Source organism: Pristis pectinata, chromosome 8, assembly GCF_009764475.1.
Source record: "Pristis pectinata isolate sPriPec2 chromosome 8, sPriPec2.1.pri, whole genome shotgun sequence".
NCBI classification, from domain to species: domain Eukaryota; kingdom Metazoa; phylum Chordata; class Chondrichthyes; order Rhinopristiformes; family Pristidae; genus Pristis; species Pristis pectinata.
Genome location: NC_067412.1, coordinates 65,157,895 through 65,279,790, shown reverse-complemented (window position 1 = coordinate 65,279,790; position 121,896 = coordinate 65,157,895). Strand labels below are relative to the sequence as shown.

General features: G+C 37.9%; 1 protein-coding gene across 1 annotated transcript; it reads right to left on the bottom strand.

Moving 5' to 3' along the window:
- Positions 1–10,289: 10,289 nt before the first annotated feature.
- On the bottom strand, positions 10,290–104,080 carry LOC127573393 (transmembrane protein 33-like). Its single transcript, XM_052021575.1, has 8 exons — positions 103,998–104,080; positions 96,023–96,144; positions 94,197–94,291; positions 89,746–89,933; positions 86,624–86,691; positions 66,134–66,267; positions 21,414–21,497; positions 10,290–11,858 (listed from the first exon to the last, which is right to left on the bottom strand). Exons 2-8 carry the CDS (start codon positions 96,131–96,133, stop codon positions 11,732–11,734), a joined length of 807 nt encoding a protein of 268 aa, XP_051877535.1. The 5' UTR covers positions 96,134–96,144; positions 103,998–104,080; the 3' UTR covers positions 10,290–11,731.
- Between the last annotated feature and the right edge of the window lie 17,816 nt (positions 104,081–121,896).

Genomic DNA, 121,896 nt, shown 5'->3' with positions numbered 1-121,896 from the left:
AGAGCTTTTCTTCCCTCATTTTCTTTCAGACAATATTTGAAATACTGGTTTGAAATATCAGGGGGGAGAAAATCAAATCATATGCAATGTTCTACAGTGCATGAAAAGACCCAGTTAATATATATTTCCATTATGCCATTCAAGATTATCTTTTTAATCCATAATCTTTTCTGAACTAGCTAATTCTCCTCAGAAACTGAGAATGCAAATTAACTGTGATTCTTTCTAATTTGACACAGATGAACCATATGCTACTGGATAATTTATCTTTATTAACTTTTAATTTGCTTACAGTGTGAAAACATTTGATTATTTGAAGCACAGTATTTGGTGGAAAGTTATTTCCAACATTCCTTACATTTTTGTTGAAAACTCCAGTTAAAGGTTCCACCTGCTGGTCTGGACATTACTTTTCTACTCATCAACCATGAGTCTATTATCCTACAAAGCCTAGTTTGATGAGGCTTTGATATATGCAATGGCTGCATCTAACAGGAATTCGGAGTGAGTGCATCTAAACTATAGCTGGACAGATTTTATGGTGAAGTACAAAAAAACTAACAATTTTTTAAGTTTCATTAGTTAATCTGTAAAGTTTATGTAAAACAAATCTTCATCGAATCTTATGGCTTTTTGCGGAGGTTCCTTACTGGTTGCCAATGAGGTCAGTGTACGGCAGCAGGGTTTTTTAAGGTGAACATCACATTGAATATTTGCTGGAGAATTAGCATTTTTTTAAACTTAATATTAGATTCTGTAGAATCTTTGGCGGAACAGGACATTCAACCTACATAGTCTTCTTCCCACCCCACTTCATCTAGGCTGCTTAGAACACTTTATATTCCTTTCTCCCTCAATTACCATTGAGATTTCCTTTTAAAGTATCTCTATCACTTCTTCTGATAGCAAATTCAGATGGTGAAGGCTGCAGTTTTCTGCAACCTGCTGAGCATTTAAAATTATTTCAGTAATTATCTTCAGACAAGTGAGTGTGGAACAGATACATACTTCAGCACAGCTGTGCAACAAAATCACAAGCAGCTGGAAAGGTTGAACACTCATAGTCTCCCATGGCATTGCTCACAGTTAAAAAGAGTAGATTATATGAGAGTCAATTATGGTGAGTAAAATCAAGTTGTCTTTTAGTACCCCACCTCCCCTCTTTTGTCCACCTATCACTGCTCTGCTTTTCCCTCCTATATATTGGGCTTCCCCTTTTCCCATCTTCAGTCCTGAACCGAAACGTTGACCGCCTGCTTTTCTCCAACAAATGTTGCCTGGCCTGCTGAGTTCCTCCAGCATCATCGTGTTTTTCATTTGTCCTTTAGTACAAGGTTGATTTGCATTTGTATTAAGTTGTTTCATAAATGTGATATTTTTGTATTTAATGATTTCATGGTGAGTACATGTCTTAAAACTGCTTCATTTCTCGACCCATTTTGAGGGCATGAAGTAACCTTTTATACGTCACGCCTACTAAGCTACCAATAGTGCATAAAATCACTTACTCAGCTGTCTACAGAGGCGTCATTTAAATTCTAGCTACCTGACCCAAGCCCAATAGGAGCTCACTGTGCGTGTTGGGTTCAGCTCATGTGTACATTCTGCTGAAACATTTGGATTGGGTCAATTTTATAGGAATGTGCTGACCCAGCTCAGCAAATGATTGCATTTACAGTCTGTGCTTGATCAATTGTGATATACATGCAGCGCAACAAGTCATAGAAGGAATGACTGCAAACTTCTCCAGATGAGGTTGGGCATGGGAAAATAAGTATTTTAATGTTATAACCATCTGAGTAGACCTCTGGTCTAGAGAGAACAATGTTTTCTGTATGCTGCAGGATTAAAATACCAGATAGTGGATTATAATGTGCCTGATACAAACATAACACCTTATGCTTCACTGTTTTGAAAATCTTTATGATTTCTGTCACATTGCCTGTCCTAGACTACGCCACTCAAATAACTACTCAATTTTGATTGGTCAGAGTGTTATACAGCATGGAAACAGGTTCCTTGGCCCAACTTGTCCACGTCGACCAAGTTGTCTACTTGAGCTAGTTCCATTTTCTCATGTTTGGCCCATATCCCCCTAAACCTCTATTCATGTACCTGTCTAAATGTCTTTTAATTATTGTAATTGTATCTGCCTCTATCACTGTCTCTGGCAGCTTGTTCCATATACCCACCATCCTCTGTTTGAACAAGATGCCCCCCAATCCCTCTTAATCTTTCCTCTCTCGCAAAGTCCCAGCCTTTGGGTATCTTTGGCTTGGCATCTCTAGGTAGCTAAACCATATTGAGCAATACATTTACATTTTTGTGGCAATATTTAGCACCCTGAAAGTCTTGGCAATATAAGTTATTAATTGCTTTATAATAGCAGCAGTACTTTCCTTCATATGCCGATATTTGGAGGAAATGGCTCACTTTTCTTTAAATCAGGTTTTGTAGGTCTTTCATTGAAGAACTTTTCTTCATCAGACAATGTTTATAACCAAAGTATACTCATCTTTCAAGATTTTCATTCTTTTGATTGAGATTTCAGATGGTACACTGAACTTCATATGGAATATTTCAGTTTGGTAAAAATAAGCTGGGGAAATAGAATAATAGCAACAAATGAAAAAAAAATAAGGGACCTGGAAAATAAACCTCGTCAAAATCTGAAAGCTGCAGATTCCCAGAATATTCCTATGTGTGTTGATGAGCTCAATCCAGATATTAAAAAAGAGAAATGTGTGTCATTAAATGTTACTCCTGATGAAAAAGCATTTTAATAAAATTTTGAAGAATTGACGTGAAGATCAGCAGGTGGTGTGGTTTAATAGGGTTTTAAGTCCAATGGCAAAGGAACAGAATAGGTTATTTGATGAAAGTAGAATATTCTGATTCTGATTCTAGGTTCAAGGGGACTGGAAAATCTGGCTCAAATTCATATGGCTGCATCTGTGTCAGTTGTAGCAGATGCAATTTTCTCATGATTTTTTTCAGAATTAAAGTATCTGCAGCTTATATTTATTCACTGTAAAATAGTTTCATCTTGAAGAGAGAATGTGTTTTTTTCCAGAAATGGAATGTAAAATAGGTGAATATTATCCAAATTGTCCAGTTAACTAATCACCTGAGTCATGCAACTATTAAGTTTAAGTGTAACTGGGGAACAAGAGGAAATATGAAAATAAGCTCTTCAAATCCAAACTTTTACCAGAGCTCATCGAGTGAAAAGGGCATCTTAGCAGTAGCTTTGGATTCTCTGGTGGCTATTGACACAGTCAGAATTAAGCTTTAAAGCACCAGAAATATACTGGCTCAGAATCTGCAATGTGAATAATACTGAGACCATCACTATAATGGAGAATATTTAACAATGGGAATACATACAGATGCAGTTAAATGTGAAAATCCAGAAGTTGCTGTCAGGGATACCCTGCCATTCCACAGGGTGCATTGCTCTAACCATTACCAATATAATTAATGCAGAATCAGGAATTGATGGGAAATACAACTTTACAGGAACAATTTTGGCTGTTAAACCACTGAAATATGTCACACCCTCCTAGACAAGGTATGATATAAATAAGTTTTTAAATAGCATTCCAAGCCAATGATTACTGAAACAAAAACGTGCTTTGGTCCTTAAAATCTACATTTTTTGCACAGGATTTAAATAATTATGCTTTGAAAAAATTACAAAGCCCACGCATTTAAGTCATTGTTATCTTTAAAGTTAATGGTATTTCATCATCTGCATTAATCCATGTGTATGATCCAATCTTTAATTTACCCTCTGTAAAACGTGTAAAGATTTAATTAAAGGATTTTACTCCCCATTTTTCTTTCAGAATTCTACAATCTGATTGGCTACACACCCAGGTAGATGAGATAAATTTTGCTGGAATTCAGGGGAATCCATGGCATGGAGATTGTAAGATCTTTGAATGCAATACCTGCTTTCCTAAAAAAATGAAGATCTTTGTTAAGCACCTTCACTTTGCTGCTCATTACAAAATCTGGGTATTTCATGATGGCACAGTAGGGAAATCATTAGACACTTGAACCAGACTGATCATCCAGTTCATGGCCACAATCTGCAGGCTTTAAGCATACCAATTTACAATAACCCTGAATCAGTTATGCAGGTTTAGAGTAAGCACAAGTTATAGAAAGGTGTCACCTCTTTTTGTGATGGTGCTGTTAGTAGCAATTCTGGTCATATGCTCCTTCAGTTCTTTTACTTCCACTCGCAAAGCATCTTTAAAGGTCAAGATTGTCCACACATTAAAAAGGCAGTTGAGTGATACTGGATTGTTGTACTTTAAGTTAATTTCCACAGTTCCGCATTTCCCAAAGTAGTAGGATCAGGGATAGCAGTCGCATGTCCATAAACTACATCCTGACTGTCAGTAAATGCCAATGCAAGTACATTTATACTTGAGTTTTAGTATGAAACTCTATAACAAAGTTTCTGCAAAGACAGATGGCAAGCTGTAGCTCAAATAAGTTCATTTTTCAAATACTTCTATGTTTAGTTAAAATTCTTACACCTTTTACGAAAGTTTAATGACAAAGTATATTTTATGATAGTAATAAAGGCTATTTAAAAATAATTGCAAATGTTAATTTGAAAAGGCCTTGTATTTTTAATTTATTATGGTTGAATCTGTCTGCACGAAGACTACATTAACTACTAAAACATGATCAGTCTGGTTCAGGTGTCTAATGATTTCCCTAAAACATGCTGTTCTTGTTTCTCTGAATAATTTGTAAAAATGATCACAACTCAAAACAGCAATGTCTTTTGATTAGTAGTAAATACTAACAACAATCCTTTGGAATAAGAGATGAAAACTCTACATTTCTCAATATTTCCTGGAACCAGCTAAACATTACAAATCTAAATATCCTATAGATGAGCAAGATTGTTCCCTTAGTGACTAGCAACTGATAATGTGCAGTGGAAGCTCCAGCTCCCAACAAATTTGCAGCCATTTTTAAAATCTTAAAAATCAAACAGAACAGCAACTGAATTAGGTGCTGGAAATAAGTTTACTATTCCGATATTTCAAGTATACATTGCATTACAGAGTGTAGGGCAAACAAAAATTATGATATGTTCAAAGGATAAGCATCAATAACAAGACAATATTGCACAATATTACAGTTGTAATAGAAATAATGAGTATAAACTTCCTGCAATCTGACTTCAGTGTCTATTCCTTCGTTTTAACCTTTATTATGAAGACATCATCTCAAAAGGTAGACATTGCTGGTCATTGTTGGATGGGTTTACAGAGTCAAAGATATATATATATATACATTTTTATTAATATTTTACAAAAAAACTTTGAAGCACACAGATCCACATCTTGATGATACATAAGAAATAATTAAAACCCATTTATGACTGTGCTAGTCTCTCAAAGGCATTGTTTAACATTCAAATGTGGCATTCAAAGCATAAAGGCTGTCTGAGATTCCCCAGCACACTTGAACATCTGCATAATCTTACAATCTTTATAATCACATTTGTACCATGAATACTTGTCAGAAGTCTCCAGAGATCTCTGCTTCTGACAACAATAACATGGAACTTTTTTGAAATCCATTCTGCAATTCCTGGTGACTTGTTATCAAAATCGTCAATTTTTCTCCACTTACCTTCACATTTTAAAAAAAGAAATCTTGAGCATGATTTATGCTTTTGAAGAATGCATAATATAAGTTGACATTTTCCAGCTGAGGTATAGCCTAGTTACAACTACATGCTTCATTACATACGACTCCCTATGAGCGGATGAACAGACAGAAATAGCAAAGCTATTTAAATATATAAAAAAAGATGAATTCATGCCAGATGTCCATTTTTCCCCTCAACTGAATAGTACTCTCACTGACCAGATGCCAGTTTATGAAGTTGATACTGTTTCCAAACAATGTTTAAAATACTTAATTTTGAGAATGATACCAATTTTAATTTTTTCTGCTTCTCTATATAGCTCTGCTGCTAAACAGTAAAATTTTCTGCCAATATTATATCTCTAATATTACACTTAGAGTCTTTTACAAGCACTTAAACATTATTAGAATGTTCTACAAGGACTCAATGGGCCAAATAGCTGCCTCCTGTGCTGCAACAATTCTATGATTTTAATCTACTGACAAGACATATCAATCAATTTTCATGTCACATGTAATTATACACCTAGAATAAATAAAAGATTGTGTGTGTATGTGTGTATATAACTTTAAATATTTCTAAGATCATGTTGATTATGATAAATTTTGGGCAATTTATTGCTACTAAGTTTTATAAAGTAGTTAAACATTCATCACTGGTTTTCATTAATATTTAAAGTTTATTTAATTATTTCATTGCATTGGGACTATTTAATGCTCGCTATGTACAAAATGTCAGCATTTACCACCATCACAAGGTGAAACTGACAATAAAGTCTTGAGGTACAGATCTGTGTTGTTAAATGTGGGATTCTAAATGTGGAAATCCAAAAGGTGCTCATCTGTACAATGTGCTATTTTGCAACCTCCTCCAGCATAATCAAATGAACTGACATGAACTTCAGCTACTGCAAGATTATTTTAACTGCAGATGACCCTGTAAATGTTAAACTTGTTGCGTATGGTGTTAATTGGAAGTTAATGGCATACCAAGTCATAATTATGTTGCTTTAACCATAGAACCATACAGCACAAAACAGGCCCTTCGGTCCACCATGTTGTGCCGTCCATCAAACCACCCTCACACTATCTAACCCTTTCCTCCCGCATATCCCTCTATCTCACATTCCTCCATATGCCTATCCAACAAACTCTTGAACCTGTCCAATGTATGTGCCTCCACCACCACCCCAGGCAATGCATTCCATGCACCAACCACTCTCTGGGTGAAAAACCTCCCCCTGACATCTCCCCTGAACCTCCCACCCATAACCTTAAAGCCATCCCCTTTTGTGGGTTAATTTCCTTGGATAAATATTTCAAAATATAATGGATGTTAAAATGGAAACAAAAAGATATATTCATTTTGAATGGTTATGATATTTCAGCTTCTACTTCATCCTAGCATGTTCCACTCTGGTAAGAATTTAAAACATTGCATAAAAGTCATGGTTCTTACTTCCTGGTTTGCTGTCTCAGAGAATCTTTCAATGAAATTGACTGCTTAACCTGCCTATTAACATGAATGTTACTGACAACCTGGGATTCCCCTACAATTGATTCTTGAGGGAAAGGAACATTGGAAAAGGGAAACTAAAACCACAAAGAAGTTACTTTGTCACCAGTGTTGACTACAAAACCTTGACAACAGCAATATGTCACTATTTAAAATATCCTAAAGATAAAATGAAAGTATTACATTCAATAGTGCAATATTCTGAAATTTATAGCAATCTGAATGTTTATTTTAGCTGTGTAGTCATAGATGGAAGTTCTCATAAGAAGTTCAAAGCTACCAAACATATTGTGTTGTACACCCAATCCAGCTGTTCAAGCCACACAGAAAATATATTTAAGGTACTTTAAACACATTTAGCTTTGTAACAGTACTAATCTAGCAACCTACCACATGGAATGAAAGAGTGGCAAAATCCATAGTGGCATACAGCAAATTTGAAAACTTATTAGACTTCCTGAATATGTAATAATAAACTAAAAATTGAAACAGGAAAAAAAAACAGCCTATTGATTCTTTTTAAATAAGTGCACACGGGCAAAAAGGACTTGCATATCACGGCTGCCCTTGGGAGAGAAATTAGGTTCATTGAGCAGGAGAGAATATAAAAGCTTCTCAGGATGCTGATATTAATATATAGAATGTGCATGGTATTAGAAAATATACCTCAAATTTTGAAATTTGGATTCTGGAAATAATTGCTATAATTATAACATTATGAACACAGCTAATTAAGTGCCTGTGATCAAAATATTAAGCTCTTTTACCCTGAGCAAAAAGTTTTCAAACTTGTGATACAAAGTTTCAGAAATTGTTGCATCATGCAACTTTGAGTTCTACCACTTAAGATTTGGCTAGCAGGCGCAATGGATGTCATTAACTTCAAGTTCCACTTCAATTCACACACAATACTGACTTAGAAGTTTACCACTGTTCTTTCATTGCTACTGGGTCTACCTCCTGGAACAGCCTCCTGATCAGCTTAGTGGGAGCAGCTTCACCAGAAGGACTGAACTGGTTCAATACTGCAGCTCACCACCACCTTCTCAAAGGCAATTAGAAATGGACAAATAAATGCTGACTTATTCGCTGGTATCCCTTTACTGGATAGAAATAATATTTCATTTATTTTTCAGATTTTCGTGTGATGGATTTGGGTCTATTGCAGATGTTGATAGACTTGCTATCAATTCTATGTAGCTTTTATGATAGTGTCTTAGCATTGACAGTTGTTCTTTGTTTAGCTATTGCAAATATTAGCACAGCCCTCAATTTTACCAACATGTTCAATTATTTCTTCTTTCACAGTGCATAACACTTTATAAATAGTACCCTGGACACCTATTGATCTATCAAACATTTGAGGTGATATCAGTTCCAAGATTTTCACATTAAATTCCACTGTGATGGGAAAAGTCTACTGCTGCAAAGCCATTTAACATGGAATTGGAGCACACTAAAGGACCCTTCCGCAAGCTTGTAATTACCAGTAAAACTGCAGTATTCAAAAAAGTTTCAGATTTTGAGGATGGTTTAAAAAAAATGCTCAGGGGGCAACTATGGAACTCTATTTTTACCTCACGTTCAAGGTGAGCTTTATAACCTCATTCACATTATACAGTCTTTCTCTTTCATGAATTATGGATTTAAGGGTTAAAATGGTGTTATACCGAGAATTCCCTAATCAGCAGCAATCAACAGTTGATAATGACACATGCTGAAACTGATGGCCTTCTGGTGAGCAACCCATTTGGGGACTCCCATATAAACAAAAATCAAGTTTTGAATGAAAATACCAATGATATTCCTTTAGCATTACCTTCAATTCAGACTGAAATGTTTGTAGAGAAAACAATGCCACATTCTGAAGCCATTTAGTTGTGCTGGCCTCAATTTCTACAATTTTTATGATTGCTCAGTGGTTTTTACGCAAGTTCTAAAATTCAATGTATGCCAAACTGATTCGTGCTTGACCAGAAAATGGCCAGGCATCCCATTTTTGGGCTTAATAACCTTCTTTAGTACATAAGAGTGGTCGGCTGTGGCTCCTCAGCCCTCATTTGTCCACTTCCTTTGGCATTTCCTCTGACTTAAAGAAATTGTTTCACATGGAAACTACAACTCCTTCTCACTTTTGTTCTTCAGTTATTCCCCTCCATGCTTTGCCTATCCTCCAGAGCAGTTTACCTAGCATTTTGTGCAAGTTGGTAACAATGATCCCGTGTATAGTGAGCAAATATGATAAAAAGATATGTTGGAATGCAGAATCATGCAGGCAAATTTTCATTTCAGCTATTATTAGGGCAAAGTGCCACGCAAAGGTTGGGGGGGGGGAATGGGTGACAGGGGGTCAGTTAGAAAGAGAGGGAAGTGGGGGAAAACAAATGGTTCCAGATCACTGCTCATCCAATGACAGCCAGATGAAAAGTTAGACAAGTTTGTTCTTCTACAAAAGAAAATGTGCCACTCCATTAGTTCCTATTTTGTGGTCACGTCAGAACTGACCCTCCATGTCAGGGTACAGTGTGCATAAAGTTGGAAATTGTGGAAGAACTTCAGGGGTCACATTTATAATATCCTGCACATGTTCTTCACATGATTTAGATTTTTAAGAAATATTACATTTAAAATCAATGTTAAACTGACAGCTGAAATTACCTGCTCTTCAGTTTAAACTGGTACCAGTGGAGTAGTGACAGTCCTGCTGAAAAACCATTGAGCAGGCCACTAGTATCTTAGGAGAAAGAATTAGAGTTAAGCTTCCATGTTATCGAGCTCCACAGATGAACCACAGAACAATACAGCACAATACAGGCCCCTCGGCCCACCAGGTTGTGCCAACCTTCAAACCACTCCTAAGACTATCTAACCCCTTCCTCCCACATATCCCTCTGTTAAATAAGCATATGGAGGAATTTAAGATAATCTCTTGAACTTGACCAATGTATCAGCCTCCACCACCACCCCAGGCAGCGCATTCCATGCACCTACCACTCTCTGGGTGAAAAACCTCCCTCTGACGTCTCCCTTAAACTCCCCACCACCACCCCCCCCCCCCCCCCCAACTACCTTAAAGCCATGCCCTCTTGTATTAAGCATTGGTGCCTAGAGAAAGAGGTGCTGGCTGTCCACTCTATGTCTCCCCTCATCCTCCTTCTCTCCAATGAGTAAAGCCCTAGCTCCTTTAGTCTCTCCTCATAATCCATTCTCTCTAATCCAGGCAGCATCCTGGTGAATCTCCTCTGCATCCTTTCCAACGCCTCCACATCCTTTCTATAATGAAGCGACCAGGACTGGACACAGTACTCTAAGTGTGGTCTAACCAGAGTTTTGTAAAGCTGCATCATTACTTCGCGATGCTGCCTGATCGGCTGAGAATTTCCACCATGATTTTATTACAGGTTTCCTGTGTCCAGAGTTTTATTGCTTTTGCTTTAGTTATTGATTGGCTTGCAGATACTGAGTGCAAACACAGATGTGCAGTCAAACATAATTCCATTGTCCAAATTAGAAGAAATCTTTATCTAGAGAGTTATATATTTAAATTCACCAATACAGCTGCATCCCAGAAACATCTTAAAATTATTCAAAGTGATGGGAAAAATAAGGTCCCCTGCATCAGAAAACATATCACTGTAACACCTTCCATGGTAACCTGACAAAACAGAATTGACCTTCATAGTATTTCTGGGAGATACCTATTCACAGTAATGTTATTGACACATACATGAAATATTCAAGAGACCGCTGGTATACAAAGCTGACCTGTAAAACTTCTTTGGAAGGTTCTTACAATGTGTCAGAGTTATCACCTTAATTTATTAACCTCATTAAACAAAAACTTAAAAGCTATCAATCCCTGAGGGTGAGCTGAGAAAATGGAGGTCATTTGTTCCAACAAACTACGAGGAGAGCCTGAGCAATAAGCTTTATGTGTACTTTACAGTAATTATTTAGGATCTAGCCCTACATTTCTTTAAATATCTACACCTATCAAACATGCAACTTTTAGTCAAGGTTTACACTAACCTAGCATTAAATAACCAATCTTTTACTAATAACCTACTCCCTAGTATCATTTTAAATTCTTGTGATGCAACAATGGTGATTTTTCTTCCACATGAAGGGTAGATGTTAAAGGTATTGCATATTTGGGTTACATTTACTTTTGAAAAAAATGCAAGAAAATGGATGATCAAGGGATGCATAGGTGCCATAGTAACCCAATGCCTGTTTTGCACTTGAATGGACAATGCACACAATCCTCAGAACAAATTGTGTACCCACATTCATATAAAATCCATTCTCATTGCCTTTTAATCAAATGCAAACATACTTTTAAAAAGGCAAACTTCATCATATGAAAATAAGAACGTAAAACGTCAACATACACAAACTTCAGACGTCATTCCTTAAAAGCAAACCAAAATCAAAACATACACAACAGAAACTACAGGAATATTCCACGGAATTCTAAAGTATAAAGAATGTCACCATTTGAAAATCAACTGATGTTAAGGAGAATCTCGAACTCTATGACCCTGGAGCCAGCTTACAGATGAGCTTTATAGCTTTGTGACATGCATTTCGGAGGAAAGTTGGACAGGAAGGTCTGGCTGTCAGCTGCTCTATTGCCACTCGAAGCTCATAAAACAATGTCCTGTTAATACAGAGTAGAAGGCCAGTTAGTTACTTCAAAGCATAACACACATATCTGCCATGCAAGACAATGTAGGCAGAGCAAAGCAATAAATTAAAGGCCTATCCATTTTATATTGAGTGGATGTCCTGTCTACTTACAAGTCTGTTCATCTGGCTAATGTAGAATGGCTGTTCACTTCAGTGGAATTGATCAAATTAATGTAGGAAAATTAAAATATTTAATAAATCACCTCACAGCATCCTCTAAATACATTATAGACTCATTGAAGAATTTATGATCCCAATTAAACTATTAATGATCAGGTGTTTTCCTTGTGTTTAAATGCTGTAACAGATTTCCATTTATGATAATAACCTGCATTATGAAGTTATTTATCATAAAACAGGGTCATAAGGTCACATTTTGCTCACATACGGGCAGAGTCCAACATAATACAGTTGACCAGTATCCAAGACATTCCATGCTGCAATAGCCTGAACCTTTATTTCATAATTTGAGTTTGCTCAAAACAAGTTTAAAAAGCTGCGAATGGGGCCACGAAATCCAAGTTGATGAAAAATTGACTGAGAAATTCTATCTTCATTTTATGTTTTAAAAACTTGTTATCCAACGATATTGAGAATTTTTGCACAATATACATACTTAGCAGGAACTGTACATATTTAGTATTTACCCATCAAAACTTGAAAAATTGATTTCTTTTACTGCTCCAGAATTACCCAGAGCAAGTTATCTGATAGCAGGCCAGGTTTATTAGATTTTTCTGTGCGCTTTGGCGCAGAAAGATTTTTACCCCATATGTGGCTGGATGTGTGAGCTGATAACAGGGCTGCAAGGGTAAAAGGAACATTGGTGAATGCTGGGAACAACATTGAATGACGGGAACTGACCAGATTAAAAGATTGAGAAAGGACCAAAGCACTGAAGTAGTACAAATTATAGCAGGTGAATTCGATATAACTGCAGTACAGAAAAAGAGAGGCAGAGAAAGATTGGGTTTTGAGAGAGGTATTCACAGAGAATAAAGAGAAAAAGTGAGAAAAAATTGACCATTTTAAAATTAAATCCATTCACAACTTGAACAAATAATACAATGCACTTTTTATTTTTCACTTTCTGAGATTGGCTGCTATTAGCAATGATCACCTCATTAGGATGATTGTTAAGCTATTAATCATTGGCTTTAACTTTCTGTGGTACGTTTAGTGAGTAAAGTGCAAATACAGCAACATGAAAAGCACTGGAAGGTTAAGGATGAGAGGGCGTTTCCATGAAGCGGATGGTGAAGCAGCAGAATTGCAAAGCAACTTGAGGCAATTCACAACTCAAAGGATCACTCTTCCTTGCTGCAAGAGATTTGCACATTTATGACAGTGCGCTTTGAGAGTCCAACACATACCTCTGGGCTGGGGGAAGACTGCAAAGCCCAGGAACTCCTTGCAGGGAGGCTCTGTCCTTTCTTTTCAAGGGAAATGATGAACTCTGCTCTCCTGACAAACCAAGTCTCAATGACCTTACTGGTAGGGAAGTGGGCTGTAAATTGTGAAGTCAGCTTTTATGGCCTCAGATCTGTGGCAAAGAAATTAAATGCCAAAGTCCCCTTTACTTCATGAGTAGGATGGCCAGGGCCCTATTCTGTAACTGCATCTGCATGATGTGGCAGAATTCCATGACCAGTACCTTGGAGAAAAACTGCCTCCTATGGCACAGGTTCGCAGTTGCATGATTTTCTGAGAAGTGCTCCTGACTGGAGTATATACTTCCTCACTGGAAATTTGTGGTCCTCCTTCTCCTTCATCAGGTAGCCCCACTCAGAGAACCTTCTATTTATTTCCTGAAATGATGAACTCAGCTCTCTAGGCAAACCAAGCTTCTATGACCCTTACTGATAGGCAAATGGGCTGTAAATTGTATTGTCAGTTGTCACTGCCCAAATCCTGTGGCAAAGAGATGTGACCATGTCTGTTGGCAAAACAGTGTATAAAGGCTTCAGAAATAAATGATCTCTTCTCTATCCAAGATTTCAATCTCTCTACAGGCTCCACAACTGCAATTCAACCCCCTTGATATAAATAACTGATGACCCCTTTACACAGTGAATGAGGGCGCGGTCTTTTCCTGCTATTAACAGTGCAGCAACTTCATTGACATAGCCCAATTTGGCAGTGCTTGTATGAATTTAGTATTGCCTGTGGCTTTACGCCATCAGCTGGCCACTCCACATACTTCTCACACTGCATGCATATAGCATTACCTAAATTAACAGTTGCTATAATGTGTTGAGACTGTGTGCAACGAGGGTCAGTGCCTTAAACAGAACGCACTCCACTAGCCAGAGTTCCAAAAACCAGCGGTAAGCAGCCCACTACTCCCCACACCCTCTGGTTTCTAACACAAAAGAGGTACTGCAGAGAGGTCATGTGGGGGTCAAAGTAATGAGGGGAGTTTTCCATCTAAACACTTGAAAATTAATTTTAAATTCTTCACTGATGTTAACATGGAAGCCCAAATCATGTAGATTTTAAATGCAAAATTAACCTTTCTGACTCATCAGACAAGTCAGCAATTCATATTATTAAAAAAAGGGGTTTGTGAGTTAAGAAAAACAGAACCGTTGTAACCAATACAGACACTCGCAACTGATGTTCAATGCATGTATTTCTGTAAATGGATTTATTTTATTACCAACACCCCCACTCGCTGCTTTATTAATACTCAGAATTTCCAATGACAGCAAACACATTAACCGTGCTTGGATTTGGAATGCAATCAAAGGATTCATTGCTCCATGACAGCTTCAATCAATACAGCAGCAGATACAAGCAAAGCAGCTTGATGAAGGTGCATTTATGCTTATAATTTTTAAACTCCCTGGGCCATGCACATAAACAAATTGATTGAGTTTTCAAAATGAGTATTAGACCAAAATCAGAGGGTAAAAAATAAGGCACAAGTCAATGAATGCATCTCACTGGTAAAAACTTGCATGGCATCAATCATTTCCATCCAACTGAAATTAAATACATGTTCCATTCTACAGCTTTTCCTAGAACAGTTTCCATTCCCTGCATTTTCCACTGTGTATTCTTTCAGGTATTGCAATGGTATAAATTAAACCGTAATTGGGCAAGTTGAAAAGAAGGGAAAGGGCATTGAGAAGCTGCATCTCCACAGTGCTGACATTTTTCCATAAATTAATAAAATTCATTTTCCACTTTATTGCATTGTTAATAAAAAAAAATGCACTGTTACTGAAAGCTTTTAGTGAATAACAATGCTACATTGATTTCTGTTAGGCTTAGAAATCTATCAGTCCTCAAGTAACAGCAGGAGCTTCATCCCACAGTGGTAAAAACAAACTTAAACCATTTGATTTTTAGGAAACTAAATATATTCTGATGTAGAGAATTATGGTAATTACATTCATTAGTCTGGTTCAGTACAAAAGGAGTTGATCCAGAATGCTTACTTTTAACTGAACAATTAATAACAGAAAACTTTTGAAGATTGATAATGATAGTGTTTTATTTAATGCATTCTCCTGTTTTGGCCTTCAGTGCTAAAAACAATGTTATCCAGTTGCACTTGCCAAGTTGTGAAGAAAGGCTGTTCAGAAGTTCTGCTGGCAGATGACCTCATGGGGCTTCAGGCATTCTTTGCATATCATCAGCTATCAAACGCACTGATGGGCAATGGTCAGATGCTGTGAAGCTTAAACCAAAGACTTGTCTTAATCCCTGTTCTGTGACATGATTAATGAGATGGAATTCCCATTCTGGGCTTCCTACCAATCAATAGGCAGATGGGCAGCGCTAGATGCAGACATTCAAAGTAACGAGAGAGTAGAAGCTGCTGAAGCCCTTGATAATTTCAGCTCGGGCAATTGGGTTAGAAAGAATTTTTTTGACATTTAATGAAAATTTGATTGCACCCTAGACTATTGTATAATTCTGACTGGCTGACAAGGTGCATCAGTACACATTACACACAACATTGACTTTGGTTCCATTTGTAGAAGCTCAATCCCATTAGTCGTGACAGTTGAGTTCCTACATCTTTGCAGTTTTATACATATTTTCTCTTTACTCTGGCTAAAAGAATGTACCATTTGTTTTAAATAATGCCCAGCACAGGTTTTATGCATTGGTACTGAATCAAAATAATGGCCTGAAATTTGGTGGGTTTTGGGGTAGTTCTGCATTTCTCGGCAGAGGTGCCCAGAAGTTTTAACACCTGCACAAACACGGAATATCCTGAGCTTACTAGCCTAGCTCTGCCACAATTTCTTGGCTACTTTGTGCCACTGGATTCCCCACGGAGCCCAGCAGTGTAGCAGGAGCTGGCTGAGATTTCCCAGCACAAGCTCTCAGATCCTGTGCCAAGTCAGACCTGGAGCAGGATCCACAAGCACTGCATTTGAATGGAGATTTTAAGGCTGTGGGGAAGAAAGGGAATAATTTGTATTTTTTCAAAAATGGCATTTAATATTTTATTTAAAGTTGTTCTAAATGATTATAGATCTAACTTTTTTTAAAAAAGTCAACAATATAAAACTATGAACATCTATTTTACTGTTAAATGTTATTGTTTATCTTATTGTTACAACTGCATGGGGCACTGCTTCAAAAAATGAAGCAAATGGTTTAATTTAAAAATGCAGGCATTCTTTATGCCATCCAACATCTCAAAATCATTAAGCATTTTGATAGGAAAATATGTTTCCACTGTCTGCAGAAATGCAAGGTCATAATCTATACAAAGCAAATGTTTGACAGAATACTTTTAAATCAAAGAGTTGTCAAGCCAGAAAATGCCCTGCCTGAAACAATGGTGGAAGTGGAATCCATAAAACTTTTAAGGAAGTAGCTAAGTTTGTGAAAAGAAAACTTTTAAAGAAAGGGAAAAACTGTAGGAGAATAAGACATAGAAACTCAATGCACAGTAACGGATGCCCTAGGTGGGTATGACAGTGTGATACCAACAAAGCATTAGATGCAACTCACTACAGAGTAGGAGTGGGTAGGAGAAAGAGAAGGGAAAGTGTGTGATTCCTTGGCTGGCTTGTGTCTTAATACGTCACAGAGCTGAGATGTTTTTGTTGTCCTGGGAGTGCCCAATAACAGGAGCTTCTGGAACATCCTGGGTCACAACCTCTGACACTACCTAACCACCAGGATGTGATTGCACTGGAAAGGGTGCAGAAGAGATTTATCAGGACATTGCCTGGGATGGACCATTTCAGTGACAGGAGAGACTGGATAGGCTCGGGTTTGTTTTCCTTGGAGTGAAGAAGGTGGACCTGACTGAGGTATACAAAATTGCAGGGGGCATAGATACAGTATTTCTCCTTCAAAGAGGTGTCTATAACTAGCGGGCATACGTTAAAGTGAGGTGTAGGAGATTTAGAAGGGATGTGTGGAAGATTTTTCTTCAAATCCAGAGGATGGTTGAAATTTGGGTCACACTGCCTTTGTGGCTGGTGGGGGAAGTAATGCCCCCCACATTTAAGAAATATTCAGATGAGCCCTTAAAACATCATAGCATTAAAGACGATGTGCTGAATGCTGGAAACTGGGATTAGTAGAGATAGGTAATTGATGGCTGGCACAAACATTGAGGGCCAAACGGCCTGCTTCTATGACTAAATTTCCTCACAATACTGCAAAAGGGGTGTTGCAAGGATACAGAAACAACTGGTCTCTACAGTATTGCTCACTCTCAAAGGAAACACAGAAGTTGAAGAGCCAGGATAAATTATCAATCTGCAAATGGTGATGACCACAACACTCAACATCGGGAAAATGAGAGAAATTTTTAATCAATAGATAGCTGATGGATTGTATTCTGCATAGTTGTATCAATTTTTGATGTGCAACTTACTTTCAGTCATGACATTAAACAGTTCTTCATTTAGGATTATTATTGAATATAATAATACCATCAGGTGATTAGTTAATTTGAATCACATTATCTGTTTGTTGTTACAAACACAGTAAAATTATCCTTGCACCAAAATACATAAGTTTGGACACCCAAATCTCAGCTGCAACTGTAAGATGCAATCAATATTAAATAATCTTCACTGCAACCTTTTGGCAGAAGCACCTATCATTTAATTGGCTATTTTGTATTCTCAGCATTTTGTAAAATTTGTCATTTAAACTATTCTCAGAATGAGCTTTCACATTAGTCGGCACAACATCATGGGCCAAAGGGCCTGTACTGTGCTGTAATGTTCTATTATCATAATTTGAGTTGTTTTTCCAAAGTGACTAACTGAATCAGCAATAAATATGGTATGCAGATTCATGGGACTGGCTATATTCATTCGGCAACATTTGTCATTATTAATGACAAATTGGTCATACTCTGCAACATGTCTATTCCTTTAGCTTTGTACTAAGGACTTCCTTTGTTTGACATTTGCTATTCATTTTTCATCAATGATCGATTTAAAATCAGGTTCGGCATTGCAACAACCCAGGTTTAACCATTTATGCTTCATCCTTCAACAGATTTAAACAGTTGCTGCTTTCCATTCTCTCCTGTAATGGGCATTAGATGACATATATCTCAAATATTGTCTCCTTTTCACTGTCATACATATAATCCATCTGCTGCCTTTAGAAATTCAATGATTCACTACTAACTAATTGCACCTCGGTGCTAATTGTTTTTTAAATATGATGCCGAGGGTAGTTCAAGAATTCAGACTGCATATGTAACTTGACTATTTACTGTGTCTGCATGAAATTCACAGATGGCTCTCTTGGTTTGCTCCTATGAATGGATGGCGTTCACAGATACGTGTTCAGCTCAAATTCTACGGCTGCAGTTCAGTCTGTTCCCACAGTCACTGCCCAAATTGTTTCATGCAATTCACTGGAATAGTTATGGTAATTCTTTATCACCATGCAACTGCAGTGCTGTCTATTGTCACTTCAGACTTTATTGAATATCCAGATAGGTACAAGTTGGTCGAAGGATTCTAGATCTCTGTGCTAAAACAAAGTGACTATAACAATCTATTTCTAAAGGAATCAACAAAATTTGCACCAAATTTCAGAGATTTTTAGATTCCTTTCAAATCACATCATCTAGTAACTTCCAGGTCTATTCTTTCTTATTGTTCCTCCCCACATCAATAGTCTCCTCTCAACTATATTCTCAACCCAGCCTTAATTAAAAAGAAAATCAATACAACCAATTAGACAACTTCCCTCAGAGAATATGCTTTCGGGTCACAGCTTGCATTACTAAACAATGATCCCTTCCATGCCCTATAATAGGGTCAAGAAAATTTTAATGTAAGGCTTGGAGACAATTTCATCATGCCCTTTGCAAGTTCAACCAACAAAACAGCCCTTACATTTGGTGACATCAACCTCATTCTACCACATCCTTCACTCGCTGGAACTGTTTCCAAGATGATTAGTTTCCTCATGTATATTGAGCTCTCTATTTTCTCCTCAATAACGCTCAATTTTCTCCATCAAAGGCACATATCTAGGGAAGTGCTTCTGACACATCTTTCCTACTTCAAGATGAAAATAGAGCGATAAGCTTGTCATCTGATTGGTGATCCTCTTATCTTCACTCTTCAACTCTTTTCCTGTCAACTCAGATTTTATATTTTTCTATGTGATATGAGATGACTTTGGTTAATGCTCCAATGACTTCCACTGTTCCTCCAAAGTTTCCGATTTGCCAAATTAAATTTCTCCTTCATAATGTATCATAACTTTGTAGAAGATTTACTGTATTCTCCTGTAATTTTCCAGTGTTGGCATCATGCATTAAATAATCTAGAGGAGCACCTTGCATTTCAATACTAAGATCCAATACTCCTAAGATTCAGTTACCTGAACCTTACAGCACATAGATAAAATTTTTCCTGAAGAGATTAATTCAGTCACATTATCAATAGCAGGTTTAGTGCTAATTTAATCCATCATTCCAACAGCTGGACATGTTGCCAACATTTTCCATTGAGAAGGTACTTCTCAGTGAGACTAAGCTCTATCAATGACATCAAACCAAATGTGTGCTGTCTGGAAAATGACAAATGAAAAGGTGTAGCAAATTTATTTAATTCTTATACAGAAGCAAAAGACTGTGGACCTCAGAAACCTGAAATTAAAACTGAAAATACTCAGCATGTCTGGTAGCACCTGTGAAGAAGAAAAGTTAACAGCTCAGGTCAATGAGCTTTCATCAGGACTGGGCAAAGAAATGAAACAGGTTTTCAACTACAATTTAGATTTCTTCTAGACAATACTTTGACCACCCTCTAAGTTAGCATGACCACTATTCACTTTTCCAATCTCCATCCTATCACAGACCTTCCCTTCTGTTCTATCTGGCCCTCCCCCTTTCCATACAACTTATCACTAGTTTCACTTCCGACTTTTCCCAGTTCTGATGACAGGTCATCAAGCTGAAATGTTAACTCTGTTTTGTCTCTCCACAGATGCGGCCTAATGAGCTGAGTATTTCCAGCATTTTCATTTCTTTTAACACTACTACATTCTTAAGTTTACAGTCATACGAACAAATGAACTAGGAGCAGGATGCTGCCAATCGGCCTCTTGCACTACAGTGCTATTCATTGAGATGGTGACTGACCCAATTGTATCCTCAACATTCCATCTACTCCTGGTACCCTTTCACCCACTTGGCTTCACCCACCCAATCTGCTTTCGGTGCCCTTGAAGGAAGAGTGTTCCAAAAGATCCCCAGAGAAAAATAATCATCTCATCTGTCTTAAAGGGGTGACCTCTAGTTCAAGATTCTCCCACAAGAGGAGACGTTCTCTCCACAAGCATCTTACTGTTAAATTCTGCAATGTTTGAAACAATTCTATTGGCTTTCTGTGAACACAAGTATACATATTTTAAATTCTGCTTTTATGACAAATACTAAGATTTTAAAATTAAAAAACTTAAGCTAAATCTTGCAAACCACATTGTTTTTAAGGAAATTATATTGGAAAATATGCTGTAACCAAGTGAAAGAATATTACTGTTGGATGGCTTACAACGTGGGATAGGTGCAAAGCCTATGATGAGGGATCAGAGTGATGACCTAAAATAGACGTACAAAGCAATATTTTTATCCCCTTTCCTCTCAAGATATGATTTAGAAATTCTTTAAAATAGGTGACTTTGATTCAGTTGAACAAATATGAAAAAATAAGTGTAATTTCTACCTGAATTCACATTTAAATGTCCAAATGATTAAAAACATGTTATTTGAACATTGACATAAACTGAAAAATGTTCATGCAATTTCAAGATATTTCAAACAGATACCAGAATATAAAATGCTCTATTTTGGTCTGTTCAAAACTTCAAGCCTTATGAAATTGTGTCCAGCAACCTGATCTATAAGAACTGCAGCAAGAATAGTTTAACTAATGTTGTGTAATGTTTAGGGGTGAATATAGCACTTCTGAAGATCATCCATCTAGACATTACTTTGTACACTTTGTAACAGTGATCACCCTGTTCAAACACATCAGCAATGGCAGATGGAAAAAAATGTTTTACCTACCTGCAGTAAGGATTTCTCCTAGACGCATACCTTAAGGTCAGGAAACGATAATAGAAAAAAGGGAGGAATAAATGAGCCCGGCCACTGTGAAACAAACACATACATTTGGTTGATAAATTATTAATAGTGAGCATAAAAATTAAGATTGAAGTGATACATCAATAGCATTCACCCTTTATTGATACCCTAAACCAAGTACTGATGTAAAGATTGAGGTAAACAAGCATTCTTTAACAAGGACATTTTGTTGGTCTGTTTCTTTAACATATATTAAATAATGTTCTTAAAATAAAGGAAAATTAACCATTGCCCACAACCTCCGTATCTGAGCTATCAAAGATTGTGCAAGTCAGATTTTTACCAAGGTGACCCAGCTGAAACTATAGTTACCAATGTCTTTCCTTGGTGCTACAATTTTTTGCTGAATGCAAGTGATCTGGGAGTTGACTCATATTGCTGTGAATTAATTTTTAAGATAGCATGTAACAATTGCACTCCCTTAGGAAAAATTCTGATATCTATGCCTTTTGAATACATTCTTCAATTTCTCTCAAAATATACTGTGAGGGGAGGCTAGAAATGAATCCTTAAGCTGTTTTATTTCATTACAAATCTCATAGCAACAAGTATAATTAATCACTTGGGTGAGTTAATACAGCTTATCATTATGTAATAATACAAGAACACGCCACACCTTCACAATAAAAGAGTGATTTCATAATGCATACAAGACAGTTAGAAAATATATTTCATCATTACTATCTCTGTTTCAGAGAAGGCCTTCATGACATTCCTTTTTATAAAATCAGAATATCCTTTCAGTTGTCTGGATTCCAAAAGCCTACCATCTAGTATATATATATCTCTTTATAGTTTGTTACCCTTTCCACAGACTAACAGCAAGATAAAAGAGCTTCTCAACACATTGGGTGTGAAGGTGTTTTTCAATTACCCAGACAAGGTAACAAATTTATTGTTGGGTACCTGGTGAAAACTGCTTGCAGTTAATATCAAATTTAATATTCGCTGGCCAGACCAGTGACACTAACCTAAGAGAATATTTAGGGAAGACCCAACATTTTATAGCTTGTTTAGTATTAGTTCTAAAATTTAATGATCATTATGCTCACTAAGGTCAATATGATCTAGCTTGTAAATCTGAAACAAAAACACATTAAACTTGGGTTTTCATTGAATTTAGGTTTTCCGTAAAAATAACAAGTTGAAAATCAACTACCAATGTTTCCCACTTCAGACACATATAATAAGGAACAATTTTTGTGCACATAAACATAATAGCTAACCATAATTATAACCACAAAGGAAATCTCCATTAAATTAATTTCTACAAAGGGGTTCTCTAGTACACCAAAGTCACTGGAAACAATTTTGAATGGGTGCAGGCGGTAAACTGAAGATTGAGTGTTTGTTATATCCATGTTAGTTTTCTGTAACATGCACCCCCCCCCCCCGTTCCTAATTATCTTCTGAGCAAAATAACTGAAAATATATCTTAAACTGGAAAGCATGTTCCTCACGCTACTAAAGCAAGCGCGAATTGCAAATTAGATTAACTATATAATTATTACCTTTCAAAAAAAAATTCAAGTTAATTTGTCAAAGTATTTTACCATAAGAAATGCTTTCAAATTAACTATACAATTCCAACAGACAGATATATTCATTCATTTATGAATGCCAGTTCCCCTCAAAAAATGGAATAATTTCCATGTTATTTCCAAGAAATGTTCTTGTGTATTGGGTTGATGAATGATAGTTCTGCGGGATGGAATTCTTTGTACTTCTGGCATTCAATGCTGACATCAAGCTCTTCCAACAAGTTGCAAACATAAGTTCCCTCTATTCTGCCTCAGCCACATGCCCAGAGAAACAATCAGTTGCACATTCATGCAATACTTCAACTACTTCCCACATCAGCAGCTCTGTGGCCTTTCTGCATGCGATTGATAATTAGCGCTGAACTAGGGACAACTGTGCTGCTGGCTATATTAAAGCTGCCTAACTTTACTTTCAGATGGATCATTATAGCCAGCAGAATGGAGGGAACTTTTAGCTCATCAGTCTTGGCTAAGTTGAATTAAGCCTTAGGATAAAAAATAATTCATATCACTTAAGACTGGCAAATGCGATTTTTAATTGTAAACAGAAATTGTAATATTTTCTCCTCCTACAAGATCACTTCAAAAATAAAATGGAAACAGTGTTGTAATTCTAAAATAGCTTTTCATGAATCTTTTTTGAAAATATAATCAAACAATCCACACCGCGATTAAATGATTTTAGATCAATTCCAGATTGGGGTAAAAAGACAGCTTTTGGCACTTAAGTTTCCAATTGTGGCTTTGGCATCAAATTACTTTTATTGGTATCTGTGAAATCTACGATATACACACAATCTGTGTCTTAAATTTAAGAAAACAATAATGCAGGATATTATTTTTTTTATCAATTGTGATATTTTGCCGTGCATGGCATGAAGATTTTAAATTCTTGTCACTGGTTCAGTTCACAGCCCGCATGTTAAAACAACTCCTGGTTCTAGTACAACCATCTAAATATAAAAAGGTACCTTTTTTTCTTTTAAAAAAACAGTATCAATACTATTCAACAAAACATACCAATAAATCAAATTAAAATCCCTTGATTTTGTTGTTTACCCCCTTCACTTCAATCATTCCTAATTCTATCACCTCAACTTGATTTACAGCCAATGAAGCTTATTTTTAAATTCACTATACATCTGACTACACTTTTCCTTCTAAGGTTCTATCATTCAGAGATAAGCTCTACATTGGAAGAAACAGTCCGTGCTTGGACCAAAGAATCAATTTTTCACTTCATCAAGACTCAGAACTTTAAAACTAAAGGTGGTTATGTTTCATACTTTGATGTTCCAGTCCAACAGTCTGGTGCTACAGATGAGGTAATCTGCAATACTAAAAGCCAAACTAATTTAGACAAAATAACAGAGTGCAATGACGGTTAATGTGTTTTACTAGTAAATTTTCCTCATGTACATTTACTCTGAATTGTTCAACATTATGTTGTGGTTTTAGCTTATCTTTACTCTGTCTTGTAATTGACTTCCTACTATGCTAAAATCTTAATTGCATTCACTAATTTCGTGAACTGGTACATCATTTTGCAAGTCCACCTAAAAGAAAAAATAGTATATAGATCAAGGAGACACAATCAACTGCAGATGCTGGAATATGGAGCAAAAAATGAACTGCTGGAGGAGCTCAGCAGGTCAGACAGCATCTGTGGAAGGAAATAGGCAGCTGACGTTTCTGGATGAGACCCTTCATCTGGGTTGAAAGAGTAGTGGGGATATAGCCTGTATAAAGAAGTGAGGGTTGGGGCAAGAGCTGGCAAGGGTGCAGGTTAGGAGGAGTTGATTAGCAGATGGAGTCAGGTAGGGGAGAGAAGGGTTGGAGAAAGTGACAGAGGCTGGGAGGTGATAGGTGGAAACAACAAAAGGGCTGCAGATTATGGAACCTGATTTAAAAAAGGAAGGTGAAGTAAGAGAGCTGGGGTGGGCAGGCAGGAACAGTGTGGGGAGGGGTCCCAGTGGGAGGAGTGTGTGGGTGATGGGTAGATAGAGTGAATGGGGAAGGGGAAAGAAACTGGGTGACAGGTGGTGGGGGCTGGAAAGAAGGGTGTGTGTGAGAGAGGACCTGGATAGAACAGAAGGAGAGAGAAAGGGACAGAAGGGAGAGCAGGTTATCTGAAATTAGAGAATTCTATATTTATGTACAGATCAAGACCTGGTGCATTTCAGTTCTGATGAAAGAATTAAATATTTTAGCCACATTTATCAACTTTAAACATATACAGTGGATACTTTGCATAGGAAGTAACAACTATGCAATCTGATGTGACTGCTCACATATTCACCTTTAGCTCAGCAGTAGCTATCCTTGATTTCATGGGTGAGATGGATATGACATGCTTGTCTACCTTATGTGCTGAGGGAATCAAAAACAACTACAATTTATGGCTGTGGGGGAACAGACAAAACTAAATAGTATAATGAGGTGAAAAAATTAAATACATGTCCACTGACAGGATTAAACAGCATGGATTTTAGATCATGCTACCAAAGAAGCTATGAACTTTAAGCTACTGCTAGCAGCAGGTAAGTCTATAAGGGAAAGAAGATAAAATTTGGGTTTGTGGGGGTGGGGGGCAGGGGAGTCAAACAAGATGAGGGAGGAATGGAAGGTAATCTGAAAGTAGCTGGTTTAAGTGGGTTTTTGCTCCTCTGGGCTCCACATTGTTATTTTCATAAATTTACCTTTTTTTGTATGTCCCATTAAGGACCACAAGTTGGGCAATGTACATCAGCTGTAATCTGGATTTTGCACTGGATACTTCAAACGGGTTTAACCTCATTATCTGTACCTACAAGAGTCCAGAGTGCCTACTGTATATTTTAGCCTACACTTTTACCTATACTGGCAAAAATATAGGTACTCTGCAAACTTGCTTTCAATTGGTACTGACTGCAAAATTCTTGGCCACCACATTGCAGGGTTAGATGCTCATTAAGCACCCAAAAAGTGGCATGTAACATCCAGAACAATATGTTATGCTGATTAAAATGAAAAAAAAGACATGGATGCTGCTGTAAAGGAGTGCATTACATTATTGCTCCTTTGGATGCGAGGCATTATTTCTTCCTCACACCTAAATGTCATACTGGCCAAGTTAATATTAAAATACCTTACTCTGCACGTAACCATTATTTGCAACAGGAAAGAGCAAAATGGGTGCATTAACCTTTACAGTGGAAAACTGTTTAACATTTGGTCTTTAAATGAGTCACACTAATTCTTGAAAAATACCAAATGGCATTAACAGAATGCAGAAATAATCTTAACTCTTAACTATTTAACACATATTTTAAAGGATCTGATCTTTATGCACTGAACAATTACCTCTGCATTCTCACATGCCAATAAATCTGCTCACAATCTACGTACAGGCACAAATATAAACATTGACCATTTACATCACGTCAATAATGCTAGAACAATAAACCATGGTCCTGCACAATTAAGAAATGAAACAAATGCAACTGCAATTCATCCATTTTTCTATCTGAACATCGCAAGAATCAGATTTTAAAAAAAATTTAGATTTTGTAATCCATTATTTGGATGAATGAAATTATATTTAGTTTAACTTTCACTACTTGATTTGATCTTCTGCTTACAAAGATGGTGTGGATCACATTAGGACAGAACTTTCAAAATTCTACCCACTTTAAATGCAAGGCAAGTAAGTTTCTTGTGCGTGTACTGCTACATTAGGTAATGCCTCATGTTATGTGGTTCTATTACAAGTCATTGACAGCTTATAAGATGTATGAATACACTAGCAAAACACAAAGGTTGTCAAAAGCTTGGTTTAAATGTGAGAGTCTCAATAGTTTATAAGCAGACAAAATGACTGAAGGTTTTGTAACAGCAGGGGAAGCATCCAATGCAACAATTAAGTGGTAACATATGCCACTACTGCCAAGAGAATTTTTAATCCCTTTAAACATTAATGTAGTATTTCTGCCTCCGCTGCAACAACAGAGCCATCTGTGTTGGTATTGAATGGAAACATGCCAAATGCACAATTCAGTACTCCATTTGCTCATTTGATTTCTCCAATACAATAAAGGTGGGAAATATTTGCAGCTTTTTCTTTCCAGAATTAAGAAAGTAGTCACTTCACTGCACATTACATCTGGATTAGATGCTTGTAATTCAAAGAAACTGACAGGAAACGTGAACACTTAACAACAAATTGCAAAGGAAACATGCAAATAACACAAACAATCAAATCCAATATTTAGTTTCCGTGATGAAATGGAGCGGATTCTCCCTGACTGCTGGCAATTAACATGTTTCGTCTCCGCAGAAAATGCTGGTCACAGCTTGTAAATTCTGTTTGATATCTGCTGCATAGACGCAGAGTTCCATGAACATTCACACAGAAAGTGGTGAAAATATTTTTAAAGGACTCTTTTCTTTGCCTAGCATTTCAAATGCTTCTGCCACAGCACAAGCACTACTATGAAAATTTCTTTTAAGTACATAACTACTTAAAGCATCCTTTGACAATCACTTCAGGTCCTGCCGTTTCTTGAAAGCTATGTTAGAACACAGAACAGTACAAAAGAGGAACAGGCCCTTCAGCCCATGATGTCCATTCCAACCTTAATGCTAATTTAAACTAATCCCATCTGCCTGCACATGGTCCATCTGCCTGTTCATTGCCTGTCTAAATGCCTCTTAAAGTTCCTTAAGATGTGCAATTTATTGCATTGGCATTTGTCAAAGTGGAATTTGTTAGAAAAAAATGAAAATTTAAAAACAAATGGAAAGACAAAAGAGAAAACTGGAGCTCTTTTCTCTGGAAAAGATATTGCGTAGGTCTTTAAAATTACAAAGGCATTGAATGCACAGAATGTTTCTCAACTGTTCCACAAGGCACTGACTTCCACAACTTTTGCCAATTCCACCTCAATTCTTTGAGTTATTGATGATTATATTGTACTAACCCTCTGCAGTTGTTCAACATTATTCCATCAATTAAAAAAGATTACATGCATACACAGAGAAGAAGATAACACAGAGCAGGTTTGGAAATAGTAACTGGAATGGGAAAGGGCTCCTATGGAGTATAAACACCAGTGGGTTGGAACAGCCCGATTCCATGCCACATAAATCTGTATACTGCAAGTAAAATTAAATATTGGATAACCTGCACAAACATCAATGCAAGACATTATTGCTGTAGGAGAACTTGCTTGCATATGAGGAAGATTAACCTTTCAAGCTGTACATTGTTTTCAATTTTGCCTCATTTTCCATTTAGTGCAATCTGGCTTGATGTTCAAAGACATCAAATTTTCACAGTCTTGGTTACATGAAAACTGTATTTGAATTACTGCATCAAAAAAGTAGGGTGCTTAAATTAGTATCCCTGCCAGCAAGGATACTAATCTAAAAGTGTGAAATACTATTCAACTGATATGAAAGTACAAATTAATATTTAATAAAGCAAAGTAGATGCAACGATGATGGGTTTATCATCATTCTGTTATTGAAACATAGATTTAAATCTAGCCTAAAGTGCTAGCTGTTTTTTTTTGTTGATTCCAATTAACCCACTTCTTTATTAAAAAAAATTATACAATTTCCAATTCAAATGATTTTGCAGAACAAATCTCCCAACAAGATGCAATATTACTCCAAAGGACAAAAGAGGTGGATGGTAAAATTTACATCACTGCAGTTTAGCATGTTTGAGGCTGGGCCAGAAACTAAAATGTCTGCTTGCTGAAGTAGATTTGATGTGGGTACCAGATACTAAAGTGAAAAAAAAGATACCATTCCAGAGCATTATAGGAATGAAAGTATTATTGTCATGTGTCCACAACTAATTACTTTGTTTTCTCAATGGATTAAAGCCTTCATTTTATTTGAAAAAAATGTCAGAGAGGCTAATATCCACTTAAAGTTGTTCCATCTCCAGAGCACAGTCTCAAAAATGTATTTGCATGCATATATATTGAACTATAGAATAAACATCCCCAATTTATAATTCTAGCTCAATGGAAATTTACAATTCTTAACTCTAATTCCTACCTTTGCTGCATGAATATGAATGGCTTTCTTGAACTTTCTATCAACTTCATTAGAAGTGGATACTTAGAACCAGTTGAGAGCTGATCAAGAGCCAAAACATCTGGGAAATAATACCCTAGCTAGGTATGAAGCAATGCAGATCAGGATTTATTTTTTCCTAGGATCAACCTGTCCTGCATTCAGACTAAGACTCAATTTTATCTGAGATAATGGGACTGTTTTGGGATGCAAATACGTCCATCTACATAACATTGTAAATTATAGAGTGATGCAAATTTGTTTTGAGTGCAGAAATGTGAAACCCCAAGCATAGCTCAGTACTTAGAGCTAATCTGACTCTAGAATGCAATAAAACTTCATGATGTGGGTTCTCTCAAGACCACCACGGCTTGGCAATTCCTGTGAATCTAGAGTTAGTGAGTGCTTAGTTGGTGTTTTATTTGAAAAATCTTATATGTGTGCTGGTGAGGCAACACTGTCCACCAACATCTAATAGCAGTCAAAGGGGAACAAAATCTACTCCAGCAGAAAAACATGCTTAAAGCTCACTCCAGTGGTACTGTGAGAATTACAACTCACAATGCAACTCTGATCTTGCTAACTGTGCTTTGCATCCTAATGTTGTTATTGTCAAACCAGTAGTTTAGTGTAAATCCAACCTTGAACAGCACCACAACACTTACAGAAACCAAGATATGAATGCATAAACAAGGGGTAAATTAATGGAATAAAAATAAAAAACAAATCTGAAAATACTTAGCAGGTCAAGCAGCATCTGCAAAGAGAGAATAAAAAGGAGTAATGTTTTAGGACAATAACTTTTCATCCAGATGAGAACTGGTTTTTCTGTCTATAAGTGAGCCTCACTTCATGATAAAGATGTCTGGGCAGGCAGCTGGGATATCAGTCTGTATGCAAAGCAAGACTTATGTCACCACTAAAACATTATTACATGCTTCAGAAATGGCATGGACTTCAAATGCAGGGAAGCTTTACCATTTGTTTAAGTCGGTCTTTACTTCAGGCAAGTTGGGAAATTGGCAGTGAAGCTCTGAATCCTCAAGATATGTCCTTCTTCGACCTTGGTGGTGAAGTTGGGTTTGATAGTGGTGACCCAATGACTATGAATTCTGGTTCAGATGCCCACCTCCAAAAGGATGAAGTCCCAGAAACCCTTGGCGTCTGGTCCCATCCTCCTCCTATGACTTAAGTGCAAATCTGTCTCCATACAGCCACACTGTTTATTAAGCTCCCACCATGGTGGGAGATCAATTTGTGTTTTACAACAAATGGGTTGTTCTGTGTGCAGCTACACAGGAGGCCCAGAATTTGCAATTCCACTTTGTGTGATATACAGCATGCATGTGCATGTGCATTAGAAAATTACTACCACTAAGTTTCCCGCACAACTGTTTGAATTTGTGTTTTTCAATGAAGCATTTGTAGATTATTACACATACTTATCTTAAATAACAGAACTGGGAAGAGCATGAAGAATGTGCTGTCTTCCAACTTTCCTTCCCTTTCTTCTGAATCTATTAATTTACTTACAATACTTGTGTTGTTACTAAATTTGAAAATTGTAATAAACTTGTCCTGAAAAGTTCTCATGTGATGAAGCACAAACATGTACGCTCAGATATACACAGCTAATAGAAACAATATTCGTTCAAAGGTGGCACAATAAAGTTAAGTTTTATACACACATTCTATGTCATCTAAACTTAGCTAATCCTTAAAGCAATAAGGGAGGATTATGATGCCAAAATAAAAAGTAGTATGCACATTTTTTGTAAAGGAAATTCAGGTCTGCTGAGGAGGTCACTAATATTTGCTGACTATCTAAACATACATTTAGTTACTGAGGTGGCAAATCAGTATGTTCACAGGCAGAAACAGAATCAAAAATAGAATAGAATCATAAGGAAGTAGTAAAGCAGGATCAGGACATTTTTACTCACCACCGGTTTCCACACACACACCCAATATCTCCTGATTCCCTTAATACAGTATCTAAAAATCCTCTACTGAACAGACTCAAGAAATAAACTTACACAGCCCTCGAGCGGAGAATTCCAAAAATTCACCACTCCATTGGGTGATAACATTCATCTCATCTGACCTGAATGATTGACTCCTTAGTTTGCGACACGTGACCTGTTTTTAGATACCCTCGCAAGAGGAAACAATATTTCTAAATCTACTTTGTCAAGTCCCAGAAGAATTTTGTAAGTTTCAATGAGATCATCTCTTATTCTTCTGAAGTTGACAGAGTATAATCTCATTCTGCTTAATCTCTCCTCAAACAACAAACCAGATTCAATCTGGTGAACCTCTAGTGCACTTTATTTCAAATATATCCTTCCTTGGGTTAGGAGACCTGACCAATGTCCTGTGTAATTGGAACAATTTATTTCTACTCTTGCCCTCAAATATTCTTGCAACAAAGGCCAATATATCATTTGCCTTGCTAATTTCTTATTGTCAACATCTTAATTGTTAGTGATTTGCGTTTAAGGTCACACAGATTTCTTTGAACACCAACACTTCCTCACCATTAAAAATATACATTGGGATTCTATTTTTGTTACCAAAGTGGACAGCTTCACTTTTTTACCCCATGTTATATTCCATTTGCCATGTTCTTGTCCATTCACTGAACCAGTCTATATCCCCCTGAAGCCACCGTGGATTCTTCTCAACTAAATCTTTTCTGTGGGACCTTATTGAAGGTGTTCAGGAAGAGTGAACCAATTAAATACACTTTAATTGGTTCACTCTTATATATTAAGCTAAGTACACACTCTAAAATCTCTAATAGATTTGTCAAATGTGATTTCACCATCATATATCATGGTGACTCTGTTCAATCAGATTATTATTTGAGAATAAGTAACAGTATTTTAAAACAGACAAAATATGCATTTAATTTCACTACCATTTCCTTATTGGTAAGGAACTCCCATTAGCTGATAGTCTCCTTTAACAATTTTTGCTAGATTACTCTTGTATTCTACTTTTCCCTTTATTATCAATGCCAAGGTCCTCCTTTGCTGAATTGCGAATTCCCAGTTCTCAGGCTTACTGCTTTTATCAGTATTGTGATTTCCCTTTCATCTAACACTGCCTTTAAATTTACATGATACTCAATACTAGATCTAAAATAGTCTGTTCCCTCATTGGTTCCTCAATATACTGATCTAGCAAACTATCTCTAAAACAGTCCATGAATTTATTCTCCACAGTACTGCTGCTAATTTGGTTTGCCTAGTCTATATGTAGATTAAAATCCTCCTGGTTACAGGCACCTCCATCTTTCTGATTTATACCACATCCTGCATTACCAAATGTGTCATTGGTTAAAAAGCTACTTGTATCACCCTTTTAAGTCTTTAATGAAAATGCAGAACAACTTATTAGCTCACATAAAGGAGGTATAGTTACTTCAATTTTTCTTTTGCTCTGTCGAGCTGACCCATTTTCAGCCATTGAGAATATTGCTAACTACTGCTGCTAAACAATTTGGAGAATATTTCAATGATTTATGCCAGGAAATTTTCAAATGCTGTGAATAAAACTTCATCATGTGTCACTGCCCGGCACAGCGAAGGCAATCTCACTTCCTGCATGCACTGCTATTACCAATATATGCTTAGAAATTAAAGAAGAGCTGCCTGGAAATTCATTCCTGGTCAGTATCTATAAAAGACCAATACAGTACTGTCACTGCATTGTATCTATCTCCAAAATTCAGTTCCATGTTAATGGAATCATTTACCATTATAGTCTTACAGATCTGTTTAAAGTAAACTCCAGATACTTATATTTGCCAGATTGAATGAACAGTAAGTACTGGGTTCTGGACTGTGGAAGGCGCTACATTCTTGAATTCTAAGCTACAAAATGCATCAATCCTAGTTAAGAATTGGATTTTGTCATGGGTCTTGGGCCCACTGAAGTCTGGAGCTTGCCCAGGTCATTTTAACCATATCATGGGCATACTCAGTTGAAATTAACTAAGTTAACTTAAGATGAAATTTAAATGTCCCTATGGTCCAGAAGACATCTTAGGCATTTTTTTTAAAACATTAAGTGATCAATAATTTTATTGTAAGGAGCAAGCAAATTATTTAACATTAAAAAAATAGCCAGAGAAGTCACAAATCTGAACATAAAAGAAAGCGCAGTGCTCCTTGTCACTGAACTCAATAGGATCTTGGAGAAATCCCTGTAGCACAACTATGGTCTGTCTCAGTGAGTGTGTTTCATTCTACTTTTCTGCTTTGAATAACAAAGTACACAGTAGTCCTCTTTAGTGCATGCTTCTCACTTTGCAACAGAACCATGTCATATGTAATATAAACTTCATGTGAGAAAATGCATTCCTCTTGACCCCAATTTTCAGAATACAGAAATGAGCTCCAGAACAATTTCCTATGTTTATTTAATGTTCTTCGAAGCCAAACTCAAAAAGTTCAGCATTCATGAATATAATTAATGAAGTTGGATCACGCAAAGAGATGAAATCATATTCAGAAATAAAATCAATGCTTAACAAAATTACACTTCAAAAATAGCTTCCTTTAACAACCATTAATCCTCATCTTCCTACTGAAGCAAGGGTACACCATCCTCTCCCAGCACAATATTGCCTGCAAGTTATAAAACAATGGACAACTCATTATCTCAATCAGGGGAAAAAAAATTGGCAGTGAACATAGAAGCAGCTGACTGCAATTTACATTATTCTAATCTTAATCAAGTCCATCTTAGTTTAATGCTAAAAACATAACCAGCATTTTTAAAAGACTACTGGTAAAACCATATATTTGGGACAATCACAATCAAATGTGAGAGCACTGCATTGTTCACTGATACCGTTAGTCTTAAGGGAGTTGATGAAAGAATAGAAATTTAACATCAATATTGAGAGAGAAAATAAAGAGCACCAGGTCATCTTTTCATTATGAAACACACCCTGTACAGATTAAAATGCTCTAATTTACTAATATTTCTAGATTGAATCAAACACATCAACCAGTTTAAATATAGAACAGTTCATTTATGTTTACTTAAACTGACTCTTTCCTTCCCACAGAAATCTCGTATTAAATTTCCGTTCTTTAGATGTTTACAATTTTATTGCATTACAATCTTGTAATGGGAGCTTCCAAGTAAAATTGTTGCTCTTACTGAGTCCAGGAATTACTTTCATATATTACACAAATTAAATTATTTTCCTCTGTGCACTGATTGTGACTGTTTCTTTTTCTTCACAATTTTCTCACGAGATCTGAAACATTTTTATTCATAGTACTCATATTATTAGGGATCAACATTGTTAGCATTTCCTCTCCTGAGGGATTTTAAATGATTTTATGTCAAACTGCTCAAAAATTTTCAGAACTTTAGTAAACATCTGTCTGCCAAATTTTAACATGCTATAGTAAAATGTCCACAGAGGAGGAAATTGGAAACAAAAACGTTAAGGAAATATTAAGTATTCATGCAGATGCTACTTCAGATAGGTTACATCCTTTAAGAACCATATCCTAAATAGGACAATCTATTTTCTGATATCACATTTCTATGAACCAAGGGTGGATTAAATAATGTAGATATATTAATATGAGCAATTCCAAATGATTTTAAGGATTGCACTGGAGGAGATCAGTATTAAATCTCAATTCTACAACATTACTGGCAGAGTATTCTCTGTGTCTATTTTCCTTCATTTTAAAATGTGGGATGCTCCTTCTGCAAACTCTTTAGTAATGGCTTATCAGATTTTTCGCAGAGAGGAAATTTTTTATGAACTGGACAGGTTTTCCTGCTGATTTGGTTCTTGTTCCTTTCACACTCTTCCATTTGTCTTTTCCCCACCCTACAAATATTTCTGCACCATGATAGAGCAAAGCCTTATACAAAGTGGTGAATTTGAAGGACTATTCCCAGTATTCTTGAGCGGTTACATTAATTTTGCCAATCACTTAAGAAAATACTTAATAGGTAAACAGTGGTTCTATCACTCCATTCTCTCGAAAAGAAATGAAAACAGCCTTCACCCACTTTTGCCTCAATTCTTGCTCCAGCTTTTATAGAAATTTTAAAAAAATTGCTGTTATACATGTAGATCCATCATGTACTATAGACACAAAAATACAAAAGCAACTCAGAAGTACAATTTTGAGTTTTAAAAATGGAGACAAAGGGAACACTTAATAGGAGGTACATTTAGAAACTAAAGATGGCAAACTCTAAAATATAGAAATTACTTGAGGCATCCAGGGTGGTGTAAAAATACACTGTTCATTGTGATTTAATGATTTCTAAGAGTTACCTAGAAGTTTATCCTCAGTCAGCAACATTAAATGTACAACATTGTAGCATCAGCCTATAGATTTGAAAGGATTTTCTAAACAGAGCATACTTCACTGATGCCATTATATGGCGCATTTATTGTTACTGCCCAAGGTTGAATTTCTTGGCAGTTGCATTTTTCAAAGTAACATTTCATAACAGTGGCGTGCACTGGTCTTTGACGCACTTGAAATTTTCTATCACAGAGTACCACAAGGTGGCAGGATTTCTCATCAAATTTGTCATTTTTGAGGCTTGACTTGAAAACCTACCATTTCTCTGGTCAATGTCAACTCGCATAAAACCTTGCCACTCGTTCTCAACAAAACAAATGAAGACACTGAAAACTTAACCATCTTGTTATTGCCAATAGTTCAGGAAGTCTCAAAAGGGTTGCCAGAGCTGTCAATGAACAGATTTTGCACTAAATCTTATATGAAAAGAGCAATTATTCTTAGAATTATATACAAATACAAAAAAAAATGCTGAACATAAAAAGAACAGGTGTACCATAACATACTCATTTATATTACCAAAGGACACTTTTATTTTAGTCTTTTGAAGATTCATCCAGGATTATAATTAACCTGCAACAAATCTGCACACTTTGGTTAACAGTGCAATAACTAGGTCAATTATCCTAATGATCAAGTTGAAAGAACATAATTTCTAAATTCATACTTTGGAAGAACTCTCCGCATGGAGTTGCTGCCTGTCACTAAGATTAAAGCCACTTTAGGGGCTGGGCAATAAAATCTGGCATTTTATGAAGTTGAATTCATTCAGCCAATGACCTCAAATAATTCACTACATACATTTGCAATCATCTGAATGCTTAGCACCAAAACTACTGACAATCTTTTTGCACTACAAAAGTGCAATCATGCTGGCGCAGTGAATTGTTTTGAATTTTAAAATGGATACGAAGTCACTGTAATCCTGTCTTGCAGATAACTATAAAGTGTGTGGAACTTTCACCTACATCCTATATAACATGTTTTAAGGTGCTCAGTTCTACAGGACTTAAACTGGCCTATTCCTCATTGCATGTATAAATTAACACATCTCCCTCATAACTCTAGACGTTAACATATTATGACTGATACATCAGCCCTAAAATCACAATGAATAAGAAAAAAGTTTTGTGAAGAATTTCTCGTAAAGTATATACAATTTAAAATAAAATGTTTTCCATGCACTCAGTGCAACATAATTTAAACAGTAAACATTGGCAAATGGAAAGAAAACCTCCCACAACACAAAGACCATCACTTCTATTTCCATAGCATTACCCACATCTGCCCTGCCTTAACCCACAGTCAGAGACCATTTAGTATTGTGAAGCATCATTAGACAATTTTCTGTTAAAAGTGGATGAAGTTGTCTTTGTTGAATAACACATAATACAGAGCACAAATCAAAGGTTAATTCTGGGTTTTAGGGGCCTAAAAGATGGATATCGAGGTGAAAGGGTTAAAAATAAAAGTGGTACAAGAAATTACGCGTTTTGTTTTTAAATCAAAGCAGTAAACTCAAGATCAGGATATTTTGCAAGTGAATAATAATATCAAACAATTCTCTTAAAGTACAATGCTAAAAGGAAATAATGTCAATCATTAGTGGCATCCTTGGCTGACTTCTCCTCACTCAAACAACTTCATTTGGTTTCCTGGATGGGATGGAAGTAACTGACGATGCAATCACCTTGATGTTATCTATCAGACTAGAAAGAAAATAAAATGCCAAACAGAGATAATGGCTTCATGCATCACACAAAAACTGCAGCAAAATGATGTGGACATTTCTGGGTTCAGCCTAATTTCGAAATCCACTTTTCAGGGCGTTATTGGTTTTGTTCTGGGTTCATCATTAAGTCATTACGACAACAGCTTTTTCCACACCAATAAACTGTAGAACGGGGAGGGGGGTGGGGAAGAATCACCATTTTCTTGGTATGCTGTTCTTCATCAGCAGCTTTGCCACCAATGGTAAAACTGACCAGTACACTATGGGTGACGAGGATGCACGAGTTCCCAGATGTTTTGGTTTCTGCCCACAGCCCAAAGATGTGCTGTTTAGATGGCTACTGTTAATTGTTCCTGTTACGGACTCAGTGAATGTCCCTTTAAGATTGTGTGTGTGTGGCGTGCTTACGTCAATAGAAGATAAAGAACGTAATGACGTTGTTGAAGAAGTCAGAAGAAGAAGAGAGAGAAGGGAGAGAGACACCAGCCTGCTAGTTTTCTCTATCGATGGATGAGAAACAATAACTGTGTCTGCCACTGAAATCCATGTATGGAAGTTGGAAGTAATCCGGTGGAGTTCACTTTGTTGCTGACCTGTAGAAGGAAACAGGTATTTGTGTGGACGACCACGATTCGGATGCTTTTCGGGGTGAGGAAGTCACTACCGAGTAAACACTGAAGTGTCGTTTGGGTTCCATCGTGGAACATTTGGACTTCGTAATTACTCTCTCTCTGTTTCTCTACATCTACGTCTTATCTTCAGACAATGGTGGTTGTTGAAGAAGCCCTTGCTCATGTTTCACCTTAGGGCTTGCGGAACTGAACTTTAAGAACCATTCCTGAACGTGGAGTTTGGGACTTTGTCACACACACACACACACACACACACACGCGAAGAGTTTAGTTTTTGGGGTTAACGTTCAAGGTTTAACATTTTTGAATTTTAACATACTAACATTTTTACTTCTATTTTACGTATTATCATAAGTAGTGATTAATAAAATAGTTTTTAACACTGAATCATGCTCAGTGTGTTTCTTTTGTTGCTGGTTCGTGACATTCCTTAGAGCAGGTAGGCCATAGGAGAATCGGGAGGGGTGGGGGTACTATATAGGCATGTGAAAGGAAATAGATTACAGAAAAATAATAGGGGAATGATCTGAGAGCTGGCTTAGGTTCCATGGGACAAATGGGCTCCTATGTCATTAAGAACTGTGAGAATTAAGAGAAATCACTGTTCTACATGTGGAGGATATTGGCTAAAAATACAGTTTTACCAATGCTCCAGCAAAATCACTGCCTTCTTTGTGAAAATATGCATGACAAATTCTTTTCTACCATTTTCAGATTATTGTAGAGTGATAGTGGGCAGACTTGCATAGATTAAAGGCAGATATTTAAAAACCCTTCTTCAAATTGAACACAAAATACAATAGTCGTAATTAAGAAAACGAACATCTGCCAGATGGTAATGAGTAGAAAGGAAAAAAGAAACTCCTATGGAGGCAAAGCACTGGAAAAGCAAAACTACAAGCTAATAGTCCCAGCACAAATTCTGTTCACTCCATGCTAATAACAAATGTTTGAGTGGTTATTAAGAACTGATAAATCAGAGCTTCCCTCAGCGACTTTCTATGATGCCTATAAACACAATGCATAGAACACATGTACCAACATACTAATCAAAAGCAATTAATGGTATCTTGATTCATGTGCTATTTTCCCCTTAATTATCTAGTCTTACAATCCAAATAAAAGTTCCTACATTACAGCAGAGGAGAATAAAATAAGGCAATAAGAGTGGCGACTGCAATTCAAGCCCTTGAAGATGTGTTGAGATGAGTAGCAAATAGGCAATTACTAAGAAAAATAGTTGATAGAACAAACCAAACAGTTGGCATTAAAACATTCAAATCTTTGATAACCAAAAGGGAAATATTTATATATTGCTACAGAGGCTCACAGTTTCCAGAAAGTTGTATCTTTGAGCAGTGAATCAGATTATGAATTGCTTATGTTTATGGTGGTTGGTACGGTGAAAATTTCAGCCTCAGAAAGCTGCCTAAATCTCAGAATTATGGCCAAGTATTTCAAATGAAACATCTGTGATGGGGAAACAGCAGCTTGAAGCCCCCGCAGGATCTAATTGCTGTTATGCTAAAGTGCAATAAACAAACAAAGAGACACTCTGGGTTGGCATTAACATATTTTTATCATGCAATTGCTGTTCTTAAATAAGATGATTTATTGTTATCTGATGCCTTTGAGAAGACACAGAAATATTTCCTCTGGAGTCCCAGATATCTTCAGCACCTCAATAACAATTTATGTCTTTTCCAGTGAAGTTCCTCAGCTTATGAAAGTAGATTCTAGAACAAATGTGTTCAGAATTTGGGGAGATTTTGATCCTAAAATAATACTTTTAAAGATTTCTCCCTATGACATAAATGGTCTCCAATTATTGTATGACAGCATTATGATACTGTTAGATTTATTAACCAATACCAAAAGGATATTTGAAATATTTTAAGAGGTTTTGTGTGCTGACAATTATGAACTGACCTGTTTGAGTCTGTACAGTAGCAGCTCATGCTCCACTCCACCTGACTTTCCATGTAGCTGAGCTAAAAAATCTAATTAGCTGCCAGTTAAAATGGCTGTCCTTTGTCTTTTGAGCACATACCTACAACAAATCTAAACTTTAAAAATACTATCTAAACCAAGTTTCCACTTCAAATCAGAGATTCAAATTAATATAATTCACTTTGAATATTTGGAATGTCAGTGAGCTCGGAGATGTTTACTGGTGAGTTGGTAAAATAACTGACAGATCTGACACTCAATATGAATTCAACATGGTGGTAACAACTCAGAAGTTTTGCCAGGCACACTGGGCTCTAAAACCTTGTTACATCTTTGGTCCAAAGAGCCAAATTCTAAAGGCAAGGTTATTGTGGCAGCTATTGAGATCAAGGTTATACTTGACATGTGTGGGAACAAGAAACCTTGGCAAAACTAAAGTCAATGGAAACGAAAGGGAAAATCTTCAGCTGGTTAGAAATCTATCTCGCACAAAGGAAGATGGTCATTATTTTGCAAGGGTTCCCAATAACAGTGTCTTAGTAACAGCCACCTTCATCTGCTTCATCAATGACTTTCCTTCCATGATAAGGTTGGAAGTGGGGATTTTTGCTGATCATTATATGATGTTCAATTCCACTTGCACCTTCTCACACATTGAAGCAGCCCATGGTTAAGTGCAATATAATACATGATAAGACTGGTTGGTTCCACTTAAAGAACTGTTTTATGTGAACAGTTTCCGTGTTATTGTTAGAATGGTTGTTGTGTAATATGCCAGAAGTCAGCCCGTCTCTAATGTAGTGATCGCACAGTAGAAATGCTGTCTTGACTCTCTGCAAGTTCCTTTTATTAACAAAATGCTTCTAGTTTAAGTAACTGGCTATCATCCAGTATCTTAAAGAGGGAATGAGGAAGATATTGAGATAGCAGTAAGACCCAGACAAGGACTGATTCATGGGAAGTAATATTCAAGCCACACGTGACGGACATTGTCCATTGCTAACAATCTCCAAACCCTGAATTCAATGGGATCATCATTCCAGAGTCATCTACCACCAACACTCTAAGAATCCAGAAACTCAACTGGTCCAGCCACAATATATACTACAGCCAGGAGAAAAAAGCTTGGGTATTCTGTGGCAAATGACACACCTTTGAACTCAGATTTTTCTACCATCTCCAATATAGCAGCCAGGAATGTGATAGAAACCCTCCACTTGCCTGAATGAGTTAAGCTCCAACAACACTCAAGAAGTTCATCAGCGTCCAGAGCAAGGCCATACACCCATTCCCTTCTTTTGAGCATTCACTCGCCAAATGAATAGCACATTGTGTGTGATGGTGGTATGCACCATCTACAAAATGCAGAGAAGCATCTTGCTAAAACTTCTTTCACAGCAACTACCAAACTATGGCCTCTACTACCAATGACTAGGATAGCAGATTCATGAAAACCAAAACCATCAACTGCAGTTTTGTCACCAAATCCCAAAGCATCCGAACTTGAAAATATATTGAACTCCATCGCCACTGCATGTTTATCCCTAATCAACAATGTCGTGGGAGTACCTTCACCAGACTGCAGTAGCTCGAGAAGGCTACTCACCATCATCTCCTTAAGGGAGATAATGGATGGGTAATAAATGCTGGCCTTGGCAGCAACACTACAACCTGCAAAGTGAATAAAAATTAATACCTTTTGAAATGCATTACAGCAAATAAAAAAATGTTAATGTCATGTTCCCCATATCAAGTAGTACAATTCCCATGCTCTCGCACGTGAACATTTTGAATACTGAGCCTCGACAGCATATCAGCAGTTTAGAGGCTACATCCAAGAGAGAATGATTAAGGAGCCAATATCATTAGCCTCAGGGTTTGAGATTCTATGTGTATTTCACATTGTGAGCATTTTATCAGTCCTAGCATTGGCCTTCACCTGATGGTTAATGAGGTAGATGTGGCACAGCCTATTGCATCCATGGGTGCAAACTTCCCAAATTCTCCAATTCCACCAGACAGGCAGGTCCACTTAGAGACTGGTTGAATTTGGGAAGTATACATCAGCAAAAAGTCTACGAACACTGAAAATCATAAATGAAACAGAAATTGCTAGCACTGCCCAATTCTAGATATAAGTTAGCATTCACCTATACATGTGTCTTCCTCAAAAATGATTTGGTTAGAATTGCCAGCAGCTGTGAGACATGCTTCAGTACACTGATATAAATATATGAGCAGCTCTTGCTTCTGGATTCAATATCACCCCTACAATCACTGACTGTGTGTGGTCATTATGTATGTGTATTAACTGGGATATTAAATGAAGCTCATCATCATCCCTTCACACTAGAAGACATGAGCAGCAATATTGTAGAAATACCATCATGATCTTTTCTTTTGTTCATGACAACTGAATGTGTCCAATAAAAGCACCAGTGCTCATAACCCAAGAACATACTTTAAAAATCAATTGATTAAAAACTATTAAAACGCAATTCAAGTTTTTACCACTGAGCTTGTTCTCAGCTTTGCTACCTGAGGGAGATGGGCAAAGGTGTGGGCCAGGCTGGCCTAATCTGCCCCAGGGAGCATTTGATTCTGGCTTCAATATAATTATTCCTTGAATGAAAGTTTGTACAACATTTATTCCAACAAAGTTCTGAGCAGATTTTATAAAGACTAATGTTAAGTTCAAGGATAGCCTTTAGAAAATGTCACCTTTGTTTGTTACTTTCTTACTTGTCAGTTATTTCAATTATCTTTATTCAGAAAATACTACTGTTACAAAGGATTTTCATTACCTTATTATGAAGAGAGAGAAAAAACTCTGCTTAGCATGGAAAACTATTGAGAGTGATTTCATAGAATAATTTTGTATACAGTGCCATTAGGCCAACAATGCTGGTGACAACTCTTCTGGTGTTTGCCCATAAAACTATTCCCTACTCATCTTATAGACCTGCAATATTTTCCGTTCAAGTATCCAACCCTTCTTTGAATCCTACTGTTCAATCTGCTTTCAACTGCATGTTCCAGATCACAATCCCCTGGTTCAAAACAAGCTGTCAATGTCTGTAGGGTGCTCCAAGGGTGGGTTCTCAAGGTATGAAGCCCAAGGCCTACCTACTGCTCAGAGCAAGTTGGTACTTACACTCAGCTTATCCAGCCCTCTAGCCTGGGTGGCGTAGGCACAACCAGCAGCTAATCCAGGCAGTGAATCAGATCCAACACAACCTGTCCCAATGTGTAAAAATACATTACTTTGTGCATATCCGGTTCTCCCTCCAATGGCATTAAATGTGGGTCCTCTGGTTACCAATCCTTCTGTCACAGGAATGAATTTCTCCTCAATCACCATATATAAAACAAAATCACTCATCTTTTAACTTTTTACATCTTCAGGACAGAAAAAAAATTCTAGACAAATTTTCTCCACATGATCAAAGGCCCTTATCCCTGGTTCCATTCTAGTGCATCTTTCCTACACACCCATCAAGATCTGGACGTATTTCCTAATGTGTGCTGTCCTAAATTAAACACACATCAGCTTAGTCCTTAGTGTTTTCAAAACTACTTAGTGTTACTTTCTTCGTTTTATATTCCATTCCTCTATGAGGATGAAGCCAAGGATCAAGTCTTGGATTTTAACATATGAAATGCCCTTATCTTACTCAGTCAACTTCAAAAGTCTGGGCGCAGATACCCTCAGCTGTCAATATTATCTTGTGCCTCCTTTAAAGCAGGACAATTTAACTTGACTATGAGTCATTGTTCTTAGCAATAAAATGCAAAGCTTCACTATATCCCTGCATTAAACTTCATTTGACATTTACCCATGTCCTCCTGAAATTTGTTAACAGCCAGCTCATTTTATAGCACATTTAAATTTTGTATCATTTAAAAACTTTGAAATTCTGCACAGTTTATCCATGTCCACATCAATGATAAACATCAAAACTATGTTCCTAATACTAGCCTCTGGCTTGAAAAACTGTTTTCTACTCCTATCTGCATCTTTCATCTAAAACAAATTTTGATTCAAGCTGTCTCTTAAATCTTAACACTATTACATTTGCTTACGTCTACTCTGTAATGCCTTATCAAATGCCTTGTGAAAGCCCATTCACACATCATTAACCCTGTTTGAAATTGATATAGACTTTTCAGCCTTTTGGGACTACACCTCCATTCAATAAAATTGTGGTCTATCCTGGACTTCATCCCCTTTCTTTTTTCATCCTCATTTGCCCTAATTCACATATTCTTTAGATGTTATCAATTTCAGCCTCAATAGTCAATATCTAAACATATACAGCCAAGGTATAGAATATTAAGCATTTAAGATTCTCTCTGTTAAAAAAATTAGCTTCATCTCAGTGCTAACTGGGGATCTTATCCTGAAACTAAAGTGTTACATTCTCCAGCACAAGGATAGACCCTCTCTCCATCTGGCCTATCAACCCTTTTCAGAATCGTGTATGTTTCAATGATTCACTTCTCACTCTTCTGAACTTAAATAGAGGCAAATGTTACTCAACTTCTCTTGACACGATAACTGCTTCGTTCCAAAAACCAATCGGAGTATACCCTTCAACTCTAAGGATAATCTCAAAGCTCTGTATAGAGTTTCAGCAAGACTTCTTCACTTCCAACGCACGAATTCTTTAGAGAACCTGGCCAACCACAATATGCCTTTACAGATTTTTGACGATTTTAACTTCATAGCCTACATTTTTTTGAAATGCTAATTTATTTTGTCCTGGATTCTTGTTTACAGAGGTTTCCCCATCAGCAGATTTAGGTTGATCCTTCAGCAGCTGCAAGATTTATCCCTCTCCTCCAATCACTCATCAAGCTCAGAAAGCCTGAGCTCAAGATCAAACAATTGGAAACATTTCCAGCACATGTGGTTATACAGAGCTCATAAATATTCTAGAGTAGGAATTGATAGGAATAGCTGTTGGGTTTTCTACTACTGAACTTAGAAGTCTCGCTAATTAAATGTATAATGAATATTCATGATGTCTTAAGAACGCTTTACTCCTTTACCACTGCGTGTGTCTTTCTATCAGTTTGTAACAATGAGTTTTTTTTGTAAGGATGGTTAAATAGTTTGTAACCAACAATCTGTACGTTTAACTCTGATATGGTGTCTTTGGGTCTGAGTCACCAGCTCATTTGACAGAAAGCTATCAGTGCCTGAATGTTACTCAGGTTTGTCACCTATTCCAGGCTCAGTATTTCAAACAAAGATGGGCTGTTGACCTTCAACAGTGACAATAATGGATTAGTTCTTGCTTTGAGCAGGTATCTCCACCATTAATTCTGTTCCATAGATTTTATGCAGGTATGTTGGTTAAGTCAAGCATGAAAGGCAAAATGGTGCCCCTATGCTTATTTTTGAATTACATATACCATTTAAAATCTGTAAATGACTTACAATGCAATATGTTGTTTCATCATTTACTACAACTACAGTGCAAGAAAAGTTCCAGGATGGATTCAGTGCTCCTTTCAACAGAGGAACTGCAGTTCCCCCAGTCCAGCTAACATCCTGGCAGCAGGATCATGGATGCTTCACATCCAACAGTATTCAGCTGAAAAGTTTCATCCAGAAGCTTTTGCTCTTGCAGATCTTAATTTATTTTGACACCAGTGTGATTCCGCTACACACTGCAGTTGAATTTCAACTTGCTGCTCAATCAGTAATCCAGCATTGTGAATTGACCACTCATTATAGAGATTGTCAAATTTTCATTTCCATTGCTTTTAATGCATGCAAATATATTGTTCAGTTTTTAAACTGCAAAATCAGTTATATTCTACTCATTGCTAAACAATCTCAACAGGTAAGTACATGTCAGGACACTATTTTAAGCACCAATTTGTTAGCATACTATTTTCAATATTCTGATCAAAAAAACATAGAAATACCAACAGTTTAGTGTAATGTAATATAGCCAGACATCATACAAATATAATGAACTGTGAATGAAAAACTGTAAACTGGAGATATCATTTATCCTTTCTTACCATCTGGGCTGAGTATTTTGCGACATCATATAAATCTTGTCCAAAATGCATTTAAACCCATAAATAAATAGTAAAAATAAAACCATCAGTGCAATATGTAACACAAGCAGAGCTGTTTGACAATCCATTGAGCCTTATATAATTTGAACAGCAAAAATGCTGTAAAAAAATGTGATGAATGTGGCTATTTATACCAAGTATGGTGCGATGAGATTGTGACAAAGTCGCAACATATGCTGTGTGACAGCACCATCAAAATAGCAAACAATCTTCAGTAAATATGTATTTGGTAATAAATAATATACACAGAATAATAGATGATCAAGCGAAATTAAAGAAATTTTATCCCTATTTGTATATTATGTTTATAGTAGTCTGTAAAAGTTGGAAATCATAAAAGATTCATGCTCTTGTAATTTATTCCAAACTTTTCATTTGTGAAAAGGCCAATGCAAGGAGATTGTAGTTGGAATACAATGGTAAACTACTTCTCATTCAATTCTCACCTGCCCATATCCTAACCTCCTATTCAGTCAGTCACTTTCTTATCTTGAGCTACATTTCTTATTGGGTTTACAGCATCTCAAATTTAAAATTCTTAATTTGTTTGAATTCATCATTTGCTTCATGGCCCCCCACTCCCTAATTTTCATAATATCCATCCTACAGCTGCAACAAATATAAACACTATTATCACCTTCTTTGGCTCAGCATCCACTTTCATGATTACGCCTGGACAGAACCTTGCCTTGTTTTAGTTCCCCTGTGAAAGGAGCTTTATAAATGTGAACTATTGCTACTCTAGAGGAAGTCTTAGGATAATAACCGCTTTGCAGAGACTTTTCTATTTAGAGTGACATTGTCCCCAAAAGAACATTTGGGCCTTAGATATCAGAAATGGTACAAATTTTAATGTTACAGAGTGTGCAAATAGAAGACTCTTGATCAACAGAAATGCACATTTCTTATATGAATAAGATCATTGTGTGGTCATTATAATGGTAAGATATGGATTATGCTTTTATGTAAAATGCAGTGTACAATGCTTAGACCAGAGTTATGGGCAGCAACGTAATCTGCCCATCATAAGCAATGAAAACTATAAACAAGAAATGTTTTAAATGCATGAAGACCAACATTGTAGTTGATGCCTATGGTAATGGAAGATGGTCTTTGTCTTGTGTCCAATACAGATGACTGTCTGGAAGAGGGAGAAATGTAGATAATGCAGATTGTGCGTGTTACATGTTAAATACAATAAAAATTTAATTTGGTGATGACTTGCAGTTATGTCACTAAATGTAAACACCTTTTTAGCCCGCCCCATACACCATTACATAACATATATATTTACTACTGAATCTGAAGATTATACACAGATGTTTCGACTGCAGTTCTTTTCTGAATTGAGCACGATTGGCTAAATTCAACTTTTATTATTCAGTGAAATTCTTTTTTTCTCTCCAATCACAGTAGAAATCAGCTTAACAACATTATAAAATTTGGAGCCATACATTGATTCTCCAGGTCAGGCACAAAAGTCTTTGAAGTATTTTACAGAACTATTTTCAGTTTAACAAGGATTTCAATAAAAAGAGTTTCAGCTTTGAACCAAAGTCCAGCTGAAATTGTAATTATAGGAAAATGTTTAATGGCATTCTGAATCATTTAGCCATGAAATCAAAAAGAAGTAAAAGTATGTTACACTTGGATTGCTAATCATTCAATGGACTAAATATAAAACAAAAACATGAATGCTCATCTAATTTTTATTGGATCAAATAGATAAATCAGATTTATTGTAGAATGCCTTTATTCTGTTGTAATGGAAAAGAACTCCCGCAGGTGGCCAAGGGTCCTCAAAACCCTCTATCCTGCAGATTGTTTTATTGACCCCCTTCAGCAGCAGGAACCTCCATTACTCTACTCAATACCCTGCTCACAATAGAGCAATACCCATCGGTCCCATTCCCCCTGCTTATTTCCCCGCAAGCCTACAAGCTATTCACTCTCACATGCCTGTCTACTCTCCTTTAATTCTTTATCAAGGATAAAGATAAAATGGTTTGGAGCAGCATACCTTTCAAACTGGTACTCTGGTTTTCAACTTTGGCTCATTTACTTGGTTCAAGTGCTTATTGTTATACTTCTTACTGGAAATTTTACGTGTTCCACCAACCAACAACTCTGTCGGACTCATTTTGCACGCCCAGGGTCCCTTTAGATTTTGGTCACCACTAAATTGTGTGCACTCCAATCATACTTGTCCACACCCATACCTTACATTCAGTCTGCAACTGGACTAATCTTTTGCAGATCTGTGGCACCCACTTTACTGGAAGCCTCAACCCAATGGTCTTTTCACAGGAATACCCTGATGGCCTTTGACATTTAAAACCTAATTATTTAAATCTATTTAAACTAACTAAAAAAAAGGAAGTTTTAGTGTTACGGACTAGGTTACTATTGGTGAATGTCCCTTTAAGATAGAGTAGTGTGTGGCGTGATGACGACAACAGGAGATAAGGATGTAATGACGTTTTTGGAGCAGTCAGTCAGAGGGGAGGGGGGTAGAGAGACAGACAGAGAGTGGCACACAGAGAGGGAGAGAGAGAGACAGAGAGAGAGAGAGAGAGAGAGAGGGAGAGAGAGAGAGAGAGAGGGAGAGGGAGAGAGAGAGGGAGACACACACACACACACACACACACACACACACACACAGAGGCCTGCTAGTCTCTATCGATGGATAAAAAACAATGACTGTGCCTGTCACTATAATCCATGTATGGATTTTTGGAATAATCCAGTGGAGTCCACTTTGTCGTTAACCTGTAGTGGGAAACAGGTATTTGTGTGGACGGCCATGGTTCGAGTGCTTTTCGGGGTGGCAGATGCTTCGGAAGAAAGCTGTGGAGTAGTCACTGCTGAGTGGACACTGAGGTGTTGTATGAGTTGCAAAGTGGAACATTTGGATTTCATAATATTGTAGCGGCTGCTACCGCGATGCAAAAGTAAGACACTAGTCAATGAGATGCAGAACAAAACTGATTTATTTTCCCACCTTGCATGGGCCTTTTAAGAGGAATGGTTCCCGCCCACCGGAAACGGAAATGACATATGCGTTACGTCAACAAACTTTTCCCGCGCGCGGGTTCTCCCCGTCGCTCGGGGAAGATGAAGGACCAGCGCCATCTTGGGCCTCACCGCTCTGATAACGCGCGACCCGACCGCCGAGCCGGTTCGCTTGCTCGGACGGTGAGTCGTTACACGACACCACCCCCCAGAACCAGCGATACGGTCCCCAAGGTTCACAGACTGTGCTAGCCATTGCTTAGGAGGTCGGCTTCTGCGTCGCAGTGTTGGGACCTCGACCGGTTGTCGTAGATCTAAATGGGCCAGTTTGAGGTGGTCCATCGTGAAGACCTCTTCCTTGCCCCCAATGTCCAAAATAAAGGTGGACCCATTATTCCTGATGACCCAGAACAGCCCCTCGTATGGTCATTGCAACAGTGCCCGGGGTGTGCCCCTGCAAACAAAAACGAACTTACAGTCTTGTAGTTCCTTGGGCTCACAAGATGGGGCTTGACCATCAGCGAAGTGGGAATAGACGCCAAGCTGCCGAGCCTCCCGCGCAGTCTTTCGAGGACTGCCGTGGGTTGTTCCTCCTGGCCCCGAAGGGCAGGTATGAAATCCTCTGGGACGACCAGGGGTGCACCATACACGAGTTCAGTTGATGAAGCGTGGAGATCTTCCTTTGGGGCAGTGTGTATGCCGAGCAGGACCCAAGGCAGTTCGTCGACCCAGTTAGGACCTTTCAGGCGGGCTATCAGGGCTGATTTCAGATGGTGGTGGAAACGTTCCACCAACCTGTTTGATTGAGGGTGGTAGGCTGTGGTGGTGTGCAACTGCGTCCCTAGCATGTTCACTAATGCAGACCCAGAGGCTGGAGGTAAACTGGGCGCCCCTGTCTGAAGTGATGTGGGCCGGAACACCAAAACACGAGATCCAAGTTGTGAGCAGTGCCCGGGCACAGGAATCAGTCATGATGTTGGATAGAGGGGTTGCCTCTGGCCACCTCGTGAACCGGTCCACGATGGTAAGGAGGTACCGGGCCCCTCTGGAAACTGGCAAAGGACCAACGAGGTCGATGTGGATGTGGTTGAACCTTCTACGGGTAGGCTCAAACTGCTGTGGCGGGACCTTGGTGTGTAGTTGAATTTTCGATGTCTGGCAGTGCGGACAAGTCCTGGCCTGCTCACAGACCTGTTTGCGCAGGCCATGCCAGACGAACTTGCTGGCGACCAGTCGGACAGTTGATCTGATGGACTGGCGCGCCAACCCATGTACCGATTCGAAAATGCGTTTCCGTAAAGCTGCAGGAACTACAGGGCGGGGCTGACCTGTTGCGATGTCACAAAGGAGGGTCTGCTAACCTGGACCGACTAAGAAATCTTGGAGCTGCATGCCTGAGACTGCGGTTCTGTAGCTGGGCAGCTCATCGTCGGCTTGCTGTGCATCAGCCAGGGCTGTGTAGTCTACACCCAGGGACAGGCTGTGGATGGTCGGTCTGGAAAGCACGTCAGCAATGACATTGTCCTTTCCGGAGACACGTTGGACATCCGTTGTGAATTCGGAAAGGTAGGACAAATGCCGCTGCTGATGAGCTGGCCAGGGATCGGAGACCTTGGAGAAGGCGAAGGACAAAGGCTTATGGTCAGTGAAAGTGGCGAAAGGCCTGCCTTCTAAAAAGTACCGGAAATGCCGGACCGCCAGGCACAGCACTAGAAGTTCCCGATCAAAAGCGCTGTATTTCAGTTCGGGTGGTCTAAGGTGCCTGCTGAAAAATGGCAAAGGTTGCCAACGGCCTTCGATTAGTTGTTCCAGTACCCCACCAACCGCAGTGTTGGATGCATCCACCGTGAGGGTGGTTGGGACATCTGTCCTAGGGTGTACCAGCATCGTGGTGTCTGCCAGGGTGTCCTTGGCCTTAACGAAGGCAGCTGCAGCCTCGTCGTTAAAGGCGACGTCCTTGCCCAAGGACATCAGCGAGAACAAAGGGCGCATGATACGGGCTGCTGCAGGGATGAACCGATGGTAAAAGTTGACCATTCCCAGGAATTCATGCAGGCCTTTGACCGTGTTGGGATGGACAAAATGGCGGATAGCATCTACCTTGGCGGGTAGGGGTGTTGCTCCTTCGTTGGTGATTCTGTGGCCAAGGAAATTGATAGAGTCAAGTCCGAATTGGCAATTGGCCGGGTTGATAGTGAGGCCGAAATCACAGAGATGGGAGTACAGTTGGTGGAGGTGGGAAAGGTGTTCTTGGCGGTCACAGCTGGCAATTAGTATGTCATCTAAGTAAATGAACACGAAGTCCAGGTCGTGGCCTACCACATCCATCAGCCGCTGGAAAGTCTGCGCAGCGTTCTTAAGGCCAAACTGCATTCGAAAGAATTCAAAGAGGCCGAATGGAGTGATAAGCGCAGTTTTGGGGACGTCGTCAGGGTGGACCGGGATTTGGTGGTATCCCCGGACGAGGTCCACCTTGGAGAAGATGTGGGCCCCGTGTAGGTTTGCCGCGAAGTCCTGGATGTGAGGGACGGGGTAGCGGTCCAGGGTGGTGGCGTCACTTAGCCTGCAGTAGTCGCCACAGGGCCTCTACCCGCCAGTGGCTTTGGGGACCATGTGCAGGGGGGAGGCCCAGGGGCTGTCTGACCTGTGAACGATCCCCAGCTCCATGCAGTGGAACTCTTCCTTTGCCAGGCGGAGCTTGTCTGGAGGTAGTCGTCGTGCTTGGGCATGAAGGGGAGGCCCTGTGGTAATGATGTGATGCCGCACCCCGTGTTTGGGCATCGAATTTGAAAACTGAGGTTCCAAAACTGATGAGAACTCGACTAGGAGCCTGGTGAACTCGTTGCCAGACATGGAAACGGAGTCCAGGTGCAGGGCTGGTAGGCTGGCTTCTCCCGGGAGTAGGTTTGGAAAGTTCTGGAGTGCACTAGCTGCTTCCCTCGCAGGTTGACTAACAGGCTGTGGGCCTGAAGGTAATCGGCTCCCAGGAGTGGCTAGGCGACGGCAGCAAGGGTAAAGTTCCAGGTAAAATGGCTGTTGCCGAATTGTAATTGAACTGTATGGGTACCGAAAGTCCGTATCGTTGTGCCACTTGCGGCTTTGAGTGCGGGACCCTGTTGCCTGCTACAAGTGTCGCAGCCGGTTGGGGGCAAAATACTAACCTCTGCTCCAGTATTGATGAGGAAACGACGCCTGGACTGCTTGTCCCAAACAAATAGGAGGCTGTGTTGGCAGCCAGCCGCTGTAGCCATCAGTGGTGGCTGGCCCTGGCATTTCCCTGAAACTTGCAGGGTGGCGGCATCGACGGGCCTCCGCGCCCCACCTCTGATGGTAGAAACACAGCTGGTCGCCAGTGTGGTCGTCTGTGTTTCTGGGGTGTGGTCGCTCAGTTGCTGGGACTGGTTTAGGTAGGCGTTGGGCCCGCAGTCTGGAGATTTGGCCGACAGACGATCTGCTCTTGCGTTTGGCCTTCCACAGGACATCTGCCCAGGCGGCTACCTCACGTGGGTTGCTGAAATTGGCGTTGGCCAACAGCAGGTGAATGTCGTCAGGTAGTTGTTCGAGGAAGGCCTGTTCGAACATCAGGCAGGGCTTGTGTCCCTCAGCCAAGGCCAGCATCTCGTTCATCAGGGCCGATGGGGATCTGTCCCCCAGGCCGTCGAGATGAAGCAGGCGGGCAGTGCGCTCGCAATGGGAGAGGCTGAAGGTCCGAATAAGAAGGTCTTTGACAGCTGGGTACTTGCCTTCCTCTGGAGGAGACCGGATGAAGTCTCCGACCTGGGCGGCTGTCTCCTGGTCCAGAGAGCTGACCACGTGGTAGTACTTTGTGGAGTCAGAGATGACCTGACGAAGTTGGAATTGTGCTTTGGCCTGGTCGAACCAGACGCGGGGCCGAAGCGTCCAAAAGGTGGGCAGCTTGAGTGCCACTGCGTTGGCTGCTGCGTTGTCGTCCATTGTGTGGGTCCAAAATCCGTTTGGACCGTCGGGGTCACCAATGTAGCGGCTGCTACCGTGATACGAAAGTAAGACACTAGTTGATGAGCTGCAGAACAAAACTGATTTATTTTCCCCACCTTGTGTGGGCCTTTTAAGAGGAATGGTTCCTGCCCACCGAAAACAGAAATGACGTATGCGCTACGTCATCAAACTTTTCCCGTGTGCGGGTTCTCCCCGTCACTCGGGGAAGAAGGCGGCTCAGCGCCATCTTGGGCCTCGCTGCTCCGACGACATGCGACCCGACTGCCGAGCCGGTTCACTTGCTCGGACGGTGAGTCGCTACAATATCTCTATTTTCTCTCTACGTTTTGTCTTCAGTTAATGGTGGTTGTTGAAGAAGCCTTTGCTCTCGTTTCACCTTACGGCTTGCTTAAATGAACTTTGAGAACTATTCCTGGACAGAATTTGGGGAATTTGCCACACACATGCCTCGAGTTTAGTTTCTGGGGTTAATGTTTCAGATCTAACATTTTTACTTCTAACATTCTAATGTTTTTACATTTATTTTTCTTATTATAATAAGTAGTTATTAATAAAATAGTTTTTAACACTTATACATGACTCGGCATGTTTCTCTTGTTGCTGGTTCGTTACATTAGTTATAACACTTTAAATTAATGCAAATTAAATATAAATAAAAAAGGAAAATATAAAAACAAAACTTAACCTAAACCCTACTTTGTTAATGAAAGTCAGTAACCCCTGTGTGAAGCTCAGTATGTTCAAAGTACACCAATGCAGTCAGTGGCATTGCCAGCAATGGAGCAGTGGGTTAGATACACCAGAACATTTAACTTCCATGACGTACTGTGGGGAAACAGGAAATGGAAGATGTGCTGAACTGGTAGCACTACTGCTTCACAGCTTCGGGGAGTTTGCATCTTCTCCCAGCAACTAGGTGGGTTCCCACATTCCAAATTCATACAGGTATGTGGTAGATATTGTAAATCTCTCCCTAGTGAAGGTAAAAGGCAAAGGAATCAAAGTAGAATCGATGGGCAAGAAAACGAGGAGGAATGGGACCAATGGAATTGTTTTGTCGAGAGCTGGCATGGACTAAACATTTTGAAATCCCTCCTCCTGCGTTGTAATAACTAAGTAAGTAAACAGCAAAGTTCCACAGGCAGCCCTCCCTGTGGAACCACTTGCTCATTTGATCTCAGCATGGCCAAGGCTTTAATGTAAATTATTAACATCAGCATTTCCAAACCCCAAAGTCCTCCACTCCACCGTACCACTCTTCACTCCAAAGTAACTGCTCCAACAAATACTTGCTCTTTTATACCCTTCAGCATTTTACAATCATTCCCATTTATTCCCTGATATTTTAGCATGAACCAGAACACACTTTTTTTTGGAAGTCAAGTTGAAGATAATGAGGTCTTGTATAACCAACTCAGAAAATGCTTCAGAAAGTTGGTGGTTAGATTGGCATGAATTTGCCTTTCTAATACAATATTGACAACTGTTTACTAGCTGAAAAAATCATTCTGATATTCCTGAAGTGTCCTCCTGATAATCAATTTTCCTAACTTACCTAGGAATAAAAGGACTTAGAAATCTGATTTCTAGTCTTCCTCAGTACTTGTGGAAATAAATATCATCCATTCCTGAAGCTCTTTTATACCGAATCCTTTTAGTCTATCCAGGACTTCAATCTCATTTATATTAAAGTTGTTAAATCTACTTGGATTACTGCTATTTCAAGAGGGCAGGTTGCTCATCTCTTCTCTGGTGAATATACTAAGGAAATAACTGTTGTATATAAATGATCACTTATTGATTTTCAGTTTCAGCCTTGTTAACATGTTAAATTCTTACCTCTTCCCTGAGTGCCCCTTTATCTTTAGAGCACTGAAAAAAATTGGTAGGAACATACAAGAAAAAAAACAGTAGGATCATATTCACACCCCCCCCCCACTCCCCACTCATGATTGCTCCACTATTCAATAAGATCACAGCTGATCTTTTACCTCAGTGCCATTTCCCTGCACTAATTATTATCTAAAAATCTAATGATCTCTTAGTTGAATAAATTCAGCAATTAAACCTCCATATCCCTTTGGGGTAGAAAATTCCAAAAATTCAGTCCCCACTGGGTGAAGACATTTCTCAACCCTTCTGAATGGCAAACTTCGTATTTGGACACAGTGGTTTGAGACTCCCTAGCCAGCGGATACATCAACTTTGTATGTATCCTATCAAGTCCTGTATATTTCATCAAGATTACCTTTCATTTTTCTAAACTCATGGGAGTATGGGTCCAATTTACTTAATTTCAGCTCCTACAACAAACCCACCATACCGGCTTCGCAGCACTCCCTCCATTGCAAGAGCATCTTTCTCTGAGTTAGGAGGCCAGGTGTACAAAGCATTCCAGCTGTGGGCACACAAGCTCCCTATATAATTGGAGTAAGATGTGTCTACTCTTGTACTCAAATCCTGTTTCACTAATGGTCAACATACCATTTACCTTCCTAATTGCTTCCTGTACCTGCCATCTCTTACATTTAAAAAAAACCCTACATTTCTATTTTTCTAACAAATCTGTGATCAACTTGTTAACCTGGAGGAGGCAATAACTACCCATACTGTAAAAGGACTGAACAAGCTTTTTAAAATATAGTGGCCAAACAGATCGGGCACATTACTGCATTTTCCAAGACTCAATGTCTTTCTCACCTCAAAAGGGCTGACAGAGGAAAACAGAGTGACAAGGGACAGAACAAATCTAAATAAAACAGTAGCCAAATTGCAGTTATGGGATTAATATACAGAATTGTATTTGGTCTCTGAAGATCATTGCAGTGAATATCAAACTGGCATGGTTAAAGCACTTCTGAGGCTGCTGTGAATTCTAGTGTGATCCCAGTATAATAGGAATATGGTAGTCCCTGTAGCGGATGTTGCATGGTGTTTAAATTTAGTTAAGCTAGTTAAATTAGCTGTGACATTTTAGATTGTTTTCAGTATGATAAATAATGAAGATCACATATTTTAATTCCATAAGAGCAAATTACATCTTTAAAGTGTTAATTTTCTCAATTTGCACATTTTCCAAAACTACCTTCAGAAAATAAAAGCTATATTGTAAAGAACTGCTATAATAAAATATACATTTTCAAAGTTAATACTAAACCAAAATATATGCCGTTTTAATTTATTCCTTGCCTCCAATTCTCTCAAAATGCACTCTGTTGCAGACGTTTTTACAGTGCTGAATTTTTTTTAAAAAGCAAAGAGCGAATAAAAATCCTCTTTTTTATGGAGTGCAATGTCATAATTTCCAGATCTTTTAGCCTTTTGCCAAGAAATTCGTCCAAGTGATTCTGAGGCTCGCCTGTCATTGGATACCCTCAGAATAACCAAGATTTAGTAATGTTGCTTGATCTGCAGAGGAACGATTCAAAAGGTCCTGAAAGGGAGCAAGTAATTAAATTGAAGGGGACCCAACTGAGTTGGTTCTAGTTTTGGGAATCTGACTCATGTAGGTCACCTTTAATTTAATTACTTACTTTCTCCCCTTTAGGCCAATATAGTGGTTGACCTTTCCCATTCTCTCATCACCACTCATCTCCTGACAAGCATAGCATAGCCCCTATACACACTCGAATCTCCTGCTGTTGTCAGCACATGCCGAACACACACACTCCAACATCCTGACGTGTACAGCATGCTGCTCTTTCTCACTACCCCTTACTCTCAATGCAGACCCCTAGCTGAAAATTTCCTGACATCACCAGGCAATCAAACGCTGATCTCACCAGCTCCCTCTCTTTCCCATACACAAACGCACACACTCTTCCACTCACCAATCTCCCAAACCTTCTTGTCACCCAGCCTTGAATTGTTCCCACCCCTCAGCCCAGATTCAATAACCAAACCAATACGTCTTGCTTTCTCTGCGATCCCAGTGCTTGGATTTCCCTGCACAAGCACTGCAATGTCTCAGCATGGGAAGGCATGTGTGCAAGGGCTGTTCAGTTGTCCCCATGCTGCTGATTATTGAAGTGTAGCATAATGATGGATTAACTTGCCCTTATGGCTACCAATGAATTCCTAGGCCTTGTTTTTGGCCAGCAACTATGGACCATATTTCCAGTGTCCCTACAGTAACAACTGGAAGTGAATTACATTCCAGTTTCACTTTCTTTTCCTAAGGACTTAAAAAAAATAGCAGCTCTTGTTGATAGGTGATGCTGACTACGCGGCATTTTTGTGCATCGCTTGTTCCCCCGACATGGCACTGATGGAGCTTTGTTAAACTGCACAGTTCTTATGCCCAGGTTACCGTTACATGGAGTAGACAGGGAAACCAGAATTGAGAGCCAAAGACATAAAAAAGGTGATATACATCCAAGAATGACGTGCTATGTGATGAGGGCTCGTGGAAGTGATGAGGAGCCTATCGTTCCTGTTCGCATTTCTATCCAATGATATAGCTCATTTACATTCACCATAAAAAGCAGAAACCTTTCATTCTGTTATTGGCACTCCATAGCAGCCCTGTACTGTCATTCCTATACAAGCAGTGCAAGATATGACAAAGCAACTGATCAAACTGGACAAGGGAATAGTCTCAATGAATGACTCATCTACAGAATTCACCAGCCAAGATGTATGGTATAGCTGATGTCCTCTTTACGCACTATAAAACTGTATGATTCTATGTAGCCTTTGTATCTGCTGCAATACAATGCTGAACAGCATATCACAGTACAAGATATGGTTTACAAATTGGAAGGCTAGTGTTAGATGTAAAAAGTTCAAATAATTTATAGTGCAATCAGCAGTTTTAGTTATGAGCAACTTCAATTTAGCTATGCACTGTTTCCTAAAAAGTAACAAGAAGCAATTTTGCCCCAACAATTTGCTCTTGGTACAAAAAGTTCTCAAAGATTCCAAAAGTGCATGTATGCATAACTCAATTAAAATACCTGGATAAGATATTTACCCACAATTGCTTTTAGAAACATCAATAGCTCTCTTGACAGGTTTCCATGAGTTTATTGTTGCACCATGATAAATTATTTTCTCTGCGTTTTTTTTTAAAATAAGGAACATATACGAGATTAATCAACATGCATTTAATAATCATACATGGAACGTGACTGTTGGCACTAGCCACAAAACTAAAAGCAGATTAGACCATGCAAATGATTTAAGTGAAACCAAGTACATAGACTCCCCCCTCCCCCCATTATAATCTATAAGATGTTGAAGAAATGGAATCAAATGGAAGCGCTCTGGTGCAAAAACTGTATATGCAGTATGACAAATTATTCTATTCGTTTTAAACTTATTAACAAATTTGTCATGTTGCATTGCAGCTCTTAAGTACTTAATATTGCTAAGGCAATTTTTAATTGCATCAAACTGACGAGGCATTCAATGGTGATAAATTAGCTTGCTCCTGCTAATTCTTTCCCCAGTTTAACTCTTCCTCCCTGAGGTTCAATGACCGCTTTACTGCAGCTCTGGAAAATTACAAACTATAAAGCACATTAAATAGTTTTGGCAGATATGCTGATTTGCCAAATGAACCCTTTCAAAAACGGGTTCTAGAAAGCCTACTTAGCAACCACATGCTGATTCTCTTATAGACAACAGCCTAAATAATAGATGAAGATTGCTTAACAGACACATATGACAATACTCTGCCTGTCATTTTAAGAGGTTTTTGCCATTTTAAACAGATTAATGGTTCAACTAAAATATATGACAAAAGAACAATGTAAGAACATGTTATGCATTATCATCATCAATTTGACTGAAAGTGATTCCATCATCAAATCTAATATATTAAATGGCTGATGGCTCTCTCTGTAGATGAACTAATTTATCCAAAGATCAACTAAACTTCACAGAGCAAAGTCCTAAGTTTGAACTACTTCTGTGCTAACCCAGTTCAGCTATACTTACAATAGAATCGTCAATAATCAAAACAATCTTGTCAAAAGTGGACAATAGAAATACGAAAGAGGAAAGCAGGTTGGATTTTTTGACGTTGCTTTGCAATGCCCTCTCAAACACACACAAAAAGCCAAAGTGCCCAAAATACCAGATGATGTTCTCAACTGAGGAAGTATATTCCTTCAGAAGAGGAAAGTACAGAACAAATAAGGTCTAAAACAAAATACAAATTTCATATAAGTTTTGGAAATACAAACTTTAAAAGTGGCAATGCTCAAGCATAGAAAGGTAAATTTCTCTCCCCCTGAATTGTTTGCAATAGGTGGCCAGTTGCTATACTCAGCCAGATTCGGAGTAAAAATTGGTTAAGCCAATGTTGTGGTGAGAATTAAAATGACTCAAGCATCGCTGGTATTTTCAAACCTCTTCACCAAAACCAATGTGAAACAGATTCAAGCATTTTTAATGGATAAGTGCTTTCCCTGGTGCTTAAAGCACTGAAACCTTTTACTTTGTATATTCATATCTTCCTTGATGCTTGTTACCAGTTTGATACATCACCACTTCAGCTTACACAGCACTTTGAAGTGCTCAGCTCACATTGTACTTGGAAGAACAATGGCTTAGAGATTCAGATAAATAGTGCAGCTTCCCCACCCCCACACGTCACATACGAAAATTAATTATTTCATAAGTGAAACATGTTTACGATGAATGATGAACATCCAATCGTTCACTTCCAGTTGTCAATTACCAATGTGACTCCCATGTCAGGCGATAATGGAAGGAAGTAATTTCCCACACAACATTCCTCACCATCTCAAAACAATCAATTTTTAACAGCACTGATCCTTGATCAGGTGCCAGCACTGATAGGTTTCCTACTTCCTTGGGTTCATAAACAAGGATACCACTTCTCTCACTCACCAAATTCAGCTTGAATTAAAATTGCTATATTGTATGTCTCCCTCCCCATAGCAGTAATTTAATGCAGTTTCTGGAAACCTTTACTGTATGACTGCTCAGGACCATTCAAGACCAAGTTTCAGACAGAATAGTGGGTCTTGGTAGGAAAGTCCTCGTGGATATTTCTAACATAAAGTGAATACCTCTAATACCAGAGGGCATGCATTTAAGGTGAGGGGGGGCAAATTCAAAGGAGATGTGTGCGGTAAGTTTTTCCTTTACACAGAAAGTGGTGGGTGCCTGGAATGCGCTGCCAGGGGTGGCGGTGGAGGCAAATACGATACAGGTGTTCAAGAGGCTCTTAGGTAGGCACAGGAATATACAGAGAATGGACGGATATGAACATTGTGTAGGCAGAAGGGATTAGTTTAGTTAGGTGCTTAATTACTTGTTTAATTAGTTCAGCACAATATCGTGGACCAAAGTGCCTCTTCCTGTGTGGTACTGTTCTATGTAGGCAAGTATGATAGTTTTTATTGCAGGTATTTTATTTTCTCTGTTGCTTGTTATTATAAATGTTCTCAATACATTGACCAATATGAAAAATTGTGCTAAAAATGAAACATAAATTACTTGAATAGGTTGAATAGTTTTATATAGCTTATGAATGGATGCTTTGAGTGAGTGTTGAGATTTTGTCCATTGGCAGCTCTTGCATTTTACAATGATACTGCCTATATGTGACGAGTTGTTATTGATCATCAGGGAACTGCAATGATTTGTGCATACTCTCTGAAGATCAAAAGTACAAGTAAATTTCAGCAGGCCTAGATTTTGCAGGCACAGGTCTGTTGCAGATGGTTACCACCCCACCTCCCCATCAAGTCTTAACTGGTCCAGAGTAGCAACAGGAGCTGTGTCCCAAAAAATCCCCCCGGGCAACTTTAACAGCAGCAAAGCTCAGCCCTCCAGAATTTCCTGCCATCAAAACTGGTGGTAATTTTAGAAGCTTTTGCATGTTAGTCATTCATAAATGTTCAGAAATTATCAAAATTGAAATAAGTTACAAAGATTTATAAGTTACTTCCCACCACCCCTTTCCCACCCCCTTCCCACCCCCACAATAATAAAAAGTAGCACAAGATCCAAGAGTCAAACATCAAGATTAAATACCAAGTAAAATCAGTGAGGTCCAACTTTGCCACTGGACTCCATACTGAGTATAGCAGCAGAGCAGGGGAGAAACAAGAGACTGCAGATACTAGAATCTGAAGCAACAAACATTCTGGAGGAACTCAGCAGGGTTTCGATCCAAACTGCCAACAATTCCTTTCCTCCCATAGATGCTGCTTGACCCACTGAGTTCCCCCAGATTGTTTGTAGCAGCAGAGCACATTGAAACAAAAAGCACCAACAGCAAAGTTGGGATTTTCATGGTTGAGGACACATTTGTGGAAGTCCCATAGTTGCTACTGAGTAAATGGGTAAATGCCAGCACTTACTGACCAAATCCAGGTCATTATCTTTGCTCCCTAGACTTAAACCTCAACACACCAGACCGAAACTCTGATATGCAACTCAGTTAGGGGGAGGGGCCAATAGGGGCACAATAATCACTAAGCATAATAAGAAGACAAAACTGTGTGTTCGATGCATCTGAAAAGCCCAGCCAAAAGTGGACAAATTTAAATGCCTATGCATGCCACTGAACCCAGGAAGCACCAATACCAAAATGACCATAACAAAGCTGGAGCTGTCTGAGGCTTCACAGTATAGTGCATAACTGAGACACAAGAGATTCTACAGATGCTGGAACCTGGAGCAACACACACACAAAAAGTGCTGGAGGAACTCAGCAGGTGCATTTTTTAAGGATATGACATATTAACGATTTGGATGGACATGTAGGTGGCATGATCAGTAAGTTTGCAAATAACACCAAAATTGGTGGCATTGTGGATAGTGAAAAAGGTTGTCCAAGGTTACAACAGGACATTGATCAACTGGGAAAATGGGCAAAAGAATGGCAGATGGAACTTAACTCGGACAAATGTGAAGTGATTGCATTTTGGGAAGTTAAACCAAATCAAGACAGTTAATGGCAAGGCCCAGGGAGTATTGTTGAACAGAGAGACTTAGGGGTACAAGTACATAGTTCCCTGATAGTGGGAACACAGATAGACAGGGTGGTGAAGAAGGCATATGGCGCGCTTGCCTTCGTCGGCCAAGGCATCGAGTGCAGGAGTTGGGACATCATGTTGCAGTTGTGAGGCTGCACTTGGGAGTACTGTGTGCAGTTCTGGTCACCACTGTACAGGAAAGATGTGATTAAGTTAGAGACGGTGCTGGAAAGATTTACAAGGATGTTGCCTGGATTGAAGAGCTTGAGTTTATAAGGAGAGATTGGAATGGCTGGGTCTTTTTTCCCCTGGAGTGAAGGAGGTCAAGGGGTGATGCAATAGAAGTTTAGAAAAATCATGAGGGGCATAGATCCGGTAGATAGGTAGAGTGCGTTTCCCATGGGAGGGGTGTCTAAAACTAGAGGGCGTAGGTTTAAAGGGGATCTGAGGGGTAGATTTTTCACACAAAGGGTAATTGTTTTTTTTGTTATGAGTTGTTGGTGGTGATGCAGGCAGGAATAGTAACAACAGTTAAGAGGCATCTGAAGGCATCAGGTACTTGAATGAGCAGGGAACAGAGGGCTATGAAATAAATGCGGGCAAGTGGGATTAGTATAAGATAGGCACGATGGTCAGCATAGACACGGTGGGCCAAAGGACCTGCTTCTATGTTGCCCAATCTGTGAATCTATGATAATTGATATACCACTGGGAGAAAACTTTAATGTAACAAGGCCACTAGCCTACCATCAGAAGCACACATCAAAATTCCCTGCATAGCACAGCCCAATAAACTTTAGCAAACGAGGATGCAGAATGCAATAATGCTGGTAGAAAAGCGCTTTGATTTTAGAGAAATTGACTGAATGGGATGCAAAAAATTCTATGACATGTTGTGCTTGCCATTCAAGTAAGAAAGAAGGTCTATTACACAAACGAGATACAAAATAATGCAGAAAAGAGGTAGGAAACAGTGACTAATTGTCTGAGGAGCTATTCAGAATGAGGACATGCTGAGTGCAGTGTTCCACAAGTTGTGTTTTGCCCAATTGTATTTACAATTTATCTGTACTGACTGATATTAATAGACATTAGTAAACCGAAGGGGACCATTGAATCTTGCTGAGGCAGGCTTCAGTCAAAGAAGATATTGGTAGATTAGTGAGGGATTCAGTGTTACACATAGAAAAAAGTGGTTGATTGCTGACAATAATCATGAATATATCCTTCTAGTTAAAGACAAAGTTGGACAACTGTTACAGAAGAGGTTTAGTTCCAATGGCCATAAAGTTGGGCTTTTCAAAATGCAAATAAAACATGACCAACTATCAACCCCAAAGTTCTTAAGTGAATTTGCCAACTATCTGGCTACTGAAGTCTGCAAAGGCAGTATCTGGTTTCCAGATTTTGATGGCGTAGGAATCTTGGGTTATTATGGAAACAATTTCAAGATATTCAAAAGGGACATTAAGAATTGTATTTTTCTGCTTTGATACTCCCAAGATGCCTTCCACACTTAACTGAACTTCACTTTACCAATGTTTATTCTGAAGGGCGAAGAAACATTCAGAATACAAAACTTTGAAACTACAAGGGTATAAAGTGCAAATTGACTATGATAGATTGGGAAACTTTGTTAACGGTATTGACAGTGGATAACACTTAAAGAATGTATACACGAATTACAATAATTATTCTTTCCTGCTAAGCACAATAATATGCAGCAAATAGTGCTACACCATGGCTTACAAGGAAATTAAGGATAGATTCAAAGAGAAGGCATAAACAATTCTGGAAAAGCAGCAGCCCTAAAGATTGGCAGCAATTTGTAATTCAGTAGATGACTAAAAGATTAAGAGGGAAGATGGAGTATGGGAGTAAGGCTGTAGTGTACATTAAAAACTGACTAAAAACATGCAAGGAGAAAAAGATTAATGAAAACAAACATAGGTACCTACAGTCAAATATGTTTGGGAATTAAGAGTCTAGAGAGAGGAAGGATTCAAAGGAGATCAGTGTTAGTAAAGAAATAGTGCTATGGAAATTAATGGAATTAATGGCTGACATATTTACTGGGTTTGATAATCTACATCCCACAGCACTAAAGGAAGCACCCTTGGAAACAACAGATGCATTGGTGGTCATCTTCCAAGATTTCTAGCATCTGCAGGTTTCACAGCTCAATCCCAAAAAATGCCCAACACTGCTAGGTTTTAATGCCATTTGATGACAGATTTCAGGTCATAATCAGCCTCTTCAAGATTACAATAGCTAATGAAATTCAGTTCTGATGTTATAACTGGTCATAATCAAAACACACTTAGAATTATTTGAAGTATCAGCATTACCAGTCCTGAAGGAAAAGTAAACTCTGCCCGTCAGAGCATTTCTATTTATATATACACAGGTAAATTTAGATACTTCATATTAAATATTTCTTTATAACACTAAAGGAGGCCATTCAGTCTACTGAGTCTATGCTGGCTCTTGAAGCAATTCTATCCAGCCTATTCCCTACTTATTTCTTTAAAACCTACTCTCTCTCACATACCCATTAACACCTCACTGATTCTCCTGCCACCCATCTACACTGCAGGCAATTTACAGCAGCCAATTACCCTCACAACCAGCACATTTTTGGGATGTAGGATATGCGAGGGAACCAAAGCACCCGGGAGGAAAACCCAGCTCATTGCAAAGAGAACGTGCAAACTTTTCACAGACAACACCGGAGGCCAGGACCAAACTCAGGTCACTGGAGCTGCAAGTAGCTACAGTACCTGCAGTGTCACTGTGACCCCTTTTTATCCCCATTTAGCTCCTATGATTAATTATGTTTTATTCTTCGGGTCGAGCTACTGTATACTTGAGTGAACCACATTAACAGAACAGATTTTTCTTGGAAATATTATGAATAAATTGTTGAATAGTGAGCACAATTGCTTTGCAAATTACGAGTCCCTGAATGACAAGTTCACATTTGAAGCGAGCGAATGATAGGGCAAATGAGACCATTAAAATCAAGTTCACACCTACCAATAATCCTCAATAGGTTACAGTACAGTATTTAACTGTTCTGTTGAACTGAGTGAACAAAGTGGCTTGGCAAGTGGAGGAGCAAAATGAGCACAGACAGAAATTAAACAGAGTGAAGAGTTTGTGGCCTGGTATATCTTGTACGTTTCAACTAAGCTGCTGTCATTAAGTCAAGTTAGCCCAAAATCCACAAAATTATTTAGGAATACACCCAAACTTCATATGGATGTAAGTAAGAGTACAAAAGTCCAAGGTACTGAAATTCTTGGAATTTTAAAATTACAAGTACCAAATGATTTCAGTAATATTCATGAACATCAGGCCAAGTGCGCAATGAGCCTAATTTTTCAATTTTTAATCTCACTCGTACTTTTGCTATTAAAATGTTTTTCAATAAACAGTTGACTGTGCAGGTTTCCGATGCAAAACAAAACCAAAATTTTAAGAACACTAGTTCTTCAATATGATAACCTATTACTGTCAAATGTAAAGTACATGAATTTTATTCAAATAACACTACTATATGTAGACTTAACAAATCCTGGAGGGACAGCTTTAATGCTCAGAAAGTATTAAATCAAATACCAGTAAACAGATATCAAAGAGATTCTTTTCTGATTTTAGAGAATACAAGCTGTTAGTCAATTACTAAAACAAGCTGTAGTCATCACTGATCATAAAATGTAATGTGTTATTTGATAGATACTAAATGCAATTTTTTTTTTTAGAATGATCTTCAATTCTTCTTGTAAAGATGGAGAGAAAGGTAATTTTTGAGTAATTTTTCCAATCCAGATACAATTAAAATTCAGAGAGACACAAGAGACTGTAGATACTGGAATCTGGAGTGAAAAACAAACTGTTGGAGGAACTTAACAGGTCAGGCAGCATTGTAGAGGGAAATGGACAGTCAATCTTTTGGGTCAAGACCCTTCACGTGCACTGGACAATTAAAATTCAGGCATACAAACAGATGTTGTTTTTCAACAGACTAATTTTAAATTTGGAGTGTATTGGACTACTACACCGTTAAAACTGTTCAATTTTGCCAAAGCTAACTTTTATACAGACCATCATATTAATGCCAGTATTTGAGAGACAAGAACCATGAAAATGCTGAACAACTTCCTGCATTACATTCTGTACAAGTTGTGTAATACCCAATATGAGCTCTTACACATAACACTGTACATAATTCAAAGCAGGCAGTGTAGTTAAAAATTCTGATTAGTGCTTTCAAGATTAAACAGATTGGTACAATATCATTAACTTTGTTTAATATTTACCCGAGCAACATAAAGACACCTGCAGGCATCAAGAGAATCTCATTGCATGCTATGAACTTGAACAGGATCTGCTGGTGCATTGTCATTTTGTCTAAGAAGGATCGCATCCATGGTATGGAATTAGGGCCAATAATCTACAAGAAAAGAAACAAGGAAAATTACTAAATTTACTGACTGACTGTTGGCTTAATTATCATCCATAAAAATCAAACTACTTAACAGTAATATCATACTTGAGTGCACTTTAGAGACATGTACAAAATTACAATGTGTCTTCCATACGTTGCAAGGTAATATACTTCAAATTAGAAATTATGTAAACCCCTCTGATGTCTTAAAACATTGTTGTTATAGACGTACTCTTCGAAACCTCTGAAGTACACTATCAAACCAAAACATATTGACCATTTTTTCCTTTCTATAAATAGTGTTAATTTTAATGTTTTTATATAAGCTTAATCATACATATAAACGGATGGGGAGAATGACTTTATCAGGGAACAACAGTCACATTATTTAATGATTTAAAAAAAACACAAAAAAGCTTCACCACTTACTCGGGAGTTTTCTAACCAATTATGCAAGTGTTTCATTTGTTGCACTAAAGTTAGAAACCTTGTATTTCTAGAACCTCATCAGTCCATGTTTTAATTGGAATATGCCGCCCTGCTTAAAAACTTTTTTTTGATCCTTCACAATTAGTTTATTTTTACTGCAATGACAAATATGCTGTCTCTCTCTCTCTCTCCTGCTATAAGTTAAGCTTTAGCTGGGAAACCAAAACAAAGTTCAATGGTTAGTTAATTTGAATTTTGAAATTTAAAGAATATGTTGCCAAAAAAGCATTTGTGCAGTCACGCCAAACAGTACACGTTAACATAATCCTTATAAGGGCTCAAAGTCAAATATTGGTGTTTTTCCTAACAAGGAAATAACCAATTCAAAGCTATAAAGCAGGGGATGCCTATTCAGCTGAAAATTATACTGGCTTTAAAATGTGCAACAACGGTACGCTTTGAACTTGTGTCTTAATTGTATTCCCTGCTTAATTGGCACATTGTGGTTTGCATGTAGCTATCTTAACGAATGTGATGAATTCATTTTGTTCTTATTCCTAAATGGTGTTAGATGGAAAAAAAATTAATTATAAAGTATAATTATAAGATTAACCTGCTAGAGATGCAGGTTATTTCCAACACTGCTTAGATTTAACAGCAAAATAAAATCCTGATAGACTTTGACAGGTGTTAACCTACGTCCAGCATCACCTGTGTACTTCAAACGTTAGCCTTGATTTGTGATCACCAATGGCATAACAGTTGTTGGTGGTGAAGAAAGCTGTCCACAACAAATCTGAATCTTTGGTATGGATTTCAAGGTTTCCTCCCAACCTTAGTTGCCGTCAGGTATCAGATCTAGAGGACTTCTGGCATCTAAGCAGCGTGCAAACACATTATTGAGTTCATCAAGACTTCAGAAGCAAGAAGTTAAAAAAAAATTGCCACCAATTTTTTAAACATTTCATATAGCAGGAAAAATAGTTGGAAAGTGCATGTGAAAATTTTATTTTTTTTTTACGCAAGATTAAATTAGAAACTAAAATATGGGTAATTTAAATATGAATTTTAAAAATGGCATGAATTTTGAATTACTTATCTGGATGAATAATGAGCACACATTTAAAATGAGTATTTTAGGGCCAGAGAGGTTGTCAAGCAGTAATTATGTCTCAGTAAGCCATTAAAACTCTGTTATTCTCATGTAACCAAAGCAAAACATTTTCAGATTTTCAAACAAAAAGCAGCAAAATGAGTTTACTAACACTAAGTTGTTGCAGGCTCACTGAAATTTGAAGATTATGTTGGGGAAAGCTATAACAGTACACCCTGTGGAGGCGCAGGAAATCACTGACTGGAGTTTAAATGAACACATGCGCACTCCAGCTGTCGTATTTCCTGATTACAATCACGACTGTTGGAAGCCTCGTTGTTATTCTTGGTGCAAATACAGGCCAAAATATTAAGGCCAACTTAATTCAGTTAAAACTAGTACAGGTTTTATGATATACATAATGGCTACACGGAAAACTTCCCTGGTCTCACTTCAAGTAAACCAAAAGAACAACTATTTTAATGATCCACAGTGTCTTGAATAGTAGCAATTTTCTTAATGTCCATTCTTGAAATTATCCGAAAACATATGTCTATTTAACGTGGGATATTGTAACATAGTAGACAAGTTACTAACTAGAGTACATCCAGATGCCCGGACTATTGCTCTGAAGATACAAGTTCCATTTGCAGCATGGTAGCTCAAGTAATTATTCAGAGATTAAAATGCTAGCATTATTAATAGTGATGATGAAACTACCTGGATATCATTTGAAAAATTCATCTACTTCATTAGTGTATTTCAGGAAGACTTCTACTCTTTTCTATTTGACACCAGGCCTACTGCTGTGGTTGCCTCTCAACTATCCTCCAAAGTAGTTGGGCAAACAATTACTAGCACCCAGTTCAGGAGACAATTAGTGATGGACAATAAATGCAGGACTTGCTAGAAACATTCACTTCTCTTGAACAAGTAAATACAAAATCAATGGCATAAACTTTTACAGATGCAACTTGAAGGTTTCCTTCCTCAAATCTTATCATATCAAACCCATACGGAATAAAAAAAATAGAAACCAAAACGTTTCTGGGGAAGGAAGGGAAATGGGAAGCTGGCTATTGGCCAATGGACACAACTGATCTTGAGGAACTGCAAAACTCTCATATAGACACCAAAACATACAAAATGATCAACACTAACCAGGTGATTAAAAGTAAACAAAATACTTGTGAAAATTAGAAAAAGATAGAAAACAAAAAGAGAAAAGAACCACTCAGTCCCTTGACTTTTCCCTTTAGTATTTCAATTTAGTAATTCAGATTTAATTGCATTTTGAACTCTTGTAATATCTCACTGTTCACCTGCAAATCATTTCTAACAGTTTATCACCCAAGGTATCTTACAGATGTGTTAAGTCCACTAGCATTAAATCAAATAGGAAGTTCCTTAATGCAGCTTGCCTGCAGATCTTTTAAACAATATTTGGTGTAAAATGCTGCCTTAGCTTTTTTTTAAAAATTAAAAATAAGTTGAAGTTTCTCTGATCTTTAGTTATGACTATTGACTTTATGCTAGGGGTCATTCTTGTTGCTGTTATCTCTAATCTACCCAATGCTGGGTCCATCTTTTCTCCAGTGGAACAACCAGCATTATGTGAGTTGTGATTAATGTATTACATATAAAATATTCCATTTTGTTTCCACATTATCTTAACACTGAAATTAAACAACTTGCCTTTTGTTTCCAAAGTCTCTTTTACTTATATTTCCTGCATTGCATACCAATTCTCTTTTCACTTTCTTGCAATAGTGCATAATTTGGTTTGCTTGAGTAAATTTCATTTTGACTACCTATATATGAACATCACAAATTTGTATGGTAATCTTTAACTGCATGCTCCACTCATACATTTTATGATCACTTGAAAAATTAACAAATTTTGCAATTCTGCATCAATTAAAACTGTACATTTGGCAAGGATCTCATTGATACGGTAAGAGGAATGATTTAACATTACCACCATCATTACCAACTCCAACCCACTAACCCCACCCATCCCTAACCAAGCCAGTGCACCAGTGTCATGGGGGAGGAAATCACAACAAAATATGAGCAAGTGTGTCCACCTTTCACAATCATTTTCAGCATTTGCACCAGCAATTTTTTTCTCCCACTTGTCAACTCTCTGACTGAAGCCCAATTTTAATCTTTCTCTACATGAGGCTCAAAGGAAAATTTACTACATTAAAAAGGAACAATGTGACCTTAACTGACTCCAGAGAAAAATAACAGATGGAAATAGTTTCACAATTATTCTTCCCCAGTTTAAACTGTTGATAATCAGCCATCTCCAAGATACTAATGGAATCAATGGTGGATTTCATCCAATCAGGATTGTTCGGCTCTCGCACCACATCCAATTTCAGTCCTCAAAGTTTACAGCATTTTAGCCAAATTGAGGTTCTTGCCATAAATTACAATTAAATTGAGAATGGCTTTTGGCAAGTTCTGCAAAAGTTATTATCCATTATACATGCAATTATTTCTGAGCAATAAAGATATCAATGCTGCAAAAAAAAAGAAACAAACTGCTGAGGAACTCAGTGGGTTAGGCAGCATCTGTGGAGGCAGAGGGATGATCGACATTTTGGGTCGAGACCCTGCATCAGGACCCTATGTATATGCTGTTGATTAGGCATAGAAATGAAATCAAGAAAAGTCAACAGGCACAATGTAGAAACATTCTGCATCAACCTAGATTGAATGAACATAAATATAGCACAAAAAGACTATGTTCTGGAAGGTGTCTTGATTACCAACCTCAGTTTTATATCTGCACATTGTTTAATCCCAGAGAAAAGAAAAACACATTTTAGCATTCCAAAAATACAATGAGAAAATCAATTTACAATCATATTTTCCCTAAGACATCAACAGGGCAAAAACGATTTCACCTTTCCAGGCAGTAATGTATTTGCCAAATGTTGAGGTGGCAGGCAATAGTAATAAAAGCTATTGACATACATATCAGTTTGCCATATATGCAGTCTGGAAGTATTCCTCTATGCTAAACCAGTGTTTTAACTAGATAAAAGCACCAAGGAAAATGATTCTATTTCTTTAGCAGAATCAGAAATTATCAGCAATAATCAAACATGGCAGATGTGAACTGAAGACTATGAGAAACAAGTGATCATTTGGATGAACACAAATATGATCTTTTTTTGATACTAGATGGGGCAAGTGAGAAAAAGGGTGAGTAAGCAGAGAGAGCAAAGAGAGATGGTGGAGTCAATGGGCAGAGGTAGAGGGAGGCAGGGCCAGGAGGCAGAGGAGAGGAAAAGAGGTTGGGGTCAGGAGGCACATACTGGAAGTGGAGTGGGGGAGCCAAGATAGACAGAGAGACTTCTGGACCATTAATCGGGTGACTCGGGTTTGAACTTTATCAAGGAGCTGGGGAATTTAAACTTAAATAAACAAACATGGAATTAAAAATACAAGTGCAAACCTACTCAATTGTCATAAAACCCCATGTTGTCCACTCATATCCTCCAGGGATAGAAATCTAAAATCCTTACCCATCAGGTCTTTTGACTCCAGTTTCACCAATATAGTTGACTCTTAACTATCTCGTCAGTTCAGGGCAATTAGAGATGGACAACAAGTGCCGTCCACAAGCCACAACTGAATAAATAAGTTAAAAAGAAACAAGCACACAAGAAAGGCAGCCTTAAAAAAAATCTTCAAAATGCACTTTCTGGAATATGACTAATACCTACTGAGAATGTTATATTTTTTCAAAATCAGTTGCAAAAGCTTTTGGAAATAAAAAGTTAGAACCTGATGCAAATACATTAAGTTGCATTATGGGAAAGTTCTCAATTTTGTTGCAGAATGCCCAATATTTAAAAATAAATTTAAAAAGATTGGAATTGTTCTAAATACTTGGAGTCAAACAAATATCAGTATATTTAGTCTGATTGACGATAGACAGTGCATTGAATTGATATGCTTTACAACTTTATAAAAAGTTTGCAATCTTTGTACATGGAAGTCTTCACACCATCAACAGTCAAAAAAATGTAAAGAATCATTAATAGCAAATATAATTGATTGCAATATTCCCGATTGCAAGCTTTGAGTTCACAAAGGCACAAACCAAGTCCTCAGTTGCACAAACTCAGGTTTCGTGCATTTTATTTTTTTTAAATAATTGTGTGCATTTTCTTTTAAACATTCCTGCTGCATAGAAAAATGCCATTTCCACAATCAAAAAAGAAAATGTCTGACACCACTGTTGATGTCAGCTGTAACTTGTAGCACCCTTGCTCAAGTGAGATTATTGAGAATTCAAGTCTCACTCCAGAGAATGGAGTATAAACAAGTTAGGCTGGTACTTGTAGCACTGTCAAAAACGTCTTTCAGATGAAAGACCTTGGGCCAGTCTGGTCTTTAAAGGGGGTGAAAAAAATAACACTTTTTAGAATAGCAAAGAAATTGTCCCCAAAACAAATATAAAAAAAACTGCAGATACTGAAAACACTCAATGACAAAGGGTTGCAGGCCTGAAATGTTAACTGCTTTTCTTTCCACAGTTGCTGCCTGATCTGCTGAGCGATTCCAGCATCTTCTGCTTTCATTTAAGTTGTTACCGATATCCTGGTCAATATATATATCCCTCAATTAATGCAACCAAAAAGATTACCTTGTCATCTAATGGGAGCTTGCTATGCATAATTGTCTACTGTGCATATTGAAACAATGATCACATTTTAAAAGTATGCCATTGCTTTAAAGCATGTGGAACATGCCAAAGATCCATGAAAGGGTCAAAATAACCATGTCATTTTCCTTTGGAAAATGAATGACAAATGTTAATAGCATTTCAATGAGTCTATTTTAATGGAGTGCACTAAACAATTCTGCATAGACCAAATCGCTTTCAAAATAGCAGAAAGAGTAATGTCAAATGATCAGATGAAGTTTCCATTTAAAATTAACAATACCTATTTCAAGATTCACAAAGTTAATAAAAACTACAGGGGTTGAACTGTATTTGAAAGAAAGAGACCCTTCATCAGAACTGGTTTCTTCAATTTACTTCTAGCTCAGCTAAGTTCCTTCATAAGCCACTTCACAAAAAATTAGTCTGGATTTTGCTCCTAAGTGCTGGCTGTTCCTCATGGAACAACAGGCATATGGCAGAATTTTTAAAGGTTTTATGATTTCTTTTTGACAATTTGTTTTCCAAAATTGCACTTTATTCATAAATTTTGCAATATACAATACAGGATATTTGTCATCATTCCCTGTACCTAAAAGATCACTGTTTAAAATGTTTTGTGAACATGGTAACAATTTGTTTTCCCCTCAAACATTCCATCAGCAATCAATTTGAGGGTTGTTTTTAAAACACAGAGCCTAATCCCTCAGTGTCCAGTGGTGGGCCTTAAATTTATGAGCTTTTGCAGTGGCTGCACTAAGCCTCAGTGCAGTGCTACATTTCAGTTTGTGCAAATTTTGATTGTGGACAGTTCCTGCACTGGAAGTTCATTAAGTTTTGGGCAGACCAAAACGCGCCTTTCATCAAGCTGATGATCTTTGAGCAGCAGTGGATATCTGTCTTAGGATGTGTCCCTGGGAACAGTTCAGAGTCCTATGGTATACTTCGTCACAACTCGAGGAATCTTATTTACAAGTAATGTGGGCTTTCTGGATTTGGCTGTGTTTGCAAGGGATGGATTCAGTGGGCAGCAAGCACAGGTGCTGTAAAACCTCAGCCATTGTTTCTTTCAGATAGTTCAGCTAGTTAGTTTGCAATGCATACCAAGATAGTAGCAGGCATCTAATCAGGAACCTGGAGACAAGATAGGCTTGATATCGATCCAGTTGGTTGGTCAGTGGGAGAACTATACTATTAAGGATTATTGCTGAAGTTACAAATATTTCAGGTCACATATCAGCAAGCACACATGGCCAAATTTACCGTATTGTGATGTCATAGACAATGACCTAATATTTTATTTAAGTCTGCTATCACACCACAAGAGAACTTGCTTTTAGCATAAAAGCACACGATGGTCATACTTGTTTGACCAACTACTTCTACAGAAAACCTGGATACTTTGCCACAAATTTGGGAAACGAGCAGGGCAAAAACAAAATGGGAGCAGACCCTTGAATCACTGCATACATTTCTAAATAATGTCAAACTATGTTACATTTTTAAAGCATGTGCAGAATAAAGAAGATATGATTAATAAGAAAATTCACTTTCCTTGAAAATGTGAAAGAATTTAAATCATTATTTTAATTGTCAAATTCAATTTATATCAGTTCTGAAAGAGTGTAAAAGTGCCACTCATGATCATAATTGACTGCACATCTATTATTTACATAGAAAATATATAGAAGAATTGACAGTCTCTTCAGGGTAAGAAGCTGATGAAACAAAGGAAACAGCTAAAATTCTCATTTGGCCCAAAATAAATCTCTCAATACAGTTGAACTGCAAAAGCAAGATCCAGGCAAAGTGACGAGCTGTGCTTCTGTACATGAGAAATTATAGTTTGTGGAAAATCTTACAACTTTTAAATTCTTCCATGATAGATGGTGACAAATAAAAAGGAAATACAAATTACATTTATTTAAGTAAACAAGTTGCAAATTACTTAATATACAAGACAAATTTATTATGAGAAGAAATGAAATTGCTTACACCAGAAGTGCTGCCCCATCTGTAGGTCATTCTATTACTTTCAAAGATTAAAGCTATAAAATCTCCATTTTCTCACACCAAGGGGCAAGTAAATTTCAAGCTTGAAATAGTAATAAAACTTGTCAATATTTCCTGGAAATGAAATTAACTGTATGTCAAGATGTTATAAGAAATGATAGATGAGTATGGAAAAAAAACAGAAAAATGTTAATTTCACTTAAACCACAGGAAAAAAATCTTTGAAGCAGTGTGCTGAAATGTGAATTAAAAAAGCAGTAAATGTCTTGGCTTACTGGTAAAAAAAAATGGAGTGGATTTACCACTGAAAAGCCAGGAGATCCGCAACAAAAGCATTGTTTGTTATGTATGACAATTTTCAGAGTCGGTGAGCATGGGGCATAGCCTCACCAGCTGTCAAAAGCATTCTGAAATTGTAGCCAACCACTTGTGCTTGGAGCAGTCTTGAACTTCACCAACAGGCTAGGAGCTGGGTTCCCATTGGAACACCATGCCTGGGACCATGCTGGAGGAAACCGCGAGGTCCAGAGACAAACAACTGACAACCTCAAGTAGCTTGCTGATCCAGGCCATCTGCACAGCACAAGTTATCCCTGCAGTATTAATTGTACTTGAAAACATCACAACCACACCACAATAAAGGTGGAAAAATATCAAAGAACATGGGGATTTCTTTACACAAACATCAGCAATTGCATGAATTGAGTCGAAACAGTAATTGATGCATTTCAGTGAAAACTGCATAAACATCAGAAAGGAATCAAGATTATACTGAGAAAGTTAGAAGAGAAAAAAGGATGGGAGGAGGGTCGAGTAGAGCATGGACTGGTGTGGCTAAATGATCAACACTTCACACAGTATATAATTTGGTATAAGTATGTCAGCAAAAAAACTTCTATTAAAACAAAAAGGAGCAAAGATGAACATTAAAGAAAATGCTGAAGTATTCAATACGAAATCTGGCAGTATAAAGTACTCTTTGCAGTAGCTGACTGCTCATTATTATTCCCATGAATTAATATTTGAAGGAAGATGCTTTAATAGAAGCAGCTAAAAGCCTTTTATGCACAATTTTGACAAACTGTATTAAATAAAAGGAATGAATGCCAAGTAAGGGGCTTCCTGCCAAATGCAATTTAAATGGCTTGTTGTGCTGAAACAATCTGAAGATTAAAAACGTCTCGTGAATGACAACAACACACCAGAAAATAAAATTAATGCAGTACTTTCATTAGTAGAATTGCATCTCCATGTGTTTTCTTCTATTATATCTGGAAAAACAGTGGTACAATGGCCTCTTGTGTCACAAAAGGCTTTTAGGCAAATCTCCAGCATCCCAGCACACCTCTGTACAATTCAGCCCAATGCCACTACTCTCTTTAATGAAAACAAACTAGGCAATAAACCACTTGTTCCCCAAAGCTAGGTCCCTCTTGCAACAAACAGAATCTGATAAAAGAAAATATGCTTTCATCTAAATGCTTTTTTTTGAATCAATTATGTCCAGGAGATAAAAAGATAGATATCTTTTTACAAATAGGTTTCTGATTTACTCAACAACTGAACAAATATGAACAAAAAGGCAAAGAATTTTCCATAACACTTTATTGCTGCTTATTGAAAGCCTTTTTACCTCAATGCATATTATGATTAAATCATTTGTCAACAGATCAAAGGATATTTCATTACTGTAAATTAGGCTTTCCAGCTAGTTGACATTTTTTCCACTAACTGTCCTATTTAAGCACGACAATAATTTATGAGTTTGCATTTTCTGACTAACATGAAGACATCTACAATTTGAACTTGCTGCATTGATCACTTTGCATCAAAGCAACAACAGAGGCAAGAGGAAATTTTACTGCACTCAATCGGCACATTGAAGCACACTGTTACCAGATGTTCACTGCATGCTCAAAATACAAAAAGTTCAGTAATTTTTATTAATTCATTCACTCTGTACATGGTTATGTAAAACCCTATCATAGTACACCTAACAAACAAAATTCAGAAAAAATTGCAAATCCTTTACTTGCTCTCCATAAAAATGTAAAAATCCTAAACTAAAAAGAAAATAAAAGTGGGCTTGAAGAAAAATTTTACAAAATGCCCTACGATTCTAACTCAATTTTCATGTAGCAGCCATAACATGTTGAGGAGAAATTGGAAATTTTCTTCACATTTCCATTACTTTATAATAATGGTATCATCCTACAACTGCCCATTCAAATACTTACAAGTCAAAGAATCAGAATGTTCAGTGATGGTTAAGTTCATTTTTTTTTAAAAAGAAGTGATTTCAATAAGCTACAAGTTTGTAAAAAAAAAGTGCAACATTAACGTGTAATAAAATGATAACCTATTTTTAGGAATGTTGTCACACCAGATGTTAGTTAAGACTGGATCAGCTTTTTCTGTAGTCACTGCCAGAATAATCAAGCTGGATTGATCATTATTGAGACCAACAGCAGTAATATTTCATGTATTTAATTTAATATTCAAATGAAACCACTGTGTCTGAATTTTTTTTTAAGAAAGCTTAAAGAAAATGAATTATAACAAATCACAAAGATAGGTTTTGATTTCCCCATCAACATAAAAGATAACATTCAAATGATTCGTACGTAATTAAAACAGAGAACCCTAGCACCTGCTACAGAATTCAACTAATTAGTATTTGAAAATAAGTTTCCATTTAAGCACTTCAGGTGAAATATGGTCACCTACTGAATAACATTTTGAAATATATCTCATTACTTAGTCAAGAACTTCATTTCATAATAAGGGATTCATTTGAGGTTTTGCTTGTTAATTGAAATATTGCCAGCTGTTTGCCACATGCAAAGCCCCAAAATGTGGCTCTGCAGTAGAAAATCTCGTCAAATTTGAAATGCTTCAGGTTACACAAATCCAGTAAACATTAACCAGGGGACATTAGAATTGAACACTGCCGCTATCTAGTGGAATTTCAAGGCATTGCAACTGTACGGAAGGGAAGACATTGGAAAAATTCTCTTAGGTCCCACAAGAGGGAACTACCAATCCTGAATAAAATTACAGTATTAAAATGTAAAATCTGATTAAGATTAAATTTGGAATAAATGCAACTATTCTGAAAGGAAATGCTCAATTCTTAATCTACGCGCACATAACCTGAGATGATGAAGAAGCCTACTACTTGAGAAGTTCAAGATAGGACGGCAAACATCGGAACAAGAAAATGTCCAGCTGGATCCATGGAGTCTGCCCAATTGGCAAAGTGACCTCCGGCTCTCCCCATTCACCGCCTTTGAAGTAAATCACTTGGAAGAGGCAAAATACTTCTTTAAAAAAAAATCCTAGACCAATCCAGTAAAAATGAATTGTGAAATTCTTCTATCTCCAAATATATATCAGAAAGGGCGGTTAATTTCACTCAAAAATGAGGAAAAAAATCTTGAATCAGTTTGCAACAATGGAACTACATTAACTTGCATTAAAAACAAATCTTCAGATACTGGATCTGTTTTTTTTTTAAACATGTAAATAAAATTTTTCATTAAATATATTTCTTAAACAACCTGGAAGTTCACTTTCATTAGTACGATGCAGTAGTTGCAATGAGAATTAGGATGAGGAAGTACATTCAAATTGGTTCCTTTTCTTGTAAATTTATTTTTTCAGTCTCAAGCTAGTGATCCTCCTTAAAATATTAAGGAGTGATTACCTTTCTTCAGGGGAACAATCAAAGTATTATTATTTGTATCATTTTATGGACCTCCTGCCACCAAATTATGATCGAGTTTGGAAAGTGGGGCAGTTGAGTGTCTCATTGAGTGATGATGAAATTCTGTGATCTAAGAGAAGGCATAATTCAACAGTGAAATAATTAACAACATTGCTTTTTCTTGTCCAGAAACATGTGCATCAAGGCAATTCTTCATGAAACAGATTAGCACAGATGGCAGCGGCCATCAAATTATAGGACAAGTTGCGACCAGAGATTACAACTTGTAAAATTCTGAATGGATTTTAAATGGGAAAAAATTGTATTAAGTGAAGCAATCAAAGAATTTTTACTGCAGTATTTTCAAAATCAAGCAAGAATTCAAATGGAATTGTAATCTAAGTGACTGGGACAAATTTTCATACAAATTCCAAAAGACACATTTTCAACCCATCCAAAGGGCTCTGCATTGAAGAAATGAGTTTAAAGTCGTGCAACTTGGTTCTTTACACGCCATTGGAATGCTCATCACAACAGCAAATTTGAATCTTCCTTTGGTGTGTACAGTGTTTGGTAGGCAATTCTGTTAATCATTATTAACAGCTTCATTAACATTCCTTGTGATTCCCATGTGTTTGGCTCCTAAGGACATACAAGATTATCAACCACCAGTTATACTCACCTCCATATATTCTCTTTCATCAATTCCAATAGAATCAGATGTGCAAAGTAGAACCAGTTGTTGATAATCTTGCTTGAGTTTAACACAACCTGGCTAAGATAAATTTCTCCCCTAGAATTCTTCAATTGATTAAGAAATACAAATATAATTAGGATCTGCCCTTTGAGCCTGCTTCACTATTCAATAAGCTCACGACTGATCTGGTAGCCTTGGTAGCCTCCCACCCTTGCTTATCAAATTATCGAAGTCAAGATTGAAAATTAATTAAATTGTTAACATTTTCAATGATTTTTGCCAAATAATAATAATAATTATTATTATTAATAAGTTGGGGATGGAGTAGTCAAGTCTGATGAAGAAAAAAAACTTTGAACAAAATGCTGAAATATGAAAATTCTTGTTCACAACATTCCTTCACAAGAATGATACATAGCCAAAACAGTATTTTGGTAGGATTGGAGTAGCAAAATCTGGAACTTGACAAAAGGCACCCGAATGTGATGATGGGGAGATGGAACCTGTTATTTTTTTTTGTTTGCAGACTGTCTCCTATCAACAATCATTCTTTTGGCTAGAGAGACTTCTCTGTCTTTTAGTATTGAGGGGAAATAAAACAATTAGATTAGTGGTTCTGATATCAAAACACATGAAAGAATAAGTAGGAATAACCATAGGTCAAAGAATGGAGATGGAAAATGGGTGAAGTTGGATAAGAACATGGATGGTGCTGGGTAGGGGCTATGCAACACATAATGGGGAAGACACAAGAACACGATACAGATGGTGCATAAATATTTGGTGTTTGGTAAGGTTTTGTTGGCAGGAAGGCAATGAAGCCTTACCCATGTTAAAAATAAAATTAAAAAATTAAGCTGAGTGATGAAAATAATCCAATTAATGAAAAGATTCCTTAAATTGCTAATCCACAAGCAGTTTAGGCTGGAGTATACAAATTATTAAAGAAAGTTACAAAGTGATCTAATTTTTCCCCTCAGTAAAAATTGCTCACTGTATTAAAATTCTTCAAAGCACTTCAAGTAAAATGAGTTACATTTCAAACCGAAATTACTCGTTAATAGGTGAACACAGTAGCCATTTTCTACACAGATTTTCTACTCCTCCAGACAGCTACAAACTCAATGACTGAAATTGGGGAGAAGAATGTTAACTAGCTCAAGGAGAAATCCTGTTTTTCTTCTACATTTACCCAAATCCCACTAGAACAGATTTGTAGAACATCTCAACAAAAGTACGGCATCTCTGACCTTGCATTATTCCATCAGCTGTGCTCAAATGTGTCAGCTTAGATTAATTTTAATCTTGATGTAAAACTCTTGCCACCCTCAAAGTCAAAAATATTAAACACTTCATAAATCCTACTCAGGAAACAAATAATCAAAGTAATGCATTTAGAATCCATTTTTCAGTATTCTGATAGTTAGATCTTATGAAAATAACTTTTTGTAAAAATTGAGATTCTAAAAATCATTTATAAATATTACAGATATTATGAATATAACCGCACTGCAAATTAAACCTCAGCCAGTGGAATTTCATTGTATAAGAAATTATAGTGCTGTATTGAAAAGTTGAAAGGCTTTGAATTTTATTCTGCAAACCTGCACATTAGAATTTGCTAATGAATAAATCAATTTCTACTGAAGGACAAACCTGACTGAATTATTAAATCATACATCAAGTCTAAAGTTGTCACTTCCCAGCTACTGCATTGACAAGCCATATACATTTGTTAAGCATCTGAACAAAAGAGATATACTGCTGTTTTATTTATTTGGTAGAGTACAGATGGAGGGCTGCAATTTATCAAAATGACAACTAAATCTATCTTGTCATACCTATAGCTATAATAAGAGTGTGCTGAGATCAACAAGTCTTTTCTTCAAAATTACTGATCTGTAAATTGCCCTTGACTGTTGTGGCAAATAAAAATCACTTTCCTCTGTCAATCTGGATCTTGCAAACATGACAAACATTTAGTACCTACAAAAAAAAAGATTGCTAAGTATAGCATTTTTTTAAAAATCATTCGCATTAGCTGATATTAGGACATGACTAGTGGACAAAACTTTCAGGATAAATTGAGATTTTTCCAAAAGATTTCAAATGCACACATTTCCAGTAATATTAGAAACACATTTTGTTTAGCTTAATTATATTCAAGTTCAAGGAGTTAAATGGTAATTCTACAAATGATCAAATAATGTGTATTATTGAAAATATCATCTTTGAAGCAATATGATCTCAACTGATTTGTTTCACCACCTCTCCCCCCCACCCCCTCTGATTTTCTTTAAGATCCACAAGTCTTGTTCTTGATGATCAAACGTTAGCATTATTAATTAAAATTAAAATGCTGGAAACATCCAGGAGGTCAGAAAGCATCCAAGGAAAGTGAAACAAAGTTAACCTTTCAGGTTGATGGTACAGGAAGAGATCAACAACTTGAAATACTGGGCTGGATCACACTTTTGGCTAGCTGGTAGATCCCCAGAAAAGCATCAGATGGCTGCAGTGTGCATGTCAGTGCATTCCAGACTTGAGCATCTGTGCACTGCAGTGTTCACAATGAGCTGGAGGTCAAATGATGGTGTGAACAGCCTCCCACTCTACTGCTGGGCTCAGCACTTCATACCTGGCCTCTCAGCTATATACCAGAGAAATTAATGGGATCACCAAACTTCTCAAAAAATATTTAGTGATATTGGATGTTTTCTTTTCTACAAAATAGTTTAATTATTACTTTTTAAATTAATTTATCAAAGTTGAATGTTAATTTTTCCATCATCAGACATTTAGAAATAGTGGAAAAAGGTTTTACACCATGAGCTGTCAGAGGCCATTAAAGCACCCCTTAGGTATGGCCTTGGCCTCCACTCCTGGCTTCCTGGTCACAGCTCATGGACTGCTCCATGGAACAGCCTCTGATGAGGTTGGCAGGACATGGGAGCTGAGCAGCTGCAAAAGATAGGTGTGACTGTGGATATCCAGTGAAAGGCAAAAGCAAGATGCATGCTGAGTCAGCACAATGCAGCCCAATCAGGGGTGTCTCTACAGATGCCACATCGGCTGGGTACTCCAGCATTTTGCATTTTCATTTCAGATTTCCAACATCCACAGTATTTTGCTTTTGTGAATCTTTAGCCACAGTTTTGCTTACAGTACTTTGTTGGTTGTGGTAATACCCTGAATTTATGCTGAAGGATGTAATAACAAGAAACAGTAAACTCTCATTTATCCAGTATTTATACATCAGAAATTCTCATGCAATTGGCAAAGTTTTAAGGATTAGATTTATTTTTGCTGTATTTTACATTAACACTGTCTAGCCTTAAAATATGGAATTGCAGTGTTAAACAAAGATATTTAAAAGCAAGGAGAAGACGTAACACTGTCTAGCCTTAAAATATGGAATTGCAGTGTTAAACAAAGATATTTAAAAGCAAGGAGAAGACGTATAGTTTGGCAATTTAAAGGTTTATGCATAAAATACAAGTGTGTGATGTATTTTTTTTGAGCAATTCTCATACAGTTAGTACTGCCCATTCCCCAGGGATGCTGATTGGGTGAGATTATGGTGTAGATTGAAAAGAATACGAAGATTAAGCAAAATCAGCATGGATTAAATGAAAGAACAAAAATCATGTTAGACTAAACTGCTGGAGCACGTGGCAGGAACCATTCAATGCAATGCACTTTGATTTTCGGAAAATGTTCAATAAGGTCCCACACAGGTTGGTCAACAAGGGTAGAGCACACAACATTGGGGGGCAATATAATGACGTGGACTGGGAATTGGTTATTGGACAGAAAGCAGAGTGTGGAATAAACAGATCTTTCTCAGGTTGACAGACAGATGAGGGGCACTGCAGGGATCAGAATTCAGCTACTCACAATTTGCATCAACAATTTGAACAAGGGATCCTAATGTCATTCTCCAGTCTGTTCACATTACAAAAGTAGGTGCAAGTAGGATGCTGGGGGGTGGGGGTGGGGTGCGCGGGGGAGGTGGCAGAAGGTAACCAGGAACAGACAAGTTGAAGATAGAATGAGTGAGAAAGACAGACGGAATGTTATCTGGAAAAATATGAAGTTAACCATTTTGGTGCACATGACAATTTTTTTAAAATGATGAGCGATTGGGTAATATTGATGTTAAGAATCTCAACATCCTTGTACACAAGTCACTGAAAGCCATCAAGCAGGTGCAACAATCAATTAGGAAAGCAAATGGTATGTTGGCCTTAATTTGAGAGGATTTAAGTACAGATGTTTAAATGCAATTACAGAGGACCTTGGGGAGATCATACCTAGAGTACTGTGTACATTTTGGTTTCCTGATCTAAAAAAATACATTTGTCACAGAGGGAGTGCAGCAAAGATCCGCTAGATAGGTTCCTGGCATGGCACTTTTGCTATATGAGGAGAGATTGAGTAGGCCTGTATTCTCTAGACTTTAGAATAAAAAGGGAGATCTCATTGAAACTTAAAATTCATACATAGTTTGGCAGGCAGGCGTTCTTCTGGCTGAGGAGTCTAGAATCCAGGATCACCGTCTTAAATAAAATGTGGATAATTTAGCACAGAGGAGAAGAATACCGCCTCCCCCCCACCACTCAGAGTGGGGGATCTTTGGAATTCCTTAACCTGACTGAAAGCTAAATCATCATATCGATTTATTTTTGGATATTAGGCAAATGAAACAGTAGTGAGAAATGGCTTTGAGGTAGAAGATCAGACACTATCTTGATGATTGGTAAAGCAGGCTCATAGGGTCTCCGACTGGTACTACTTCTTAGGCTCTTACAAGGTACTCTGGAATAGGGTCATGATGTTTAGTGACAAAGGTGAAGCTGCACTTTGTTTGACATGGCCCTTTAAAGGTCTTTACTCATGCAATCTTAGGGGCAAACTTCCTAACTGCAGAAAACTTGTTATTTAAACAATTTTGCAAATCAGTGAGCCTAATTACAAGGTAATTTTACTTGCTCATGAATCTCAAGCTTCTGGTCTTGGGAGCAGGTCAGGTTCTGAAGGTCAAAAAAGCCACCACAGAATGAAAGGCATTTTTTGGAAACACTTAGAAACAAAACAGATTCAATTTGTCTGGATTTATTTGGATTAATCATTAATTTTTAAATGGCCACGTTTGCAACATAAAAAGCAGATTATTGAAACAGTTTAAAACTTTTATCCCTCTTGATTTTCTCCAAATATGATTTAGCCAGTTCTTACAGTTGGTTGAAGGATACAGCACATTATACCATTTGTGGAGCTAATAAGCACTAAACGTACCACTCACAGGCAGTTCCCCTGTGCTTACTGACAGAAATTGGCTCTTGGTCAAATCAAACCTTGATTTTAAAATTCTCACAAATTTTTAAATCCATGCCACTTGCTCTTTCCTAACCCTGTAATCTCTTCCACTCTTCAATCCTCTGAGATATAGGCTCCAATCCAAATCTGGTGTTCGGATGATCTTCGAATAAAGTCGCCCCACAATCAGTGGATACGTGTTCATTACCACGGGCCTGAGCTCTGAAATTCCCTGCAGAAACTTCTGACACTACTTTTAAATGTTCATTTAAATTTCTCCCTGCAAACAAACTTCTGGTAAACAGCCTTGATCTTTTTCTTAGGCACTCAGCATCAGCTTTTGCTTGGTAATGCTCCTATAGGATGCTTTGGAGTATTAAAAGGTGTTATATAAATAGAAGTTGTCACTGTTATTGAAGAGGTTTTCCCTCCACAGAGGACTGTTGTTATATTACAAGTAGATCTCCCGTACAAATGCCTCTCCTAAGTTATGGGATCCTAATGATCAATGAAACAAAATCTATAGTGGTGAACACAACTGGCAGTCAATATTTGTGCACATTTAACAGAGAAAGAGAAGACAATTTTCTACCCCATGCAGTTTTGCAGCTCTTGATATTGCAATCCCCCACTGTGAATTTCATTAGGCCTAAATAAAAAGTATATCAAATTACAGTTGCACAAATTAAGCTCTTAATTTTAGAAATTTAAAGAATTCTATATATCTGTATAAATAACATACACACATATAGGATAATTATCTTAATCATATAAATTAATTGATAGTTTTTGTTGAACGAACTGCTCTGATATGAACGCTAAATTAAATGCAAAATCTTGCTTAAAATTACTTAGGTTTAAAACAAAAAGCTTGTGTTAAGACCTTAATTCTACACTCACCACAACTAAATGTCACTCATGGAGAAGCTTCTATGAGGGAAGAAGTCATTTAATATATAGATGTTTATGGTAAGGATCATAAATTATGTATTGGAAAAACTCCAGAACCAGTAGGTCCTGATGATTTAAATTTGAGAAGGCCTGATTATTAAGTACAATAAATTTCTGGTAATCTGGAATGCTAGGAACTTTAGTGGTGCCAAACAGGTAGATTTTCAAGAATATTGAATGCTATTCCTATTAACACCTCTACATTCTTTCAATTGATTTTGTTTCAGACATTACAGGGTATGATAAATTTTCCAATGAACTAAGTAGAAAGGGAACACAGCAAACATTATCTGGTGAACCAGATGCTGAGCTATTGGGATTTCCAAATAGTCAAATAATGGACTACCAGAGTTTTATTGGAATAGTTACAAACAGTGAAGGTACAACATGCAATGGGAAAATATAACATACTATTCTTTTCCTGAAGCATACATTTATAACTTTACGACTCCAAAATCTGACATTTGTGGTGGATGCACTGGATTAATTCATGCAGAAATCAGTTTTCTGACAGGCTGGTTTTGTGAGAAGTTCTGTATTTCCTGTCTCGACATTTCTCTAAAAAAGATTTGATATATATATTTCAGTGGAACTTCCAATCTTTTTTTGGAGACTTCAAAATTTTCTTTATGGCGTCAGCATCAGTAAACAACATTCACTAACTCAGCAGCAAAAAAATTGTGAGAACCATTGTTGTTGTGCCCAGATAATATAAATTAGCCATTGTATAGATCTGATTTAATTATGTTGGTTAGGACATTACAAGTGGTAAAAATGACTGAGCACAAGCCTCATCTCAAATGCACCCTCCATGGCCCCTTAAAATAGTTTTTCTTTAATGTTTATGCCTTTAGACAATATATTACCAGAGTAGCAATTCAGACTTGAAGTCTAGAGAATACATATTCAATTTCTACCAGGATAGTTTGAGCTTGAGTTCTATATAATAAAGATAATTTTGGAGAAACAAACTGGAACAGCAAAGGGGATCATGAAGGCTATCAGACTATGATTAAAAGCCAACTCACACTATTGATAAACTGACTATCTCACATGGTCTGGCTTATACGTCACTCCCTTCTCACCAATATGGTCGACTCTCAACTAACCTCCTGAAGTGCTTTTTTTATGTTCTTTCAAATTAACAATATGCCTCTGGATCAAGGTAGCAGACCACTACCACCCTCAAGGAAATCAGGTCATAGGAAAAAAAATGCAAGCAACAGCCAGATCCTAAGAATGAAAAAAAGCACATCATTGCCGTTCTGACAAACATGTTAATTCAATCTTATAAGATAGTTGACATTAAACTTCCTACTACCAGCGCAAAAGATCCCACTTTATTAACCATGCCTTATGGAAACAAAATCCAGCCACTTACAATAAACTTAAGCTTCAACTTTACATTTAACCACAGCATTGCAATAATGTACAGAATTATTAGGAAGTGCATGAGAAATCATAACTTACATCTAAGATTTTCCTGTTGTAAGCAGTTGCATGAAGCAGAGAAAACACTGCTACTGGTACCAAGCATACTGTACAAATCTGGATAAGGAAAAGTTTTAAAAACACAAGTCAAAGAATTCAGATAAAGGATAATATTATTGAAAAAAACAGCTGTCCAGAGAGAAAGATTTTGTTCAAACATTTTTGACATTTGAAAGGACAGAAATTGCACAACTTCAAATTCTTGAAGGTGTCTTACTTAACCTCCACCCACATCCACCAAATCTTTAAAATCTGAATTTACTGGAATGCTGATAGAGTTGCTACAATCTGTATACTTATTCTTTTAAAACAACCTTAAAATCAAACGATTTTTCTTAAACACATACTGATATTTTGAACGTGGGTTAATAAATGTTTTTTGTAAACCCATAAAAACTAATCCACGGTTTATAAACAATAACCATCCTTTACCAACTGCTTTAATTTTATCATCAGTCATTCTAACAATGTGGTAATGGAGACATTGGGGAAACAACATCCTTTCCTTATCCCTGATATTCTCTTCTGCAGCTGTTGCCAATTACTGCAAAAGTATGGTCCACAGGATACAGTAGCTTTTCTGTACATAGGGACATCTGCACTGCCATTCAATGGCGTCATGACTGATTTACCTGTGTTTGCCACATAACCTTCAATATCAACTAATTAAAAAAAAATCAAGCTCAGATTATAATTGACATTTGATCCATCAATAGTAGTTTGTGGAAGAGAACTTGCATCATCCCATTCCCCTGAAATGCTTCCAACTTTTAGACAAAGAGCTCTAGTCCTGGACTCCCCAACTAGCTTCTATCTACCCAATTATCTTTCCTCAATATTGAGGAAACAGCATTCAGATTGCTCCCTGCACTCTCTAAACTCCAGGGAATAGAGCCCAAACTTGACAATCTGTTTAAAAAAGCAAGTCATCTTTGTTGTTTGGTCCAGCCAACAAATGAAAGCATGCTATTTCATAGAAGGGTGAATCGTGTCTTCTTCCAATATCTATGCATGCACACTTTGCTACAGGAGCTAGTTCAGAGTTAATCCTTAAGAGACTACGATTTGTCTAAACAGCCGCTGCACAATAATCAAATATTTATTCAAATCAAAATTTTTTTTAAATACAAAAAAAATGATGCTCAGTTGGTCCACCAAATTTTAGATATTTTAGCTTTTAAACTGGTGGGTAGATCAGTTATTTGCTGTTAAAACTGAACCATTATACGGAAGTATGGTAGCCTACCACCTGTGCTATCTGTAGAAACACCAGTCAGAGACTGGTCAACAATTTTATAAGATAAGGTTTCTTTATTAGTCACATGTACATCAAAACACACAGTGAAATGCATCTTTTGCGTAGAGTGTTCTGCAGGCAGCCCGCAAGTGTCACCATGCTTCTGGCGTCAACATAGCATGCCCACAACTTCCTAACCCGTACGCCTTGGAAAGTGGGTGGAAACTGGAGCACCCGGAGGAAACCCATGCAGACACAGGGAGAACATACAAACTCCTTACAGACAGCAGCCGGATTTGAACCCGGGTCGCTGGCACTGTAAGGCGTTACGCTAACCGCTACACTACCATGCCTGCCCTATGTTTACCTTTCTCCAAGTACATACACCTGATGGCTCAGAGTACAAAATTTGCCATAGTTGGCAGATAAATTCCAATTTCCTCACACAGCTTCAAAACTCCAGTGTTATTGCATCTACTTTTGCATTTTTAGATTGCCCACTGCTTTGTTATCCGCATGCAAATGTTCCTTTTCCTTACCTCCCTTCTTATTTCTCATCAGCCTTCACTGCCTGCTCATTACTGCCTAACACAATTCTCCTTGCTTTCCTGTTTTCTATAGCCCAGTGTCTCTTATGACGTTCTTCATTGATATCTGGTCCTGATTCCTATTTCCTCCTGAGAACCTACTTACTCTTCTCCATTTCCTCAGTTCTTTCAGGCTAATGGGCAGAATGAAATTACAAAATATCAATACTTTTGTTTTTAAAACTTAGAAGTTTATAATAGCTATAGAATCCAACAATTGAGTTTTTGGAGTAGAACAAACTTTTACTGTTTACCTATTATTCAATTTACTTATAAAAATGCAGTCACTTGTTTATATAAACCATATCTAATTTTAAAGGAATTAAAGCATCTCAACATTATCAAAATCAACAGAAATGTTTTTAGTATGTATTTTCTTTGGCTTATCCCATTGTAAAAATTGAAAGAACTATAATGGGCACCAGTAACTTCAGACAGCACCAGCAATTCCCCTGCAAAAAGGGTAATCTGTGACCTTGTGTGCCATTGAGATCATTTGCTTTAAGGGCACAAGTGCTTAACATTGGCTGGTCCTTTTAAAATGGCTACTTGAGTATTCCTATGGGAAGTGAAAAGAAGAATCATGTTTCATGTAAACCTTGTAAATCGCTTACCCATTGCAAAGATTTTCATTTACACTTTTGTGATGCCAACCCTAGCACAGTTAGAAGTCACACACAGAATAGTGGATTTCACAACCCAACTTTAAACATCAGAATTACATGAACAGTTGTATTTTCCCCATATTTCCATCAGTTGCTGGAATATTCCTTTACAAGTGCGGATAGAAAAGGAAATAGCTTAGTGCAACAACAGAATCCAATAGCATGAGAATTAAAACATAATCAACTGGCACAAGGGTCAATCAAGTCTGTGCCAAGTTGCGCAATGTAATAATGTAATAAGTAGTGCCATTTGACACATAAACAACTTAAGTAAATAAAAAGCACTGCAAGCTGAATTTACAATGTTAATAGGGGAAAACAGATTTCTTTATTGCTACATATTTCACTGAAAGTGTGCCTCTTATTCAAACATTTGAGTTATTAGTCAGAATATTCTCCAGGATTACACTAGTATTATGAACCTACTGGGAAAAAATAATCAGGTATCAAGAGGTGGTTTAAAAAAAAGCAGAGGGCAACTAAAGATTACCCTCCTCAGCAAGACCTTATGGATTCCCAGACTTTTTTTTAACCTTTTTAAATCTTCCCATAAGATTTGATTGCTGTCAAAGAAGTAATTTAGTTTATGCAATGAAGCATAGTGAAGGATACATGTAATGGGATAGGAGGTAATAAAGATAAGCGAGTACAGCAAGTAGTGACAGCTATCCTCCAGGAGTGCCTGTGTGATATAGGCTCTGCTGAACTGGAATCTGGGAAGCCTTTGGTGCAGCCGGCAGGCACTAGTCAGGGCATTAGCCAGTAATGCTCTCTGGTAGAAATAGCCACCTTCAGCAACTCTATGGGCAAGAAACAGACAAAAAACATTCAGCTTCTGTTTATTGCAATCAATACAATTGCATCATTGAATTGTAGTACCATACAGGGGAAATGGAAGGTGGGAAAGTTACTATTAATGCTTACAGCTTTTATAATTATTTATTTTTTTGCTGTTTTTGTTTTACAGCTTGTATTTACCTCCATGGTTTTCAGAAAGTCGTTTGGGTGACTGAAATGTGTAAATCTGTCACCATCTACAAAGAACTACAATTCACGTCACTGAGAATATAACATGCATCTAGTTTATTTTGCCAAAAATGTGAATATGTACAGCAAATCTAGGTCTGGAGAACTTAAATGCAACCTTAAGTGTGCTCAGACTTAAGAGACATCCAAATGTGGAAAGGGTGCTGCTGGAGTTTACCCAACTAAGCTGTACTACTCATCAGAATGGATTACTAATGAACTTCCCACTGACTTGTCCACATAGGAGCACACTAAGAGCCTGGGATCGAGGATACCTACAACAAAACACCAGTGACAAGTCTAAATCTTCGGGTTTATAAGCTAGAATAACCACTGACTTACTACTACTAACAGTGTTTTGGAATATTATGAAGTTGTCTGACTGAGGTACCATATCATTAAATCTGCATGGATGACGGACTTGATCCAGAGGTTCTATTGCTAGGTATGTCATCTTGCAGACAACCCTTCCCTTAATGGCAAATGGGATTCACCCTGCATTGGGCATATAAAATTCACTATGTGCTCTTCATAAATAAGGTGAACGATACAAATTATGATGAAATAGATGCATATAATGCCCCTATTCCATTGACATTAGCATATGCACATTCCATATCTTGTGTACTGTGGCACCATCACAGGAGATATGAACTTCAGCAATGGCCACTATATTAAATGTATAATGTCAAGCACTGAACTCTCAATAAATGAATAAACTCATTTCCAGTGTCTGGTTAATGCTTTACAATATATGGAAAAGATGTTCTTCATTAACTGTATGACAGTGGTCTGGTTTTAGCAGAATAAACCATAATAGTCAATTTGAGTCATGCCTGTTGCCAGATTGCTTTGGATACCAAATTTCCAATGCCACAATCAGATTAACTCATCATTAATCGAGGAGTCCAGCACCTTCTCTGAAGAGCTTAGGGAGAAATGTGCATTTTCACAAATAAAGAACTACTGGAAATACTTAGCCGGTCAGGCAGTGTCTGTGGATGTATCTGGTGAAAGACCCTTAATCAGAACTGGAAAAAAAAATGTGCAAGTGGCAGAGAGGGGAAGCAGTGAAGAGAACAAAGACTATGCATGTGATAGGGTGAAAACCAAGCTTGTCCAAGTGACAGTATGTTTTCTGTGCCATCTAGTTAACAGATGAATCAGGACAGCTAGAAAGAGAGAAAGCAAACAAAAGAACATGCTGAACTGCAAGATGCAGAACACAGCAGTTGATCGAAATTTAAACGAGAAAACGCTGGAACATAACCAGCAGATCAGGCAGCACCTGTGAAGAGATTAAAAAAAAAGTGGAAAACCTTACTTCAGAACTGACCAGGAAAGTTTGAAGATCTGAAATTGTCAAATTCAATATTGTCCCTAGGGCTGTATGGGCCTAGACAGAAGATGAGATACAGTTTCTTGAGTTTATGTTGGACTTCACTGGAACAGGAAGGGGGCCAAAAACAGAAGCAAGAGTGTGAAGTAGTAGCTCAAGCTGCTCTATGGTACACAGTTGGAGGTCAGCATTGCCCCTTTTTGCATATTTTGCCATATTTATTTCACAGGTTGTCCCAAGATGGTGCAAAAATACCCAAAGATTTCTTTAACCACGGAGGAAACCATTTTGCACATTATACTAAGCACAGGACTTGTACTGCCACCACCCAATTATTAGAAATCAGGAAACAAAAGTGCCAGCACCCTTTGTCGGTACAGACCTAATAACAATGTCTGGAATGATGTTAATCCAGAAGCTAGTCTGTTGTGATGTATCAACAATTAGCTACATTTTTTGCCTTCAGTCACAGCCTTCTTTAGATTTTTTTTGACAAAGCTGGAACATTATAGCAGAATCTACTAGCAATAAGGCCACAGCTGGAGCACTGCATCCTATTTTGGTCACCATACTCAAGGAAGTACCTAAAGGCTCTAGAGGTTGCAGAGAATATGTATGAGGGTGGCTCCAGGGATGAATGATTTCATTAAATAAAAAAGATGTAGTTGTTTTCCTTTCAGCAAAGATGGAAAGAGGAGATTTGAGAAAGGTGCACAAGATTATGATGTGTTAGACAGGGTAAATACACAGAAGCTGTTCCTATCAGAATATGCTTCAATGACCAAGAAGCACAGATTTAAAGTAATGGGCAAAAGGTAACAGGGAGATCTGAGAACAAACTATCTTATGTAGAGAGTGGTTATAATCTGGAACTTGCCTCCTGCAAGGACAATAGAAAGAGGCAATCAGGGCTTTCAGAAGCCAATTCGGTAAGCTCTTAAGGGAAAACACCCATCTCCTAGCCCAATATCCTCTGATTCTAGAAGGTACCTGTCAAAATGTACCTTATTTCTTTAATTTATAAAATTGATATAGTTTTAATTGTAAAATGAACCCAATGTATAAACTGAAAATACTAGAAAAATACGCACATGCTTTTACTTCCAAAAGAGTTGGATTTTTATGTTCTATTTTCTTCCATCCTAATTTTTCTACATTTCAATTAATTTTGGTGTAATTTAATTTCATTTCATCTGGAAGTCCTAAGTGGCAAGGGGTACAAGTATTAAGTCATTACATTGTCTATTATTTTAGAAAATATTTTAAGCATTTTGAATAAATAGGTTACCACCCTCCACTAAAATGTCATAGAAGAAATTCAGGTAAACACGTTAAGATTTTGCACATAATATCCTATTTCAATGTCAAAACTGAAGTCTCACCATCTCCTTTTTAAACAAGTATTTGGAATTTTTATTTTTGGGTATTTTTGTAATCATCTTCATTTATAAACAAAAAGCACTGACTAAAACAGGGAACTTACTTAGGGTCACTGATCCTATTGTGGCAAATTATCAGCAGCAGTTGTAATCTTTGTGCGCATAATTCATTTCAATTATGTTCAATCACTTAATTTCCTCATGTCAAAGTTATCAATATTCTGAGAAATGGCATCTCAAAATGATATACCGAATGAGAAGATTCACCAAACCACTTGTAGAATTAGTTTAACTAGTTTGCTGGAAGAGCACAGAAAATTTATTTTCTTGTTGCAGCCTTTGTTTACATGATTTTCAGCTTACACAGTACAATGCTGAAAAAAAACATTAAAATAGCAAAAAAGAACAATGATTCAATCAGCACTTGTATTTAAATTTTCCATGACGAATTCAGAATCATTCAATTAGTTATTCCTTTATAATAATTTTGGAAGTAGGATGTAATGTCAAAAATAAATCAATTCTACAATAAGAGTAGTCTAGTGAATCAGATTTTCCAGCTAATGTGAGATCTCGAAAAATTTGACAAAAGTACACCAAAGCCTTCACTAAAGCACGAATTTATAATAAATATAACATTGATTTGTCATTAATCTCTCTGTAGCAATTGATTAAACAAACTACGCTCGACTTAAATCATCTAACAATTATAACAGTACACCCATGTTCACTTGTACTAGAAATTGACTACTCCATTAATGCTTAATGATTGCTTTTTGATTATAATTAAACAATGTCATAAAATTAGAGAAAACAAAATAAAATCACAGAGCACATTGTACAATCCAGTGGGCGAACACAGCTCAAACTTATGTGAAAACATCAATGTGAACAAAAAGAGTTTAGTACTATCTTGGTCTGATTAGCATCAGCTAAAGTTACCTGGTTTTCAAAATATAACCTTATCACTGAGCATTGCTGAAGTTTTCAAACTTCATTCACACTATGTTGGCACAAAACAGCAGTGATTGCTACTTTGGAACACGACTTAATTTTTTTTTAAATACGAGGCAGTTTCAAAAGTTGATCAAATAATCACCAGGTTTAGCAATTGCTAATCTTCAATTTTTCTAAACATTGGCTACATTCAATATGACACTGTAGGTATTTTTAAAGCCCCATTTCAATCCAGCGTTTAAACCTTATCTGCTTACCAAGTAATGCATTAGCTGCTACAACTTAAACATTTCATGATTTTTCTTAGTACTCTATTTGTACACCCATATCCAATATTAAAATCAGTGTAAAATTCTACTCACCCAAAGATGGGAAACAGAAAAAAGAAAGTTGATATCAATGTGAATATTCGAAGCAGCCACATGATTGATTCTGTCTTGTTGCTCATCATGAATTTCTTTTTTCATCGGGGAGAAGAAAGAAAGAGTACGATTAAAGAAAGGTAAACTTTAGAACAAGTACGCAAAAGGAGTACAGAATGAGCCACCTTAAGGATCAACACTGGAGTTTTATGTTTTCTCACTTAAGTCCTTATCTGGAATCAAAGCTTTAATATAAATTTGTCAAGCCAGTAAAAGAACTGGAGATGAAATTTAACATACACAAATGTAAAGCAGCAAACACTAGAGAAAAATGAACAATACTGCATGAAAGGCACAAGACAAAGGTAAAGTTGAAAGATATTTGAAAGTCAAAACAGAACAGTAACCAAGAAGTCTGAACCAACAATCAAGACACAAGTTCAGATTCTGTGAGGGTTAAATTCAGTTAACTAAATCATCTGGAATTAGAGTTAGTCTCAGTTCTGGTAGCCATGAAACTGTTGGATTGCCCCCAAGACCCTTCTGCTTCTCTAATGTCTGTCTGGGGAAATCTGTCATACTTAACCAGTCTGATCAGCTCTGAAAACAGCCTAGCATAGCTGCCAGACAGGGTCAGCACCAGGCAGTGAGCTAACTAACACATGGTGCAAACCCATAACCTCCTTCTCACCAATCTAGCTGATGCAGATGCATCTGCCCATGTCAGCAAAGCCACCACTAGGATTGTGGTACTAAAGTCCTGTCATCACACCAAAGGAACCTTCCCACCCCCTGCCACCTCCCAACTCCTAATCCAAATCATTTTATGTGGCATGTCCATCACTTTGGCAAAGTTACAACACAGGACTACATAATTTTCTAAAGAGCATGTAATAGAGATAACCAATTTCACGATCAACAGATCAGTTTGAAGCTCTGCAGTCCTTCATTATTTGATCTAAATTCCAAAAATTCTCATACTAAGTTCAGTGTGAAATAGACTGACAAAATAAAAATCCCAATCCATCGTGAATTATCCTAGTTTAATTTGTGAGAACCTGCCTGCCTGCTGCCAACAGTTCCTTTCTTCATAAAAAAAATTAGTATTCTATTGAACTGTGCTAATAGTTTTAATTTAAAGGGTACACTGCATACTGAGATCAGCAAACTATCAGAAAAACACTGAAATCCCATTTGGAGTCAACACATAATACGATCTAGGTAAACCAATTAAGGTATTTCAAATCTAACAGCGAGAGAGAATAAAGGCACAAACAGGAGAGTATGCAATATCTTGTACTTACATTGGTTTCTCACCTATTTCTGAACAACAATTTCTTAACTTCTATGGATTTCAAGTTACAAAATTTTCGAGAAAGAACATAGAAATTAATCTTGTAATAACATATCAAATGTTAGCACTAATACAACTCAAAATATCAAATGGACACAAATAACTAATGTGAACATTCTTTACTGCTGCATTTCCACTTGTTCAAATAATTTCGAGAATTACTCTTGATGACAGAAAATTATCAGCAGTTAAAATGATGAACAAAGTGCAAATTAACCTACAACAGTGAGAGAGTAAAATTCAACAGCAATGTCAAGGCAAAACCCCCTCCCAATTTTCATGAAGAGTTATTTAAATAAGGAAACTGAAAGGCAGATAAATATAAAAACATTTGCCACATTTAAATACCTAGCTATTTTTGTCTTTGTAAATTTAGCACTGAAGCACAGGTTCACAATTACACACTCCTCACTGATCAGGACAATCCTTTCTAATCCATTGATGTATAATATCAAAATAAGCAGATGTTTACCGAAACTGAAACTGATGGGCTTGCTTTAGCCCCATCACCAACTCCAGAAGCTTTGATTGTGTCGGCAGCAACCCCATCCTGGGTACTTTCATGTGATTCTTGATCTGCCATCTCAAAGTTCTCTAATTTGAAACAAAAGCACAACATTTATCACTTAGTCCCAAAATACAATGCACGTTTCCTCTCTTATACGTTGACTTGAATTTACTCAGCACATATAACAGACAAGTGTCTCAAACAGCTTCACAGATGTTTCATTTCTCAGATGTTCCAGAGTGGAAGATCCGTGACACAGCTTCACAGGCCTCCCACTTCAGGACAGCAGAGATGTCTTCCTTTTTCGGGAAACAAGGCTCCCCCTCCACTGTTATTGATGGAGCCCTCACCTTCACTTCCTCTATTTCTCACACTTCTTCTCTTACTACATCCCTTCCTGTCCCCCTCCCTCCCCCCAATGACAGAACAGAGATAGGGATCCCCCCGGTCCTCGCCTATCACCCCACCAGCCTACACATCCGACATCTCATTCTTTGCAACTTTTGCTAACGTGGTCCCACCACATCTGCCCCTCCCCACCCTTTCTACTTTCCGCAGGGATCATCCCCACCCACCCCTTTCCCTCCCCAGTCACTTTGCACTGTGATTGCAAGAGGTGTAACACACATCCCTGTATCTCCTCAGTAACCACCATCGAGAGCCCTAAACAGCCCTCACAGACGAGGCACTCATTATTGAATCTGGTGCTCCTGACATTGTCTCCTCTACATCAGTGAGACCGGATGCAAACTGGGAGATCACTTCGCCAAACACCTGCGCTTCGTCCTCTGTGGCCATCTGGAGGTCCCAGATGCTACCCATTCTAATTCTCCTCTCCATTCCCACATCGACATGTTGTTGTCAGCCTCCTCTACTGCCAGGGTGAGGCTAAATGCAGACTACAGAGGAACAGCACCTCATATTCCAGGGTAGTCTACAACCCAATGGCACAAACATTGAATTCTCAATCAAGTTTGTAAGACATGACCTGTTCTGCACAAAGCCATGCTGACTGTCTTTAAGTAGGCCATGCTTTTCCAAATGTGCATAAATCCCATCCATAAGAATCCATTTAAATAGCTTCCCAGGCACCGATGAGAAATTCACTGTCCTATAATTTGCTGGATTATCCCCATTTCTCTTCTTGAACAAAGGAACAACACTGGCTATTCTCCAGTCCTCTGGGACCTCACCTGTTGCTAGTGAGGATACAAAGATCTTCGTCAAAGCCCCAGCAACCTCCTCTCTTGCCTCTTTCAATAATCTGGGATATATCCTATCACACCCTGGGGACTTACCACCTTACTGTTCTTCAAGAGACCCATCACCTCCTTCTTGATTTCAAAATGCCCTAGTACATTAGCGTGCCCCACACTGATCTCAATATTCTCTTTGGTGAACAGTGATGCAAAGTACTCATTTTGTACCTCACCCACATCCTCTAACTCCAAGTATAAATTCCCTCATTTATCCTTGAGTGGTCTTACACTCTGCCTAGTTATCCTCATGGTTCTAATGCAAGTACAAACTGCCTTGAGATTCTCCTTAATCCTACTTACCAAGGACATTTCATGGCCCCTTTTGGTCCTCCTAATCCCCCACTTGAATTCTTTCCTGCTTTCTTTATATTCTTCAAGGACCCCCATCTGATTTCAGCTTCCTAAAACTTATAACAAGCTTTTTCTTTTTGATTAAGTTCACAACTTCTCTGGTCATCCAAGGTTCCTTTACCTTGCAATCCTTGTCCTTCCCATAGCGGTTCTGCACTCCGCTCATCTGGTCTTTAAACAACTCCCACATGCCTGATGGAGACTTGCCCGATAACAGCTGCTCCCTATTAACTCTCCCTAGCTCCTATCTAATGTAGTAATTTGCCCTCCTCCAATGTAGTATTTACCTACAATGTCCAGACTTATCCTTATTCAGAACTATCTTAAAACTTAAGGAGTTGTGATCACTGTTCCCAAACTGCTCTCCCACTGAAAGGCGAGTCACCTGGCTGGGCTCATTTCCCAAAACAAAGTCCAGTATGATCCCTACTCTAGTTGGACTATCCACGTTTTGCCATTTACCTATGTATATCTTGGCACTCTCAGGTGTCTCCATGGACTTTGTTTTTGTACTAAGACCAAAATGAAGGACAGCTCTGATATCCAATCCAACATTTGCAGAAGTTAGCCAAAAGGCATCTCTTTTTTCTCACTTTCACTCTCTCCTTTCATCTCATTTTAAAAATTATTTAACACAAGAAATTAGGTATTGACTAAGCCACCTGGCCCCTCAAATTTGCCCCACCATTCAATATGACCATAGCTGATCTGTCTCAATTCCTTGTCTGTGCCAATTCCCCATAGCGCAGAATTCCCCAATTTTTCAAAGATTTATTCATCTCCTCTTTAAATATGACCAAGCGTCCACAACCCTGCACAATAGAGAATTCCAGAGATCCACTGTGCTGTGGGTCTATGTGTGGCTATAAGTTACCATTTGTTAACTTTCACAAAATGTTTTATTTGTTGCTGTCTAAAACAACACTATACCCCAAAACATGTTTTTTTTTTATTCATTCAATTTTGTGATCTGGACTCCATTAGCAAGGCAAGCACCTTTTGCCAATTTCCACTTCCCCTTGTTCTGAGTAGCTCACTAGGCCATTTAATAATTAACCATATTGGTGGGTCATGTAGCACATATAGGGCTGCTGGTTAAGAATAGTAAATGCCTTTCTTGAAGTACTCACTAATAATTCAGTATTGAAGGATTGTCATTTTCCAAATGAAAATTTTAACACAGACCTCATATGCCTCGTCAGTTGGAGAAAAAAGATCCAATGCTTAGACAACAATATTGTACCCAAAGGCCTTGTAACATTGCCTTTGAAATGACAGGCTTGAACAAATTGAAACAAAAAAATAGTTTAAGTAGCAATATAAGCAAAAGCAGTTATTTATAAATTAAGAATATCTGAAAATATAAAACTCAGGAGAATTTATGTCTACTAAAAGGATAGCAATTATGAACAAAGACGACTGCAAACAGAAAATTTAATTGAAACACAGGACTGAAGCAGGTCATTAAGCCCATCAAATCTGCTCTTCCATTGAGTGAGATCAGGGCTGATTTGTGACCCAAAGCCATGTGTTCAACTTTTCTCTACCCTGTTTAGCAATCCTGGTTAATCCTAAAATCTCAAACTAAAAATACCCATCTCATTTTAAAGTGAGTCTTGAGGGGGAATTATACTGATACCCATAACAAAAATGGGATTCAGCACAATTGGAAATGTCCCCAAGATACACTGAAAAGGTGGTCCCAATGGTCCAATTGCCTTCCTGTGCCTATTTGTTATAATTCAAAGAACAGTAAATATGTCATTCTCTCCTTCCAGAGCTACTAACAACAAATTGGCAATGTGTACATTCGTTTGCTAGTTAGCTATGTGCTAGCATTATAGCAATTGAATTACAAAAATAATTTTACTGATAAAGTGCTTGATGGCAATTCTGTTCTACATCAGTTAACATTTCAGGTTGAATACCTTTCGCCAACCTCAGTCTTTTTTAAAAAATATTCCTGACCTGCTATCCCTCAAATTCCAATTAATCATTAGCATTACTGAAGACATCTCCAGATAGTTGTTTCATCTGAGCCCATGCTAACTCTCTCAACAACAAATGCTCTACAACGCGGAAGATTTATATACTACTCACAATATTTGTAGTTATAAAAATAAAAAGCTATTGTTTCATAGGTCATTTCTTTTTCAGCTTACTTCAATCTCTTTAATATCAATGATATTTTGAACAAACGCCTGCTGAACTCTTCCTACCCTTTCTAAGCAAACTGTTTGATTAAAGCTACAAAGCATCTTAAACACAAGAAATTCCGTAGATGCTGGAATCTGGAACAATACACAAAAATTGCTGGAGGAACTCAGCAGGTCAGGCAGCATCCATGGAGGGAAATAAACAGTCAACATTTCAGGTTGAGACCCTTCATCAGGACTTATAATAAAAGTATCTCATTAGTCCATCACAACATTATCCCCATTCTGTTAACTTCTGTCCTCAGCCATTCTTATCTATGGCTTTAAAATTGTGTAACTCTCTCCCTCCATTTGAAGAATCAATTACAAAAAAAAGTAATGCATTTATTCAAAATGTTGAAGTACCATCAGTAGTTAGAGATACAAGTCCTTAATTCAGAATGAGTCAAGAAAATCTCTAGCCAAAATTGAAATTGATAAATTGTGTGTTGTCCCACAATAACAAAACAACCCTTAACTATCAGCAGAATTAACATTTGTGTCACTAGGAGCATGAAATGCTGTCAATTTGCCAAGACCATATGAAATACAAGTAGCAGTCCATTCAGACTTTCGAGCCTGCTCCACTATTCATTAAGATAATTTTTCAATACTTCCCCACATCTGTTGATTCCCACAGCATCTAGAAATCTGTCAATCTCCATTTTAAATGACCAAGCCACCACAATCCATGCAGGGTTGACCGCCCAATAGTCAGACAGAATTGGAGGAACAAATCTGTAGTGAGATAGAAGACCAATGTAAGAAACGGAAAGTTGTAATAGCAGGGGATTTTAACTTCCCACATATTGACTGGGACTCCCACACTGAAAGGGCTGGATGGCTTGGAATTTGTCAAATGTGTTCAGGAAAGTTTTCAAAATCAATATATAGAGGTGCCAACGAGACAGAATGCAATACTTGATCTCCTATTAGGAAACCAGACAGGTCAGGTGACAGAAGTATGTGTAGGTGAGCATTTTGGGTCCAGTGACAATAATGTCATCAGTTTCAAGTTAATTATGGATAAGGACAGGTCTGGTCCTCGAGTTGAGGTTCTAAATTGGAGAAAGGCCAACTTTGTGGAAATGAGAAAGGATCTAGGAAGAGTGGATTGGGATACGTTGTTTTCTGGCAAGGAGGTGTTCAGTAAGTGGAAGGCCTTCAAAGGCGAAATTATGAGAGTGCAGAGTTTGCATGTTCCTGCCAAGATTAAAGGCAAAGTTAACAAGCATAGGGAACCTTGGTTTTCAAGGGATATTGGCGATCTGGTTAAGAAAAAGAGAGAGGTGTATAGCAGGTATAGGCAACTAGGAACAAATGAGGTACTTGAAGAGTATAGAAAAAGTAAGAAAATACTAAAAAAGGAAATCAGGAAGGCAAAAAGACATGAGATTGCTTTGGCAGATAACGTGAAGGCAAACCCGAAGGGTTTCTACAAGTATATTAAGATTAAAAGGATAGCGAGGGACAAAATTGGTCCCCTAGAAGATCAAAGTGGTCATCTATGTGTGGAGCCTCAGGAGATGGGGGAGATCTTAAACAGATTTTTTTGCATCAGTATTCACTCAGGAAACTGGCATAGTGTATATGGAAGGAAGGGAAACAAGCAGTAGTGTCATGGAACATATAGAGATTAAAGAGGAGGTGGTGCTTGCTGCCTTACAGCAAATAAAGGTAGATAAATCCCCTGGGCCTGATAAGGTATTTCCTTGGACATTGAGAGCAACTAGTGTAGAAATTGCAGGGGCCCTGGCAGATATATTTAAAATGTCCTTAGCCACGGGTGCAGTGCCGGAGGACTGGAGGGTAGCTCATATTGTTCCGTTGTTTAAAAAAGGATCTAAAAGTAAACCAGGTAATTACAGGCCAGTGAGCCTGACATCAGTAGTAGGTAAATTATTGGAAGCTGTTCTGAGAGATCAGATATACAAGTATTTGGACACCAAGGGCTGATTAAGGATAGTCAGCATAGCTTTGTGCGTGATAGATCATGTTTAACAAATCTTGTAGAGTTTTTCGAGGAGGTTACCAAGAAAGTAGATGAAGGAAAGGCTGTGGATATGGTATACATGGACTTTAATAAGGCCTTTGACAAGGTCCCACATGGGAGGTTAGTTCAGAAGGTTCAGACACTAGGTATCCATGGAAAGGTTGTAAACTGGATTCGAAATTAGCTGTGTGGGAGAAGACAGAGTGGTAGTGGATGCTTGTTTCTCAGACTAGAGGCCTGTGACTAGTGGTGTGCCTCAGGGATCTGTGCTGGGGCCATTATTGTTTGTTGTCTATATCAATGATCTAGATGATAATGTGGTAAATTGGATCAGCAAGTTTGCTGATGACACTAAGATTGGAGGCATAGTGGACAGCGAGGAAGGCTTTCAAAGCTTGCAGAGGGATCTGAACCAACTGGAAAAATGGGCCAGAAAATGGCAGATGGAATTTAATGCAGACAAGTGTGAGGTGTTGCATTTTGGAAGGACAAATCAAGGTAGGACATACACAGTAAATGGTAGGGCACTGAGGAGTGCGGAGGAACAAAGGGATCTCCAAATCAATCACAGCCATCTCTCCTCTCATACCCTCATTGTTACCTTTATTGGATTTATTATTCACAAATGATGAACAACATCATTTTCATGTGCAATGTAGAATTCTATCACATAATGGTCAATCTTCCCCCAAATACCCCTTTGACAACAAAATTATCAACTAACCCTTTCTTATCACATAAAATGACTTAGGAACAGCTTCTTCCCCTCCACCATCAGAACTCTGAACGGTTTATGAACACTACTTTGTTATTCCTTTTTTTTTTGCACTATTTATTTTGTAATCTATAGTAATTTTCATGTCTTTGCACTGTATTGCCGCTGCAAAACAACAAATTTCACAATCTACAAGTCAGTGATAGTAAACCTGATTCTGAAAACATGATCCAAAATAGACCTTTTCCCGATTTGGCTCTTCAATATATTGAACCAGAAAATCTTACACACATTCCATGAATTCATCTTCAACATTATTACAGCAAATTTGATAAGTAGGTTAAAAACTCCCATGATAACTGTACTATGTTTCACTGCAAAAAAAAACTATCATTCCTGTTGCAGTGCAAATTATTTGACATTTTTTGTGTGTCATTTGTTGTGTTGCAGCAGCAATACAGTGCAAAGACATTAAAGTTACTATTTCTTACAAAATAGTGCAAAAAAAGGACTAACAAAGTAGCATTCATAAACTGTTCAGAAATCTGATGGCGGAGGGGAAGAAGCTGTTCCCAAGTCATTTTATGTAATAAGGAAGGGTTAGTTGATAATGTAATTATTTGACATTCTTTTTGTTTTCTTAAAGTGACATTCTGGGCTTTTCTCCCTTACAATCTTACACCTTTGTATTTCTTCAGTTTACCTATGAAATACCAATTGCTCATGACTAAAGATTGAAGCGGCTGCAAGATTAATGTACAATGAAACAACTTTTCTCATTCACATGAGAAATTGTACCCTCTGGTACAAGATCCATATTTTGCAATAATTGCCCACAATTATTTCAAATAATGATTCCCATCTACGTCTCCTCAAGACCTCTCTGATTCTTCATTTGTTAAAATTACCATCCCCTTTTTGTTTAATCTGTCCTGTCATCCACCCCATCATTTGTCCACTCCCTTTTCTTTTTGTTCTTCCCCATCTTTCAATGCATTTCACCTTTACAACTTTATTTATAATTCTAAGGCTATGCTCCTGCAGTGTTAACCGTTTCTTTCCCTTAGATACAATGAGGCCACCTGTTTTATTTTATTGCCACTTGACTGCTGTTGAGTTCCAGTGCAGGGTAACTATTTAAGTACAGGGTGAATTGGCCACAATGCCAACTCATTGAGACAGCTCCTTCCACCGGTGGGCCAGCGCATCACTGGTAACTTAGACCCTGGACACAAGCCCCGGGGTTGCAGGGTGCAGCCGAGTGCAACCGCTTCCCAGTCCCAGGCCGGGTGGCTGAGGTCCAGCTGGGCCCTGGGGAGGGGTTGAAGCCGCCTCCCCACAACCGGCCGTGCACGATGCTGGAGAGAGTTCAGATTAAATTTGGCCGAGCTTCCCTCAAACGTCTAAACACAACCGCCATACTTACCACGACCCACCAGCTCTCAACCACTTCTGAACAGGGAGGGGAGAAAAAGAGCTTCTCCCCGGGCTGTCCACCGGCGCGCATTCAACCAAACGCAATAAAGCCCAATGACTGACAAGCCGGCCACCCAATGAGAATATAGGTTGTGGGCAACACCTCCTGGACGTTGACCAATCAGAACTCGCGCCCGGATAAACTGGTTAGGTTGTCATGAGGCAAACGGCAAAGTAGGAAGTGCGCTTGCGTTAATGGAGTGCCTGGAGAATTGGGGCAATTCCAGGTGTAATGAATGTGTGAGGAAATTAATTTTCCTCCAGTTAACAGTCGCGGTCAGCGGGACGTAAAGCGACAAACACTATATGTGGCTCTCACTATAATGATATTTTACATTACTCTCCTTAATTTGTATTTTTATGGAGAACTGTTAGCAAAAAAAATGATTTGATCATTTACTGAGGTTTCACAATGACTGGCAGGATTGTTGTTGGGGAACTTCAAATTTTATTTCTTGGTCTGTCTATACTACTGGTTTCCTCGGTAAAGCAGCCAGCATAATCAAAGACTCCACCCACCCTGGACATTCTCTCTTCTCCCATTGAGCAGAAGATACAAAAGCCTGAAAGCAGGTACCACCAGTCTCAGGGACAGCTTCTATCCCGCTGTTATAAGACTATTGAATGGTTCCCTAGTACAATGAGATGGATTCTTGACCTCACAATCTATCTCGTTAAGACCTTGCACCTTATTGTCTACCTGCACTGCACTTTCTCTGTAGCTGTGATGCTTCATTCTGCATTCTGTTATTGTTTCACCTTGCACTACCCCAATGCACTGTGTAATGAATTGATCTATATGAAGGATATGCAAGACAAGTTTTTCACTGTACCTCGGTATATGTGATAATAGTAATAAACCAATAATAATCTAAGTCAATTTAAAATCAAACTACTGCAGCAAAAATAACGAGACTTCAAGGCCAACAAGTTCCTGTAAATGTAAAAGCCAGGGATAACACGTATAAGGAACTCCTTGGATGCCGAGGGATATTGAGGGTTGGATAAAGAGAAAAAAAGAAGCCTGTGACAGGTATAGGGAACTAATGACAGGGGAGGCCTGTCACAAATATTAAAAGTGTAGGGAGGTGCTTAAAAAGAAATTTAGGAAAGTTGAGAGCTGTCACGAGAAATTACTGGCAGATAGGATTAAGGTAAATCTGATGGTGTTCTATAAGTACATTAAGGGTAAAAGAATAACCAGGGAAAAAGTAGGGCCCATTAGGGACATCAGGGGCAATCTGTACATGGAGCCAGAAGGTATAGATGAGATCCTAAATTAATACTTTTCTTCAGAATTCACAAAGGGAAAAGATTTTTTTGTGGAGAATTCAGTGAAGGGGTAGCTGAAAGTCTAATGCAGGTCTCCATAAATAAAGAGGAGATACTCAATGCCTTGGTGGACTTAAGAGTGGATAGATCCCCTGGAAGGGCTGCTACAGTAGGCAAGGGAAGAGATTGCTGGGGCTCCGGCTGAGATTTTTTACATCTTCACTGGACACAAGTGAGGTGCCAGATGACTGAAAGACAGTAAATGTTGTCCCCTCTTTCAAGAAAGGCAGCAGGGAAAAGTCTGATAAGTATAGACCTGTGAACCTAATCAGTGGAAGGGAAGATACCGGAAAAAAAGTCTGAGGGAGAGGATCAATAATCACTTGAAAAGGCTGCAACTAATCAGAGACATCCAACATGATTTTGTCAAAGGCAGATCCTGTCTGACCAATTTGATTGAATTATATGAAGAAGTAAAGTATTGATGAAGGCAAGGCAGTAGTTGTGATTTACATGGACTTCAGTAAAGCCTTTGACAGGTTCCGTCATGGGAGACTGGTTCAAAAGTTTAGGGCCCATGGGATCCAGGGCAAGTCAGCAAACTGGATCCAAAATTGGCTTGACAATGGGAAACAGAGGGTGATGGTAGAGGGTTGTTTTTGAAATTGAATGCCTGTGACCAATGGTATCCCACAGGATTGATGCTGGAACCCCTGTTGTTTGTAATATAAGTTGAATGATTTAGATGTGGATGTGGGAGGCATGATCAGTAAGTTAGTGGATTGGTGAAGTTGTTGATAGTGTGGAAGGTAGTCTTGGGCTGCAGAGAGATATTGATGTGTTGGTGAAATGGGCTGAAAGATGGCAGATGGAGTTTAATCCTATTAAATGTGAGGTTCATTTTCCTACATATAGCATTTTGTTTTACACTTGGGCCTCTAATCTTTCAGCTTTTTACACTGCTATCACCACATTTCACGAACAAATTGTCAGTAGTCCGTATGAATATTGTGAAAGCCACATGGCATTCTTAAAGCAAAATAAATAAAAGCATAAATTCTCATGACCTACATTAAATAACAGTGTAGATTTATGAAAAAAAAACAAAATACAATTTTCCAGGTGGGCTTGCAAAGGTCCTTTTTGTTGTTTTTTATCAGTTAAAACTAAAATATTAAACTCTTACTTATGAATTAGTGCCCTAAATTCAGGCTTTTCTTCAAAACATATATTCTGTAGGAACACGAATACTTACTGAATTGTCTTTACAAATCCCTGTTGCTTACGATGTACATATCAGGTTTATAAGGTGGTTCCTTTGCCTTGTTTTGGACAATATATCTCAAATCAAATCGTACTAATGTTCATCCAAACTGAATCAGATGCAATGTGATGACAATATAAACTGGAGTGAAATGCAATATGCCTCCTTCCTGCTAGAATCAAAGATGGAAGCTATCCACAGATGCATTAATTGGCACTACTTCATTAAGCTTAGCCATCATAATTATACAATTAAGTCCATTAAATGGATTATGTATGAAGTAGTACATTAAAGTGTGGATTGAAATATAATCAAGATTTAAATTGTTATCATAATGCTAGTTTAAGATTATAACAATGTGGCAGCATTAGTTGGATGCACTTAGTAATTATATCGGTAAACTTCAGATCTAAGATCACTATACACCATAGCAAGGTTCGAATCTACATTTGTATTACTATAAGTTTCCAACATGCTGTAATGTATCAAGTATACTTCATTATCCTTGTGTGATTAAAAAAGGAGGGCAGTTTTGATGTGGGAGGTCATTCTCTCTGAACTAGAGTGTAACATTACAAGCATAATTTCTGTAAATGACATTACACAAGCATAGAACAGAAGTACAAAGGCAGAATATTGTAAATCTGAAATAAAAAATACTGGACATACCTAGACAGTAAGACAGCAGATATCTTTATTACTGTAATTAGATACCTGATTGAAATGAAACTCAGTGTGTTCTTGCACATTTCAGATAGTGGAAGAATAAACTATCAAACTATATGATAAAGCTGTCAGCAATAAAGCAAAATAAAAAAAAACACAGATTCTGAAAATATGAAATGAAAACAAAAACTACTGGAAACATTGAGCAGGTTAGACAGCATCTGTGGAAAGAGAAACAGAGTTAACATTTCAGATTGGAGACCCTTCATCAGGTAGGTTTCCATAGATGCTGCCTGCCCTGCCGAATCTTTCCAGCATTTTCTGTTTTAATATTAAACTATAAAGAAATTTTGAATTAAAACAAAAGGTTAAGCAATAGCAGAAAAACTACATTTCTGAGTATACTTGGTTACTTTTTTTGAAACATTGTCTTAAAACAAAAAGTAGCAACAGTCCATGGCCACCCAGTAGAAAATCTGCTCTGGTTCCATTCTGATTGTAATAACCTCTTTGAAACAGTCCCTCAACAGATCCCACAAAATTGTACTTAGTGATGTCTCAACAATGCAAATTAACAAATTCTCACATCAAACTGATAGGAAATGGATAGCAGCTTTCAAATAAGACCTAAGATTTGAAATAACCTCACATTTTGTCTGGAACAAGTGAATTTTGAACTAAACTTAAACTGGTAACTGCAGCTCATTTAAAGGTGGGCTTATATTTTCTTACACCTTGTCTGATTCTGATAGTTCATCCATAACTTAGAGTTTAAATTTGTGTATTCTTGTTCTGATAATCTATACCAATCAAATATTCCTAACCTTAATTAATTTGAACATCACAGGCATATCCCCTTCAGTTTTCATCTCTTCAAATGTCCAGTATATGAATCTGAATCATTGTGAGGTTCATTTTCTCCTTCTATTTATTTCTCTCAGTACCTTTTGAGGTTCAGCCATATCCTTCCCATTGTGAAGCATCTGAGGCTGCACACAATACAGCAGTTACAACACTCTTAGTTGCATCAGAATACTTTCTTTTGACCAACAGAGTTTTATTTTCAAACAACTGATTTACATATATTATAACATAGTATCTTAAGTGAGAAATTAGGCCAAATTCTTCTATCAGTATTCACTCTAGTTCAAGCAAGTGTTTGATGATATTTTATTTTTATATCACTGACATATTGGTCCATTAATTTATAATACAAATAAATGGATTTTAAAAAGGATGCCTTCTACACACTGCTCTGAATTCTCCTGATCTCCTGATACAGTCGCTGTGGAAGAACAGCATAAATCATGAAATAAAATGTGTTCTTTATGGCTTTTACTCTTTGACACCTATTTTATTGAGATGCTTTTGATCTCCTACTGGAAAACTATGGCAGAAGTAGATCATTTCACATTGAAACCAACGAAAAACAATTTGATTTCCATAAAGTTCAGGAAATTGTGTCCAAAAATGACACAAATTCAAACTTCATAACATTGTTGACCATAAAAAATGACTTGAAAAATAATTTGATATAATACATGAGAATTTGTTGTGTGCAGACTTCCTATGCTCTATGTCTAACAGCACCCATGAGGTATTTTGTTGTAAGTGCTTGTAATATCTGTTCTATTCATACGTGCAAGCCCTGCTTTATCAGCTGGATGGGGGGTGGGGTTTCGAGGGGAGGGGAGGGAGGGAAGAGGGAGGTTTCATTCCAGGAAAACAATCCATATCATGTTTTTTCAAAACCCAAAGCTAAGTCATCTACGTATGTGTCAACAAAGCCGAGTTGAAAAGAAAATTTGTTCATTTATTTACTTTTTCTCACATAAATACCATGAGAGTGAATTTTAGTCCATATCTCAAATGTTTGGGTAATGAATTGTGAATTCTATTGGGGCAAATTTCCGTTACTTGAGCGGCCATGACGCGGGGGTTGCCTGTTACGTGCTCTTGTATGTTGCCAATGTACCTACTAATTTGATCAAAGGATATTTTTCAATTGTTAGTGATCTAATGCAATTTTTTTTCTCCATAAAGGAGCAAGACATTTGGGAAATGCAAATATTCCTCAATTTATGAATGTTTGATTTTGATTTTTCACTGTAAAGCCATTGATTCTTCAGGGGACATGACTTCGATTTACCAAGCTATTTTGTACCATTTTTAATGTGTGCTGCCTTCTGGCCATGAAAATACATAGCACCAAAGTACCCCTAAAGCATTTTGCCTAGCCTCATCAATTCACAAAATTTTGTTTAACCAGACATTTTCCAGGAATGCACCTTTCAGAAGTAGATGCAATGGCTGTATATAAAACACTTTAAAATTGTTCACCAGTTTGTGCAATGAATAGCTGAGAACAATGATTCTAAGGCTGATCTGCATTCTATGCTAAGTTAGCTGCATCATCGGGCTGAGAGCAAGCGGGAAAATGGCCAAAGTTCTCCTTTCTAATCGTTATCTGGCAATCTGTGTGTTAAATGCAAATGTGAGTATCAGGTTGGTTGTGCTCTCTTGATTTTCATCATTTGAGTTTGCAGCCTGAGGTTGCTTTTAGTGTGCCCACACTTATTACATCAGGACTTTTGATAACCATAGCTCTGTGTGTGTGTGTGTGTGTGTGTGTGTGTGTGTGTGTGTGTGTGTGTGTGTGTGTGTGTGTGTGTGTGTGTGTGTGTGTGTGTGCGCGCACGCGCGCACATGTTAATTAGTTAGTTAGTGGGGGCAGGGGAGTGGGAGACATCTGCACAATAGTGAGGAGAAGGAATACTCGCAGAGCAAGGCAACGTGCCAGGAGAGTAGAGAAGAGTTAAGCTCTGAGTAGGAAGCCTTATCCACAACAGGTTTCCTGGCACCACCTTGCCTTTGTTACTGTAACAGGGGAAACCCTGCCACCTGTTTCAATTACATCTTTAGCTGCACAGCTGGTGGCAATCAAGGTAGTGGTCGCATGGAATTTTTACAGCGCTGGCCTTTTCAGGCTTGCATTGGAGAGAGAAGATAATTTGTAATGCACTGCGCTGTTCAGTTACAGAAGTCCTCGATTCAAGGACAGCTGAGTTCAACTTATTCTCCTCGGGTAGAGAGGAACAGGCAGAGTGAGTAAGGAGATTTTCCAGGATACTAGGCACCTTATGCTCTGGGGAGCCATTGATTGCATCTTTATCCATTTTTGAACATCTCAAGACTTCTGATGTGAACTTAATAAGTGGTATCCAAATGGACAAATATACTATCACCTTTCGTGTCCACATCAGAATTTTGAGGTGTTCAGGACCAACAATATCACTCCTTTAACATCTGCAGTAAAACTAATAATCCAGAACACTCAGGACTCTGGTGGTTCCAGACTAGCACATTTTCTGGACTATTGGATATTATTAATATTTATACCACAAGACATTTTTAATTCACTTTTATAGATGTTGCACAATATTATAATAAATTTCCCACTGAACCAGGTACATTTAAAGGGAGTGCAGGAAATGGGACCCTATTCAGTTCAAAGAGAGCGCAGAGAACCGGAGCCCCAGTGAGTTGAATGGGAGTGCTTGAACCAGGGCTCTAGTGAGTCAGAGGGGAGTGTGGGAACTAGACCCCGTGAGTCAGAAAAGAATGGGGAAACTGAGCCCCTGACAAGCCGAAAAATGGAGTGCTTGGAATTGGGGTCCAGTATGTGGAAGAGAGCACAGTAAATATTACCTGGCGAGCCAGATGCCAAACTGTTGGTATTTCTGAATAGTTGAATAGCAGAATATTGGAGTTTTACTGTACCTTGTTTACAACCACATATGGAGAATAACCATGGTCAATAATAATGAACAAGTTATAATGGTGGTGTAGGGGTTAAATTACTGACTAAAAGTCTGGAGACCCAAATTCAAATCCCACATGACAGCTGTGGAGTTAATAATCTGGAATTAAGGAAAGACATAACAACTAATTAGTAATGATGGCCACAAAATTACTGGATTGTTTCTTTCTCTTCCTCTCATGTTCCTCAGGGAGCAAATCTGCCACTGTTACCCAGTCTGGTCTCTATGTGACTCGAGAACCACCTCAGTAATGGACTCTTAAAACACCCTCTGAAATGGCCTATCAAACTACTCAGCCCAGATCCTTAAAAATGACTAAAAGAAAACCAAGGAATGGTCAGGGCTCCGTCATATTGAGACAATCCAATGGTCCCTCTATTTTTCAGACACTATTTCTGCATGGGGACAAGGGACAGCTGCTCACACCCTATTCTGTCACATCCACTCTTGAATGAAAACCGTGATAATAACTACAACATTACTGAGCAGATAATTTGGCTCCTTGCCAGTGGATGAGGGTGCAGGTGGCTTTGTAGAATGATGGCAGATAACTGTGGGCCTAGCATCACGTTGCGAATAGCAACAGGCTGGCTTGGCAGAGTGGAAAAGTAACAGAAAAGGCTCTGGAAAGATGGTAGTTAGGATCATAAATGCTGCCATCCTGAGAAAAAACCCACTGGAACCTCTGCCCATCTTCTGGGGAAGGGCCATGTTATCATTGTTATCTGACAGAGGAGCAAATGGTGGATTGCTTTCACACTCAGATCTCCTTAAAACACGGTTGCTTGGAGCCACAATGGAATGTGTTTGAGCATGCATGATAAATCTCAGGGCTTCCATTGCAGCACTCAGACAATGGGCAACTTCTGCTTGAAGTGCAGCGGAATCTCAGTCATCAATCATTGGATGCTACATGCTGGTTACAAGGGTTGAAATGGAGCAGGCCACCACTTGCTTGCCGCAAAGGAGAGGCACCAAGCTTTGGCAAAAACCACATGCAAGTTTATAACTGGATTTGCCCACGCCCCTTGACATTTCACATGTGCTTTTAGGTAGGCCTGCCAATGTGCTGAGCATTTCATTGTGTATGTCCATTGGCCTTCATCTATAGGCTGGGCTATTAAAGTTCTTTGAGTGGTCTGGAGTAGAACTCATATATGACCTTGCTTTCTGAGGAACTGGAACCTGAGCTACTCTCCTTCCCTGCCCTGGTTACAGGCATCTTGCACCATGTATCAGAACACATGCAGATTCTGTATCTAAACCGATTTCCACAGTTCACAAGGTGTTGTCATTAGTTCCAGACTGAGCTACAAAGTATATTTCTCTTGTTCTCAGTCAGCACTGCTGAGCTGCATTGAAGTTCTTGCTAACTGAATGATAAAAGTCACAAGCTTAGAGCTACAGTGAGGAGATGGGGAAGGGAGGTGTCAAAATAGAATTATATACTTATGTCATCTGCAGCTTGTAAATCAGGAGAGATTGTATGATGGAGAGGGTGGGGAAGCAAGATATGAGAAAGCAAATTGGGTAGGAGCATACACCCCATCTCCAGCAGTCCCATCCTTTGCCCTGCCCATGATCTCCAATGTGGTTGCTTCAATAATACCAGCAATATTGCCTTCCTGGTTGATAAGCCATCGGACCCATGCTTATTACTCTTGCATCTTGCAATGTGTCTAAGTGATGTAACCTGCCAAGGATAACTGGTTGGCAGCATGTGTAAGCAATAGGATGTGGGATGAGGCTTGGAGTGAGGCTGAGTGTGTGAATTTCTGGTGGGGCACTTAAGTGTTAGGTATAAGTTTTGATTGATGAAGATAGCTAGAAGGTAAGTGATGGGGGTGTTTTGAAATGGATTGGTTGTAAGACATTGTGGTGCACATGTTGGAAGATGGGATTTAATTATGTTATTCACTCTGCTTAACCACACATGTGGTCATTGAACTATTTTTGGCACTGAAACTGCTTTCTTGCTGCTTAACTCCTGTTGTTGACCTCTTTTATGACCTCCTGATGTGGTTGCTTGATTATATGTCTGCAAAGTTTCTTTTTCACATGTGATGAGGACCTCTCTGCTTCTCTATGTTAGGGATCATTAGACATAGAGGATCCTACAGAAATTATGCAGAAAGGAGGCATTAATACAAAGGAGAACTAGTCTTTAAAAAAAACTGTTCAAGTGTAAACTACAAGCAGTACTCAGTTTTGAAATTAAAAGGACAGCTATGTAAACAAATGGTAGTATCTTCAGAGCACAGGCTACTGGTCATCAACAGGACGCCGCTCAAGAGATATGTTTTGTAAACTGACATGACCATGAGACATTCTAGTATGCATCAACCAAATGCAAGACAATGGAAGTATGTTAACTGGCCTACATCACACCAGGCATCAGGCACCTTCAGCTGTTATTTTGCATCATTGTGACAGAGATTAAGGTTGCAGACCAGACTTATTTTGTCACTTAGCATATCAACAATGCTCAAAGGCTCTGTTTATCAATAATTGGGATATTTGTGCACCCAGAGAGTCATCCCTCACAACACTAGTTTTACCTTTTGCATCTACCAGCTTCCATTCTCCGTGTGGCTTAGTCACAGTCATAACACTCTCCACCTTGTCAAACATGGTCACCAATGTAAAAATCCAAGTGCCTGCTCTCACCTGTGTTGATTAACCTTAAGTTCCAGCAAACTCTCTAACATGCAAAATGACTGATATCACCATTGCAGCCACTTCCATTAAAGACCAATTGAAAATCAAAAAAATGCAGAGGGTGGAAATTGAAATAAAATGTTGGAAAAACTCAGCAGGTCAGACAACATCTGTGGAAAAAGAAAGGGAGTTAACGTTTCAGGTTAAAGACTCTTCATCAGAACCAGGAAAGAGAGGAAACAAGTTATTTTTAAATTTCAGAGACAGTGCAGGAATGGTGGATAGGACAAAGGAAATATATATGATAGGATGAGGCTCGTGTTTACAGTTCACAGAGCTGTCCTGTGAATAGGTGATATAGTGGACAGTGAAGAAGGTTATCAAAAATGACAGGGGATCTGGATCAGCTGAGTAAGTTGTGGTGAAGAAGGCTTTTGGCATGCTGGCCTTCATCAGTCAGGGCATTGAGTATAGAGGTTGAGAGGTCATGGTGCATTTGTACTAGACACTGGTGAGGCCACACTTGAGGTATTGTGTTCAGTTTTGGTCACCCTGCTATAGGAGAGATGTTATTGAACGGGAAAGAGTGCAGACAAGATTTACAAGGATATTGCCAGGACTCAAGGGACTGAGTTATAGGGAGAGGTCAGACAGGCTAGGACTTTTTACCTTGGAGCATAGGAGACTGAGAGATGATCTTATAGAGGTGTCTAAAATCATGAAGGACATAGATAGGGTCAATGCACTAGGGTGGTACATATGTGGAATGAGCTGCCACAGGAAGTGGTTGAGGCAGGTACAATAACAACTTGTAAAAGACAGATGGAGAGGTACATGGATAGGAAAGGTTTAGAAGGTTATTTGCCAAATGCTGGCAAGTGGGACTAACTTGGTCGGCATGGACCAGTTGGGTCGAAGGGCCTGTTTTTGTGCTGTATGACTTTATGAATCTATCTGTAATATCACTCAATTATTCCCTTTCCACAGACACTGCATGATCTGCTGGATACTTCCAGCATCCTCCTTTTTGTTTCAGCTTTTAGAACAGCTCTGACCTGAAATTCACAGCTTTACACAACCCTTGCTCTGTGTTCTCTCTGACTAACTGCCCTCATTAATCTATTTATCTATTTTTAATTCCCTTTAAAATGAGCAGATATGTTTTCAATCAGCACCAGCTAGCTTCTGTGGACATGTATGTAGACCAGCAACAATATAATTACCACTAATGGGCTGATGAAATCATCCTAATGAAGTTGGAGCATGGATTTTGTGTGTGGCCTGCTTTGTTTCACATGGGTGTGAGCTAATCTCTCATCTCAATCACTGCATATGTTGAATTTAGCTCACAGTGCAATAATGGGGAATTTAGACCCATTAAAGACAGATGCAAGAACTATAATGATAATGAAATAATGGTGAATATCCTAAATTAACATTTTGTATCCATTACTGCAGAGGAGGATGAGGATAATGTACCAGCAGTACAAGAGAAAAGAAACTTAAGTCACGCTACTCATAAGTAAAAAGAAGATAATAAAAATGTAATGGGACTTATCAATGTATTCTACAAATAATTCATTATATTTATGTGAATATGTATTTACATTTTCAATTTTGCAGTGTCAATTTTGTTTGATATCATTTAATTGTTTTTCTGCAAGGGTTGGTGAAGTTAAGCTTAAGCCATATTTCTTGCCCAATGGTATGTCCTATTGCAAGATAATTACATTTTGACTGTTTATTGCATACTAACCAAATAATCCAATTCTTGTGGCTTTGGGTCTATAGTGAACAGAGTCAGTAAAATATATAATAGAAAAATGCAATAAATAATACAGGCTGAGGACTTAAAGGAGATCTGAGTGCTAAGTTTTTTTGCACAGAGGATAGTGAATATTTGAAATGAGCTGCCAGAGGAGGTGGTGGAAACATATAGTTACAATGTTTACAAAGCATTTGGACAGGTACTTGGATAGGTAAGGTATAGAGGGATAGGGGCTTAATGCAGCAAATGGAATTAGCGTAGATAGGCGTCGTGGTCTACATGGACAAGGTGAGCCAAAAGGGCCTGTTTCTCTGCTGTACGATTCTATGATTTTATAATTGTATGAAAATGTTGACTAGTAATAGTCTTAAGTAGATAGGTTATAGTTACTTAGACTGAGAAAAATCAACAAGGTCATTGTAATGGGTTTTTTTTGTTTTACATGTTTACATTTAGATTACACATTCATTAGTCTTGTGGGCTCTATCTTCCTCAGTAACTTTTTACATATTTGACTGTTGAAAGCCATACCAAAAATGAGCCAAGATTCTATTTTGGGGAACAGAACAGGTGGTTGAAAACACGAATTGCTTCAGTATCCAGATGACATATTGTATTAATGTTTGTGGGAAATCCTGCCAACTCGGTTTTCAACATTTTGAAAGCACTGCAGGAATATTTAGTGTGATGTGCCTTCAAAATTAACTCAGGGAAATTTGAACAGTTGCTGGCATAGAAATTATACACAAAACAAATATTTCCTAATGCCCCTTCAATTTGGACTGAATGGATCATTGAATAATTAAGCACTAAAGTGTCTATGAAAGTGGAACAATAAAACAAAATGAGCACAAAACCTCTGAATAAAGATAAGGATGGAGAGAAATTTTCTGGCTTTGTTGAATCAAGCTGACTTAATTAAAACTATTACTATGACAGAAATAAATTAAACATTAGGATTGTTTACTCTCATAATACAATAAACTGTTTTAAATGTGAATTTGAATCTACTTTGGTAGAATACAAATATGAATGTTTATTAAATTGTTACAACTGATTATGAATAAGTAGTCATGAAGAATTATGAATGGAGATATTACTGGAAATTAAATGTAAAATAAATTACATGTTGAACTTTAAAAATCATTGCTATTAGATTGTGCAGAAACAGTGATACACTTCCTTGGACCAGGTTATCTTTATGAATAATCTTTCTTTAAGATCTTAAGCTCAAGATGTTTTTTTGCAGTGTAACTTGAATTGGGAATTTGAGCTGATAGTGATGTCGTGAAGACAAGGAGCATCTGGGATCTCAGTGTATGGTGGAACCAACCATGTATTATCTTACCAAAGAGTTTTAAAAATAAAGTAAGTCAGAGAAATGCTGAAGAGGGAGGGTAAGTTAGAGTGGGTAAACAGGAGTCAAATTGAACACTGAGAGAGAAATAAAGAGAGGAAAGGAAAGAGAAGAGGAAGAAGTAAAAATAAAACATCTACTGTTTGAAGGATTGAGAGTGAAGAGTTTAATTTGTTCTCTTTCACAGCCTTTGAAGTTGAATGGTATTGGATTAATAATTATTATGTATTTAAAATGGTATATGTGATGTTAAGTTAAGCTCTAATTTTTTGCAGCGAGTTTACTGCGCAATTAGGAGAGAAATTAGCAAATTCTTAAAAGTGCTGGGAGGCTAGGGATGAGTTGCAGTTTGTCTAAAGCAAATGATAGAGAGGTATATACCAATCAGCATGCCCGAAGATTCACAGCTCATACAATCAGGACCAGTGGATTATACCACTTAGTGATTGGAATCATACTTAAAACATCAGTTGTAAGGAAATTATTGGAAAAAATTCTCAGAGACAGGATGTATGTTCTTTTGGAAAGACGGACTGATTAGGAGGATTCAACATGGTTTAGTGCAGGGAAAATCCTGTCTCACAAATCTGATTGAGGTTCTTGAGGAGGTAACTTAAGAAAATTGATGTAGATGAGGCAGTTGACGTGGTTTACGTGGACTTCATCAAGGCATTTGACAAAGTTCCATGCATTAGGCTGGTTAGGAAACATGTTGGCAAACTGAATCCAAAGTTGGCTTGGTGATAAGAAGCAGAAAGTAGTGGTCAAGCAGTGTTTTACTGACAGGAAGTCTGTAACCAGTGATGTACTGCTGGGCTTGGTGCTGGGAGTAATGTTTATCATATATATATATAAATGACATAAATGAGAATGTAGGTAGACTGATTAGTAAGTTTGCTAATGACACAAAAATTGGTCGAATCTTCTATACTCGTGATTTCTTCATTCCTCACCTGATTCTCTCTAAACACCCTTATCCTACTCTGTGACTCTTTCTACTCCTAATTCTTTCCACTACCATTTATCTTTCCTCTTTACCCACTCTGATCCTCAGCCCAGCTGACTTCCTTCCTTCACAATGGCAGATATATGTGAATGAAAGGCCTCTATGTGTGTTTAAATGCATAAGGCTGGAGCCTTGTGTGCAATTGAATAGCATTTCTGGAAGGGCTCATAAAAAAAATGGTATGGCCTCGTGCACGGCACCAATTTTACACACTTTTTCAGGCACGGAAAATTTCTAGCATATTGAGATCTGATCTTAATGTATAAATGTAGAACAGTGTGTATCAAAGTTAATAGATTGTACTCAATCTACTTACAAAAGGGAATGATACCAATGAACTCAGAAAAGTAACTGCAGCCCATTACCCTTAATCATAAAAATACTTCTAGGACACAATGTGTGCTTTCAGGTGCAAATCAGTTTTAATTTTCTTTACATTGCTTTAATATCTGCATCAGTTGAAAATGCAAATAGCACTCTATGTTACTGTCAGAACTAATTTGCATAATTATTCACAAATTGTCTACTCTGGGGGTCTAAGGATAATGCCACAGGTAAAAGTAGAAGATGAGTGTAAGGTGAATGTCAACAGACGGGAAATTAATTGTAAATGTGACAGAGAAGAGGACCAAGTTTCTCAGGAACATTAAAAGTAATTTTCACATTATAGTCTTTCATAAAGCTGCAGAGGTGAGAGATTTTGCAGATTTGAGCCTTCAGATGATGGAGCTGTGCAGCATCTGACCTTCTCCACAATGATTGATAATGCTGAATTGATGTTGCTTTAGGAGCTTGTGAGGAGGCTTGCCCTCTCTGCTGCACTGTATCACCAGCCCACAGGTGACCACTGCAGCATTTCTGCAAAGGGAAGCAATCAAGTTTCAAGCAATATCTCACCATTACTGTCCGTGTGTGTGTATACAAGTTCTATGGTGCATGGTAAGCACAAATGTCAATGATATTTGTCACTGCTCAGTATCTGGCCCTCTGGGGCAACACAGAGGTAACTTCTGCCAGAATTTGTTGTTGTGGCTCTAATACAACCATGACTCAGTCTGGTGCCCTGTCACTGGCCAGTTTTCATAATCTGGCTGGAAATCCAGTCACTTTAAAGCTAACAATTGCTCACAGTGGAGACATCTGGCTGCTATCCCAAAACAACTTCAAGTGTTTGGCAAAGAAATCTGAAAACAATGTGTTCCAGCTGATCAAGTCTGTGGTGACTTTCTCACCTGTCCCCTCTCAGATCCTCTAGGTGTGAAGAACTGGGCTCATCTGCCACCAACTTCTTTTGGTTAAACACCCACAGCCATCCCTCTCACTTCCTCTCATGCACTATAAATGACAGTTCATTCACTATCAAAAAAATGTCCACTAAAATTGTTGAGTGAGAGAAGAAGCACCCGTAGATGTTTGAATGCAAAACAAGGACCATTTTAACCCCAGGGCTAATTAGTTTGTTTCTACTAGAATCCGTAGGGATAATGTCAGGAACCACAGACTTGAGGAGAACATTAGAATAGCTGCAGGAGTGGTTTTCAACATGACGTGAAATATTGGGTGATTGTGGGGAAAATGGGGGCTGATAGTTCCAAGTTTGGTCTCAGTTAGGCTGGGGGATGAGCAGTAAAATGTTTTGTGAAGGCAGTACAATGTCCTTTTCCACTTTAAATACCCTCTCACCACTTTATTCATTTTGACTGGTTTAAAATGTTCCCTTCTGTTGTTGCAAACTAAAGTTGTATTCAGGACTAACTAATCTTTCCTGAAATCTTCTCTTTATTTTACTGGCAGTATTTTGGCAAATCCTCCTCTGAACTTCCCTTTCTTGATCTCTCTAATGTTAAAGTACACCATCCAATGTGCTCTTCCTTATAATCATCCTCACTTTTTTGAAGCCATGCCCCATTGCACATTATCCATGTACTGATAAAAGGATCTCATTGCTCTGCAACTCTAAACATTATTTACCTTTTCTTTCATGCTTCTAATACCAAGCTTGATGCCACAGCACATTACTTCTTGATCTATGCCTTTTCTTTCATTCAACATCAGTTGTGTGTTGCAGCGTGGGTCAGGGGATTATTGTTTAACTAGGAAGAAAGTAACTTGTAACCCTATACATGTTTATTAGAAGTTAGTTCTTTACAGATTGGCACACATTTGAAATAAAGCTCTTGATATAATTAACAGCAGATTGCAGATCTGGCCTCTCAATTGTTTTATCCTCAGACCTTACCTATTTATATCCTGCTGATTGTCCTTTGTCTAAATCTCTTGTAAATATGAACAGTGGCAAGGATTGACAAAATGTCTGACAGAGCAAATTGATAACAGCTCTCCACCACCTCCTCTGTAATAAGAGGGAATATTATGATTACAAACACTTCACTCCAACTTTATACTAAAAAACATTGAGGCATTGAAGGAATCTCAACTGAGTTGTTAGAAATAATGTCATCAATTTTCACTCAAGAATCTGAAAACATTTTCTCTGCTAGCAATACACAAACAGCAGTGCCTCTGCTATCTATTTCCTCAAGCGAAGAAAAAATATAGCTGGTGATGGATAACCTCTTGACATTCATAACTGGTAAAAAAAAATCTATCTTTCATTATCAGGTTCCAAGATTTTGTCTGGTAATAAAATTGTAGATCTGCTATTCCTTCAATCAGACTTTGCAGCTGATACACAGACATTATCAGATTTGTAGCAAACAACCTACAGCAGCACATATTTCTTTCTGACTCCCTCCGGAGCGAACACATCTTGAGCTTCTCTCTGCTTAATTTGTTTTTTCACTTCCTAAGTTCTGGTCTGAAAATTTATAGCTAGTGTCCAATGTTTCTTTTTGCAGCCAGAATTTCATCTCACTGTAAAATTACACTTAAAAGACGGCTGCATCTTACTAGTTCCAAGTTCACTGCCCAGAACCGCCACCTGTGACCTCCCCACATGTGTACTAACCAGAAATGGATATGGAAAGTCTACCACACAACTTCAGAGGTGTGACCTTCAAAGGTACATTGAAAGAGCCTTGCCGTAAAACTCTCCTTGCAGCTTTGACAGCTGGCAAAGCCCCACCACCAGCTTTGTTGGCTGTAAAAGCTGTAAGGATTTTTAAATGTCACTATCTCTGACAATCAGAGGTAGTTAAAATGAAATATAATAACTTAAAAATAAAAAAATAATGTGATGAATAAAAATTAATTTAAAAAATCTGAAAGCTGGGCTGATGAGAGCTATCCCAGAATGCTATGGGAAACAAGGGAAGAAATAGCTGGGGCTATGACAGAGATTATTGCATCTTCGTTAGCCATAGATGAGGTATCAGAGGACTGGAGGACGGCTAATATTGTTCCTTTATTTAAAAAGGGCAGCAGGGATAAGCCAGGTAGCTACAGTCTGTTGAGCCTTAAGTCAGTGGTAGGGATATTATCGGAGAAAATGCTAAGGAATAGGATTTATGTACATTTGGAAAGACAGGGACTGATTAGGGAAAGTCAATATGGCTTTGTGTGAGGCAAATCCTGCCTCACTAATTTGATTGAACTTTTTGAGGTGGTAATCAAAGCAGATTGATGAACACAGGGCAGTGGGTGGTGTCTTTATAGACTTTAGCAAGGACTATGATAAGGTACAGAAAGTTAAGGCACAAGGGATCCAAGGAGAGCTGGCTAAATGGATCCAAAATTGGCTTGGTGACAGGAGGCAGAGGGTAGTGGTACAAGGATGTTTTTCTGATTGGAAGTCTGTGACTCGTATTGTACCACAGGGATCAGTGTTGGGACCTCTGCTGTTTGTGACACATATTAATGATTTGGATGTGAATGTAGGAGGTATGATTAGAAAATTTGCACATGACACAAAAATTGCTGTGGTTGTGGATAGTGAGGAAGATCAACAAAGGCTACAGCAGGATATAGATCAGATGGAAAGTTGGGTGGAGAATCCAGACAAATGGGAGAGGATGCATTTTGGGAAATCAGACCAGGGTAGGACATATACAGTAAATTCTAGGGCATGAATGAATGTT

Excerpts from the sequence above, each read along its gene's own strand:
- LOC127573393 (XM_052021575.1), bottom strand. The coding sequence starts at position 96,133 with ATGGCAGATCAAGAATCACATGAAAGTACCCAGGATGGGGTTGCTGCC. Across the intron at positions 94,292-96,022 it reads GCCCATCAGTTTCAGTTTCG|AAATTCATGATGAGCAACAA; the intron begins GTAAACATCTGC and ends CGATGAAAAAAG. Across the intron at positions 86,692-89,745 it reads TACCTCCTATCCCATTACAT|TATGCTTGGTACCAGTAGCA; the intron begins GTATCCTTCACT and ends AGATTTGTACAG.